Genomic DNA, 121,896 nt, shown 5'->3' with positions numbered 1-121,896 from the left:
TTAAAAGGGTGGCCTTCACTGCATCTTGTAGCGAATCCCATAGTTTTAACTATGTGCTGTGTAGAAACATCCTTCCTATTATCTGTCCTGAATCTCCCACCCATCAGCTATAGTTGAAGAATCCTGGATTGGGGCGGTGGGGGGGGGGGGCACAGAGATCATAGAATCATAGAATAGCAGAGTTGGAAGGGGCCTACAAGGCCATCGAGTCCAACCCCCTGCTCAGTGCAGGAATCCACCCTAAAGCATCCCTAACAGATGGTTGTCCAGCTGCCTCTTGAAGGCCTCTAGTGTGGGAGAGCCCACCACCTCCCTAGGTCACTGGTTCCATTCCAATGCATTCTACATAGGGGCACCTTTGTGCCTAGTCCGGAAACTTCAGATGCTGACTCAACATTTGCTGCTCAGACGGGACCTGCCTCTGTAAGCTAAATTTCATCCGGCTGTGATAGATTGGGTCATGCAATCGAACGCACGATGCGGATCATATAGCAAGCAGTTGAGGCTGGCTGGCTTCTCCATTTCCCGATGGAAATCATTCCTGCAACTGGGTGGCAGCATTCGCAGGCCTGTTTCTCCGGATCCAGAAACGCTAGCTCAATAACACAGTGAAACAGCTCATGGGTGCCCTCTGACCCTGTTTTCTGGCTGGTTTCCACCCGTGCTACAGGTTTTAATTAACATTGCAAAACGGGGGATGATTGCATTATTACCAGCAACTGCTGATGTTTACAGGTTAATTTGATTATCTTAAGCCTTGATGCAGGCGGTACTTAGAGCATTGCATAGCTCTGGGTCCAGGATCTGCCTTCCACAGGAGAAAGGGACCTATGAGAAGAAGTGATCATCAATCAGAAGGCCCCTCCACACAATTTTGGGGGATCCCCCTCACAGCACAATGCAGCTCACCCCTTTCAACAAGGTATCCTGTCTCTGCATGTAGCATTTTCAAGGATGGTGGTGGGACAGAGAGGGGCAGAGAAGTCCACTCATGTCAGTGCGGTTGATCCAGCATGAAATTGGATCAAAACCATTATCATTTTGTCTCAATTCATCACCTGCCAGCTAAGGATCACACTGCTATCGTCTGATGAAATGTACTGATCTCCCAGAAGTTAAACATTAGCCTCCAACCGAAGGTGGAGCTACCTTAAAAACAAAAGATTTAATATGGTGTAAGTTCTTATGGACCAGAGGTCCACTTTAGGCTTGGCTATTATTATATTATATTATTATATTTATTTGTATCCTGCCTTTTGCCCAATACTGGGCCTCAAGGTGGTATTACAAAGTTAAAAACATACATTTTAAAACATAGGAAAAGAAATGTTAAAAAAAAGTTAAAATACACAACAAAATTATAAGTCATTAACATAGATAGAGGACCAAATTACTCTCCAAAGGCCTGCTGGAACAAACAAGTTTTCGCCTGCTTCCGAAAGCCCATCAAGGAGGGAGCCAGCCTAGCTTCCCCAGGAAGAGAGTTCCAGAGCACTGGAGCAGCCACCGAGAAGGCCCTCTCCCATGTTCCCACCAGGCACACCTGTGATGATGGTGGGACTGAAAGAAGGGCTTCTCCAGAAGATCTCAAAGCATGGGCAGGCTCATAAGGGAGAATACGGTCTTTCAAATAACCTGGACCCGAGCCATATAGGGCTGTACACTGTATATACTCCAGTTAAGAACTTAACGTAAAAATAGCCCTGATGCTGGATCAGACCAAGGGTCCATCTAGTCCAGCACTCTGTTCGCACTGGTCAACCAGCTGTCGACCAGCTGGACAAGAGTGCAACGGCATCCTATCACCCATGTTCCCCAGCAACTTGTATACCTGATCATACTGCCTCTGCAGGTGGCATGTAGCTATCAGGACTAGTAGCTATGGATAGCGTCCTCCTCCAGGAATGTATCCAACCTCCTTTTAAAGCCATCCAAATTGTCAGCCATCACCACATCTTGTGGTAGTAAATTTCATAGTTTAACTACATGCTGTTTGAAGAAGGACTTAGAATCATAGACTAGCACAGTTGGAAAGGGCCTACAAGGCCATCCAGTCCAACCCCCTGCTCAATGCAGGAATCCACCCTAAAGCATCCCTGACAGATGGTTGTCCAGCTGCCCTGTATCTCCCACCAGTGAGCTTCATGGGATGACCCCAGGTTCTACTATTATAAGAGAGGAAGAAAAATGGCTCCTTATCCATTCTCCACACCATGCATGATTTTGTACACCTCTATCATGTCTCCCCTTCAACCTCCTTTTTTCCAAGCTAAACAGTCCCAGCTGTTGTAACCTTCCTTCATAGGGGAGATGCTCTGGCCCTTTGATCATTTTAGTTGCCCTTTTCTGCACTTTTTCCAACTCTACAACATGCTCTTCCAGGTGCGATGACCAGAACTGTACACACTATTCTACGTGTGGTCGCAAATAGTCTTGTATAAGGGCAGTATGATATTGGCAGTTTTAGTCTCAATTCCTTTCCTAATTATACCCAACGTGGATTTTTCACAGCTGCCACATACTGGGTAGACATTTCCATCGTGCTGTCCACCACAACCCCAAGATCTCTTTCTTGTTCGGTCACCGCCAGCTCAGATCCCATCAGGTTATACTTGAAGTTGGGGTTGTTGTTGTTGTTGCCCCAACGTGCCTCACTTTACACTTGCTTACATTGACCCACATTTTCCATTTGGATGCCCACTCTCCCAGTTTGGCGTAAGCCTTTCGGAGCTCTTCGCAATCCTGATTTGTTTCAACCACCCTAAACAATTTGGTGTTGTCAGGAAACAGGGACACTTCACTGCTAACTCCAGATCATTTATGAACAAGCCCTGGTCCCAATACCGATCCCTGCGGGACCCCACTATTTACTTCCTTCCATCGGGAGAATTGACCATTTATTCCTACTCTCTGCTTTCTATTCTTTAACTAGTTAATGACCCATAAGAGGACCTCTCCTCTTAAGCCATGACTGCTAAGTTTGCTCAGCAGTCTTCGGAGAGGGACTTTATCCAAAGCCTTTTGGAAGTCCTGATGGCTATGTGCTACAGGGCAGGAGCGTGCTGTTGTACTCAGGTCCTGCTTGTGGGCAGCTGGTTGGCCTCTGTGTGAACAGAGTGCTGGGCTAGATGGACCCTTGGTCTGATCCAGCAGAGTTCTTAGGTTCTTTAAAGGTGCTCAGCCAAGTGTGCAGACTCTGTGCCCCAGGCCACAGGATGATCAGCTATGGGGCTGCCCCATGGAACCATTTCTAGGACCCAACAGTTTGGGTTTTTCCTCCCTCTCCGGGCACGTGGCAGCCTGGGGGGGTAAACCGCTCACCTCTTCCATGTGTGGCAACATCTGTCTTGCTTGTCTTGTTTGGCAACTTTTTCATCCCTCTCTCTCTTTTCCCAGGCCGATCCCTCCCTGCGGCTTCTACGCCCACCTTGCCCAACTGGGTTAAAAGGCACACCATGTGTCACCCTCCCCATGACACGTTCCCTTCCTGCTGTTGCAAGATTGACAAAACCACAAAAGAGGAGGAGGAGACAGGACTGAAGGCTTACAGTGGCCTCTGTGAAAAGAAAAGAAAAGAACAACCATCTGTTTTTCTTTTTTAGAGATGTGCAGGTTGAGCAAAAATGACAGGAGGCAGAAGCAAGCGCACAGGTCAGCAGTCCTACTTCTGAAATAGCATTGGTCCTGTTTCCACCAATTGCTGTTCCCAAATAAAATCCTTTTCCAGCTGTTCTCCCAACCAGATTCCTTCAAACCCTGTGTCAAAAACACTAGATGGTGGAGGCTGGTAGCTCCGATGTCACTAGGGCAATGAATCCACTCCGGGTTTCATCCAGAACTCTAAAAGAGCTCTCCGGAAACTTCAACTAGTTCAAAATATGGCAGCCAGGCTGGTCACTGGTACACCTAGGGGTGACCACATTACACCAGTTTTAAAATCTCTTCACTGGCTGACGATTAGTTTCCGGGCGAAGTATAAAGTCTTAGTTATCAACTTTAAAGCCCTACATGTTTTTGGGTACAGGCTACCTGCGGGATCGCCTTCTCCCGTACAATCTGCCCCGCACATCAGGAAGACCAAGAATTTACTTCCCAGAGTAAATTCTTCCTCTGGGAAGAATTTACTCTAGCCAACAAAAAGAAGGCTGACAACTATTACCCAGAGGACCTTTTCTTCTGCCGCTCCCAGATTATGGAATGACCTGCCGGGAGAGATTAGTCAATTTAATAGTCTTCCAGAATTTAAGGAAGCCATAAAGACTGATCTTTTCCGACAGGCCTAGCCAGTTGAATTTTAAGATGCCTTTTTAATAATGTGCTGCTTTTAATAATGTATTAGTTTTAAATGTTTTAATTAGTTATATGTATTTTATGGTGTTTGTATTTGTGTTGTGCCTCACCTCGAGCCAGAGGGAGAGGCTGGTAACATATCATCATCATCATCATCATCATCATCATCATCATCATCCAAGGTGCGATTTCTGTGGGGTAGTAGATCTGCTCCGGGTTTCAGCTGAAACCTGGAGCAGATCTATCATCCCACTGACATCGGAGCCACCAGCCTCCACTGCTTTATGAGCTATTTACGCGCTGTCTAGGCGTTCATGGTCCTAAATAAGGTCAGACCATTGACACAGCCAGCTATATTGTTGTTCGCTCCCGACTTCATCCTTTTCATAGAAATGCCGGACTGAACACTTGAATGGCGGAAAACATTTATTGGGACATTTCCTCACTCCTTCCATGCAAATCAAGGAATCATAGAATCATAGAATAGCAGAGTTGGAAGGGGCCTACAAGGCCATCGAGTCCAACCCCCAGCTCAATGCAGGAATCCACCCTAAAGCATACCTGACAGACAGCTGTCCCGCTGCCTCTTGAATGCCTCTAGTGTGGGAGAGCCCACAACCTCCCTAGATAACGGATTCCATTGTCGTACTGCTCTAACAATCAGGAAGTTTTTCCTGATGTCCAGCTGGAATCTGGCTTCCTGTAACTTGAGCCCGTTATTCCGTGTCCTGCACTCTGGGATGATCGAGAAGAGATCTTGGCCCTACTCTGTGTGACAACCTTTTAAGTATTTGAAGAGTGCTCTCATGTCTCCCCTCCATCTTCTCTTCTCCAGGCTAAACATGCCCAGTTCTTTCAGTCTCTCCTCATAGGGCTTTGTTTCCAGACCCCTGATCGTCCTGGTTGCCCTCCTCTGAACACGCTCCAGCTTGTCTGCATCCTTCTTGAAATGTGGTGCCCAGAACTGGACGCAATACTCTAGATGAGGCCTAACCAGGGCTGAATAGAGAGGAACCAGTACCTCACGCGATTAATTTCAACATGCAATTATGCAAGTAGGGAAAAGGGAACGAAGAAAAGGATGAATCCACTCTCTGCAATGGATCACCTCCCTGTCGCCCAGAAATAATAGAACTGGAACAAAATAATGCAAACCATTCCAGGCCCTTTATTTTTAAGAGTCAACAGCTTAATTCAAATGGTTGTACAGTCGAACGCGTGGAAGAAAACTATCTCACACAAACGGAAGCTCAATGTATTAAAACGAAGACCAATCACATGGATGGCAAAAGACCTAAGTATTAACTTATTTGGAGAACTATAGGATTAAACTGACGCGCTATGGCTTATTCTGTGAAGCTAGACATCCCGTGGACATAATTCATATCTTTGGCTCCAAACTTTGCACGAATATTGTTTTTCTCTTTGCCTTTATAAGTGGAGAGAATGGCTGTCATATTTAATTCTTCTTTTCTTTAGTTCTATTTTCTGCTATAATGATGTATTTTGGTGAATATATACTTATGATTTAAGAATAAGAAATAATAATAATAATAATAATAAAATCAAAACACCTAAATCCAAGTTGGTGGATACACCCAAGATTGAACAGAAGGTTCTTCGAGGTGTCCTGATTAGAAAAGCTCTTACCAGCCTGAACAACTCTACACTTTCTCTCCTGTGTGGATTCTTTGATGCAAATTAAGCGGATGATACTGACTGACTCTCTTTCCTCCCTCCATGCATTTACATGGTTTCTCCCTGTCTGAATTCTTTGATGTCTAGTGAGGTTTGCACTCCTAATAAAGCTCTTTCCACACCCCGTGCATTTGTATGGTTTCTCTCCTGAAGCTAATTACTAAATCACGCAGGTGCTTTCGCGCATGACGTCACTGTCGAAGCAAACACAGCTCGGGAGACGGCGTATTTTCTTTTATTAAAATGCAGACTTTGCAGAGCTAATAGGTGAATGGTGCCATGGAGCCCCTGGGTGGGACCACCAGTTGGGAACCACTGCTCTATAAAGTTAAATGAAACACCACCATCTAACGAAACAGCCCACAATATCCCGTGATAATTTTAAATATTACATTATCTCTGATCTTTTTAAAGCAAGATTACCAGGGGAAGACACGGGAGACATCATGGAGGTTGACGGCATCATGTAAAAGACCTGCAGGTTTCTGTGTGTGGCCAATCATAGAATCATAGAATAGCAGAGTTGGAAGGGGCCTACAAGGCCACCTTAAAGCATCCCTGACAGATGGTTGTCCAGCTGCCTCTAGTGTGGGAGAGCCCACAACCTCCCTAGGTAACTGATTCCATTGTTGTACTGCTCTAACAGTCAGAAAGTTTTTCCTGATGTCCAGCTGGAATCTGGCTTCCTTTAACTTGAGCCCGTTATTCCGTGTCCTGCACTCTGGGAGGATCGAGAAGAGATCCTGGCCCTCTGTGTGAAAACCTTTGAAGTATTTGAAGAGTGCTATCATGTCTCCCCTCAATCTTCTCTTCTCCAGGCTAAACATGCCCAGTTCCTTCAGTCTCTCTTCATAGGGCTTGGTTTCCAGACCCCTGACCATCCTGGTTGCCCTCCTCTGAACACGCTCCAGCTTGTCTGCGTCCTTCTTGAATTGTGGAGCCCAGAACTGGACGCAGTACTCTAGATGAGGCCTAACCAGGGCCGAATAGAGAGGAACCAGGACCTCACGTGATTTGGAAGCTATACTTCTATTAATGCAGCCCAAAATAGCATTGGCCTTTCTTGCAGCCATATCGCACTGTTGGCTCATATTCAGCTTGCAATCTACAACAATTCCAAGATTCTTCTCGTTTGTAGTATTGCTGAGCCAAGTATCCCCCATCTTGTAACTGTGCCTTTGGTTTCTATTTCCTAAATGTAGTTCTTGGCATTTATCCCTATTAAATTTCATCCTGTTGTTTTCAGCCCAGCACTCCAGCCTATCAAGATCACTTTGAAGTTTGTTTCTGTCTTCCAGGGTATTAGCTATCCAACCCAATTTTGTGTCATCTGCAAATTTGATCAGCGTTCCCTGCACCTCCTCGTCCAAATCATTAATAAAAATGTTGAAGACCACTGGGCCCAGGACTGAGCCCTGCGGTACCCCACTCGTTGCCTCTCCCCAATTTGAGAAGGTTCCATTGATAAGTACTCATTGAGTCTGATTCTGTAGCCAACTGTGAATCCACCTAATAGTTGTTCCATCTAGCCCACTTTTAGCTAGTTTGTTAATCAGAATGTCATGTGGTACTTTGTCAAAAGCTTTGCTGAAGTCAAGATATATGACGACCACAGCGTTCCCACAGTCCACAAGGGAGGTTACCTTATCAAAAAATGAGATCAAATTAGTCTGACAGGACTTGTTCTTGACAAATCCATGTTGGCTTCTAGTGATCACCGCATCGATTTCAAGGTGTTTACAGATTGACTTCTTTATAATCTGCTCCAGAATTTTCCCAGGGATGGATGTCAGACTGACTGGTCTGTAGTTCCCAGGTTCCTCCTTTTTGCCCTTTTTGAAGATAGGGACAACGTTAGCCCTCCTCCAGTCGTCCGGCACCTCACCCGTCTTCCATGATTTTGCAAAGATAATAGACAAAAGTTCTGAGAGTTCTTCCGCTAGCTCCTTCATTACTCTAGGATGCAGTTCATCGGGCCCTGGAGATTTGAACTCATTCAAGGAAATTAGGTGTTCTTTGACCATTTGTTTATCAATCTCAAACTCTAATCCTGCACCCTCAACTTCTGCTTCACTTTTTCCAGGGGGGTCATAGACCCGTTTTTGGGAGAAGACTGAGGCAAAGTAGGAATTGAGCACTTCAGCCTTTTCTTTGTCATCTGTTATCAATTTGCCATCCTCATTAAGCAGTTGAACCACCATTTCTTTCCTCTGTCTTTTACTACTCACGTATCTGAAGAAAGCCTTTTTATTGCTTTTAGCATCCCTTGCTAATCTCAGCTCATTCTGAGCTTTAGCCTTCCTGACACCATTTCGGCACTTCTGCGCCACCTGTCTGTACTCTTCTTTTGTAGCCTGGCCTTCCTTCCACTTCCTATATGTATCCCTTTTTGTTTTCAGGTCATCTCTAAGCTTTTTGTGGAGCCACATTGGTTTCCTCTGTTGTCTTCTATCTTTTCTCCTTGTTGGAATTGTTAGTAAGTGTGCCTTTAAAATTTCCTTTTTTAAATACTCCCACCCATCCTGCACTCCTTTTCTCATTAGGCTCATTTGCCATGGGACCTTACTTACCATAGTTCTGAGTTTATTAAAATCAGCTTTCCTAAAATCCAGAGTACGTGTATGGCTATGCTCAACTTTTGTCTCCTTCATAATCAAGAATTCAAGTATGACGTGGTCACTTTCCCCCAGAGTTCCCGTAACTGCCACTTTATCCACTAAGTCATCCCTATTGGTCAATAGCAAGTCAAGGATTGCTGATCTTCAAGTTCCTTCCTCCACTTTCTGTAGGAGAAAGTTATCACCCACACATGTCAGGAATTTCTTGGAAGGGCCGCTTTTGGCAGTATTGGTCTCCCAACAGATATCAGGGTAATTGAAGTCCCCCATCATTACTACATCACACTTCCTTGAAACAATGGCAATTCTCAAAAGTTTCATCCTCGTCATCTCCTTGATTAGGTGGTCGGTAGTAGACTCCGATTATCATGTTCTTTTTATTCCTTGCCCCATTTATTTTAATCCAGATGCTCTCGATGGGGCTCCCAGTCTGATCCGCCTATATTTCTGTGCAGGGATAGGTATTTTTTAACATATAGTGCAACTCCATCTCCCTTTCTATTTCTTCTGTTCTTTTTGATCAAGTTATATCCTTCAATTGCTATATTCCAGTCATGGGAGATGCAATGGATCATGAGCATGCAATGGATCACTCATGTAGAGAAACTCTAAGTGCATTGTGCATGGCAAAAGATTCCTGCGTAAATTGAACTTTGTTGTGCTTCAAAGGATTTTTTGACGCCTGAGGCCTAACCAGGGCCGAATAGAGAGGAACCAGTACCTCACGTGATTTGGAAGCTATACTTCTATTAATGCAGCCCTGAAAACTCATGGATAAGGAATCCTTTTGAATGTGGTGATGTACAACTAACAACTCTATCTGCGGAAGAGCAAGATGCACTTGTTGACGTGACTTGTGATGGTTCATTGAAATAATTTTTCAAAGAATATAGACTGGACCAATTCTGGGTGAAGGTTTTTCCTGATTATAAGTTAGGTGAAAAAGCTTTGAAACATCTAGTTCCCTTTTGTTCCACATATCTTTGTGAACAAACATTTTCGACATTTTGTTATATGAAGAACAAGCATAGATGTTGATCCAGATCTGAGATTCAAAGTAGGAAATACTGAACCAGATGTGGAAGGGATTGTTCGGGACAAAAAGAGGCATGCTTTCTCCCATCACATTTAGGTTTAGTAACTGCTGGACATGTCATAATTTGTTCAATTGTAAATTAGATGTTAGTAAAATTAAATTCGTCTTTATATTCCTAACTAAACCATTGTCATTTTTGCGTGGTAATATCACAAATATCACAAGTTTTATGGCCAGTTTTTTAGTATTACCTAAAATCCTTAGCTTATTAGGGGCTACCCCTTATTTTCTCCAAGAAAATTGCTTTGCACAGGTAACTACCATAGAGATAATGAAATTTTCAAAAGTAGGGGGTCCATGGCTTGGCATTTGAAAAACACGAGGCCCGCAGTACTTAGCTAATTGGGAACCACTGTTATAGAGCATGTGAAGAGCGACGTTTTCAATTACAAATCATGTTGTCGCCATCTAAAGGAGCCATAGTCAATGCGGGTTTTTTCCTTAACGTAGAGACGCTCTTACTCCTTTTCTTTCCTCTGTGCATTTTTGGTCAGTTTGGTTTTTCATAGCAGTGATGCCCTTGGTTGGAGGATGGCCTTCTTCTTCTGTCTCTCTGCTCAGCTTCCCCCTCAGCTTGTGCATTCAACTTGATTCTTAGACTTACCTTTTGCCTCTTGATGCTTGGTTCTTCCATATGATACACTAGGATTCTCCCTCTCCTTGTGCCTGCTGGGATAAAAAAAAAAGTTGTGCTTAAGTTGACATGTTGCTCTTCTGGGATCCCCTTTTTAAAAATATTTATTTATTTATTTTTATTTATTACATTTATATACCGCCCCACAGCCGAAGCTCTCTGGGCGGTTCACAAAAGTTAAAACAGTAAACAATTAAAAGTACACAAAATTTAAAAACCATCAGAAACATAAAAACAACAGTATAAAAACAAGAATATCCATTTAAAAAACAACAGTTCTGGGGTCCGTTAAAAAACAAACTTAGTGTTGTTAAATGCTGTTAAATGACTGGGAGAAGAGAAAAGTCTTGACCTGACGCCTGAAAGATAACAGTGTTGGCACCAGGTGAGCCTCATCAGGAAGATCATTTCACAGTTGGGGGGCCACCACCGAAAAGGCCCTTTCCCTTGTTGCCATCCTCCGAGCTTCCCTCGGAGTGGGCACTCAGAGGAGGACCTTAGATGTTGAGCACAGTGTACTGGTAGGTTCATGTCGGGAGAGGCGTCCTGTTAGGTATTGCAGTCCCAAGTCATGTAGGGCTTTATAGGTTAAAACCAGCACCTTGAACTGGGCTCGGAAACGTACAGGCAGCCAATGCAAGCAGGCCAGAATCGGTGTTATATGTTCAAACCTCCCTGTTCCAGCTATCAATCTGGCCGCCACATTCTGCACAAGCTGCAGCTTCCAAACTGTCTTCAAAGGCTGCCCCATGTAGAGGGCCTTGCATTAATCTAATTTGGAGGTTACCAGAGTATGGACAACTGAAGCTAGGTTATCCCTGTCCAGATAGGGGCATAGCTGGGCCACCAACTGGAGTTGGTAAAAAGCACTCTGTGCCACCGAGGCCACCTGAGCCTCAAGTGACAAACCATTTTTTAATTGTAAATTTCAGCGAAACAAAACCACACACACCCTGCAAGTGTAACTACATAATTTAAAGGCCTCAGTTTCAAACGCTACAACATTTAAAAGGAAAGAAAAGGGAGTAAATTACACATAAACATCATTAGGAAGGAAAGGAACCTCTCGTGCAAGCACTGAGTCATTACTGACTCTTGGAGGGACGCCAGCTTTCGCTGATGTTTTCTTGGCAGGCCTTATAGCAGGGTGGTTTGCCGCTGCCTTCCCCAGCTGTGATTCCCTTTCCCCCAGCTAACTGGGTACTCATTTTACCGACCTCGGGAGGATGGAAGGCTGAGTCGACCCGAGCCGGCTGCCTGAAACCAGCTTCCGCTGGGATCGAACTCAGGCCATGGGGAGAGTTTCGGCTGCAGGAACTGTTGCTTTACCGCTCTGCACCACAGAAGGCTCACAAACATCATTAAGGCAGACCAAATATCAAAATTTGTCCATTCGTGAATGGCGCCTCTATACCACTTTTTCAAAAGTTGCTAGTATTATTTGGTCTTCAATCCATTGCATTATAGGGGGTGAGCTTTTACCTTTCCGGTGTTGTAGTATTAGTCTTTTAGCAGTCAAGAGGGCACAAAACATCCATTTATGCTGGCTGTAACCCTGTTCGGACAACACACTAAACCACAGTGGTTAAGCACTTTGAGCTAAATATTATGGCTTAACGTGTCATGTGAACCATTCCTAACCATGGTGGCTACCTAACCACAGTTTAAACATGCTCAGTAACCGTTTACTGCAAAAGGTTTAGCAGCCTAACTATGGCTTATTGTGTTGTCTGAACAGCCCCCATGTGTTACATTTCAAGAAGCAGGCACATAATTTATTTTTATTTATTTCCAGCCTTTTTTCCTCCAAGGAGGCGTACATAATCCTCCTCCTCTTCATTTTATCCTCACAACAACCACCCTGTGAGAGTCTATGACTGGCCCAAAGTCACCCAGTGGGTTTCCATGGCTGTGGGGACTAGAACCCGGATCTCCCGGCTCCTTAGCCACTACACCACACTGGCTCAGACACCACACTGGCTCATGTACATCAGAAAACATTAACGAGCTTTCCAATACAAAGTTTATCCATCTAATGGCTTCCTCCCAAAAGGAGGCATCTATTGGGCATTTCCAGAACATATGAACAAAACAAGCATTAGCAGTATGACACCTCCAACAAATAGCCAACTTAGACTTTGTTTTTGCTGAGAGCTCGATCACACCTGTGTATTATCGCACGGTCGTCCTGCCTTGTTTATCATTTTTGCCCGCAACACTCATACGTCGGTGTCCCTGTCCTGCAGTTGTCTCGTCTCTTCCCCTCCCTTTTCCGTCTTTTTCTAGAGCGGGGAAAGTCTGGTTTATTTCCTCCACGTGAAATAAAAGCACCCTTCCGTCCCCATATATCGCCATCCTCACACTATATTGCTTTTGTTGGGTTTTTTCCCCCCTGCAGACGAAAGAGGAGGGTCGGGCGGTTCTCCTCCAGCTTGCTGAGTCTGTCGGTCGAATGAATGGACTTGTGCTGAGCTGGTTGAACGGACTAGTGCTGCTCCAACCCCTCCCTTATTGCCCCCAGAAACAGCGCTGATTAAATGCTGAATTGGTAAAACTCTAGACAACAAATCCAGAGCGGGGGTGGGGGGGAGGAAGGCAACCATGTCCATCACCCGACAAGAACCAATGAACTGGAGGGGGGAAAGAGAAGGGGCGGGCGCAATAGAAGGAGAGAAAACAACAGTGGCAATTGTGAAAGGGACCAGCGCTTACTGGCACTATTGAAATGGAGGTCAACATTGCAGGTGCATACCAGGGGGAAAAAAGTAGGTGTGATGGAACTCTGAACATGATGTAACCAGAGATCTATCAGATACTGGCGCCAAAACTGCAACCCAGTGATCAGATAAAACAGGACATTCCAATCTCCCTGTTCCATTCCCGCTGAAAATTCCGTCTTATTACTTATTCACTGTTAATAAGTATTTGTAGACGTGAATCGTGGGTTGTAATACGTGGTGAGCTTCAATAAGCGTTTCCAACTGCAAAGGAGGCACCGAGGCAGTAAAAGCTGCAGGGCCGAATCTAGATTCTAACAAATGTTGCAATTGCAGGTACTATCATGCAACTGCAGCAGGCAATACAAATTTATTTCACAAAGCTGAAAATAGCAAAGACACACCATCAACACTCAATAATTGACCCAGGGTAAAAATCATTCTGTCTGTCCAGGTCCGCCACAAAAACATTTCCTTTCCAATTTTTCAATCCGGATTTCCCCATAAAGTCGATTTAGCACCGGAAAATGGGTCAAACTGTAATTGGCGTGACATTAGATGCCACACATCTCTGACCGCCGAGATTGCGGTATCCTTTGGGTGTATTGGACTACCTTCCTCAGTAAACATTCCTAATCCCAGCTGTGTAACCGAGGAAAGCGAAATATCTAACTCAAGGGCCTCGAACCTTATCTCCATTTGGGGGATTATTTATAAGGATAGAGTTATAGATACGAGTGACCCCTGTGACAAAATGTTGCAGTGCAAAGCACTTTTGTTCAAGGTTCCATCCATTGCAATGCTTTTGGGCTTTCCCTCCTCTAGGGATCCCCCAAAAAAACTTTTTAAAAACTTTTATTATTTTTTTAGTAGGTTTCTCCAAGCTTACTGTTACTGCCACCAACACCCCTGCCTGCAGCTTGTGCATGGCGATAATTTTTGATAAAAATTAAAGCCCAAAGGCAATGGTTTAGAAAGAATCCCTGACCTTTGACGAAATGCATACATGATCAGAACGGATTTTGTTTTATTTTGGGCGCCAAATCGAAATGTTTCTTTTGTGAGGGCTTGCGCCCTGGAAGGGGGCCTAAAAATATTTTAAATAAATCAATAGTTTTGTTTTTTTGCCTAGGCACTTTAACATTTTACAGTTTAAAATTCAAGATACTTTTACACTGAAATTAATTGTTGTGTGTTTATTTGACTTGATGGTCGAAGAACTGCTGTTTTAATTGTTGATCTTTTAATGTGTAATTGCATGGGTTTTATATTCAATTTATTTGTTTGTATACATTTTAGAAAGGACACCAGCGCCACAAAGCAACAGCATAGCCGGCTTGGAAACGCTGGGAGCTGTAGGCCCCTTTTTCTGACTAAACATTCAATAGGAATGTTTCAATAGGATTGCGCCTAAGAAAAGTAATTAATGGATTGAGACAAACTGACACCCTCGTTTAGCCTCCAGTTACAAAAGGTCAGGCTTCTGCAAGGGCTAGGAGATAAAATAAAACGAAGGGGAGAAAAACGAAAGGGGGAGGGGAAAGTTAAAGTAATTAATTGCAAAAACTTTTCTCGCACTCTGCACTGTTCGTAGGAACTAATTTTATTTATTTATTAAATTCAGATCAGCTGGGGTTGCCAGGATCCAAAATGCGACTCTGGTGGGACTCGAACCCACAACCTTTGAATGACTCCACCCGTCATTGATCTAGAAGTCCAATGCGCTATCCATTGCGCCACAGAGCCTGCCGGGTACTGAGGGCTGATCCTTCCCGTCCTCTCCTTTGACCTCCACCAGTTGCAACTGAGCTGAGCTCTCTTAGCTGTTGATCAGATTAAAAATGAGTTTTTAATCTGCCGCTAGTGGCTGTTACAAACAGCTCCGCCGAATCACCTACAAACAGCTCAACGCCAAAGAAATCCACGCCACCGACTTTGCAAACAAAGAACAAATACCCCTCTTTCTTATATCTTTTGCAACTTTTCTTTGCACAAAAAAACTCGGGCTGCTTTTGGTGCGCGCGCGCGCGCGCGTGTGTGCTTGCTGAATGCAACCCCTTGGAGCAGCCAGGAGTGGGCGATCTGCCCGGATCTGGGCCCTTTCCAAGGGGATCGGGTGGGCCAGGGGCGCGGGGGACCCAAACTGAGAAGAAGGAACGGCAAGGAGGGGAAGAAACGCAGCACCCCGGTCCTCCGTGGAGGCTGGTGACTCCGTTACCGGTGGGGCTATGAACGCACTCCGGGTTCCAGCCAGAGCCAGTCCTTACTCTAAAGGAGCGAGCCAAGGGGCTGAAGCCACGGGAGGGATCGGGTCCAGCCTTTTGGCTAGCGCCATTGGAGCGCTGGCTGCAACCCCGAGCGGATTCACCGCCCCGCCGGCATCGGAGCCACCAGCCGCCACTGCCTCCCCTTTCCTCGGCCCACGTGGAGGGCTGGCCGAGCGCAAAGGAAAGACTACGTGCCCCGGCATGCACCGCGCCGGCGCCCCCTGGAGGGTCCTTAGGGTTGTTGCAGGGCTGCTGCAGCATCAATTCAGAGGCTTTTGCCGCTGCGGCGGCTGCTTGGGCTTTTGTGCCTGGGTTTCCCCCATCCTCCTGCTCTTGCCATTCTCATGCAGAAGGGAGGGCAGTGCAGGTGGAAGCAGGAGGAGGCGGCGGCAGAGCGAGCCAGGAGGAGCTATAGCTGATCAGGAGATCTGAGCCCTTTGCAGCAGCAGCAGCAGCAGCAGCAGCAGGAGGCGGCGGCCGAAGCAGCAGCCCCGATCCTGCCCATTTTGACAGCTGCTGGGCCGGTTGCTGCTGCTGCTGCCGGATCGGTCTCCTTGCGCGCAGGGATGCGGCGTTGTGGCCATCTGTGAGCCGGAGGGAAGAAAGGAGGTGGGTTTGCTCGCGAGAAGGAGGAGGAGGAAGGGGGGATGTGGTGCAGAGCCGGGCCAGCTCGTGGGTGGGTCGCGGGTGGGGGGCGATCCTGCCGGGGTGGGGTGGGGGATAGATGGATGGATGGATGCAGAGAGGGCTTTTGTCATAGGGGGACGTGGGGGAAGCTTGGCCAGCCCCCCTCCCTCCCTCCACCCCACCCCCCGGGAAATGCTGTGGGCTCTTCCAAGCTGGGTGGGTCGTTCGGATGCAGGGATGCTCCGTCCGCACGCAACACCCACCCAACCCCGACTCGTGTATCTGGGCAAGGCTGGTTTGGGGGGATAACAACCCCAAAGGCAAAGAAACTCTGCCTCTGCTAAGGGATGCCATAGGGAGGCTTGGAGATGGATCCGTGACCTTCTTTTCTCCTTTGTGTGTATGCGTGTAACACAGGCACAGAGACACAAACACACCGGGTGGTATGTAGTGTTAACCCTCTGTAGAGTAGACCCATTGAAATGAATGGGGCATCAGTGAGTCATGGCTAACTAAAGCCCCATTCATTTCAGTGGGTCTCCTCTACATAGGACTAACATGGGATACTACCCTGCGTGTGTGTGTGTGTGCATGGTAGATCCTATGTAGAGTAGACCCACTGAAATGAATGGGGCATCACCGAGTCATGGCTAGCTAAAGTCCCGTTCATTTCAATGGGGATAATGTAGGACTAAGGTTGGATGCTATCCACAGTCGCCTTCCTTTTCTCAACTCTCCGCATGCTTACTCAGGAGTAAGACTCATTTAGTTCAATGGGACATGCTCTTACATAAGGGTTTTGCTGTATTTCCCCCGCCAGGACCACCACTTTTTAGAAGCATCCCTTGATGCTGATTTCGGCTTGCAGGGGAAGGATCTCAATCCCGCTCAATCATTCTGTTGCAAAAGATGGAAGCAGATCTAGGGTTCCCTTCAGTTGCGTGGGACTACAATTCCCATCTGGAGAGAACTGAGTTGGGAAAGGCTGGGGTCTAGAAAAGCGGAGTGGAAGGGGGAGCAGGGAGGGGGAAAGAGAGAGAAAAGGGAAATGAGAATTTGGGGTGTTTAGGCTGCAATCCTATGCATTTTTAGACAGAAAAAACCCTCTCAGCCATGCTGGGAAATGCTGAGGCTTGTAGGACTTCCCCCCCCCCCCCCCCCCCCGTCTCAGCATGCCTAGGATTGCAGCCTAAACACCCCAAATTCTCATAGAAATGTTGGCTGAAGAATGCTGGGGCTTGTAGGAGTCCCCCCCCCCCATCTAAACATGCATAGGATTCCCCCCACCCCAATGATTTATGCCATTAACAAAAAGACAGCACAAGAATTAAGGTTCATTCTGAGGAAGGGATGTTTTATTTTGAAGGCCTGGGAGATTGCTTTCGGATGCAAAAAAATACCATGATGGCAGGGAGGCATCCTACAAATATAAAATGAACCCCCTGTTTTTAAACCCTTTCTCGGTAATTGGCGATGATGGCTTTCCCCCCTCAGCAACCTGCAAAACCCCTTTAGGATAGTATAGGATTCCCCCCTTCCGCAATGGGGTTGGTGCCAGAAAACCAACCGAAATAAGAGTGCCCAGCGAGGTTGCTTTTCTTGTGGCATCAGGGTCACGTCCCATCTGGAGTTTCTAGGAAAGAGCAGGCCGCTGACCCGGTTAGATTTGGGGCTGCGGGTTCAAGGGTGTGTTGGGGTGAGGACTGAACCAGAGCCCCGCAACGTTTCTTGGTTTGAGCGTTGCAGGTGGCACCTTTCACCCACCTTGGCACCCCTGGCTGTCCTGGGGGAGAGAGGGTAGCGAAATGGCTTGACTTGGTTGCCATTTAAACATGATCACAAGTTGTGGCAGTGTAAGGCTTATAAGGGTGGTTGCCAGCGTCTCGGTGGCGTGAAAGCGATGATAAAAGAATTCATAACATTGACTGGGGGAGTTGGAAAGGGAAAGATAAATGAATCTGTGTTGTGGTTGATTTTAAAGCCGTGTATTTAGAAACAGGAAATACCACTAAGGCCATAATCCTATGCATGTTTAGACAGAAAAGAAGTCCTACAACTCGCAGCATTCCCCAGCTAGGCATAAATTAATTAATTTGTTTTTTTTATTTATTACATTTCTATACCGCCCAATAGCCTGAGCTCTCTGGGCGGTTCACAAAAATTAAAACCATTCAAAGTATAAAACAACAGTATAAAACCACAATATAAAATACAATATAAAAGCTCAACCAGATCAACACAGCAGCAATGCAAAATTACAAATTTAAAACACCAAAGTTAAAATTGAATTTATAGACTCTTAAAATGCTGGGAGAATAAAAAAGGTCTTCACCTGGGGTCTACAGGCATATAATGTAGGTGCAAGGTGAACTTCCTTAGGCAGCTCATTCCACAGCCGGGGTGCCACAGCGGAGAAGGCCCTCCTCCTGATAGCCACCTGCCTCACTTCCTTTGGCAGGGGCTCGCGGAGAAGGACCCCTGAGGATGACCTGGGATACCTCAAAGGCATCTGCAGTGGGTCATAGTGACTTATTGCTTTTATGGCAGACACCTTGATAATTATTAAAACATGCCTTCTACTTTCTCAGTTCAATACTTTTTCCCTACCTTCATTGTTATTAAAGGTACAATGGTATACTATAGGGAGGAGAGAAAAGTCGGGGGGGGGGGGGAATAGGCTGAAGTCAGGTCTATGCAACACCTTTACTTTCACTTTATAAAATCAACCAAGTCATCTCAGTTGTGCTGTAGGGTTTCACCCTTCACTTCTTTCTTTAATGGAGGAAAGAGCCGTGCAGGCAGAAGGTTCTAGGTTAAATTCCTATAATCTCAAATTGTGTTTTTTTTAAATGCATATGCAGATTTTACACAGATTTATGCCTTAAGGACTTGGGACCTGAATCTTTTAAATGCCTAGTAATGCTCTTGGGGGGGAAACACTGCTAAGGGTGCAAATCATAGTTAGACAGAAAAAGGTCCTGCAACTCCCAGCATTTTTCCTTGCTGGCTGGAAGATGTTGTGAGTTACAGGAGATTTTTTTTCCGCCTTGCTGGCTAGGGAATGCTGGGAGTTATAGGACTTTTTTTTTTTTGGCTTGCTAGCTGAAGAATGCTGGAAGGTGTGGGACATAGGATTGTGTCCCAAAAGGCTGAAGGGGTGTGTGTGTCATGTATATTAGTGACTGAAACACAAAAGTATTCTTAGATGCTGGCCCATTTCTGCAAACAAAGTGATACTTATGGGGTTTTACTTCCTTTGAATGAGAGGCAGTAACAGTGGAGGTGTTGTGTAATAATTCTTTCTGTTTACAAAAATTCAAGCAGAGTATAGTGGAAGCAAATGCGTCCTTACAGTAGCAACGCCACTGATCCTGCGTTAAGCCCTTGCAGTCTCTACCCTTGTCCAGCTTGTCTCATGTCAGGGCCGGCCCAAGACATTTTGCTGGCTGAGGTGAAGGGCCAGATGCCCTGCCATTATTATTATTATTATCATCATCATCATCATCATCATCATTATATTTATTTGTATCCTGCCTTTTGCCCCATACTGGGCCTCAATTCCATGCGCTGAAGTCACTCAGACTGGTACTTGAATCGTACTTTAACACTGGTGGCAGGACAGCATTCCCCATCACATGTGAGTGCAGCAAATTAGCTTAGGGGGTGCCGGGAACCTCCAATATTTTGCTACCATTCTGTGCCCCCCCCCCCATGGCATCTGCCGTCTAAAGTGGCTGCCTTGCTCTGCCTAACAGCAGGGCCGGCCCCTATTCTTGTGCTCAAGAACTCTGAACTGAAACTAGCTACACACTGTCTCACTGCCCCATCTATTAGACAGTATCACCTTTTAACAGCTGGAGGGAAATCCCAGGGACTTTGGGAAAAGATCCCCCAGCCATTTTGGAACTAGAACATTCCTTTCGTCAAAGCCCTGTCTGTCACTTGCTCGGTGACAGCTCTATTCACAGGAATAAAGGCTGCCAAATTCATAACGGCATGAAGAAACCGCATCACACCAGGGGCGGATCTACACGATTGCTTTAAAGCACTTTATAACAGTTTTATAGTGCTTTAAAGCAGTTAAAGTGCTTTATAACTGTTATAAAGCGCTTTAAAGCAATAGTGTAGATCCGGCCCAGGATAATAAACTGATAGACTTACTCATGGGGAACTCAGGCCTCTGGGTGTGCAATCTCTACTCCCCTGTTCCTGGAGTCCCACATTGGCTCATTTATTAATCCAGTGGCTCAAAGCAGCTTGTAAATTAAAAACCAAAAAGAGCAATAAATATTCAGGCACATTATAGTGGAAGCAAATATGTCCCTGCAAACGGCAGCAAGACATATTTGTGCATCGCATGCACAAAGGAGCCCTTGCAGACCCCATCCCAGGCTTCTTCTAGTCCAGTTTGAAACAGAATAATTAAACTCATCTGTATCTTAAATATAAAACTCAAAGTCGGGAGTTAGTTGCTCTTCCCTTTTTCACCGCCTTCCCATTGATCGATTCTCATGAAACACACTTTATTGGAAAAGCTCTTGACACACAGATTCTGCAAATAACTTTTTTTCACTATAATTCAAAGTCAGGAGTTTATTTATGTCCATAAAGCTTAAAAAAGAATTAAGCTATCTTCGATAACAATGTACTATAAAGTTTTAATTTTAATATATAAAAAAATCAAGTATAATTAAACAAACGTAATTCATTGCAAATTGGGGCAAAATGAAATAGAAACTGAAAAAGTACACCTTTATAAACACAGGTGCAGGCCAAAGTGCAATGCTATGCCAGGAACATACAGCCTTAAACAAATCATGAAAGGATTAAGAGACACCTACAGTTAAAAGTAACCCAGTCCAAGCTTTATTATACCTTTTGCTAGATTTTATTTTTCTCCATGAATTGTGGTCATGAGTAACCAACTGGTATATATGAAAGAAAGATCTGAGTCCCAGGTTTCATTCACCATGGGGATGTCACACACCGCAACTGTAATATACGGAATGTTTTACTACTACACAGGTCAGAGAATGGCCATATCTGCATGGCAGCAAATATCAGGAACATTCAGTAGGCATGTGCTCCATATCTATAGGAAACTGCCTTATACTGAGTCAGGCAATTGGTACATCGAGCCCAGTGCTGTTAACACTGATCGGCAGCAGCGGCCTCCATGTTTCAGGCAAGATCCAGCTCTACCTGGAGATTCTGGGAATTAAGCCTGGGACCTTCTGTGCGCTTCCACTGTGCTACGACCTCATCCTCATGATAGGTGGTGATCTGCTCAGTAAGGTTTCCTGTGTATTTATTAATTCATTATTAAATTTACATTTCCATCTAAAGGATTATGATGGGAAACAGCCAGGGAGAGGCCATTTCTGGCAGCATCCCTTAGGGCAGGCATGGCGGGGCCACTTTCTATAAAACGAAGAGCCTTGCAGCACATTAAAGACGAACCAACGTATTCTGGCATAAGCTTTCGCAGACTATCGCCCACTTCATCCGATGAATGAATGAATGCATGAAGGCGTCCGCGAAAGCTCAGGCCAGAATAAATTTGTCAGTCTTTAGCGAGCCACACAAGTCTCTCTGCCGTTTTTGCTGTGATAGATGAACGCAGCGAGTGCTCTGGAATTTTCAGTAGTGCAAGTCCTCGTCCTGGCCCATTTATTATTATTATTATTATTATTATTATTATTATTATTAATCTTGACTTTTTCCCAATACTGGGCCTCAAGGCAGCTTTACGGTTGTGTCTGCCTTTTCTCGTTGTTACTTTTGGACGTTTTATGGCGTGTTTGGGATTGTAATTGTTTTGCATGCAGTGGTTTGGCATGCATTGTTTGGCATGCAATAGTAGCCTAGAGTACTAATCTACACACAGCCATATTTGTGGACTAGGGCAGGTTTCCCTCAACCTGCCCAGGATAGTGGGAACTGTAGTCCAACACCAGGTTGGGGAGGCCGGAACTAAGGGCATGTTCCAATCCAACTGATTTTAGCATGATGTGTCATGAGCCAAGATGTTCTGCCCTGGGGATGACATTTCACTTTGTCACAATGTCCGCACTCACATTTTACTACCTTGGAAGCGTTCACTTCCCTGTTCCAAAGGGACATGCCATTACATGCCACAGATGGATGGTTGGGCGTATGGGATGCCAGCTAGCTTTAGGATGGCTACAGCCGGTCCCGTTTGCACAAGCAGCGTCCCATGTTTAGTGTCACGGTGGCCCACTGGATATGTGGCAAGTTGTTCCTGGCTAAGCGACCTGTTCTGGATGATGTGGCACTCCCTCTGAAGGAGCAGGTGCATAGCTTGGGAGTACTCCTAGATCCATCATTGTCTCTGGAGGACCAGGTGGACTCTATGTCACAGAGTACTTGGGGTCAGCTTCAGCTATGGCCTTTCCTGGACAGGGACAACCTAGCCACAGTAGTGCATGCACTGGTAACTTCCCGATTAGACTACTGCAATGCACTCTACGTGGGGCTGCCCTTGAAGACGACTCAGAAGTTGCAGCTAGTGCAAAATGCAGCAGCTAGACTGCTGGCGGGTACATCTTACAGAGACCACATAACACTGGTCTTAAAGGAATTGCACTGGCTACCTATACGCTTCCAGTCGGAATTCAAGGCGTTGTTAATGACGTTTAAAGCCCTAGACGGCTTGGGACCTCTATACTTGAGGGAGCACCTCTCCTTATATATGCCTGCCCGAGACCTTAGATCTGTTGGAGGAGCTCTTCTCCGCATCCCACCAATGCAACATATATGTTATGATGGGACAAGGGAGAGGGCCTTCTCTGTGGTGGCACCCCGACTGTGGAATGCCCTCCCCTTGGAGGCCCCATTGGCGCCAACATTGATTGCATTTCGACGCCAAGTAAAAACATGGCTTCTTAACAAAGCCTTTAACGGTTAAATCCACTAAGAAGGCACATTGTTTTAACCATTTTAATAGTTTTTACTGCTTTTAAATTATATATTGTTTTAACTTGGTTCATGGTTTAATTTGGTTTTAGCTGTGTATAATTATTGTTTTATGCCGTACGCTTTTATCTGTACGCCACCCTGAGATCCTAATGATATAGGGCGGGATAGAAATGTTTTAAATAATAATAAATAAATAAATCAGGTCTCGCTCCCGCCTCCCTCCAGAGATTCCTGTGTTGAAAACAGCAGGGTCATTCAGGTGGATTGAGGCCGCCTCGCCTTTGCCACTGAGTTGAGGGGCGAAGGAGCAGGCGCGGTGACAGCAGCAGCGCCTCTGGAACGCCCTGTGCGCGGCGCACTGTTGAGATGCCGGTTCAGCCTCTTTGGAGCCAAATGCAAAGCTGCGTTCCCAAAGTGCTGATCGAGTAGTTGCAGCAGTGCCGTTAACGTGGGAAGCTGCCCTGCCTGTTTTGGGAGCGTCGATTGCAGCTACGATAGCTGGATCTGGGCGGAGGAGGCCTTGCCCTCCGGGAAAGAGTCAAGATAATGGGGACAGGGCGGCATCTTGGAGAAACAGAAGGAGGAAGAAAACAAGACCGGAGAAGCAACCATTGGAAGGCAGAAGGAAGCTTGCATCTCACTTGTTTTTATCTGGGGATGAAAATTATCGTTATTGTTGCATGACGGCATCGGAGTTGGGGTGATACTTCGCCTCTCCCATGGATTTATCTGATGCTCAGGGCCAACCCAAATCAGTTTATTGTCTGAAGCGAAGGGCGCGATCAACATGCAAGAAGCAGGCGGGTTTGCAGTCCCTTAATCCTTTAATTCGCTCCTTAGTTTTCGATACCATCCAATAGCCAACGCTCCTTGGGCGGCTGATAAAAATCCAAACCCTAAAATTACATGATCAAATGCAATATAAAGCCATCTTCAGACAGAAATAGAAAGCTGTTTTGCACAAGCGATGATGAAAAAATGTATCCAGGACAAACATCTTATCATGTGCTTTCAAATGTCTGGTGCCGGAAGGATGACAATATTGGTCCCAGTTGGACCCCCCTGGGAAGCGTATTCCAGGATTGGGGGGGGGGGCACCACTGAGAAGGCCCTCTTGATTATGCAGTGCTCTCCTAGAGAGGTTCATTGAATCTTACTTCATCCCTCACAATGGGATCCACACCTGAGGCAGCAGGCTAGTTTAGAGGCTGTACTAAGGTGGTGTGGGATACTTAGCTCTGATCTCCAACTGAAAGGAACAGCAGGAAAGTTCATGGCAAACAGGCACAAGGCTACCACCGTTGCCCTCCCCAGCTTCTACTGCCTGAGGCTGTTGCCTCAATCTGCCTTTTGGTAGGGCCGGCCCTTCTGATACCTAAAGACCAGGAGGTTCTCAGACGGTGGGGTTCATCTCTCTGGATGGGTAGGAGAAAACCAGGATAGCAGTGCCTGGGAATTCCTTCCTGCTCCTGGCCTTGTTTCCCAGGGAGTAATCTCTAGCGGACGCTTCCTATACTGGAATCATCTGAAATTTGTGCTGCTGACACTTCCTGTTGTTGTTTTTAAAATCTTTAATATGACTTTATCTGAGCACAACAGCAGGTTGTGAACAAGTAATTCTGTGTGTCCATCTGTCAGATAGATGTGGTTTTTTAAAAAAATCATTACATTTATATCCCACCCTTTTCCCCTCCAAGGAACACAAGGCAGCTTACATGATCCTCCTCCTCTTCATTTTATCTTAAAAATAACCCTGCGATGTAGGTTAGTCTGAGAGTTAGTGACTGTCCCAACATCATGTAGTGAGCTTCCTGGCCAATAATGTTCACAGTAGGGAGAATGTGGATAAGGAAACATTTTTTCTCCCTCTCTCATAATACTAGAATCCAGTGGGGTCATCCCATGAAGCTGATGGGTGGGAGATTCAGGACAGATGAACGAATTTCCTTCTTCACACAGCGCATAGTTAAACTTTGGAACTCACTTCCACAAGATGTGGTGATGGCCACCAATTTGAATGTCTTGAATGTCTTAAATGCCTGGAGGAGAAGGCTATCAATGGCTGCTAGCCCTGATTGCTAAGTGCTACCTCCAATATCCGAGTCTCCCACCCATCAGCTTCATGGGATCACCCCACTGGATTCTAGTATTATGAGAGAGGGAGAAAAAATGTCTCTCTATCCACATTCTCCCCACTGTGTACGTTATTTGGTCCAGAGGCTGGGGAACATGGGTGGGAGGGTGCTGTTACACCTGTGTCTTGCTTGTAAATTTCCCATAGGCAGCTGTTTGGCCACATGTTGGACTAGATAGAACGCGGGTTTGATCCAGCAGAACTCTTCTTACGTTCTTAATGTGGTCTTGGAATTGACCCATCACCGTGAGCATGGAATGCATTTGCGTGACAGCCGCCAGACTCCACCTGGGGGCAGGTGCATGGAAAAGAGCGACTCTGGAGGCTGTTCATTTTCTAGCTTTCCCCATGCTTAAGGCCCAAATCCTTAAAAAGCAAAAACATCAAATATTGAGAAGGAAACAAAACGTTGGCTTCGTAACAGCTCCGTTGTGCTGCCGTTACGTTGGAAGGAGAGCGCGTAATGAAGACACCCGCAGAGGCCTCCCTGCAGCCCGGTGGGGTGGGGGGGGTGTCTTCTCTCTGCCAACTCGTTGATGCAACCTGGCTCTCGGCGGCTGGATTGAGCCAAGCACTCGGCGTCGTAGATAAGCCTTTGGCCAAATAACCTTGGCTTGAAGCAACCCTGGGAACTGCAGCGTCATGCGAGGATTTTGCAAGTGCTGTCAGCAAAGTGCTTGTGCTTCTTCCAGGGCTTCCTGTCTGCTCACCGGCTTCCTGTTTCTCCCGGTGACATCAAAGGGGAGAAGGATGTCCGTGTTGGTGGTCATGCAGGGGTCCTTGGAACTCAGGGCCGGCGTTGGTGCCCCGGGAACAAAATCCAGCCCTTCGGAACTTTTCGTGTTTTGGGAACGTTGGTGCGCCCTGTCAACTTCCTCCAACTTTCCAAACAGGGACGCTCTTGTACACAGGCGAAGTGGCAAATTTGGGAGTTCAGCTGCCTGACAGTTTCTGTAGTCCGGCTTTTTTGCCCCTCAGTCCCCTCACCACAGAGGGGGTCAGAAACAGCGCAAATGTACCTCGTGCATAATGATTCCCCCCTCTGAAAAACGCACGTGGCCTGGCTCCAGCCCCCCTCTCATGCGCTCCGATTGGCTGCCTCAGTCCCCTCCCCACTGCGTAACCACGTAGCTGCGTCTGGAACCCACCTTCAGGTCACGCTGATTGGCCAAGCAGGGCTGTCCGTCCTCCTGCTGGCAGAGGGGCCGCCTCGCCCTTTTTGGTGTGGAGGAAATTAATTGCTATTAAAGCTCGAGATTTAAACTTTTTTCAAACTTTCAGAATTTTCTGCAGGTTTACACTGCTCGAGCTTTGGTTTAAAACAAAAATGAGCAAAAACGGCCAGGTAGATCTTGGGTAATAAGCCTTACACTACTGCATTCTTATATAGATCATGGCTTGTTAAGGTATCAGTCTTCGTGAACAACTCAGAACTTTGGCTATTGAACTAGAACTAGAATGAATGAATGAATGAAAAATTATTGTGCTTGACCACTGTGTGAATGGAATAACAAACTAGAGAGGACTTTGGTCTGCAAATAGCCGCCCCCAATAGGGCTCCCTCCATACATGTTGGGCTGAAACTCCACTGGCCGTGTTGGCTTGAAATGATGACAGTTTCAGTTTGACACGACCCATTGAGGAAGGCTAGCAATGCAAGAAGGGAAGTTTCATTCCAACATCTCTGTCTTCAGCTCAAATGTTGCCTAACTTCAAGGCTCGACTTCTGCAATGCGCTCTACATAGGGCTACCTTTGTGCCTAGTCCAGAAACTTCAACTAGTTCAAAATATGGCAGCCAGGCTGGTCACCGGTACACCTGGGGGTGACCACATTACACCAGTCTTAAAATCTCTTCACTGGCTGCCGATTAGTTTCTGGTCAAAGTATAAAGTGTTGGTTATCACCTTTAAAGCCCTACATGGTTTGGGTCCAGGGTACCTGTGGGATCGCCTTCTCCTGTACAATCCACCCCGCACACTCAGGTCCTCTGAGAAGAATCTACGTCAGTCAGCAAAGACTAGGCTGACAACCATTACCCAGAGGACCTTCTCTTCTGCTGCTCCCAGACTGTGGAATGGCCTGCCGGAGGAGACACGTCAGCTTGACAGTCTTTCAGCATTCAAGAAAGCTATCAAGACTGATCTCTTCCGGCAGGCCTATCCAGTAGAATTTTAGGATTCTTTTAGTATGCTTTTAGGATGTTTTTAACAGTGTGTGCCATGTTTTCAATCAGTATTTTATGTATTTTATTATCGCTGGTGTTCTCCGCCTCGATCCAATTGGAGAGGCGGGTAAGAATTATTATTATTATTATTATTATTATTATTATTATTATTATTATTGCCAATTTTGCATTTTCCTCTCTCACCCCCCCCCCGCCCCACCACTTGAGAAGAAAAAAGTTTCAATGGTTGAGATGGGGGTCAATCCTGAAAAGCAGAACTGTTGAGCGTGCATAACCCATGTCATTCCTGCGTCGGTATGCGCAAGAGAGGTACCACATTATAAGCAACAAAGCAGAGCATGCCAACCAGGCGAGAGTTAATTGGAAGGCCTCATTTCTGCTTGGCTAATGAATAATCCATGCTAGGCAGGTTGCATGGATATGTTTAATAATGCCAGTGTCGCACCCAAGCTAGGATGGGAGCCAGTGCTGATGTTGTCATGCTCTTGCAGTGGGGGGCGGGAGAAGGGGATTATTCCGCAAACTTTTGCGGGGAGACACCAGCAAAGGTTCGAGGGAGATCTAGCTTACACAACTCCCCTTGGACATGCGGGCATTGACAAGCTGTCAAGACGCTATTGGCTGAGATAACAATCAATAATCCAGGATTGCCCTTGGACCGTCTCACTCTCTGAGCATGTTTTATCTCATTGCTCTTCAGGTTATGGTTCAAACCGGGTTATTTCTGTTTGGAGAAAGCGAAGCGAAGCGGTGGAGGGACACTGAGAAAGCCAAAGACTGCCTTGTGTGAGAGAGTAATTGGCTGGAATTGGAACCCTGCAATTTCCGTGGTAAGTTGGGCATCTCTAATATTATTATTATTATTATTATTATTATTATTATTATTATTATTATTATCATCATTATTATTATTATTTCTATACTGCCCCATAGCCAAAGCTCTCTGGGCAGTTTACAAAAGATTAAAACATTAAACATTTAAAAAACGATACACAAAATTTTAAAAACATAAAAACAGGCAATAGGCAAAGATAATATCCATTTAAAAACAACTTCAAGCTCTCAGCCAAAGATTTATTTATTTATTTATTTATTTTATTACACTTATATACCGCTCCCATAGCCAGGGTTCTCTGGGCGGTTTACAGGGGTCAATTAAAACTCAACTTATGAGGCCTTCAAGAGGCAGCTGGACAACCATCTGTCAAGTATGCTTTAGGGTGGATTCCTGCACTGAGCAGGGGGTTGGACTCAATGGCCTTGTAGGCCCCTTCCAACTCTGCTATTCTATGATTCTATGATTATGCTGTGAAACGCCTGGGAGAAGAGAAAAGTCTTGACCTGACGCCAAAAAGATAACAGTGTTGGTGCCAGGCAGGCCTCATAGGAGAGATCGTTCCAGAATTGGGGGGCCACCACTGAGAAGGAACCCTCCTTTGTATTTGTATTTTTTGAAACCTTTATTTACAGTTCCAGCAAAGATGGTCCGATGCGCCCATCCCAAATGGTCAGTCCAGGTTGGTACCTCCGAGAAGGCATTTTGCTAGAGATAACTTGACCGCCTTTTCTCTCAGGCCAGGATGTTCCGTTTGGTGGCTCTCCTGCTGCTCTTCGTGGTCTTCCGGTTATTCTTGGACCTGCCCTGGATCCAGGTGGTTCCAGCCCTCCTGATATTCTATTTGGGCTCCGGCGGGTGGAAGTTCCTTCGGATCTTTGTCAAGACGATCAAACGGGACGTCACGTGAGTCGTGCATGCTGGGAAACGCCTGCCTTTCCTTGCCTCTTTGGCCTGGCTTCCCTAAAGAACTTGGATTACGGTGACGGTTGCCCTCATGCCTTTTACGAGAAACTTATTTAGTTTATTATTTTATTTATTTATTTATTTATTACATTTATATACCGCCCCATAGCCAAAGCTCTGTGGCTAAAACAGTGAACATTTAAAAGTATACAAAATTTAAAACCATCAAAAGCATAAAAACAACAGTATCCATTTTTTTTTAAAAAAAAAAAACAGTTCTGGGGTCCGTTAAAAACAAACTCAGCATGTGCTGTTAAATGCTGTTAAATGCCTTGGAGAAGAGAAAAGTCTTGACCTGGCACCGAAAAGATAACAATGTTGGCGCCAGGCGAGCCTCGTCAGGGAGATCATTCCATGATTGAGGGGCCACCACTGAAAAGGCCCTCTCCCTTGTTGCCATCCTCCGAGCTTCCCTTGGAGTAGGCACTCGGAGGAGGACCTTAGATGTTGAGCGCAGTGTACGGGTAGGTTGACGTCGGGAGAGGCGTTCCATCAGGTATTGTGGTCCCAAGCCATGTAAGGCATTATAGGTTAAGACCAGCACCTTGAATTGGGCTCGGAAACGTATAGGCAGCCAATGCAAGCGGGCCAGAATCGGTGTTATATGTTCAACCCTTCTGGTTCCAGTGATCAATCTGGCTGCTGCATTTTGCACAAGCTGCACCTTCTGAACTGTCTTCAAAGGCTGCCCCACAAAGAGGGCATTGCAGTAATCTAATCTAATCTAATCTAATGCTTTAACGTGTCCATGCTTGGGCGGACTCTACACAAGGGCAAGGCAAAGGACAGCTGCCAGCCGTGGCTGCAGTATTCGGGATCCTGTGGCTAAAATGAAAGGCCGTGGCTGCGATTGGGCCCTATCGAAGCTGGTGGCTCTGATTTCGGTGGGGCGGTGAATCCATTCTTGGTTGTAGCCAGAACTCTAAAAGACCTATCCAAAGTGCTGAACCCCATTCCCCAAATCGTTCCAGAACCTTGGATAGCTCCTTTAGAATTCTGACTGGTTCTGGTCGAGACCCAGAATGGATTCACAACCCCAGTGAAGTTGGAGACACCTTCCTCCCCTGGATGGAGCATAGCTCAGTGGTAGACCACACGACACTTTGTATGGAGAAGATCCCATCTTCAATTCTGGGCATCTCCAGTAAGAAGGCGCCATAGGGAAGTGATGTAAAAGACCTCTTCCTGCCTGAGAAACTACAGAGCCACTACCTAATTAGTATAAACAATACGGGGCTGGCTGGACGAACAGCCTCACCCTATAAGGCAATTTCCTATTTTTAAACATGGGGTTGCAGTCCATTTAATTCCCCCCACCGCTTCTCTAGGAATCAATGGCAGCCATTTTTAAAATTCCTACCAGATAGAGGCAGGGACCCTCTTCCATATTACGTCCATACTGCACATCGCACAGCAACAAACATCAAACTTACCTGTGTCCCAGTACTGCCGCGTTGTGCTTTCTCCTGGCCCCTGCCACCAGACGCTGATGACGTAGGGCAGCCTTCCACAACCTGGCACTCTCCGAGGTTTTGGACTTCAACTCCCATCATTCCCCGACGGCCATGTTGGCTGGGAACAATGGGAGTTGTAATCCAAGCCATCTGGAGCACACACAGCACTGCAACCTCTGGACGCTGGAAGGACAGGCAGGCATTCCAGGCGTAGAGACATATTATATTGAAGGTGTCGTTTCAGCCTGCGAATCAAAGCTTTCTGATTTTTAATGGAGGTTTCTAATCCTTATGAGAAATGGTTTTGCATAGCAGAGCCATGCTAAGCAGGCCTACTCAGAAATAACTCACATGTTTATTTATCCCAAATAAGTGGAAAGAGGACGGCAGCCTAAAACGTCCTTTCTATGAACACCCACACTAGGAGACAAACACAAACGATGCACGTGTTCAATCTCTCTTAAGTTCTCAGTACCCTGGTATATGTTCCGGATTTTAGTTTCCCAGAGTTCCTTCTACTTCGGTGGAGAAGTACCTGTGGCGTTCCAGATGTTGCTGGACTCCAATTCCCATCACCCCAGACCATTTGCCATGCTGGCTGGGGCTGATGGATGTTGGAGTTCATCAGCATCTGGAAGGCTGCAGTTTCTCCCATCCCTGTCAAACGCAGCATTCCTTCACACATTAAGTGTACACCTAAAAACGTGAAAGGGTGAATGTGGCAACTCGTGTGTGAAAAGTTACGTGCCATAATACAGGGATATTTATAAGTCGAGATGCCTGAACAAACAATGTTTGAGTTCACCAAGATTCTCCGAACGTCAGCTTGATGATCGTCTGTCTTCGATTTGCGCTTTACCTTCACGCTCGCTGGTCGTTTTGCGCAAATTGGAAAACCACGCAGAACAAGTGTGACCGTACAGCGAAACTGCACACACAAAAAGCCAACACTGTGCTGATTTCCCACCATAGCTTAAAGCGTGAAATTGTGCTTTTTTAAAAAACAACAACAACAACACACAGGCCATTTTAAACTTTGGGGCGGGGAGCGGGTGGACAAAATGTACGTGTTTTTTAAACATGTTTGAGAATTTGCGAACCTTTTCAGAGAAAAGGTTCTTCTCCTTTTTGCGCTCGTGAACACGGCCTGTTGTCATGTTCTGTGAGCGGAATTGAACTTCTCGCCTGGGCCTACCCGAAAGAGCGCCGAGATTGAACGTGGCTCACCTGTGTGTTTTGTTGCTACATTATGTGTGGAACGAAACTCATACGGGGAAGCAGAGTTCTTCTCCCTCTGCTAGGAGTAAAATTTAAGAATGTAAGAAGAGCCCTGATGCTGGATCGGTTCTGATCCATCTGGTCCGTCACTCTGTTCACACAGCGACCAACCAGCCGTCGACCAGGAACCCCCTATCTCCAGTATTCGAGGCAGTAAGCCTGTGTGCACCAGTTACTGGGGAACATGGGTGGGAAGGTGCTGTTGCACCATGTCCTGCTGTGTGGGTCCCTGTTCGAACAGAGTGCTAGACTAGATGGACCCTTGGTCTGATCCATCAGGGCTCTTCTTATGTTCTTAACCCACAAGCAGGACACGGGTGCAACAGCACCCTCTCTCCCATGTTCCCCAGCAACTGGTGTACACAGGCTTACTGCCTCGGATACTGGAGGTAACACATGGCCATCAGGACTAATAGCCGTTGATAGCCTTCTCCTGCGGGAGAAGGCAGCAGGACGCTGTGAACTACCATGAAAAGAACATACGAAAAGCCCTGGTGGGTCAGGCCAAGGGTGAATCTAGTTCAGCGGTCACCCAGCTGTTGGCCAAGGACCAACAAACAGGATACCCTCCCATCCATGTTCCCCAGCAACTGATCTACATAGGCTTACTGCTTCTGATACTGGAGGTAGCACATTTTCCTGGCCTTGATCCCAGAGCAAATGACAGGATCTCCCATGAGGCTATGCTCCGTGTGCCAAACTGTACTTTGGACTTTGGATGTGCTTTCCCAGAGCACAATCAGATTTCAACTAACCTCATCTGATGCCAAACTGCCTCTATTCAGGCAGAACTGGTTCTTGATGAGGAACACACACACACACACACACACGTAGGGGAGAATAACCCATTGCATCTTTCAGGGTGTGTCCAACGGGGAGGTGATGTCTCTGCCAGTCACCCCTGGAGATATCAGCACTGTGTCGCAACCACGTTTGCCAACCACTGGGTCGTGAAAGGACAGGCAAAAACCAGCCTTTCCCAACTGGGCGCCCTCCTGACGTGTTGGATTACAAGTCTCACAATCCTCAGCTGGCATGGCCAAGGCTGGCCGGGGAATGCAGGAATTACATTATGCCTTGCATTTACGAGTCCAAAGCACGCAGCCAAAAGAGAGGACTTAGCATAATAAAATCACAGTTCCTCGATCTGTGCTTTTTTACGTTGTGGTTTAGCTTCGGAATACAACTCCCATCAGCCCTAGACAGCAGGGCTGATGAGGCTAGGGAAGGCTGCCATCAAAGAAGGGGAAAGCTCTTTGAAATGACGCAAACAGCGTAATAGGAGCTATCGTTGTTTTTGTTCGATGGAAGGAAAGAAGCGATAATGGACAGACATTGGCGTGGGCAGCAGGATTGGCAGCAGAACGCAGTGGGCCCTTAATATATTTCTGCTGACGGGCGCCTGCCACCTCCTCCCCCACCGCTGCAGCCCCCTGCTTTCCACCCTGCACTGCGCCCACCAAAGAATCCCCTGGCCCACCTGCCCGCCACTGCCACCGCTGCTGAAGAACCCTTCGCACACCCATCTACTGCCAAATTCCCATCTCCCGCCCGCCTTTGCCACATCAGGAGAATGGCCAGCAAGTTTCTCTGGAGTCCCCATCCTATTTATTTATTTAAGACCTTTCCTGGACGCTTTTCAGAGCTGGAGACCTCACAACAATGAGGAGACCTCACAACACCCTTACGACAATAAAATATATTTAAATAATAGTTAAAATATTAAGAGCAATAAAACATAAACATCACAAAATAGCAATTCAACACAATAAAAGCCAGCCATAAAAGCAGCAAAACCAAGAGCAGCGATAACGATACTCATATCATGAGAAGGCCACGGTAACATATAATGTTTTCAAGGCCTTCTCCAAAGCCTGCAAGGGTGGTGCATGGCGGGCCTCTGATGGGAGTTCCAAAAGTGTGGGGCCACTGCAGAGAAGGCCCTCTCACAGGCAGGCCAATGAGAAGGGTGCATAGTCCACACAGCGCCTAGTTAAACTGTGGAATTCACCACCACAAGATGTAGTGATGGCTTGAAAAGAGGGTTGGATAAATTCCTGGAGGAGGAGAAGGCTATCAAAGCCTGGTCACCGGTACACCTAGGGTTGACCACATTACACCAGTTTTAAAATCTCTTCACTGGCTGCCAATTAGTTTGAGGGCAAAGTATAAAGTGTTGGTTATCACCTTGAAAGCCCTACATGGTTTGGGTCCAGGCTACGTGCGGGATCGCCTTCTGCCATACAATCCGCCCCGCACACTCAGGTCCTCTGGAAAGAATTTACTCCAGTCAACAACTATTACCCAGAGGACCATTTCCTCTGCTTCTCCCAGATTATGGAACAGCCTGCCGGGAGAGATTCGTCAATTTAACAGTCTTCCAGATTTTAAGAAAGCTATAAAGATGGATCTCTTCTGGCAGGCCTACCCAGTGGAATTTTAAGATGCCTTTTAATAATGTATTAGTTTTAAATGTTTTAATTATATGTATTTTATAGTGTTTGTATTTGTGTTGTACCCCGCCTCGATCCAGAGGGAGAGGCAGGTAACATCATATTATTATTATTATTATTATTATTATTATTATTATTATTATTATTATTATTATTCCTCCTCCTCCTCCTCCTAATGGATATGTGCTACCTTCACTGTCCGAGGCAATAAGCCTGTGTGCACCAGTTGCTGGGGAACATGGGTGGGAGGGTGCTGTTGCACCAAGTCCTGCCTTGTTGGTCCCTGGCCGATGGCTGGTTGGCCACCGTGTGAACAGAATGCTGGGCTAGATTGACCCTTGGTCTGATCTAGCAGGACTCTTCTTATGTTCTCAGGGTCTCTCATTATGATCTTAAAGTGCAAGCAGGCTCATACGGGTGAAGGCAGACCTTCATGTAACTTGGTCCCAAACCGTTTAGGTCTCTGAAGGTTAAAACTAGCACTTACAACGCTCAGTTTGATAGGCATAAGGTGGTGGTAGCATTGGGGGATCCACCTGTAGGATCCACCACCCTTCCCAGTTCACTGCCAGAGGACGGGGATTTGAGGCAGATGGCTACCAGGAGGAGGGCCTTCTCTGCTGTGGCACCCCGGCTGTGGAATGAGCTCCCTAAGGAGGTTCGCTTGGCACCTACATTATATGCTCTTAGACGCCAGGTGAAGACCTTTTTATTCTCCCAGCATTTTAACAGTCTATAAATAAATTTTAACTTGGTGTTTTAAATTTGTAATTTTGCATTGCTGCTGTTTTTATCTGGTTGAGCTATTATTGTATTTTATATTATGGTTTTATACTGTTGTTTTATACTTTGAATGTTTTTAATTTTTGTGAACCGCCCAGAGAGCCCCGGCTATTGGGCGGTATAGAAATGTAATAAATAAATAGCCCTGATGCCCGTTCTCTTCAACTTTTCCCATGCCTCTCACTATCTCTGTTGCCCTCCTCTGGACCCAACTGGTCTTTATCAGAGGATGAAATTCATTGTGTCCCTTGTGAAGGTGAACAGACCTACCTGCCTGAAACATAAAGGATCAGGTGTTAGATTGCGATGACTCTGAGCATGCTTGCAAATGAAGGCAGCCTCTGTCCTTGGTTGTTTATCCCCTTATTTTATTTATAATATTTATATACCGTTCCCCATCCAAAAGATTTCGGAGCGATGAACAACAGATAGGATAAAAGAATTAAAACACCGTATTAAAAACGACTATTTTTAAAAGAAACAGTTCTGATGAAACCCCAGTTCTGGTTAAATCACAGCCAGTCCCTCAAGGAAAGCTTCCTGGAACAACGAGCCTGTTCAGACAACACGCTAAGCCATGGTTGGTCCGCTGACGCTTTTGCAGCAAATGGTTAGTGAGCTTGTTTTAACCGTAGTTATGCAGCCACCATGGTTAGGAATGGTTCCCAGGACACGCTAAGTCCAGATCTACACCTTGTGTCAAATCCTTATTTTATTTATTTATTACATTTTTATACCGCCCAATAGCTGAAGCTCTCCGGGCGGTTCACAAAAATTAAAACCACGAAGAGCATAAAAAACAACCAACAATTTAAAAACACAAATACAAAATACAATATAAAAAGCACAGCAAGGATAAAAACCACCCAGTAAAAATTGATATAGGTTGAAATATGGAATTAAAATATGGAATGGGGAATAAAAAGCAGGTAATAACACTATGAAAGTGGTATATAGAATGTGTCCTGTGCCCCAACAGTTATCAGTGCACTTCAATACCACTATAAAGCAGTAGTGTAGATCTAGTGTAAGTCACGGTTCACATGACACACTAAGCCATAATGTTTAGCTTAAAACACTTAACCATCGTGGCTTAGGGTTAGGGTCGTCTGAACAGGGTCAACAACGTTTTCAGGAGGTGTCAGAAGCAACACAATGTTTCTGCCTGCCTGACCTCCAAAGGAAGGGAATTCCATAGGAAGGGGGCCACCACACTGAAGGCTCTTCTCCTGTTGGATTCCAGTCCACGTGGAACCACCCTTGGGTTGAGACAGCCGCCTGTAATCGCTGCATCTCCTCACCTGTGCCTTGTCCCGCTTGCTAGGACTGGGAGTATGGTTGGCTTGACCCGACTGAAGATTTGGTGGTACGTGAGGCACAAGTACACCATCCCTCAACTCTTCCAGCAAACGGTGCGCAAATATCCGGAGAAGGCTGCCCTCATTTTCCAGGGGACGGGCGAGACCTGGACCTTCCGAGACTTGGACAACTACTCCAACCAGGTGGCCAACTTCCTGTACGGGAAGGGCTTCCGCTCCGGGGACGTGGTGGCCTTGTTTATGGAATCCCGCAACCAATATGTCGGCCTCTGGCTGGGCATGGCCAAGATCGGGGTGGAGGCGGCGCTCTTGAACTCCCACGTGCGGCAGGAGTCCTTGCTCCACTGCATCAACGTCTCCCAGGCGAAGGTGGTGGTGTTTGGCAGCGAGTTGGCCGAAGGTGAGAGAGAGGAGGAGGAGGCGGCGGGAAAGAATTTGGGGATTGGGGGAGGAGAGGATCGAAGGGAACAGAGGGAGCGCAGTGTTTGCCTGTGTAAAACAGGGCTGCAACATCTACGGGCTGAGTCCAATTCCGGAGATGCTCTCGAGAAGTCACATCCCGGTGGTGGGCGTGGCTGAAGCCAAATGGGTTGGAACAGTGGTGAAAGGGGTGGAGCCAAAATCACCCCAAACACCAGCTCAAATCTTGATAAAATAGTTAAGAGCAGAGACACCACGCTGTCAACAAAGGTCCGCATAGTTAAAGCAATGGTATTCCCCGTAGTAACCTATGGCTGCGAGAGCTGGACCATAAGGAAAGCTGAGCGAAGGAAGATAGATGCTTTTGAACTGTGGTGTTGGAGGGAAATTCTGAGAGTGCCTTGGACTGCAAGAAGATCAAACCAGTCCATACTCCAGGAAATAAAGCCAGACTGCTCACTTGAGGGAATGGCATTAAAGGCAAAACGGAAGTACTGTATTTTCTGGAGTATAAGACTACTTTTTAACACAGGAAAATCTTCTCAAAAGTTGGAGGTCGTCTTATACACCCAGTATAAGATGACTTTTTAACCCAGGAAGATCTTCTCAAAAGTTGGGGGTCGTCTTATACGCCCAGTCGTCTTATACGCCGGAAAATACGGTACTTTGGCCACAGAATGAGAAGAGAGGACACCCTGGAGAAGAGGCTGATGCTAGGGAAAGTGGAAGGCAAAAGGAAGAGGGGCCGAGGAAGGGCAAGATGGATGGATGATATTCTGGAGGTGACAGACTTGACCTTGGGGGAGCTGGGGGTGGCAACGGCCGACAGAAAACTCTGGCGTGGGCTGGTCCATGAAGTCACGAAGAGTCAGAAGCGACTGAACGAATAAACAACAAAAGGATGGGGGGAGCCTCAGACAATTGGAGAACCTCAGACAATTGGAGGAAAGGGGTGGGAAATGGGAAGGGGCATGATCTTTTGAAAACCCTGGGAGGTGGATTTGGCTCCCCCCCCCCCCGGCCGAAGCCCAGAGGTTTTTGCACCCCCTGGATGAAAAGATCTTTAGGCTGCTCTTTGATAAAACTATCTGGGCAATGTGCTAGAAAAGAAGCCAAGGCATCTTGTAAAAATCACAGTTCAAATGTGTTCAAATCACAGTTTTCAAGTGTCTGTTTGAGAAAGTTCTTGAATCCCTTTCAAGCAACTGCTCCCTTCCTCTTACCTCATGAGTGCTCCCGGGGCCATATATGGGGCTCAGAGACATTCTTAGGAAGCGAGTAAGGTGGGTGGCTGTAGGGCGATGCTTTCCTCTGCTGGGTGCCCATTTTGTGGTGGTGTCTAGGACAGCTTCTCAAATTGCGAAATGGGCCTACATGCCCCCCAAATGTGACCTTCTCCTGTTGTAGACGATGAGCTGCTCTAAACAAGCAGTTTAGTGCATGCTCGTGAGTGGCCACCCACAGAAATTTCTGGATAAGGTACAGACTTTGTCAACGTCCAGGACGTCTTCAGCACTATTTCTTAAAAACACACACACACAAAAACCTTAAATAATGAGGTATTATCTGGAGCATCACACTATAATTCTGCCACTAGATGGCTCTGTCCCATTAAACACATAGAGCTATTCCAAGAAGGGAAGGTCTGAATTCGAAATCACATCGTTGTGTTTCAAGGGGTGTTTCATAAAGGTGGGAAGCCTGAAGAGAACGGAAGCCTCTAAGGCTGTGTGATTGTATTCTATTTGTAGAGAAGCTCAATGCTGAGTTCACAGAGGCGCTTCTCTCCTCTCTGTTATAATGCGGGCCTCTAATACTTCAGAGACCATATTAGTCAGGTATGCTAACAGATCTGGGGAACCTTGGGATATCTTTCTCGACCACGGCAGCTTCTCCACCTGCCTTTATCTGGCATCTGTTCTTTTTCTGCTAAAGCTTTTTCAGTGATCTCTAATGCATTTGAACAGGGCTGTTCATCTAAGAAGGACTCCCAGAATGGCATACAGAGATTAAGCATGAGATTGTCCTGGTATTCAAGTTTACAATCCAAAAGACATGGCACAAAAGGGAAAGCGACAGGGAGGGAGGAGGGACAAAAGCAGAATTCAGGCTCTTCATTTCAAATAGGGACGAAAAAACCGGTGAGGTTCATTTTTGTTGAGGTTCTCTGATGTTTATCTCATGCCCATTGCCGAATCATGAGTGCTCCCACCCCGACCAATTCATACAAGACAAATGTGCATTTTGGTGCCCATTTCTTAAAGTGCACTCTGATAATGCAGTTTCCCCAATAAATTTAAAATGTGAAAATGATTTTGAGCCGGGGTGGGGGGAGCAGAGTGCACGTTTCAAAGACCACATTAATCCTTGCTAAGATAATTTTCAGTTGAGAGTTTTGCGAGCTTTTCCTGATGATTGCAATCCCATTGACATTCGAGGTTGCAAACAGGGCCCAGTGTCCCAGTGAACAAAGAATCAAAACAGAATTCTCACACCTCCCGAGATTCGTCTCCTAGGCGTCCCTTCTGGCAGGGGAGGGCGGAAGAAGCTCCCTGCAGCTGGTCCTTCTCTGGCCAGTGGATGGGGCCAGGTTGGTCTCCCCCTCCTAGGATGCTCTTTCTAGGAGGAAGGGACATGCAGCCTCCCAATGGCTCTTCGTTTCCTGGCCAATGGACAGCCAGAGTCATCTGGGTGACGAAGCAGGGTGGATGGTGGCTGGCTGGCTAGTGGCACAAGCTTTGGGACACGTGGGGCAGGACGCAACTAAGAGCAGCTAATCCTGCCTGCCGAGTGGCCTTGACAGCAGTGAAGGAGTGCTGCTTCTCCTCCATCATGGTGCTCCCAAGCGGGCAGATGGGACTTGAGCAATCAGGTTCTGCCCTTGAGCCTCGGTGAAGCCGAGCGTCTGAATCCATGACGGCGTCGATCCAGTCTAGACCGATGGTGTGGCAAAAGGAAAAGGAGTTTGGGATGGGAGTGACATTCTTGGTCATGAAAGCGAGGCCAGTCTGTGTAGGCTGCGGACATCATCATCATCATCATCATCATCATCATTATTATTATTATTATTATTTTATCTAGCACCATCAATGTAAATGGTGCTGTACATACTAAAAGAATAAAACAGCAACACCATTTATTTATTTATTACATTTATATACCGCCCCATAGCCGAAGCTCTCTGGGCGGTTTACAAAAGTTAAAAACAGTAAACATTAAAGAATATACAAAATTTAAAACCATCAAAAACAACAGTATCCATTTAAACAACAGTTCTGGGGTCCGTTAAAAAACAAACTCAGCGTTGTTCAATGGTGTTAAATGCCTGGGAGAAGAGGAAAGCCTTGACCTGGCGCCTGAAAGATAACAGTGTTGGCGCCAGGGGAGATCATTCCACAGTCGGGGGGCCACCACCGAAAAGGCCCACCTTGCCACATAGGCTTACATTCTAAGTCAGGACGTACTCTGTGGTGGCACTGCAGATGTGGGATGCCTTTAACAGAGAGGCTCCCGTTGCCTGAAAGCAGCTAGTGAAATGTCAGAGTAGCCAAATGATCAACCCCTTAAACATGGATTAAACATATGCATTCTAAATAGGGCTGTGCACGGACCCCCCCGCTCCGCCCCGCCCCGCCTTGATCCGCCTAGGGTCTGCTCCGCTCTGCTGTGGAGCTCTGGCACTGAATCGGAGCTCCGCAGCGGCGGGAGGCGGTGCCAGGTAAGGCCCCCCTCCCTCCAACTCCTTACCTGCTTTCGTCCCGGCCCGCCGCCAGCTTCACTAGAGCCCGCGGCTCAACCCAGAACTGTAGGCCCCACTTGTGGGTTGAGCCGCGGACAGATGCAGGTAAGAGCCCCCTCCCCCTTGCCCCCTTACCTGGCTCTGCCACTGTCGCTGCACAGGTGGCGGCGGCAGGGCCAGGTAACCACCCCCTCCTTCCTCCCCCTTACCTGCATCCATCTACGGCCCCGTGGCTGCTTCAACTGAGTCCTCAGGCTCAGTTGAAGCAGCTGCAGGGCCACGGATGCATGCAGGTAAGACCCCCCCTCCCCTTTACCTGGCTCTGCCGCTGTCGCCGCATGGGCGGCGGTTGCAGCAGCAGGGCCAAGTAACCCCCCCTTACCTTTTTTTCAGAGCTCCGGATCGAGCCAAAGGATCCACCTTCGCATCGATCCGCTCCGCGTCGCTCTGCTGCTCCCCTGATCCTCTTCGCCTCCGACTTAAGGGGAGGCGAAGCACCCCAATCCGCTTCTGCTTCTCCGGTCCGAGGAGAAGCGGAGCACAGCCCTAATTCTAAAGCATTTTTTAAAATGCCCATTATAATTCATGGCCAAGTTCTGACCAGAGCTTGGCATGTTCTGAGAGGTCCGTTTGGGCTAAAATCCTCTTCAGATAATCTTGGGAGCCAATGGCAGCCGGACATTTTCACCAGTACGTGAAGTACTTTGGCTGTGCCGCCCCAGGCTAAATCGGTCACCTGAAAACCAGCTCTAGATGCTGAACGCCTCATAAATTGTACAAACCTGGAGATTTGAGTCAAATTTAATTTTGAAAATTATTCATATTTAAAGGAGTGGCCTCCGAGTCACGCCCCCAAATTACTTTAGATTTCCAGTTCTGAGGGATGTGGGGAAACTCTTGCTAGTGAAATATCACTGAAGCAGAGATGAAACATACACATCTGAAAGTGAACCTCCAATACAAGCCACTTATGTCTATGATATTAACAAACAACCTTAAAGCATAATATTGCTGTTACAAGCAGGTGAGCTCTAGGAAGACGTCCAATATGAATTGGGGAAGGGGTGGATTCGGCATGGAGCAAAAACATGGCGTTTCCTTGTGCTGCTGCGGATCTGGGCCCAGGCCTGCTTAAAGGGCAATGACAAGGGAACTTGACAAGTTTCTTTCCCCGTTGGGCTGAGGAGGAGGCAGCCTGGACGTGGGTCCTCACCGGACTCTGCTTTGTCATCCCTCCCTTGCTGAAGGCCTTGGTGCCCGGACCTCCAGGGGCACTGGTGTCACTTGCCCCGCTGCATGGCTCTGGGGAAGGGACCCTTATTTCACCCAGCTTCACCCTCTCCAGCAGCCTCCATTTCTGGCCGAGGGTCTTCTGAAGCTGTGCAGGCCTCTCTCTCACAATGACTTCAGGGTATAAGTGATGGGGTGGGTCTTCCTGGGCACAGGCAGAGCGGGTGGCATCTGGCACTTCTCCAGCCGGCCTGTTTTCCACTCCTCTGTCCTCTGCTGGGATTGGGACGTCACACTGCTCCTGAGATGTCTCTGGATGATTGTGGTGTGGGTGAGCTCTCCCATCCCTATTTTAGATGCTGGTTCCTGGGAGGGGGGCTCCATTTGCTCCGGAATCCCGCCTCCATTCCCAGGAGGCAGGAGGTCTTCTCCAGGGGAGGGCTCATATGCCCCCTCCTGGAAAGACAGTTGGCATCCCTGTGGCAGAGGCAAGGCGGAGGGCACCTACTCAGCAGGTCCTGGTTTCTCCCAGTTCCCTGTCTCCTCATTTCCATGACAGACTCCTGTGCCTGTTGGTGTGGCTGGCGAGATGGGGGGAGCAGAGAGATCCTGGGGCTCTGGAGGGCTGCAGGAAGAACCTGTGAAGAGACAGAAGGACACAGAGATGGTCTGACATGTTCCCTGGCAAGACACCTCCCAACTGATCCTGGCCCCATCTCAGAAATTCAGCTCCAAGCCTCAGAAATCCAAGCCACAGACCAGGAGACCCCAAGACTTAGTGAGGCCGCCTGGCTGCTTCACTGGGGGTTTCCCCAAAAGCTCAGGCAAGAAAGGCTGTAGTGGGATGTGGGCATTTGGGCAGGGGCCCACGGTAAGAGAGCGTCCAAGAGTGCCAGGCATTGGTGAACAGCCTCTCATAGGAAACCGCGCATTTAAGATAGGAGGCACTCAGAAAGGCAAACAGAAGAGACGCCCACCTCCGAGAGAGCCCAGCTGAGACCAATGTCCCTGGGTGCTGGTGCTTCCACCAGGGTGGTGGGCTTCTGCCTCTGGGAGGGAGATGCTGGAGGAGACAGAGGGCTGCTCCTTCCTAGCAAGAGGCTCTTTCGTAGCAAGGGCCCGGCTGGCCCTCCAGGCCAACATCTTTGACTCCGTAGCCATCGGTTCTGTGGGAAGGGAAAAAGAAAGGAAGCGTTGGGAAGGTGGAAGTATGGGATGCTCTCCCCAGAGAGGCTCGCCTTGGGGGTCACTTTATTCTCTTTTCGGCGCCGGGTGAAGACCTTCTGATTGTCCCAGGTTTTTTACGCTTCTGGGTTTAAATATTTGAGCATTTGGTGCAGGGGATCAACTACACCACTTCTGATGATGCTCAGGCATGTGGTAGGCAGCCCCTTGGGTCCTCTTTCATAACCACCGGTGGTTACGAATGAGCACATTTGGCACGGAAGTTTCTTGCAAGGTCCGGTGCCTTGCTGTGAGCCCAACGATGAGGCTTTGCCCTGGTCAAAAATGGTTTCAGGTGAGGTGGCTGCCTATGAGCTAGCCTAGGGGTGCCCCCTACTAAGTCTCTAAGAATGGGTTCCCCTCCCAGGATGTATCCGGATCAGGGCCATGAAGAGGGGTTAACAACCCCTGTCCCAGGTAATCTCTGTATCTTACCAGAAGGGTCCAGAAGAAACCATCGACACAGGAAACGGCAAATAGTACTGGCAGCTCTAAGGGCATTTCACCCAATATCAGGTCCATGTCCACGTCCATGATATCTGCCAACTGTTCTGGGCCCAAGCCGGACTCTCTTCCTGATGTCACTCCCGCATCACAAAGGCCTTTTGCGAGCTGAGGGAAGCTGGCTTGACCTCACAATGGGGCAGGAACGCCTAGGCAACCAACTAGCCCTTCCTCACTACTCAGAGTAGGGGGGATGGACGTGAGACCTACACCCTACACTCAAAGGTGCACCCTTTCCTCCAGCTGGAGCTCAGACTGTTCAATCCCAGCTGGGCTTGTGCCTAGAAAACATCACGCAGATTAAGCTATTTCACTAGAACCCTTTTTCTCATTTCCGCCCTTTGAGCCAAGAAGGCTGCAGAAAGTGCCTCTCGCAATCCACGTCTGCTTGGCCGGAGGAGCGTGTGTTCCTTTGAGTCCAGGCAAGGGCTCTCAGGGTACGCCGAAAAGGAGGCCCCTCTACAGAATAGGCCCTGCCTTGTGCTTCCACAAATGAAGGCCTTTATTGCGCTGTGCAGGAGGAAAACAGGCAACGATCAAGCAGGACTCCCTGTCTTTTATTGGCACCTAACGGGCCTTGAATAAAATCCCACTGACCCACCAGTGCAGCAAAATGATTGTGGAGCTGCAGAACTCTCCCCCAGTTTACATTTACTGTGGGTTTGCCATGGAGGGCTTCTTAAAGGCCGAGGGAGGCTGCTTGGCCTGGGCCCAAGGGAAGGAGATTATTGCGGTTTTCATGTCCTTAGCTACACTTATGGAAAGGTGGGATCTTAATATGTGAAATCAAGAAGCTTTTTAGATGGTATTGTTTTAGTTCTTGTGGATTTTTCCGGGGCTGAATGATGTATGATGGTTTGGGATTTTTACTGGGATTGAAGCTTGTGGGTTTTGTAATGTTTAGGTTGTCTTATGTTTTAATTGTAATATTCTATTGGCATTTGTAATATACTGTACGAGGTTTGTAAGCTGTTTTAAGCCAACCCCAATTTTTATTAAATTAAAGCTTCTGTGGGGATGGTGGGGGTGGTTAAGGGTTCCAACGGGAAACCAGCAGGAAGCAATGAGGGCATTGGGAAGGGCCGTGTGCTGTGCCTGAGAATAGTTGTTTTTAAATGGATATTGTTGTTTTTATACTTTTGGTGGTTTTACATTTAGTATATCTGTTTTTAATGTTCTTTGTTTTTAACTTTTGTAAACCACCCAGAGAGCTTCGGCTATGGGGCGGTATAAAAATGCAATAAATAAACAAATAAAGACAGAGGGAAGGTTTGTGGGTGATCAAGAGAGGAGGAGTTTAGATGGATCCTGAAACAGAGTGAGGGTGGCTTTACACATTCTTGTATTGAGAAGGGAGGGGTGTGTGTGTGTGGACATATAATGGGTACACGGGATGTTTTCTTGTGTGTGGATGGATCTGGGGTGTGTGTGTGTTCCATTGATATTTTATGAATTTAAAATATTAATTTTAATATTTTTAAAATTAAAAATATTTTAATTTTTGTGAACCGCCCAGAGAGCTTCGGCTATTGGGCGGTATAAAAATGTAATAAATAAATAAATAAATAAATTATGAGGATATTGTATAACTTCAGATACGGGTTCTTTATTTCAGTGATTTTAACATCAACATATTATGTAGAACAAGTTTGGCTTAATTGTGAACTGTAGAATCAGACATGTGACCAAGGCCACGCCCCCTTGGGGGCGGTTATGTCAGGATGGCCACGCCTTCTCAAGGGCTGGGCATGTTGGGGTGGACACGCCTCCTTGAGGGCGGCCAGGTTGTCCTCCTTTTGGTTTCCCAAATATGGTCCCAAAAATTACTGCATGTAAACTGTTAATGGGATTTTCCAGTTCCTGGCCAGTTTGACTCTGGTGAGTTGAAAAATGAGGGCATCTTATTAATTTCTTTAAAATACTTATTTATCACCCGTGTTGTAGTTCCTTTTGTGTGTGTGTGTGTGTGTGTGTGTGTGATATTGGTAGTGTCTCTTTCACTTTACAAACAGTAAGGGTGTTTCCCTATTATATAATATAATATTAATTATATTTTTCTCCTGCCTTTTTTCCTCTTGCAAGGAATCCAAGGCAGCTTACGTGGTCCCAATGCTCCCCATTTTATCCTCACAACACCCCTGTGAGGTAGGTTAGGTCTGAGAGTCAGGGACTGGCCCAAAGTCAACTGGTTGGCTTCACAGCTGAGCGGGGACTTGAACTCAGATCTCCCGAGTCCCGAACCAACACCCTAACCACTACACAGATTCCTGTGTATGTATAATGTTTGTAAAGGCAGCAAGTATTACAAAGTTGGATACGTAGCCATGATGGCTGCATATTTCCTTCAGGGTCAGAAGAATTTTCTCTCTGAATACAAGTTACGGGGAACAAGAATGATCTCTGCTTGTGAGCTTCCATTGGGGCATCCATTTGGCCAGTGTGAACGGGATTGTGGTCTAGATGGACTGTTGGTCCAATCCAGCACGGAGGGTACAAGGTGCTGGTATAGAATATAACCGTAATGGTAAATGCTCAGGCCGCCGTGGCGAAGAAAGCGGTTTCAGAGCGTCTTTTCCCTCTTAACATCTGTCCTCCTTTCCTAGCCATGCAGGAAGTCCAACCTTCCCTTGCGAAATCTGTCCATCTCTTCTGTTCTGGAGACTGGGTCACGGAAAGAGGCCTGCCTGGCGTAGAACACCTGGATCCGTTGATTGAAAAAGCATCTCGCCAACCGCCGAATCCACCAGACAAGGGATTCTTAGGTATGCACTGGCAATGGAGAGCTCCTTTAGAGTTCTGACTGGTTCTGAACTCTGAATTCTGGAGTGGATTCACCGCCCCACTGACACCGGAGCCACCAGCCCCCCCCCCCCGCCCCCCGGGCAAATGGGGCATTTTTCTCGTGATTTGCGAATTGAAACAAAATTCTCATTGTATCCCTAGTTTGTGATCCCTAAACCCTTCTGCCCATCATAGATCCCATGGACCGGTCTCGTTTGTGCCCAGACCCCAAAACCATGAACTCCTCACTGCAGCCACTAACACAGACTGGGAATTCAAAGGTTTTTCTTGCCTCCTGAAGGAATCTCCCCACTCCATCACATGGGAAGGTCTACACTAGTGGTGGGCAAACAGATATTGTTGGACTACAACTCCCAGCATCCTTGAGCAGTGGTCCTATGGGCTGGGGCTGATGCGTGTAGGATTCCAAAAACATGTGGGTTCCAGGTTACCCATGACTGTTCTAGACCCTCTTTATTTATTCATTAAATTTATATACCGCCCCATAGCCGAAGCTCTCTGGGCGGTTTACAAAAGTTAAAACAGTGAACATTGAAAAGTATACAAATTTAAAACCATCAAAAGTATAAAAACTACAGTGTAAAACAGTATCCATTTTAAACAACGAAAGTTCTGGGGTCCATTAAAAACAAACAAACTTCGCATATGTTGTTAAATGCTGTTAAATGCCTGGGTGAAAAGAAAGGTCTTGACCGGGGGCTGAAAAGATAACAATGTCGGCGCCAGGTGAGTCTCATCGGGGAGATCATTCCATAATTGGGGGGCCACCAGGATCCCTTGACAACCAGGATCCCCGTTGTCTATCCTTCATTGCCTCCTCAGGCACATGGTGGCAGAAATGAAGTACCTGGGAGCTTTCTACACGGCTTATTTGCCCTGCGGTGGCTGCGTGGTGTTGCTGCATTGGTTATACAATGCAGCCACCAACTCTCAGCCATTGCAAGGCATTTCCCCAAAGCTGGGCATTTTAAAAGTCAGTGACTTACCCCAACTTTTCCCCTTGAAGCGAGGTCAACACAGTCCTTCTACCGCGTGACCTCACTCCAGCGTCGAGCTGGGGGTGTTATGGGGTGGATGGCGACCGCTGATGGCGACTCGCAGGGGGCAGGCCCGGTGAGCCAAATGGTCACCGGAAAGCCCATTCTCCCTTCTGCCATGGGGATTTCCCGCCCCCACCCCACAGCAGCGAAACCGCAGGGTTTTCGACAAAGCACGCCATGAAGGCAACCTCCAGGTTCTGTATTCGAGTTTAATTCGCAAAGCAACTTGGCTTGATTGGTATAATGCTGGGCAACTAGATTTTGGTGTTGCAGAATGCAAGCCCCCACCCCACCCCCGGATGTTGTTAAGGTAGCAACAAAAGTGACCCTGAAATCTCTCCCCATCCTTTCGCCTTCCAGATAAACTGTTTTACATCTACACGTCAGGCACAACGGGCTTGCCCAAGGCTGCGATCATCGTGCATTGCAGGTCGGTAAAACGACAGAGGGGTGCGCGTGCGTGTGGGCATGGTGACGAAAGGCAATCCGAAAGCTTTAGTTAGTGCCCGCAATGGCACTTTCATCCTACAAAAATGCTTTCTTGGACCATTAGGGGTGTTTTCGCTGTACACTCTGTTTTGTTTATCGTGTGCAATGGGTCAGTGGAAATATTTCGAAGAGAATCATAGAATCATAGAATTATAGAATGTGATTCTATGGAAGGGGCCTACAAGGCCATTGAGTCCAACCCCCTGCTCAATGCAGGAATCCACCCGAAAGCATCCCTGACAGATGGTTGTCCAGCTGCCTCTTGAAGGCCTCTAGTGTGGGAGAGCCCACCACCTCCCTAGGTAACTGGTTCCATTGTCGTCCTGCTCTAACAGTCAGGAAGTTTTTCCTGATGTCCAGCTGGAATCTGGCTTCCTTTAACTTGAGCCCGTTATTCCGTGTCCTGCACTCTGGGAGGATCGAGAAGAGATCCTTGCCGTCCTCTGTGTGACAACCTTTTAAGTATTTGAAGAGTGCTATCATGTCTCCCCTCAATCTTCTCTTCTCCAGGCTAAACAGGCCCAGTTCTTTCAGTCTCTCTTCATGGGCTTTGTTTCTAGACCCCTGATCATCCTGGTTGCCCTCCTCTGAACACGCTCCAGCTTGTCTGCATCCTTCTTGAATTGTGGAGCCCAGAACTGGACGCAATACTCTAGATGAGGCCTAACCAGGGCCGAATAGAGAGGAACCAGTACCTCACGTGATTTGGAAGCTACACTTCTATTAATGCAGCCCAAAATAGCATTTGCCTTTCTTGCAGCCATATCACACTGTTGGCTCATAATCAGGCCTGTCTGTCTGTCTGTCTCCTGCTGGGCTGCATCAGGCCTTGATCATTACGAGGTCCTTGTTTCTTCTCCAGGTATTTCCGCATGGCGACCCTGGTGTTTAACGGCTTCCGCATGACTCCCGACGATGTGGTCTACGACTGCCTCCCCTTGTACCACTCGGCAGGTAACGCGAGCGCACCGTGCATTATTTCTTTAGCTTTTCCCTTCCAAAAACCTCTTTGCAGACCTTACTGCATTGACTGAACGAAGTGGTCTAAGACCCGGCAATGGGACCCCCAGCAGAATGGCCGGAGAGATAAAACAGGAACCATTTGGGGATATTTATTTATTTAAAATATTTATATCCCGCCCTATATCACTAAGATCTCAGGGCGGCGTACAGATAAAAACGTACAGTATAAAACAATAAATATACACAGTTAAATATACACACTGTTAAATATACACACAGTTAAATATACACAATAAATATACACACTGGGATATGCTACCCCAGCCTTCACCAGCCTGGTGTCCTCCAGGTATTTTGTACCTTGACTCCCTTTAGCCCCAGCCAGCGTGGCCAATGGTCAGGAATGCTGGGAGTTGTAGTCCAAAACTTCTGGAGGCAACTAGGTTAGGGAAAGCTGCCCTGCACCATAAACGCAGGTATCTGGAGTCCCAAAAGGGGAATGCCTTCGACGTTCCTCCCGATTGCTTTTGGATAAGCTTTGCTTAAGCTTGAGGCTTCCACGTTTTTTCAAGGAGGTGCTGCTTTGGGTCCAGGCTCTGCCACTGAGGCCACTTGGGTTTTTTCTCGGGCCGTAGGACCCCCTCTCCTCTTTCCCCATTGGTCAAAGGGCGACACCGGACCTGGCTGATCCTCCCCTCACCACTTCCATCCACGTCATCCAAGCAAGGCCTCTTCAATCAGGCAGCAGGCAGGGAAATTTCTCCAGGTCCGCTTTGTCCTTGGACGGCGATGGCTCTCGATCTGACCGCTGAGAGAGTGCTTGGCGCTCGTCTCCCTGCTGCAAAACCTCCCGGCACAGGTCCGCATTACTCACATCCAGTTTCCCCTCCACCTCCTGTGCCCCAGGGCCTCTAGCCCACCACATTGCTCTGTCACAGAATCATAGAATTGCAGAGTTGGAAGGGTCCTACAAGGCCATCGAGTCCAACCCCCTGCTCAATGCAGGAATCCACCCTAAAGCATCCCTAACAGAGGGTTGTCCAGCTGCCTCTTGAAGGCCTCTAGTGTGGGAGAGCCCACAACCTCCCTAGATAACTGATTCCATTGTCGTACTGCTCTAACAGTCAGGAAGTTTTTCCTGATGTCCAGCTGGAATCTGGCTTCCTTTAACTTGAGCCCGTTATTCCGTGTCCTGCACTCTGAGAGGATCAAGAAGGGATCCTGGCCCTCCTCTGTTTTGTATTTGATAGCTCTGTTAGAATCATAGAATCTATGAATCATCGAATCTATTCTATGAATCATAGAATAGTAGAGTTGGAAGGGGCCTATTGAGTCCAACCCCCTGCTCAGTGCAGGAATCTACCCTAAATCATCCCTGACAGATAGTTGTCCAGCTGCCTCTTGAAGGCCTCTAGTGTGGGAGAGCCCACCACCTCCCCAGGTAACTGATTCCATTGTCGTACTGCTCTAACAGTCAGGACGTTTTTCCTGATGTCCAGCCGGAATCTGGCTTCCTGTAACTGGAGCCCATTATTCCGTGTCCTCTTGGGTTCCTCCCTTGCCATAGCTAATTGGCGAGCTGCTCCTGCATCCTCTTCTCCTGCGCCCTCTCTTCCCCGCCCTCTGCAGCCGCCTTAGAACTGACGACCAACAGGTCGCCTGACTCCTCACCCCTGGTGTCCTCTGTCCAAAGAATCCCACCTGCGGAGTCCGCAACGGACTGGCCCCACTCGCCTCTAAGTCTGTAGGTGTTCCCGCTGGGCGGCTCTCTGGCTTTCGAAAAGAAGCGATAAGCAATGGCAGGTGCCTATCTCTCCTTTTCGAAAGCTAGAGAGCCGCCCAGCGAAATCCAGCGACCTCCCCAGGGTTTCAGGGAAATTCATGGGACCCCAAGCTACACCAGTTTTCTCACCAGCCCAACCAGATGTCGGGATTCGCCCATCTCTAGGCTAAACAGGCAAGCACACACACACACACACACCTGGTCACAATCATCCGCAGTTTGGAGAGATGTACTGTATTTCTGTTAAAATTCTAATAAATATTTCTAAGTTGGTCTCCATACTGATAAATTAGCCCATGCAAATGTGATGCAATGTACTCTGCTGTGGCGATTCAAATGGGCCTTTGTGTAGTTTGGGCCGGAGCCAAAACAAGAAGTCCTAGAATTATCGAATAGTAGAGCTGGAAGGGGCCTATAAGGCCATCGAGTCCAACATTTGGTCCAACATAACCTTGCTGGACTTCACCGTGTTAGTCCTAGACAGGGCCAGCCCTGCCATAAGGCAGAAGGAGGTTATTGCATCAGGCAGCAGATGCTGGGAGGTGGCCACAAGGGTTTGGAGGAGAGAACTGGGGGCTACATAACCTGTCCCGTACCTGCCCCATACCTGTCCTGTACCTGTCCCCCGTACCTGTCCCGTACCTGAAGCCTGGGGCCTTCAAGTATGGTGGAGGATGCTGCCCCATCACCAGTATTGAGGAAAGATTCACCTGCTAGTCCAGTTGGCTTTTGAACATGGAAGGGAGGGGGTGTCACCTTGTCTTTGGCCTCAGGCGGCAAAGTGTTTTGGGACTGCTGTGGTCCTGAATCACGTTTTTTCTTCAATGATCCCGTTCAGACAACATGCTAAACCATGCTGCTTAACCACAAAATGGTTAACGGAACGTTTAACCATGGTGAACGGTGTCGTCTGACACACATTTTCCCTAACCACATTGGCCCCATTCAGACGACACGCTAAACCATGCTGCTGCACAGAGCGGTAAAGCAGCAGTTTCTGCAGCCGAAACTCTCCCCACGGCCTGAGTTCGATCCCAGCGGAAGCTGGTTTCAGGCAGCCGGCTCAGGTCAACTCAGCCTTCCATCCTCCCGAGGTCGGTAAAATGAGTACCCAGTTAGCTGGGGGGAAAGGGAATAACGGCCGGGGAAGGCAACGGCAAACCACCCCGCTATAAGGCCTGCCAAGAAAACGTCAGCGAAAGCTGGCGTCCCTCCAAGAGTCAGTAATGACTCAGTGCTTGCACGAGAGGTTCCTTTCCTTTCCTTCAGCATGGTTTAGCATGTTGTCTGAACGGGGCCTATGGCTCCGTTAGGCTCACTAAGGAAAACTTAACCACAAAAAGGTTAAAAGTGTTGTCTACAAGCGTTCCGCATGTGGTTAGCATTAACCTCAGCTGAGCGTGGTTAGGCTAACCACAAAGCCCAGAGTGTCGTCTGAACCAGGCCTTTGTCTTCCTTCCTAGGTAACATAGTTGGGATAGGACAATGCATCTTGCATGGAATGACCGTAGTTATCCGGAAGAAGTTCTCAGCTTCTCAGTTCTGGGAAGACTGTGTGAAGTACAACTGTACGGTGAGGCTGGGGTGAGACCCAATGTGAGTGGAGGGGTGGGCTGGGAAATTGATGTCAGTGTTTATTTGGGTCAAGGGTGGACAAGACCTCAGGCTTGTGGGATCTGCATTGGGGTTTTTCCCTCACTAGTGGCTGAGGGCGGTGCAAAATGGTGGATCAGGGGGCGGAGTCAATCACCCACTGCACTCCCATGAGCCGTACACTGGGATGACTTGCATATCACTCCCGCTAATGGTGAACTTGGGTGGTGAGTGCCGACAGCTATGTAGCAAAACCGGGGCCACTGAGAAATAAGTTACCAGGATGCTGGAGGGAATCCCAAGAATTGCAGAAGTACACAAAGGTTTTAAACAAACAAAAGCTGGACAGTCTGGTGTGACTTAACAGCGGAGTTGCCTTAGATAGAGAAAGCGTGGCAACACAGCATTCAGTAATGGAGACAATAAACACAGGCTCGAGCCAGTTTAGAACAAGTTCAAATCAACACTTATTCACATTGTCAGAGAAGGCTATCTAACAATGTTTTTACTGCATGTACCCCCTAAAGCTGGGTGCGTGAATGTAAGTAAGCGAAGGCATGGGATACGGTTCCTTGGCGAGACCACATGGTGCTTGTTTGCAGAGGTAGGAGGAAGAAGGAGGAAGAAGGAAGGGAGGGAGCAGGAAAAAGGAACTGATCAAGTTACAGCACAACAAGGGGAATGAACAAGACAAGAGTCTGTTGATGCAAGAAATTTTCTATCGCCCCCTAATGCCTTTATTTATTTATTTATTTATTTATATAGCACCATCAATGTACATGGTGCTGTACAGAGTAAAACAGTAAATAGCAAGACCCTACCGCATAGGCTTAAATTCTAATAAAATCATAGTAAAGCAATAAGGAGGGGAAGAGAATGCAAACAGGCACTGGGTAGGGTAAACAGGCACAGGGTAGGGTAAACTAACAGTATAGAGTCCAAACAACATCAGGTATTAAAAGCTTTAGGAAAAAGAAAAGAAATTCAAAGGCAACCCCAAAACAATGAAAAACAGAGCAGCCGACGTTAGGTCAGTGTCAAGCGAGATTAAAGTATGATGTAAAACAAGGGTCAGGCTAATTTTAAAAACAAGCGATCAGTTCCGACCTCGGCAAGAGCGACTTGTCTCTTCTCCAGCAGTCTGCTAGGCAGGGAGGAAGAGGAATTTGAAGAGCTAGAGCAGCCTTCCTCAACCTGGGGCGCTCCAGATGTGTTGGACTACAACTCCCAGAATGCCCCAGCCTGGCTGGGGCATTCTGGGAGATGCAGTCCAACACATCTGGAGCGCCCCAGGTTGAGGAAGGCTGAGCTAGAGGGTGGCGGAAAGAGAGAGGGTGTTTCCAGACAAGGTTTTCACCCTGCAATTGCCCTGCATCAAGCACAGAATTTTTCAGGGAGTGGCCCAGATATCGTCTTCTTCCATTCGTGACCCTCCTGTGTTATTCTGTCCGTTCTCCGAGATTATGGGTTAAGTGTGGGTTGGTGTTGAATCACGGGTTGTCGTTGAATTGCGGCTTGTTGTTGAAACGTAGGTTGTCACGATGTGCACACCCTGCACTATGGTTTAACTCTAGGTTGTTAGCCACAAACAACGCAGGAATAGAAGACCCATGGTTTGTTGTTGGGTTATGAACTCTGGATTGTTCATGGTTAACAAACCAGAGTTAAACCAGAGTACAGGGTTCATACCTAATGACAACCCATGATTCTACAACAGCCCACGATTCAGCAACTACTCAACCTGTACTCTGGGTTGTCGTTACGTGCAAACCAGCTCAATGACTTGTGATTGGTAGCCCTCAGAACCCTTTGTCCAGAAGTACCCAATGAGAAAAGGCGGTGGCCTGCACACTTTTGGCTTTGCCCCTCCCCCACTCACTGACGTGTCGCTCAACTTTAGTAAGCAGTCTTTGATAGATTTCCCACTATATAGAACAAAGTTTCCCTGCTCTGATTTAAAACCTTCCATAAGCCTTGAACTCAGCTTTCATATTCACCTGCTCAGATCTTCAGCTCAGCTTCAGAGGGGTTGGCCCACCTTTAAAACTAATAAGGTTAGCGGAGCATGAAAAGGTCCTTTTTGCTGGTGGCCCCATATTTATGAAACTCTCCCAAGGGATAAACGTTTGGCTCCATCGATGCAGGCTTTTAATCAGGCCTTAAAAAAACCTGTCCGAGTTGCTTTTAGCGGGGACACTGAGCTGAATGTTTAACTATTTTATGATCCATGTTGCTGCTGGCTTGTGATGGTTCCAATCACTTTTATATGAACATGTTGTCGGCTTCTTTTCAACCGCTGTTTTAAACTATCGTATTTTATTAGAATATGATCTTGGTAGTTTTCTAATTCCAGAACCAGGGAGCCAAAACTGAAGGCCCTGATCTGGGTCATCTCTAATGTAGGGTGACCATATGAAAAGGAGGACAGGGCTCCTGTATCTTTAACAGTTGTATTGAAAGGGGAATTTCAGCAGGTGTCATTTGTATATATGGGGAACCTGGTGAAATTCCCTCTTCATCACAACAGTTAAAGCTGCAGGAGCTATACTAGAGTGACCAGATTTAAAAGAGGGCAGGGCACCTGCAGCTTTAACTGTTGTGATGAAGAGGAAATTTCACTAGGTTCCCCATATATACAAATAACACCTGCTGAAATTCCTTTTTCAATACAACTGTTAAAGATCCAGGAGCCCTGTCCTCCTTTTCATATGGTCACCCTACTCTAATGGTAGGGCCTCTGAGGGTGCCTAATATCTGGGGAGGTTATTGTCCTGACAATAAAGTGATCAGCTCCTGCTGCGTTCTTTTCATGGGCTTCACCCTACCTCAGCTTCAGGGCCACTCATGTTTGGTGGGTCTGAAAAGGTTGGCATTGAAAAGAGCTTTCCAGTCTTTTATTCTTATCCAAGGAAGAAAGCAAGTATCATTACCCCCTGATGGACAGATGTCGGGGAGCCTTCCAAGGCAAGTGCCCCGGTGACTGGCTAAGGGGCTGTATAAACTATAACCCAGCATATGTACTTTGGTGTAATGCATTCTCTAGTGTGGGTAGACTTTCATCTTGTAGGAATGACTTTGTTTTTATTAGAACCCCAAGATCTGCCTGGTGCAAAAGACAGGAAAAAAAGAATGCCGGGGGTCATACAACTCCATGTAATGATTTGCTTATCAAGAATATAAGAAAACTGTGAGATCACCTGATGGATTGCTTCCTTGCTGTCTGCTGAATCTTTAGCTGGGGTCAAGAAAGAATTGCCCTCGGAGGGCCTAGACCGACAATTAGCGATAACTCTTAGAATAATAATTATTAATAATAATATATTTATTTCTTACCCGCCTCTCCCTTTGGATCGAGGCGGGGAACAACATTAGAACAGGAATCAATACATTTATTTATTTATTTATTACATTTTTATACTGCCCAATAGCTGGAGCTCTCTGGGCAGTTCACAAAAATTATAAACATTCAAAGTATAAAACAACAGTATAAAACCATAATATAAAATACAATATAAAAGCTCAACCAGATAAAAACAGCAGCAAATGCAAAATTACAATTTTAAAACACCAAGTAAAAATCTTTAAAATCTTTAAAATTCTTGATTTTACATTGATCTGGGTAGGCCTGCCGGAAAAGGCTAGTCTTTAAAGCTGCCTTAAAATCACACAGAGAGTTAATTTTACGAATCTCCTCCGGCAGGCCTTTCCACAATCGGGGCGACAGAAGAAAAGGTCCTCTGGGAAACTGATGTCAGCCTAGTTTTAGCTGACTGAAGTAAGTTCACCCCAGAGGACCTGAGTGTGCGGGGTGGACTGTATGGGAGAAGGCGATCCCGCAGGTAACCTAGACCCAAACCATTTAGGGCTTTAAAGGTAATGACCAACACTTTGTACTTTGCCTGGAAACTAATTGGCAGCCAGTGGAGTGATTTTAATGTTGGGGTAATATGCTCACCCCTAGATGTACCGGTGACCAACTTGGCTGCCATATTTTGAACTAGTTGAAGTTTCCGAACTAGGTACAATGGTAGCCCTATGTAGAGCACATTTGTCCGACTCTAGGAAGGGGTGCAGCTGGCGTATCAGCCGAAGCTGATATTAGGCATGTCTTTCCATCGCATCTATCTGGGCTGTCATTTGGAGCGACTGTGAACACAGTCTTTCAGGGGGACTGTAGCCCCATCCAGAAATTGGTTGACACACCTCCAAACCTAGGTCAGAGCCCTTGACAGCCAGCACCTCTGTTTTGGCTGGATTCAGCTTCAGTTTGTTTTTCCTCATCCAGCCCATTACTGCCTCCAAGCATTCATTCAGAGGAGACCCACTATCCCTAGCTGATGCTGTTATTGAAGGCTTAGATATACATATAATTAATGTATATCTACACCCCCACGGCTATCACTCACATACAGCGACATTAGAGACTGTACATCTGGTGAAGTTTATAACTAGGACGAAACGGGTCATATACTGGATTCCTGTAAACAAAACAATGCAGTCTGTTGTAATTTAATATAACAACGCAGTTTGTTGTAACAACTTTGTCTGGCAAACGTCCACATTAAACTGTATTTATTTATTTATTTATTTATTTATTTATTTATTACATTTCTATACCACCCAATAGCCGGAGCTCTCTGGGCGGTTCACAAAAATTAAAACCATTCAAAGTATAAAACAACAGTATAAAACCATAATGTAAAAGCTCAACCAGATAAAAACAGCAGCAATGCAAAGTTACAAATTTAAAACACCAAGTTAAAACGTAGCTCGTTACAATAATATATTCTGTTGGACACAACGTTGCTTGTGGAAATAATTTTGTCTGTTAGACACAATACCCTGATTGTAACTGTTTATGAAGGACAACGATATTGCTTTGACCAGATTTGGAGCTTTAGACTTGTTTAAAATTTAAAACTGTTGCTAAACTATATTCAGTTATCTTACATTCTTGATAAGCAAATCATTACACACAGTTGTATGCAGCCTGGTATTCTTTTTTTTCCCTGTTACTATCAACTGCAGTCTCTTGTTTGTCAGTACAAAACGCATCCACTAAGAATGAAAGAGTTTTGAGCCCTGGAATTTGAAAGGAGTGCAGAGTACAAATGCATTACGGACAGGGAACTTCCAACCTGCAACCCTTGGAGAAGGAGAGCGGTTCTGTTGTTTCAAAAGACAGAAGAGTCTACAGGTCCAAACGTAGATGCCAACAGCTGTGTCCTCCCGTCCTTTCCCTGACTCATCCTCTCCCTCCCTTTTCCACCTCCTTCAGGTTGTGCAGTACATCGGGGAGATTTGCCGGTATCTCTTGAACCAGCCATTACGGGAGGTGGAACGGAAGCACCGGGTACGGATGGCCTTGGGCAATGGCCTGCGAGCCTCCATTTGGAAGGAGTTCATGGAACGCTTTGGCATCCCCCAGATTGCCGAATTTTACGGCGCCACGGAATGCAACTGCAGCGTGGGCAACTTTGACAACAAGGTAGGAGCTGGCTTGTGGTCAGTGTCGAAGTCGACAGTCAGTCAAGGTATCACCACCACTAGGTCCTGTCTTATGGTCCCTTGGGGCTCACAGAGGAAGCTGGTAGCATCTGATAGAAGTTCAAACAAGGCAAGAAGCATATAGGGCCTTGGATAGCTCTAAGTAGGTACTGCTGGCAAGAACTCTCTCCCATTTCAATAGGAGGATGTTGTCGCAGCAGGGAACTAAAGCCAACTCAACTTTTATGGAGGTTGACTAGACCTAATTGGACATTTTAAGAGCCCTTGCCCGATTTTGAGATTTCTGCAAGGCTGGGCAGATGGAATTTCTGCTGGGGATTCATTCTCTGAGCTGGAGGATGATGGGAGAGCCGTGTCCTCTGATTGGGAAGGCCCTGAGTAAAGCACTGATGGTCCTGCCCCCAAGGAAGCATCCTGTGCCTCATCCTCATCAGAATCCTCTGCTGCACAAGGGAAGCTCCAAGGGCTGGAGGGATCATGATATCCTACAGCTCTTTCCCATATCCTTTGTTCATTCATGAAGGCTTTCCCTCTCTTTAAAGGTCTCCTTCTGATGGGGATGGTCACCACTCAACCGACCCATTTGTGATTCAGAGCGTTGCACTATTTGCAGCGAAAGCTAATAGATGTAGAGCAGAAGTTTTTGGATATTATTGGTGTGAGGTGTTATAAAGATTCAGAGATATAAATGAATTGCGATTGAGAAGTAATTAAAGGTTTCTGTATGTCTGCTGTTCACCCATTTTACCATCAATTCAGTAATGGATGTTTTGTATTTGATAACTCTGTTAGAATCATAGAATCTATGAATCATAGAATAGTAGAGTTGGAAGGGGCCTCTAAGGCCATTGAGTCCAACCCCCTGCTCAATGCAGGAATCCACTTTACAGCATCCCTGACTGATGGCTGTCCAGCTGCCTCTTGAAGGCCTCTAGTGTGGGGGAGCCCACAACCTCCCTAGGTCACTGGTTCCATTGTCGTACTGCTCTAACAGTCAGGAAGTTTTTCCTGATGTCCAGCCGGAACCTGGCTTCCTGTCACTTCAGCCTGTTATTCCGTGTCCTGCACTCTGGGATGATCAAGAAGAGATCCTGGCCCTCCTCTGTGTGACAAACTTTTAAGTATTTGAAGAGTGATATGTCTCACCTCAATCTCCACTTCTCCAGGCTAAACATGCCCAGTTGTTTCAGTCTCTCCTCATAGGGCTTTGTTTCCAGACCCCTGATCATCCTGTTGTTTTAACCGTATGTAGTTTTGTATAATAGTATAGTAAAAATTAAAGTTTGTATGTGTTGCAGTGATCTGTGGATTGTGCAATAAATGTTTTGTACAGGTATGTGTGTGTGTGGGGGAAGAGAGTAGATGGAATAGCTCACCCTTGATGGTCGGCGTCTCTCCCCTTGAAGCAGGGCCTCCCAAACGGCAGCTCCAGCCTTCATTACCTACTGTATTTTTTGTATTGTAAATTGCTGACCTCTCCTCCACAGTTCGGATCTTGTGGCTTCAACAGCAGACTTTTCCCCAACATTTACCCCATCAACCTAGTCCGAGTGAACGAGGACACGATGGAGCTCGTCCGGGGACCAGATGGACTCTGCATTCGCAGCAAAGCAGGTGAGTCAACACAGAGAGCGGTTGGGCGATCCTAGAACAAGAGTGTGACAAACGGGAGGCTGCACCGGTAGCCCTGCGAGGTAGGACAGGCAGCCTCTGTCTCTATTGCTCTCCTTGCACATTGGTTTATTATTTCTTGAATAGATTTGTGTACCGCCTGGCATGTTTAAAAATATCTCTAACTCTGATCTCTGGTTTGTTGTCCTTATACCGGCAAAAGGAGGATCCTTTCTGCAAAAGCAGCAAATAAATGGAACTGATTTTGCATACGCTAGCAGGTGAATTATTATTTGATGCCTCTGCAGCCGTTCCCCTCATCTCAGTTCAATGCTTTAGTGCACAGTGAGGGAATACCTTGGAGCAGCCTTCTCCAACAGAAGGCGCTGGCTGGGGCGGATGGGAGATGTAGTCTGACAGCATCTGAAGGACATCAAGTTGGGGAAAGCTGTCTAGGAGAAAAGTAAAGTTGGCTAATTATTTATTTTATTTTATTTATTACATTTCTATACCGCCCAATAGCCAGAGCTCTCTGGGCGGTTCATTCTGGACTAAGAATGATCTATGATATTGCAAACCTATCCAGCTGTTGCTTACCTGTTTGCCCAGGTGGAGAGTCAGTCCATGATAGCATTAATGTGCCACTTAGGCCACAGCTAGACCTAAGGTTTTTCCTGGGATCATCCAGGGTTCGCCCCTGCCTGAGCACTGGATCCCCTGTGTGTCACCTAGATGAACAGGTTTGACCCCTGGACGATCCAGGGATAAACCTTAGGTCTAGCTATGGCCTTAGTTACCTGCCCCTTCCTGTGTTTCTGATACAAGCCCCACCTGTTCGGTAAGAACGTAAGGAGAGCCATACAGGGTCCGATCACGGGTCCATCTAGTCCAGCATTCTGTTCACATACTGGCCCACCAGCTGCTCACAAGCAGGACCTGAGTGTATCAACACCCTCCCGCCCATGTTCCCCAGCCTCTGGAGCACATAGACATACTGCTTCTGATACTGGAGGTAGCACATAGCTGTCAGGACTAGTAGCCATTGATAGCCTCCTCCTCCATGAATTTGCCCAATCCCCCTTTAAAGCCGTCCAAATTGGTGGTCATCACTAAGTCCTGTGGTGGCGAATTCCGTAGCTGAACTCTGCACTGTGTGAAGAAGTCCTGAATCTCCCACCAGTCAGCTTCATGGGATGACCGTGGGTATTATGAGAGATAGAGGAAATGTCTCCCTATCCACTTTCTCCACATCAGACATAATTTTGTACCCCTCTATCATGTCTAACATTACTCAAACAAAATGGAGAGGCGAGTAAGATGATATTATTATTATTATTATTATTATTATTATTATTATTATTACCCTTTCTCTAAGCTAGACACTCCCAGCTGTTGTAAACTTCCCTCATAGGGGAGTTGCTCCAGTCCACTGATCATTTTAGTTGCCTTTTTCTGCCTTTTTTTGAACTCTTAGAATCATAGAGTAGTAGAGTTGGAAGGGGCCTATAAGGCCATCGAGTCCAACCCCCTGCTCAATGCAGGAATCCACCCTAAAGCATCCCTGACAGATGCTTGTCCAGCTGCCTCTTGAAGGCCTCTAGTGTGGGAGAGCCCACCACCTCCCTAGGTAACTGGTTCCATTGTCGTACTGCTCTAACAGTCAGGAAGTTTTTCCTGATGTCCAGCCGGAATCTGGCTTCCTGTAACTTGAGCCCATTATTCCGTGTCCTGCACTCTGGGAGGATTGAGAAGAGATCCTGGCCCTCCTCTGTGTGATAATCTTCCAAGTATTTGAAGAGTGCTTAAAAGGATATTTTACGATATCCTTTTTTTAGGTGTGGTGAAGAGGACTGTGCTCACACCGTAGATACCTATAGAAGTGTACAAGGGCAGTATGATATTGGGAGTTTGATTTTTTATTCCTTTCCTAATTATGCCTAACATAATTAGTGCCATGCTGTCACGTGATCCAATTTTCTTCCCTCTCTGCCCCCAGGGGAGCCAGGTCAGCTGGTCGGACGCATCATCCAAAGCGACCCTTTGCAGCGCTTTGATGGCTACTTGAACAATGAGGCCAACACTAAGAAGATAGCGCAGAATGTCTTCAGCAAAGGCGACTCAGCCTATCTCACAGGTGAGCCTTTTTTTTACATACCATGATTCTTAGTTGTGGAGAATCCATAGCACGAAAGTTGTTAGAAGAGGGAAGAAAGTAGATCTCTGGGTGAGTTGCTGTAGATTAGCAAGGATTTTGAGTCCCCGTAGTTGATAAAAATGGCAACAGCAGAAAAATTCCCCTTCCCATTCCAAAATTATGATGCTGAAATAAAGAAAGGGGTATGTGTGGTGTGTATGAGAGAGAGAGAGAGGGGCAGATATTTATTTATTTATTTATTTATTTATTTATTACATTTCTATACTGCCCAATAGCCGGAGCTCTCTGGGCGGTTCACAGAAATAGATAAAAATAGATAAAAAGATAGAGAAATTTTTAATGAAATGTTCATGAAATGAGCTGTGGTGCTATTCAAGACAAATTCTTGGGCTCGGAATTCTTAAATGCTATTTATTATTTACCGTATTTCTTCAATTCTAAGACGCCATCGATGGTAAGACGCACACTAATTTCAGTACCACCAACAGGAAAAAAAAAGCTTTGATTCTAAGAAATAATAAACGCAGCCGCGCTTCTAAGACGCACCCTGTTTTTAGAGATGTTTGTAAGGGGGGAAAAGTGTGTCTTAGAATCGAAGAAATATGGTATTTATTACATGTTTATACTGCCCAATAGCTGAAGCTCTCTGGGCAGTTCACAAAAATTAAAACCATGAAGGGCATAGTAAAACCACCAACAGTGTAAAAACACAAATACAAAATACAGAATTCTAAGTGAATATCACGCCAGTCCTTTTCCAGCTTCATTGGCTGCCAGTCCAGGTCCGGGCCTGATTCAAAGTGCTGATATTAACATTTAAAGCCCTAAACGGCTTGGGGCCAGGCTATCTGAAGGAACGCCTCCTCCTGTACGTACCTGCCCGGACCCTAAGGTCATCCTCAGGGGTCCTTCTCCGCGAGCCCCTGCCAAAGGAAGTGAGGCAGGTGGCTATCAGGAGGAGGGCCTTCTCTGCTGTGGCACCCCGGCTGTGGAACGAGCTCCCTAAGGAGGTTCGCTTGGCACCTACATTATATGCTTTTAGACGTCAAGTGAAGACCTTTTTATTCTCCCAGCATTTTAACAGTCTATAAATAAATTTTAACTTGGTGTTTTAAATTTGTAATTTTGCATTGCTGCTGTTTTTATCTGGTTGAGCTTTTATATTGTATTTTATAGTATGGTTTTATACTGTTGTTTTATACTTTGAATGTTTTTAATTTTTGTGAACCGCCCAGAGAGCTCCAGCTATTGGGCGGTATAGAAATGTAATAAATAAATAAATAAATAAATAAATATCTTTTGCAGTCAGCAGATCTTGGGGTTCTAATAAAAAACACAGCCATTCCTACAAGATGAAAGTGCCCCACATAAGAGAATTCATTAAACTGTTTTAGATATGCTGGGTTTATGCATTGGTTTATACAGCCCCTTAGCCAGTTACTGGGGCACCTGCCTTGGAAGGCCCACTCACCTCTGTTCATCAAGGGGTAATGATGTTTCTTTCCTTCCTTGGATATTTATTTATTTATTTAAATTATTTATATCCCGCCCTATATCACTAAGATCTCAGGGCGGCGTACAGATAAAAACATACAGTATAAAACAATAAATATACACAGTTAAAAACAAATTAAACCAAAATCCAAGTTAAAACAATATATAATTTAAAAGCAATAGATGCAGTTAAAACAGTTAAAACAATGTGCCAGTGAGTTTAACCATCAAAGGCTTTGTTAAAAAGCCATATTTTCACTTGGCGTCGAAACGCAATCAATGTTGGTGCCAATCGGGCCTCCAAGGGGAGGGCGTTCCACAGTCGGGGTGCCACCACAGAGAAGGCCCCCTCCCTTGTCCCATCATAACGTATATGTTGCATTGGTGGGATGCGGAGAAGGGCTCCTCCAACAGATCTAAGGTCTCGGTCAGGCATATATAAGGAGAGGCGCTCTCTCAAGTATCGGAGTCCCAAGCCGTTTAGGGCTTTAAACGTCATTACCAGCACCTTGAATTCCGATGGGAAGTGTATAGGCAGCCAGTGCAGTTCCTTTAAAATCGGTGTTATGTGGGCTCTGTAAGATGTACCTGCCAGCAGTCTAGCTGCTGCATTTTGCACTAGCTGCAATTTCCACGTAGTCTTCAAGGGCAGCCCCACGTAGAGTGCATTGCAGAAGTCTAATCAGGAAGTTACCAGTGCATGCACCACTGTGGCTAGGTTGTCCCTGTCCAGGAAAGGCCGTAGCTGGCGGATCAGCCGAAGCTGACCCCTGGAAAGCAATGTTTAATTTTAGTTTTGAAGGCACCTTAAAATCACTGCCTGCTGGGTATAGTTCAAAACTAGGTAATGAAGGACTTGGTTGCCAAGAATTGAAACCTCACATCCTCCGGGGATCATTCTCCTTCGCTCCCTTCAGGTGATGTGCTAATCATGGATGAGTTGGGTTACATGTACTTCCGGGACCGCACCGGAGACACTTTCCGCTGGAAGGGTGAGAACGTCTCCACAACGGAAGTGGAGGGGACGCTCAGTCGCATCTTAAACATGACCGACGTTGTGGTCTACGGGGTCGAGGTGCCAGGTAATTGGCAACAAACGTTATTTTATTTATCACATTTATATCCTGCCTTTTTTTCCTCCAAGGGACCCAAGGCGGCATACATAATCTTCCTCCTCTCCATTTTATTCTCACAACAACAACCCTGTGAGGTGTGTTGAGCTGAGAGTCTGTGACTGAAGTCACCCAGTGGGTTTTCATGGCTGAGGGGGGACTAGAACCCGGATCTCATGACTCCCAGTCCAACACTTTAGCCACTACACCACACTGGCTACAACCAACTTCCCTTTCCTATCTCTTGCCCCTCTTTTCTTCAGGATTAAATGAAGAAGTACGGGTAGATCCCTGGATGATTGGTCTGTAGATCACATAAAGTTTCTGACTCCCAATTGTCCGATAATAGCAACAACAAAACTCCCCACTAGATTGAGGCTGCCAGAATCATCAGCCAGTGTGGTGTAGTGGCTAAGGTGTTGGACTGGGAGTTGGGAGATCCGGGTTCTAGTCCCCATTCGGCCATGGAAACTCATTGTGTGAATTTGGGGCAGTGATACTCCCAGACCAGCCTAACTCACAGGGTTGTTGTGGGGATCAAATGGAGAAGAGGAGGTTTATGTACGTCGCCTTGGGTTCCTTGAGGAGGAAACAAGGTGGGAAATAAATGTAACAAATCAATAAAAAATCAAAGGTAGATTTGTATATACTAGTGAATGGACCTGCTTTGTACTGGGGTGAAATTGCCTTTAGGTTGATGCAGAGAAGCCTTCAAACAAGGCTGTCAGAGTTGAGAGCATTGGGCTCGCCCTGCCTGAGTGGCACCCCGAGGGACGATCCCTGCCATGGTCCACCCCCGAAGTCTCCCTGAGGGATGGGTCTGTCCCCTCCATCCCCCTTAGCTAGAGCTGACCCACAGCAGTGCAGAGAGGGCAGGCCTCTAACTCTGCCTACTAATTTTCCCTGGCTTCAAACAATGCTTGTTCTTTTTTTTATATACTACAACTTGTTGGTTTGGTTTTTTCCCCCGCCTTCAATATTTGGGGCTGTGAATCCGTTCTAGCTTTCAGTCAGAACCAGTTAGAACCCTATCCAAGGTGCTGAACCAATTTTGAGGATCGGGTTCAGCACCTGAGACAAGCTCCTTTAGGGGTGGGTGAGCCCCAAATACCAACATATTTTAGCTTACAGCTCTTAGTGCCAGAAACGAAACTTTAGGAGAGGAATTTCAAGCTTTTTCAATGGGGGTGGGGGGAACTGCACAAAAGCCTGTTGTTTGGTGGTCAGGGGAAAGGAATTGGGGCCATTTTGGGAAACCGAGAGAACTGGATTTGGCCTCCAGATTTCCCAGAGGTCGTGTGGTTCTTCATCCCTCTGATAAATAAATAACTCCGGCCTCCGGGGTGTTCTGTTGACACGCCTTATCTAGGCCAAAGAAGAAGAAGAAGAAGAAAATAAAAGCCACAAGTGATTTTTTAATATATATTTCAGGCACTGAAGGGAAGGCCGGAATGGCTGCCATAGTTGACCCTGACCACTCCTGCAACTTGGAGATATTCGCCGATGAAATGAAGAAGGCCCTGCCTGCGTATGCACGGCCGATTTTCCTGAGGCTGCTCTCAAAAGTGCACAAGACAAGTGAGTCCCTTTGAAAAGCTATTTTTTAGCTGGGTTTGGGTTTGGAGGCGTGTCATCCAGTTCTGGATGGGGTTACACTCCCTCTGAAAGACTGCATTCGCAGCTTGGGGGTGCTTCTGGATCCGTCACTCCAAATGACAGCCCAGATAGATGCGACGGCCAGGAATGGCTACTATCAGCTTCGCCTGATACGCCAGCTGTGCCCCTTCCTAGAGTCGGAAGACCTAAAGACGGTCGTGCACGTGCTGGTAACTTCGAGGCTTGACTTCTGCAAAGCGCTCTACATAGGGCTACCTTTGGGCCTAGTCTGGAAACTTCAACTAGTTCAAAATATGGCAGCCAGGCTGGGCACCGGTACACCTGAGGGTGACCACATTACACCAGTTTTAAAATCTCTTCACTGGCTGCCATTTAGTTTCCGGGCAAAGTATAAAGTGTTGGTTATCACCTTTAAAGCCCTATCTTGGCTCTCCGCTCTGACCATGTTACTCCACTTCTGAAATCTCTTCATTGGCTTCCAATTCACTTCAGAATCCAATATAAACTTCTCCTGTTGACCTACAAAGCTTTTCACGGTCTAGCTCCTTCCTATCTCTCCTCTCTCATCTCACACTATTGCCCCGCTCGTGCTCTTCGCTCCCCTGATGCCATGTTTCTCGCCTGCCCAAGGGCCTCTACTTCCCTTGCTCAGCTTCGTCCATTGTCTTCGGCTGCCCCTTACGCCTGGAACGCTCTTCCAGAACATTTGCGAACTACAAGTTCAACCGCAGCTTTTAAAGCTCAGCTAAAAACTTTTCTTTTTCCTAAAGCTTTTAAAACTTGATTTTGTTCTGACTTTTATACTGCCTGTTTGGTGCATTCTCTTCCCCTCCTTATTGCTTTATTATGATTTTATTAGAATGTAAAGCCTATGCAGCAGGGTCTTGTAATTTATTGTTTTACTCTATACAGCACCATGTACATTAATAGTGCTATATAAATAAATAATAATAATAATAATAATAATAATAATAATAATAATACCTGCGGGAACACCTTCTCCCATACAATCCGCCACACACACTCAGGTCCTCTGGGAAGAATTTACTCCAGCCAACAAAAATAAGGCTGACAACTATTACTCAGAGGACCTTTTCCTCTGCCACTCCCAGATTATGGAATGACCTGCTGGGAGAGATTCATCAATTTAACAGTCTTCCGGATTTTAAGAAAGCTGTAAAGACTGATCTCTTCCGGCAGACCTACCCAGTGGAATTTTAAGATGCCTTTAAATAATGTGCTACTTTTAATGATGTGTTGAATGTTTTGATTATATGTATTTTTCAGCTTTTGCATTTGTGTTGTACCCTGCCTCAATCCGGAGGAAGAGGCGGGTAACAAATAAATATGTTTGAGGGCTTTTAATGGATTGAGGATGAGGGTTTTTAATGGAATTGTCTTAATGTGGGTTGAGGGTTTTTAATGGAATTGTTTTATATGTGATTGTAAAGCACCCCGATACCAGAAATGGTGAGGTGGCGCTATAAAAATGCTTTAAATAAATTATTATTATTATTATTATTATTATTATTATTATTATTATTATTATTATAATAAGTAAGTTAGCTTTGGGTTTCCTTTTACAAGGCAGAGCAGAGAAGGAAATGGAAGAAGAGAATTCCTCACTGTTTCTTGTTCTTTCTTGCCTCCTCATCCCTCTTCACGACCCAGGTACCTTCAAGTTCCAGAAAATGGACCTGCGGAAGGAGGGATATGACCCCAATGTGGTGAAGGACAGGCTTTATATCTTGGAGTCAAGACAATGCCGGTACTCTCCGTTGACCGAGGAGGTCTTCAAGAGGATCCAGTCAGGACAGGCGAAGCTCTAAGAGAGAATCCAAGTTTTTGGGTGGCTGCAAGGCCTCTGTCTAGGGTGCGGACCAGGGTTACGAGGGAAGGGGAGAGCCAGAAACGGTTAGATATTTAACAAAAGGCACAGCAAATTTGGGCGTTGTTTGGTCGGTTAGTTTTCGTTTCTATCAGGTTTTACAGAGGATGGTGGCATGAAAGGTGAGGGAGACGGTTGTGCATACCAAAGCATAGAAACATTATGGCTTTATTTTTTACTTCATGGAAACGGTGAAACCACCCTAGCAGGGGAAACAAGAGTGAGCATGCTACATCACTTTGCCAAAATCCGAAATCTCGTCCCCTGGGTTTCCTCAGCACCCTTTTTCCTCTTTTCGTTTTGTTCCGCCAAGCCGTCTTCAAGACCAACAAGGGCTGCGCTGCTTCGTAGCGCCTCTAAGAGGCGCTGTGGTGCTTTCATTCCCTGCCCACCAGGCCCGCGATGATGGCTGAAGGCGATACCTTGTGTTAAATTTCGCCAACCCTTTTTTCCAGGGTCCGTCCTGGAAAACAAAACAGAAACAAAAAAAGGTTGCAAGTTCTTCTTTCTTTTTTACATTGGGAGGCACGGTCTCTTTCCTTCTAGCTGCTAAAATGCTATCACTACTTCTCAGAATGGGCAGAGGGCGGTGTTGGGAATGCATTTCTTTCATGACTTCAACTTTTATTTTTTCCAGGGAAATTCTTCGTTTCTACTTTTATAACTGGACATTTATTTGTGCACATGTGTGTGTGTGTGTGTTGTAATTTATTGCAGGTTTTTTTTTTAAAAAAAAGAAAAGAATTTATTGCAGGCTTGCAATTCTGTCTATGGTTGCAAGCAGGGCCGGATTTCGCCATTCCGTAGAGTTGTCCTCCTGATAACGCCACGTTTCGTTTCTCCTATGTAAACACGGCTGCCTTCGTGCCACTTCTTCTCCTGGGGATGGGGCGGGGAGGCTTCATAAAGCTCAGAGGCAAAACGCGCTGATGGTCAATTCTTCGATTTCTGCGCCCGGTAGTTGCGTCCCCCTAGGAAACCTCCCTGCCCTTGTAAATGTTCCTAGCTGCTGCTTATGCCTCCTGAGTTTTCAGAAAGATGAACATCTGTGCATGACTTTTGCTTTCGTTTCTTTAAATTTTACTCTGAAGTGATTTGTAGGAGCAGAGGCTGTGTAAACCAGGAAACCGCTATTTGGCTGTGTAAACCAGTGGTCCAACTAGAGTTTGCAGGGAGTGCTGCAATGTATTGTTCACCATATACCCATGTGACTACTCTTGGCTGAATGTACACAGTGCACATGTGATCCCATTAAAGTATCCCCTCCCAGAGGAGCGGTTTGATGCAGGGCACATGTGGGCTGGGAGCCTTAGATGCATGTAGGATGGTGTTGGGGCATGGTGGCCACCGGACACTGCCTCAGGTGTGCAGAAGGCTACGCCCGGCCATGCGCTGTGCTTAATTTCTTATGCTGAGGGGACATTGAAAGCAGCACCTGCTTGGGTGTGAGCTAGCTGCCAGATTACCCCATTTTGGGAAGGAGGGGAGCACCAGATGCGCCATTCATGCAACGATTCTGCGTCATTATTTAGACACGGAAATGAATTGCAGGAACCATCCCGTGACTGTGGAAAACTGGGCAGCTAGTTCACAACTCCCGGAAGTGTCACTCTGAACAGGAATGGGTCGGCTTTACGTCCAGATGACAAGCATTTAATTCTTCTGCTCCGTGAAGCATGTTACCCGCATGCACCAATTGAGTTTTTGCACACCTGTCTGAAAGAGGTCAGAGTCCAGGGGTGTGGTGGAGCACATGGTTGAGTGCAGCTTCAGTCTTTACAGACAGTGCAATGTGCTGACAACGTACGGCAACTATTTATATCTTAACAGTAGCTTTGTGTGGGAGCGAATCCTGGCATGAGAATTTGTAGGGACGCAACGGTTATGGAATCTAGGGCTTGTGCCGTAATGCCTTAAGGCAGGTGCCTGACCTACTTCCTTTTGATAACCTTGAAGGAAAGCTGTTGCTACACTGCACCTTGGCAAATGTTTGACTAAAGTTCTCTGGCAACATTATTTTTTTTTAATGTTGCTTTGCGAGTGGGACAAGCAGGTTTCAGAGTTCAACAGGAGGCCGTTAAGGCTCAAAATGGACCGTTTTTTTCTCGAAACGCATGGCCTTTCTGACTCCCCGCTACCACCACCACAAGGGCAGAAACAGGTCGTTTCTTTCGAGGTCAGGTTCTCCTAGCGGGCAACATCTTGACCAGCGGATCCCACAGAATGGGACCAGTAGAACAAACAGAGTGATGCTTGCATGACTGGACCAAACTGCACACTGAATGCCAGAAGAAGAATTCTGTGTGATTCGAAAGCTTGCTTCCAGCGATTTAAAACACTGGCAGGTTCTGATCAAGCTGTCACTTCCTTTGCTTTGTGACTCTGTGGGGCAGGTTGTGTTGTAGTTGCTTGGACAACTCTTCCTCGCCTCTGGATTCCATTTTGTTTGTGTCTATGTGTGTCTGCCTGTTTTGAGTTGCATCTGGAAGATCACAAACCTCCCTTCCGGGTTTCCCCAGCTGGACTTTCTGTCAGGTATCAGGGCACGGCTTGCAGTTTTGAAGTTTTCACCTCTTTTGCAAGGTCCCCATTCCGAGGAAGAAGTAAAACCAAACGAAGGGGCAGAATCAAGGGCTGTTTTCTGTGTGGTGGGTTCTGCCAGGCTCCATCTCTTCTGTCTCCTTGCCTGGTCCCATGCCTGGGACAGTGCTCTTCCAACTAGAGATCACCATTTTGTTGTTCGGATTGCCATTCCCCTCAGAAATGTTTCGGGTAAACTTCATAAGAACATCAGAAGTGCCCGGATGCTGGATCAGACCAAGGGTCCATCTAGTACCGCAACCTGTTCACACAGTGGCCAACCAGCCACCAGCCAGGGATGAACAAGCAGGACATGGTGCAACAGCACACACACCCCATCCATGCTCCCCAGCAACTAGTGCACACAGGCTTATTGCCTCAAATACTGGAGGTAGCACACAACCATCAGGGCTAGTAGCCTTTGATAGCCTTTGCCTCCAGGAATTTATCCAACCCCCTTTGGAAGCCATCCAGATTGGTGGCCATCACTACATCTTGCGGTAGTGAATTCCATAATTTAGCCATGCCTGTGTGAAGAAGCCCTTCCTTTTATTTGTCCTGCATCTCCCACCCATCAGCTTCATGGGATGACCCCACTGGGTTCTAGTATTTTGAGAGAGGGAGAAAAATGTCTCCCTGTCCACATTCTCCACACCAGGCATAATTTTGTACACCTCTATCCGGTCTCCACTCAGCCTTCTTTTTTCCAAGCTAAACAATCCCAGTTGATGTAACCTTCCCTCCTAGGGGAGATGCTCCAGCCCCTTCATCATTTTAGCTGCCCTTTTCTGCCCTTTTTCCAGCTCTATAATATCCTTTTTTAGGTGTGGTGACCAGAACTGTACACAAATAAGGTCTTCCCAACCAAACTCAAGTTGTGCCTCTCCTGTAGGCCAAATGCCAGTGGATGCAGCGTGAGGGGTGTATATATGTGCGTGTGAGGGAGTTTTTTCTTTCTCTAGCTCAAATGATACTGGCGTTGGATGGTAGATGGTGAAACCCAGGCTTTGTCCACAAGGGCAGTGTTAGTTCTGGGGATGCATTGCTTATATGAACAGTTCACACAAGAATAGGACTATATTAAGATTTTCTCCTTCCTAGACACCCCCCTGAGCATGACTTAATTGCAGCCACCTTGGCATTGTGTGATGCACCCACATGCTCCATAGTCATCGAAGCACCCAAAGAAGAAGGACTGCAAACCTTACTCTTGTCTTGATGGATGGATGGATGTGTACTGGCCCAAGACACTTTGATGGCTGGAGTAGGAAATTTAAATGGTACCCCCCCCAAAAAAAATCCTTTCCTAGTAATTGTCCTGAACGAACAGAAGAGGCCAAAACTGAATGAACAGAAGACTCTGCAATGCCCTTGCCCTCTGAAGCTGTTTTATTGTGTGGTTTGCTGTAGTAAGGATTGCCAGATCCAGTACGGCTCAGGGACTTGGTAGTACCCGCTCTGCCAAGCCATGGTTAAGGAAGATTAACGATGGGTTGGTGTGATGTCTGAATCGAGAACCCATGGTTTACATTCTGAACTGGCTTCTGGACCCATGGTTTGGTTGGCAAACTGGAATGAGAAACCCTGATTCATAGAATTGTGGAGTTGGAAGGGACCACAAAGACCATCTAGTCCAACCCTCTGCAATGTGCAGGAAAACCAATGAAACCATCTATGAGAGGTGGCTGTCCAGCCTCTTCTGAAAAACCTCCAGAGATGGAGAACCCACAACTTCCGTAGGTAGACTGTTCCACTCTTGCATAGATCTTACTGCCAGGAAGTTTTCCCTTATATTTTATCGAAATCTAGAGAGCTGTAACTTACACCCGTTATTTCGGGTCCTAATTTCTGTGGCCATGGAAAATAGTTCTTGACCATCCTCCCTGTGGCATCCTTTTATGTACCTGAACACTGCTTACATGTCTCCCCTCAGTATTCTTTTCTCCAGACTGAACATCTCAAATTCCTTCAGTCTGTCCTCATAGGACAGATGATGTTGAAGCGTCAGTGTCATCATTTGGTGTGGGCCCTCTCTTTTTTTATTCCTCTGAGCAGTGCCCATTTTCGTTTCCCACAATGCCCCCAGCTAACGTCGCTCTGCGGCATTGTGGGAAATTTAAAGGAGGGGGGGGTAGATCCAGCTGCCTTGTGCTGCTCAGCGCAGTGTCCCACAGCCGAGTAAGCCCACCAGGGCTCGCTGACAGAGGAGGTATCCCTGCCAGAGGACATTTTGCCCAGGCCCTTACTCATACCTGAAACCAGCCTTGGGTGCCTCATTTGTGATTCTAATGCGCTTTTCTATCTTTCCAAACAAATCCATTGGTGTGTGTTTTTAATGTGTGCATTGGGGTATGGAGGAAGACGGTCTCTTTTTTTTTTTTATGTTGATGCTTTTTCAACATCTACTCAGGGAACATGGTGCTGTCGGTGGTATCTATGTGTCTGTATAGGGAGGGAGAAGAGGGGCATTTTAACACTAATCCATGAATGGAGAAACCTGACTCGTCTTTTGCCTCTGATGCTTTGTCATTATCAGCACACGACATTTTCTGTTATGCCAAGACATCGTGGCTTGTAATTCCTGCGATGGAACTAGGGAAGAAAATGGAATCTTCGCATCTAATAAAAGAGGATTTCAATTTTGCATGCCGTTGCGATTTTATGTTTTAAGGGGGTGGGGAGGGAGTCCCAATTCTGCCATTTGCTCCTTGTGGCAAAAGGAGTCCTGACGGATCCTTTGTGAAATGGAAGAAGGGCAGGCAACACTCCTTATTTTATTTTATTACTATACCGCCCAATATCTGAAGCCCTCTGGGTGGTTCAACACATTTGCATACCTTCACAGAAGGAAATAGCGACACTTGTGAATTTGTTAACACCCTGACTTTCACACTCGGGATCACGGCTCGGATTCCACAGCCGGACATATCATGCCCTCTATTTCTAATTTTCAGGTGTGAGTGCCGTTTTGTGTGTGTGGCCAAAATGACACCACCCAGGCAAAAAAGGGTAGTACAAAAATTCTTTTGGGAAAAGAAACACCAAAGGGAGGAACCCACAAAAACAGCCCAATATGGACTGAAAAGGAGGTGGGAGGTGGAATGGAATAAATCCACACTGCAACATTTTGTTGCATCTCCCATTTGTATTGCTGAAAGCTCTTCTTTGATGATCATTTATTCCGCAGTAGTTTGTCCTGAACTGCTTCTGAAATATCCAAATCTATCTGGATAGACAGTTATGGCATGGATGAAAGAGCACAGCAGTACACCATCATTCTACGTCGTTGCATGCTAATTTGCACGCATGTGCACCAGAGCCAAGATGCAACTTCTAAAGAATTAGGGAGTTGGTTCAAAAAGATGGAAGAACTCTTATTCACTTGTGTGTCCAACATCTGCCGAAAGGCAAATGCAGAGGTGGGGGCAGGACACGAAACAGGTAAGCTGTCTTACCAGAAAATAGCAATCGTCCCTAGCGAAAAAAATTATCTCCCCCCCCCCCCAATTTTCAATTTCTGAAAACATCATATGCTCTCCATCTGTGTACTTGTCTCCTCTCCACAAGGCTAGCCTTGCTGGCTGATTTTCCCTTTTTCTGGAAAGCTATAGGTGGTGGAAGATGTTCAAAATCCTGCCAGGTTTTGCACTGTCTAGCGGACTTCATTTCATTTAAAATTAGCGTTGGACAAATCTGTGCATTTTAATTTCTCTGTTTCTCATTATGAATTTTCCAGTCTTAAGTTCAGTTTGTCCCAAACTTTGAGAATTGTTTTCTAACAATTTTCTAACAAACACACATTTTTGTAAATGCATGCATTTACGTATGCGATTTTGTTGAATCTACACTTTTTTTACCAGCAATTTTTCCTATTGTAAGCATTTGGGACGGTTATTTTCACAAACATACCCGTTCTTGTGCGTGCTTTCCCCGACACACACATTTTTTGTGCAAATTTTTGGACTGGAGAACTCTGCTGCGAAATTTGGAAAAATCCGAACCTTGAAGAGTAACCGACTTTCAATTTGCGTCTTGATTCGGAAGTGCAGAATGAGGAACATTCGCATTTAAACATGAACCGGGCGAATGCCCCCTCCCCATGCCTAGTTAAAACCACCGAATCCTGTTTCCTCCTCTTTTGCAAAGAGTTCCTGTCCGTTTGCATGGGCCCGCTTTTTGAGCCGGAATGTCCCCGCACACCCCAGCCCTGACCAAGAAACCATTTATTAGCGGTATCACCAGAAGGGATGCAGGCCAAGGCGAGGGCAACGCAGGAACCATCCAAGTGGCCTCTGGCTCAGCGATAATAAAGGCCCAAGCTGCTTTTGAGTATCACTTTCAGCTATTCTGAAGGTTAAATGCCTGTTTAGAGCCCCCTATTGAAAGCCGAGACGGGGGTCTGCCTTTGTTTAAACGCCCTCCGCTTTGTTTGGCTGCTTTCAAGGAGCCTGTGAATTTAAAAAGCGCAGCGCCCACTCCCCACACCCAGCCCACTCGGCCGCCCACCCCCCTTTACACCCCAGTTCGAATAGAAGAGGGCTCCGTAGCGCAGGCCGGCCGTTTTACTGTGAGCCGTAATGACATACAGGCCTCTGTCAGTTGGGCTCCCGCTTTCTTTTAGCGGCAGTTTAACCCAAGCTCAGAGGCCGGCCTCCACCTTACTGATCTCTGCTTGACACCCCATTACCACATGAATGGGATAGAAAAGGCTTTAACTCCCTCTGACCTCGCTTTCCCTTCCCCCCCACACACCATCTCCCCCTTCTCCCGCCATACTCCAGACCCCCTTTTTTCTCCTATGCAGAAGAAGGGAGTTCAAAACGGAGACTGGAAAAACCAAACAAAGCCCCAGAGCCAGGAATCCCCATTGTCATGGCTGCCGCGGTGGCTCCAACGTTCCCGTCCATTATTCAGCTCCTGAAGTTTGACTTGCCACGGCGAGGCGGGCAAACAGCTGTTTGCGGATGCCTCTGAATGCGTTATTGAAAAATAATTGGATCCTTTTTTCGGGGGGGTCGGGCGCCCGGACAAAATGGGGTCCTTCTCGGTGGGGCCTATAGTCTTGTGCGTGAAACGACACCGTCCCCAATTGGAAACGCAACGCACGCCACAATTTGTTCGATGTGGGTACTCTGCAGTCAAGAATGGGGCCGAAGTAACAGTTAGCCTGAGTATGTTATAATGCAAGATACTGGCCAAGCTCAGCTGTGAACTGTGACTGTACAAGGAAAAGAAAATCATACCAGGGCATGAAAGCTCAGCCTCCAACATTTCACAAGTCAAACCTGACATTCATTTCTGAACGCACATTCATTCTTATCCTAAATAAGGTTGTTGCTATTATTATTATTATTATTATTATTATTATTATTATTATTATTATTATTATTATTAAATAAGAGCTGGTCCCTCCATGTTAGACAGTGCTGAGGGGTCCTCATTCCATGGGATTTGCAATGGCCTCTCTCCGGCACTAGCTTCTAACGCGAGGAGTGCTAGGTAAACTGACCGTAACCGTTGGCTTTATTTAAACATCAGAATGTTTTAGAACATTTACATCCAGGGAAGCACGGTGTCATGTCTAACCCTACTGCCCCTGTTTTGGGAGAAGATGTTTCAGGTAATCAATCAGAATCAGATTCAGAACTAAAAGACACAGCGCCAGACACACCAGCTAGCCTGGACCAGTGCGGGAGGAAGCTCTCATGGGCGATTCCCCAGCTGGGAGTCAGCCCTCTCCAGAGCTTATCTCCTCAAGGCCAAATTCTCCACACTCAGTGGGAAGTGAACCTTCTTCCGGAGGAGACTGCCCCGACAAACTAGCTGATGCTAAGGTCCGCCGGAAGCTCAAATGTACGGGGTGGAAGGAAGGTGTGAGAAAGTCGGTTCGATTACACCAGAACCTGCCTCCGCACCAGGCTCTCTGAAGTTACAGGTGTTTGGCAAGTGGCTTCCTATTCTTTTTGAGTGGACAATTGTCTTGCTTAGTTTGCATAGTTTTGCCTAGGGGGACATTTCCTAGAGGTTAGGCTCTCTTCAGGTAGAAGAGACGTTTGTTGCTTAATAAAAGCTTTGTGGATTACTTAGTAAGCCTCATCATTTGCCTCCCATTGAAAGCAGGAGTTTTCTGAGATACACGACACACAAAATAAAATGTAAAAAACGGGTTGGCCCTGGACCTGTTGCAGGCCGTGGGAAAAATGCATATGTTACATGCATGCCCTATAATCTTGTAGCAAAAATTTTCATGGACTAGAACCATCTGTGTCAGATGCATAGATATTATTGTCAGTTAGTATGCCACGGGGGGAGCAAATCCACAAACACCGCCCCCCACAAACAAAACAAAATAGAGGAAAAAGAGCCAAGAAAGCTCATTTTCAGGCCCCAGTTTGTGAAATTACTACGCAAAGCTTAAATATATACAAGAAAAGCACAGGGTCCATTTACAACAGTAGTCCTTGGTGATTTATTTATTTATTACATTTCTGTATCGCCCAAGAGCTGAAGCTCTCTGGGCAGTTCACCACAATGAAAACCATAAAACACAAGGTGACAAAATGCAATATAAAAGTTTAAAACTACAAATAAAAATCGTAACTAAACAGGAGCTGGCAGCAGGGCAAAGATTTAAAATACTGTGCCAGATTTAAAATAGAAACGGAAAAACAAAGATCTATGATATGGTGACCATATGAAAAGGAGGACATGTCTCCTGTATCTTTAACAGTTGCATAGAAAAAGGAATTTCAGCAGGTGTCATTTGTATGCATGTCGCACCTGGTGAAATTTCCTCTTCATCACAACAGTTAAAGCTGCAGGCGCTATACTGTAGCTATACTGTGATCAGATTTAAAAGAGGGCAGGGCACCTGCAGCTTTAACTGTTGTGATGAATTAAAGATACAGGAGCCCTGTCCTTTTCATATGGTCACCCTAATCTATGATAACATTGCTAATTTATATGCTCATTTAACACCTGCAGCTGGTGGGGGCAGAAATCTCTGGTCTGTATTAAGTCCTAAATGGACAGATTCAAATTTGCTCATTGATTCAGCAATGAAAAAAACAGGAAACTAAGGCTGCAAACACAAGAATTGTCCCTTTCCAACTTTCCACTCACCCCACCCTTTGGTATGTTTTTCCTAACCTGGAAACCCTCCCCACCCCTATATGTGTTGGAGATACAATCCCCATCATCCCCAGCCAGCTGGCAGAAGCATTCTGGAAGTTGTAGGACTTTTTTGCTGTTTAAACACATGTGTAGGATTCAGCCCTTAAAACTCTATGGTAAGTTCAGGCCTCTTCCAAGACATCGTTCCCCCGTTGCTAGGCAACAGCGCCTGAACCGGTAACGAAAGCGGAGGTGCTTCCGGTGTGGGCAGTGCTGTTCCCTTACGCAAGATGGCGGCGCCCTTGTCTGTGCAATTGGAGTTTGGGTAAGGGAGGCGAGGGAGAATGGAAATGGGGTCTTGTGGGGAAGAAGAGGAGGAGGGAAGAAAAATGGGCGAGGAGAGCGCTCTGGAGCGGCGGAGGGTTTCTTTGCTGGGCCCCTGTGTTGGGGGCTGAGTCCAGCAAGGGGGTGTCTTGAAGTGGGAGGGGAGGAGGCTCCGTCCTCGGCTGAGGAGGCTCAGAAATGTGGGGGTCCCGCACTTTTAGAGAAGCTGGGACGTGAGTGGAGCCTTTTATTTCTATTAGATTTTGAAGCTTTCCCACTTTACCCCCAACCCGTATTGTCACAGGCTGCCCCAAGAGTCCTCCTAAAACAAAATATTCTGATTTTTATTATTATTATGATGCCCTTTTGGAAAGGACTTTCCTTCCTCAGGGGCTGGTTATCCGTCTCTAAACATGTTGCAAAGAATCTTTCTGATGTTTCTTGTTTTAAAATGATCTCCGGGGTGGGGGTGGGGGATCCTTTCTGAAACGTATTGGGCATTATAATAAAAGCTTTTTCAGACACCTGACAATATTTTCTGGTTTGGGACACATAAGTGCATTCTCCTCTTGCTGTTCCCAGCCTTTTAAGACAGCCTTCCCCAACGTGGTACCCTCCAGATTGGTTGGGGGGGGGATTGGTGGAATTGTAGTTTAACATGTCTGGAGAGTGCTGGAATGGAGAAAAGCTGATCTAAGGCAGTTTAAGGATTTTGGGAAAGTATTGAAGGTCCGTTGCTTGGTAGGACTCTCAGGAGAAGGCTTGCAAGTAGGACAAACCCACATATTATTCTCCCTCCCCTTGCATGCTTCTGTTATCTCTCTTGTGTCTTATTTCTAGATTATAAACCCCTTGAGATAGGGCATGTCTTCTCAGATTCCCTGTAGCTCCATGTGTAATGATGATATAGAAAAAAGGCATACAATTGGTAGCATGACATCTAATGGTTCAAGAGACTAGGAGCTGAGATGTTTCCCCTGTCCCATTTCCTAAATCAGCCTTCTTCAACCTGGCATCATTGTGATGTGTTGGATTACAACTCCCATCTTTCCCCTCAACTAGCATGACTGAGCAAAGGAAGATAGATGCTTTTGAACTGTGGTGTTGGAGGAAAATTCTGAGAGTGCCTTGGACTGCAAGAAGATCAAACCAGTCCATACTCCAGGAAATAAAGCCAGACTGCTCACTTGAGGGAATGGTATTAAAGGCAAAACTGAAGTACTTTGGCCACATAATGAGAAGACAGGACACCCTGGAGAAGAGGCTGATGCTAGGGAAAGTGGAAGGCAAAAGGAAGAGGGGCCGACCAAGGGCAAGATGGATGAATGATATTCTGGAAGTGACAGACTTGACCTTGGGGGAGCTGGGGGTGGTGATGGCCGACAGAAAGCTCTGGTGTGGGCTGGTCCATGAAGTCACGAAGAGTCGGAAGCGACTGAACGAATAAACAACAACAAAAGCATGACCAATGATTGTGCTAGCTGGTGGAATGATGGGAGTTTTTGTCTGACCCATCTAGATGGTGCCGAGTTGGAAAAGTCTGCCTCCAGTGCCAGTAGCTTCCTGACCACCTGAGGTTTTAAATGTAGTGGAAGAAAACTACCCTGTCTGTGCTGCTTCCTTTTCCTAGGCTATTTCCTTCCCTCTCTAAAGTCCTCCAAAACAGCTGCCCTTTACCCATTCCTTGAGTCCCAGTAGACTTTTGGAAGAACCCTTGTAGGGAATAACCTCTGATTTGGAGCGGGGTAGAGAGGTTGGTAGGTAATCTAGATTTCCTTCAGTTCATGTAAAGATGCTCAAGGTCCTTAAAAGAAGGCTGGGAGATAGGAAATGGAAATGAGACTGTCATTGGTGTTTCTGGGCATGACAAGGTTTACAAGTCAGATTACAAATCAAGAGCAAAAGTGGAGGAAAGGTTATGTGAAGATGGCCCAATCCTGCTGAGAGCCCACTGAAGACTGTTTTCCTATTCTTGAATGTGACTAGGAGGAAAGGGGGTGAAACCTGGCAATACTGAAGCAAAGACTATTTTGGAACATGCCTGTGACTGTACTGGAGCCTGGCAAACAGGCGTTGAATATAATTCCTCAAAAAGTTAATCCTGTCCCCCACAATCTTTTCTTTTACAAGTCAATGCTGGGATGTTCGAAGTAATGATAATGAATGACTTTGAGCATGCACTTAATGGCCTTTACTTGGTACATGTTAACTGAAACCTGTTCCTGTATACCTGACTTTAGCAATTCACAGGTTTTAGAGTGGTGTGTGTGTTTCAATGTGTTTTGTTTTTAAAATGTCATCCCAGAGATATAGCCCTAAAAGGAGTTGTATATGTGTGTGTGGATGTGAACAGTTCTGTGTATAAGAGAGAAAAGAGGGACTGCCCTGTAGACTTTTTTTGATGTGCTCTGCCTGCTTCTTGCTTTGGACATGCTCCACACTGGTGTATGGGCCCTGGAAAGTTGGTCCAGAGAAAATGCAGCTTTTGGACTGAAAACGGTTCCCCATGAAGAACTCGACATTTAAAGCAAAGGAAAGGAACCTCTCATGCAAACACTGAGTCATTACTGACTCTTGGAGGGACGCCAGCTTTCCCGGACATTTTCTTAGCAGGCCTTATAGCGGGGTGGTTTGCTGTTGCCTTCCCCGGCCGTTATTCCCTTTCCCCCAGCTAACTGGGTACTCATTTTATCGACCTCGGGAGGATGGAATGCTGAGTCGACCTGAGCTGGCTGCCTGAAACCAGCTTCCTCTGGGATCAAACTCAGGCCGTGGGGAGAGTTTCAGCTGCAGAAACTGTTGCTTTACCGCTCTGCACCACATGAAAAAAGAGCCTTAGAGGGTAGAAAATGTGAACAAGTCAACAGTGCCATGTAGCTGGCTCACTCTTGAGCATGTTTTGTTTCTCAGAGTAGTTGAAAGAGAAATAAACATACAAGAAAGGCTGCTTTTTCCATCAAATAGCCAGAATTTATCCTTCCGTTAAAGGTTTGTTATGAGGACAGTGAAAAAATGCCTCAAAGGGAGATGAATGAATCCGTAAACAGAGTGAGGCACTTTGTTAATGAGGGGAATAGTTTTGACCATCCATCTGCAAGTTATACACATAGATTAGGTGCACTTTAACTTATGATCACGTGTAATCAAGAATGCAAGAGAATCCAGCACACATAATTGGTATCAGGAATCAATACAATTATGAAAGGGAGAAAATGGAGGCATTTCATGAAGTAGGCTTCCTTAGTTCATAAAAAGCGTTTGCCACAGGAAGGCTGTTGGTCCTTGAGGTATGGAAAATACATTATCCCTTTTATTAAAATAAATAAATGCAATAACCCACCAGGTATCAGTACTAGAGATTTACTGTCTCTGCCACAGGTGCCCTCTTTGGCTTTTGATAATCCTCTTAATTGGCTGTTATTTAATCTGTGGTGGTGTGTGACTTAGAATGTTGGGCGTAGATCGAGGGAAATCTGAGAAAACTGCTCCCTCAGTGATACGTGGTTTGAACGCACACTTGTCGGAAGCAAGCTTGCTGTGATAATATATGCAAAGTGTTTTATGTATTATTTAGTTATTTTAAAACATATCTAAACCGCTTCCCATTTTTAAAATCCCAAAGTGGTTCACAACATTACCATAACGCTGTATCTTCAAAACACAACAGCACTTAGATAAGTGAATGGTTGGGAAAAGTCAAGGTAAACAAGTAAGTTTTTAATAATCATTGAAAGCACATGAGGGAGGTCATTCCTGATGGTGCCACCAGAGAGGGTGTGTTGCTGTCAGAAGGGAGTCTGCAGGGTATGATACAATAGCAAAGCCTTCCCTGAAGATCATAATGGTCTAAACGAGTCTATATAGGAGGAGACAGTCTTTCAGGTATAGAATCATAGAATAGTAGAGTTGGAAGGGGCCTATAAGGCCATCAAGTCCAACCCCCTGCTCAATGCAGGAATCTACCTTAAAGCATCTCTGACAAATGTCTGTCCAGCTACCTCTTGAATGCCTCTAGTGTGGCAGAGCCCACCACCTCCCTAGGTCATTAGTACCATTGTCGTACTGCTCTAACAACCAGGAAGTTTTTCCTGATGTCCAGCTGGAATCTGGCTTCCTTTAACTTGAGCCCATTATTTCGTGTCCTACACTCTGGGTAACCTGATCCTAAGTTGTTTACTGCTTTATACGTCAGTAATAATACTTGGCCTGGTATTAAACTGGCAGTTAGTGTAACTCTCAGCACAGGTGTTATATGGGCATTTTTGAATCATAGAATAGCAGAGTTGGAAGGAGCCTACAAGGCCATCGAGTCCAACCCCCTGTTCAATGCAGGAATCCACCCTAAAGCATCCCTGACAGATGGTTGTCCAGCTGCCTCTTGAAGGCCTCTAGTGGGGGAGAGCCCACAACCTCCCTAGGTAACTGGTTTCATTGTCGTACTGCTCTAACAGTCATGAAGTTTTTCCTGATGTCCAGCTGGAATCTGGCTTCCTTTAACTTGAGCCCATTATTTCGTGTCCTGCACTCTGGGAGCATCGAGAAGAGATCCTGGCCCTCCTCTGTGTGACAACCTTTTAAGTATTTGAAGAGTGCTATCATGTCTCCCCTCCATTTTCTCTTCTCCAGGCTAAACATGCCCAGTTCTTTCAGTCTCTCTTCATAGGGCTTTGTTTCCAGACCCCTGATCCTTAACACCCTAGAGTACCCTTCCCCAACCTAGTGCTCTCCAGATGTTTTGCTCCCATCATCCCCACCTTGCAGGGCCTGAATGGGACTTTGGCTATTCCTGCTATACCTTTCAGTTATTATTTTAACTCTACTTCAAATCATAACATAGGGTCAAAGTGAGCATCTTTAGAGGACGAAATGAAGCCTTTCATTACAGATCTTTCAATGTTAATCGTCATTATCTTTTCCCATTAGCAGTCCTCAGACTATAATCTGGACTATTTTTTATTTAGGGTGCAATGCTACGCATGTTTTTTTTCTGGCTAGCTGGGGCAGGCTGAGAGTTAAAGCCCCTTTTTTCTTTCTAAACATGCATAAGATTGTGCCTTTAATTTATTTTAATTAATTAATTAATAATAATAATAATTTATTTCTTACCCGCCACTCCACTTCGATCGAGGCGGGGAACAACAATGAATACAAAACACATTAAAAACTGATTAAAAACGTAACATACATGATTAAAACATCCTAAAAACATCCTAAAATTTCACTGGATAGGCCTTTTATTCCTTTTCTTAACACTTTTCAAGATCAGAGTCTTCCTAAGGCACAGTATATAATAAAATCAATACACAAACATAAACAAATCATAGTTAATCTAAACAATTTTAAATAAAACCACTACCAATAAAATACAAAACACATAACAATGCAAAAACATAACAAAATCATAACTAATATAAACAATTTTAAATACAACCAGTTCCATTAAAACACAATGCTAAAATACGTGTCAGCAGCAAATACCACTGAATTTTTCAATTAAATGCCAGGGAAAACAAGTGAGTTCTCAAAAACCCCTTAAAAGCAGCCATATGTTGGGAGGGAATTCCATAGTGTAGGGGCCACCACTGAAAAGTACAAGCAGAAGAGGAGGCAATTCCTAGAGGGGCAGCCCACACAGCAAGAATGAATTCACGGCACCTGGAAACCTGGAAGATGCTGAGGGCTGCATGAAATGAGGCCGTGGGCGATGTGTTTCCCATCGCAGATTTGCAACTTGTGTTTTCGAATGTTTTTAACCGCTGCCCACTTTTTACTATGTAAAGCTTTGAGAGAGCACTTTGAGTTAAGAGGCAGCATATAAATACAGCAAATAATTTTCCAATCTGTCCTAGAATTCTAGAATAGTAGAGTTGGAAGGGGCCTCTAAGGCCATCGAATCCAACCCCCTGCTCAATGCAGGAATCCACCCTAAAGCATCCCTGACAGATGGTTGTCCAGCTGCCTCTTGAAGGCCTCTAGTGTGGGAGAGCCCACAACCTCCCTAGGTAGCTGGTTCCATTGTCGTACTGCTCTAACAGTCAGGAAGTTTTTCCTGATGTCCAGCCGGAATCTGGCTTCCTGTAACTGGAGCCCATTATTCCGTGTCCTGCACTCTGGGTGATTGAGAAGAGATCCTGGCCCTCCTCTGTGTGGGAACCTTTCAAGTCCTTGAAGAGCGCTCTCATGTCTCCCCTCAATCTTCTTTTCCCCAGGCTAAACACGCCCAGTTGTTTCAGTCTCTCCTGGTAGAAATCTTTCTCGAAAACCCTTTGGGGTTTCTTCTACTTCCTCCCTATGGTGTCCATGCTATCTTCCCCGACCTGCTGCCCTTCCAGATGTGTGTTGGACTGGAAGCATTGGCTGTGGATGATGGGAATTGTAGTCCAACACATCTGGAACGCAACCTTTTTGAGATGACTGCCCCGCCCATGGTAGCCACTGATACTCAGAAAAGCAGTGTATGCATCTTTGGCCCTTCTCTCTTCTCCACCCGCCCCCCGCCTTTCTTTTCTTGGAAATGCCTAAATGAGGGCTCTATGTCTTAGCATCGCAGCTGAGTTCCCCCCCCAGCTCGCATGTTACAGAAAGGACCTTATCTCCCATCCCAGGATCTATGGGAGCACAAAGTGGGTGCTTGTTTTTACAGTAAGCAGAAAGAAACCTCTTTCCTATCACTGCCGGGTCTTGTTCTGCTGCATGAATCTCCAGATTTGTCTGACATTAATAACTGCTACTTCAGTTTTCAGATAACTGGTGTGTGTGTGTGTGTGTATGTGTGTGAGGGAGAGTAAGTTGGACAACACCAACAGAGCCATCTTTGGGGAGACAGGCCAGGGATAAGGAGCAGCATTGCTGTAAGCCGAACAAAGGCGCCGTTGTGTCCTTTCAAAAGTACAGCCAAGAATCTTTCCTCACGTAACCAGATCATTTTTTTTTAAGGGATTAGTGTCTCGCGGTCATATTTCTCCGTTCATATTTTGATCTTCCTTTTCCGTTTTGATGGGGCAATGACCGAGCAAACGGTGATGCAGAAAGGCTGGGCACCAGTAAGCTCATGGTGGAAACCTACATGAGGGATCATGGCTTTGTGGCTCTCGCCAGCGCGCTGTGGATCCCAGCTGGGTGACTGAAACTGGTGGTTCTAGGTTGTCTTGTAACGGAGTCCTTCTTTGGAACTTTCTCTGGGTTTTCCCTCCCCGCTGCTCAAAAGTGCTAACATGGCCGTCTGCAACCTGCCCTCCAGAAGTATTGGACTACAATGTCCAGCATTGTGATACAACCATCCCGATGGCCTCGGTGCAGGCGTACAGAGGCCTGCTGTGCGGGGGGATTTCAGGCAAGAACGTGAAATGGCAGTTGGCATGTTCAGAGTTGCTATGCTGATCCAGCAGCGGAGATCCCTCTGGCCGGACACAGTGGCCTGGCCAATTTCGGCTGATCTTGCCATAGAGCTCTACGGTAGCATGGGGGCCTTACAGACGACACGCTCACTTTGTTGCAGCATGTGGTTAGTGAAGGTAGTTAATCTGTGGTTATGTAGCAGCCATGGTTAGGGAAAATGCCCTACACAAGACACGCTTAATTCAAAAGGCTTAACCAAAAAGGTTTAGCATGTCCCCTGAACAGGGTCACAGAGTTTACATCTCGCCCTTCATCAGAAAGAGCCCAGGTTTTTTGTGTTGTGAACCTCCCAGAGAGCTTCGGTTATTGGGCGGTATAAAATTGCAATAAATAAATTAATAAACCTTCATAAACAACAGCAACACGCACAATCTATTAAAAACCGTAAGTCAAAAATCAGAAATATATAATAAAATGCAATAGAAGCATGTACAGAACAACTTCCCCACCCAAACACACTTGCCTGTCCTCAGAGCACTCGCAAATAATTGCATTTTCAACTTGCGCCCAAACGACAACAGCATTGGGGAACCCCTGAATCGCCACTGGGAGGGAAGTCTGTAGCTGAGACTCCACCACTGAAAAAGCTCTAACATATGAGATCATGATGATGGTGATAAGCTGAAGGGGAAAATAATGCTTTCGCTGGTTTTTAGATTACGCCTGCACGTATTGCAGAAGTCCTAACTTTCAGAGAGGCTTTCTCTCTGCCCTTGTGCACGCGAGGTGGTGGAATGCCTCTTTTAAGGTGGCGCTAGTGATGGAGTCCCCACCGCCTCATAGGATTAGTTTAGGGACAGGTCCTTTGCTCTGGTGCTCAAGTCAGCGGCTTAGGTGAGGCAAAGTAAAATGTGGATATACTCTGAATAGAGGATGGGACGAAAAAGGCCACACTTCTTTTTTGGGTTTCGATTTAAAACAGCTTCTGCCTTTTCAGTCTATGAGGGCACCGGAGGAGGCTGGGAATAGAAAGCAAACCGTTTAAAATGGGGTCAGGAAGGTAAAATCAAATAATTGTCTGAGGCACTGGTGAATCCTTAGTTACCCTGCATCATAGCAGCGTTTTCCTATATTGCCAGAAGCACCAATATTGAGAACCTGCCCTTTCGTACTCTGCAAAGCACTGTGCATATTATCATCTTACATAAGAATATTTATTTTATTTATTTATTACATTTTTATACCGCCCAATATCCGAAGCTCTCTGGGCGGTTCACAATGTGAATATGGTGGTGTAAGGCTTATTACTCGAGATCTACCGCACCGATTTTGCTCATTTTTGTTTTATACTGAAGCTTGAGCTTTGCAGATGTGTAGAAAATTTTGAAGGTTGGGGAAAAGCTTAAAGCTCGAGCTTTCATAGCCATTTCCCCCCTCCGCGCCAAACAGGCAGGGCAGCCCTTCCGCCAACAGGATGATGCACATCGCTGTTGGGCCAACCAGTGTGGCGTGAAGGCGGGCCCCTGGTGCAGCCAGCCACACACTGAGGCTGTTGGTGCCATTTGCGAAGGGACGGAGGTGGCCAGAGTGCAGGAGGGGCGTAGCCGTATTCCATGCAAATTTTGAGTAGTGGTGGTTTCACTTTGCGTGAGCTAAGTTTGCATTACTCATGAGCCCCTCTGTCGGGAAGGGACCAGGGTGGGGGTGGGGAAATGTGGGAAAAGAGCAGGACTGGGCTTTACAGTGGTAAATTAATATAATGTAAGCCAGGAAATCAGAAGACGTTGACTTCTTGGGAGGAGAGCAATGACAAATCTTGATAAAATAGTTCAGAGCAGAGACACCACACTGACAACAAAGGTCCGCATAGTTAAAGCAATGGTATTCCCCGTAGTAACCTATGGCTGCGAGAGCTGGACCATAAGGAAGGCTGAGCGAAGGAAGATAGATGCTTTTGAACTGGGGTGTTGGAGGAAAATTCTGAGAGTGCCGTGGACCGCAAGAAGATCAAACCAGTCCATACTCCAGGAAATAAAGCCAGGCTGCTCACTTGAGGGAATGGTATTAAAGGCAAAACGGAAGTACTTTGGCCACATCATGAGAAGACAGGATACCCTGGAGAAGAGGCTGATGCTAGGGAAAGTGGAAGGCAAAAGGAAGAGGGGCCGACCAAGGGCAAGATGGATGGATGATATTCTGGAGGTGACAGACTTGACCTTGGGGGAGCTGGGGGTGGCGACGGCCGACAGAAAGCTCTGGCGTGGGCTGGTCCATGAAGCCACGAAGAGTTGGAAACAACTGAACAAATAAACAACAACAACAAGGGATTGAGCCCAGCTAGGCTTTTCCTGTTTTGTTTTCACTTTAAAACGTTCACACTCTTGTGCTCTGTTTTGCAGAATATAAATCCTGTGTATTTTTGCCTTGCATTTCAGAGGGGGAGCAGAACTCTTGTTTGACGGCAAAAGGAAACATCAGGTGACTTTGCCAAGCCAGCATGAACCTTGTGAGTATTTTCCATGGGGGGTGGGGGGAATAAATCCCAACTTCAAGCTAAACTTAAGGGATCTGAGCTAGCGGTGACTGACCAAGAAAGAGATCTTGGGGTTGTGGTGTGAACCCAGTGTACTGCAGCTGTGAAAAAGACAAGCTCCATGTTTGGCCTAATTAGGAAGGGAGTTGAGAATACAACTCCCTTAGCCTGGAGAAGAGAAGATGGATGGGAGACATGAGAGCACTCTTCAAATACTTAAAAGGTTGTCACACAGAGGAGGGCCAGGATCTCTTCTTAATCATCCCAGAGTGCAGGACACGGAATAACGGGCTCAAGTTAAAGGAAGCCAGATTCCAGCTGGACATCAGGAAAAACTTCCTGACTGTTAGAGCAGCACAAAGTGCAGAAAAGGGCAACTAAAATGATTAAGGGGCTGGAGCATCAACTGGGATTGTTTAGCTTGGGTTAAAGTGGAGACTAAGGGGAGACCTGATAGAGGTGTACAAAATGATGCCTGGTGTGGAGGATGTGGACAGGGAGACATTTTTCTCCCTCTCTCAAAATACTAGAACCCAAAGGGGTCATCCCATGAAACCGATGGGTGGCAGATCCAGGACAAGTAAAAGGAAGGACTTCTTCACACAGTTAAATTATGGAACTCACTACCACAAGTGAAGATCTTATTGATCCTCCCAGAGTGCAGGACACGGAATAATGGGCTCAAGTTAAAGAAAGCCAGATTCCGGCTGGACATCAGGAAAAACTTCCTGACTGTTAGAGCAGTACGACAATGGAACCAGTGACCTAGGGAGGTTGTGGGCTCCCCCACACTAGAGGCCTTCAAGAGGCAGCTGGACAGCCATCGGTCAGGGATGCTTTAGGGTGGATTCCTGCATTGAGCAGGGGGTTGGACTTGATGGCTTTATAGGCCCCTTCCAACTCTACTATTCTATGATTCTGTGATTCTAACTGCCAAGATCACACTGTCCTACAAATCTGTGGTGCGACCACACTCCGAATACTGTGCACAGTTCTGGTCACGGCACTTGGAAAGAGGTCGTAGAGTTGAAAAAAGTGAAGAGAAGCACAAGTAAGATGATCAGTGAGCTGGAGCATTCCCCATATCAGGAGAGGTTACTGGGATTGTTTAGCTTAGAGCAGCCTTCCTCAACCTGGGGCGCTCCGGATGTGTTGGACTACAACTCCCAGAATGCCCCAGCCAGCTCTGCTGGCTGGGGCATTCTGGGAGATGCAGTCCAACACATCCGGAGCGCCCCAGGTTGAGGAAGGCTGGCTTAGAGAAAAGGCAAACAAGGGGAGACTTGATAGAGGTGTAACTCTGCGCTGTGTGAAGACATCCTACCTTTGATCTGTCCTGAATCTCCAACCCATCAGCTTCAGGGGATATGACCCCTTTGGGTTCTAGTATTATGGGAGTGGGAGAAAAATGTCTCCTTCTCTACACCATCCATCATTTTGTGCGCCTCTATCCCGTCTCCCCTTATTTGCCTTTTCTCCAAGCTAAACTCCTCATGGGAGAGATGCTCCTGCCCTTTGATCATTTTAGTTGTCCTTTTCTGCACATTTTTCCAGCTCTACAATACCATTTTTTGAGATGGGGTGACCAGAACTGCACACAGCACACCAAGGCTGTTTTGTATAGTGGCAGTCTGATCTCGGCAGTTTTAGTCTCGAGTCCTTTCCCAATTACGCTTAACATGGCATTTGCTTTTATCCACAACTGGTCCAACGTTTTCATTGAGCTCTATATCACCCATCCATCCAAGGCTGTAGCTTAGTGGTCGAACTCCTGCTTGGCATGCAGAAGGCCCCACGTTCTTTCTCCGGCCTCTCCAGAAAGGGTAGGAAAGAAACCTGCCGGAAACCCGGAGATTCATTGCTGCCCACCTGTGTTGACAATACTGGCCTAGATGGACCAAGGGTCTGACTCAGTAGATGGCAGTGTCCTGGGCCCCTGTGACCTTCCCAGGCTGAGCAAAGCATTTCTGTCATCAGTTATGACCAAATGGACTCTCTGTCTTCACCTTCTCCTGCAGGCCTCTTTTGGAGGGTGGTAGTTGAATTGTGACTCAGGGGCCACCTGAGCTGGGCAGACTGTTAGAGCAGTACGACAATGGAACGTGTTACCTAGGGAGGTTGTGGGCTCTCCCACACTAGAGGCCTTCAAGAGGCAGCTGGACAACCCTCTGTCAGGGATGCTTTAGGGTGGATTCCTGCATTGAGCAGGGGGTTGGACTCGATGGCCTTGTAGGCCCCTTTCAACTCTGCTATCCTATGATTCTGTGACTATTCAAATCTGGCTTCTCCGCGACGCAAGGATAAGGTGGCCTGGGACAGGTTGCCCTGGCTGCTCCCTCCCAGCCACGTGCAGGAGGGGCGGGCCACAGAGCTGCTGGAGCAGTCTGGGGGTTGTCGGGTGAGCGGAAGAGAAGACGGGTGGTGGTGGTGGACTTGTGTGTGTAAGCTGGCAATGTGGACAAGTGGGGCGACACTCAAGGAAGAGGGGGCCGGCGAAGCAACCCTTTCGGTTCTCAAACGTAGCCGTTCTGTCTACCCGTGCGTTCAGATAACCTTCCCATGTCCAGCCTGCCTTGTGGCTGTGACATCAGCAGAGTGTATTGGGGGGGGGCACGGGGAATGGGATAGAAGGAGGAGGGGGCGCGCAGGAGGTCCGCAGCCCTTTAAACTGTTCAGCATTCGGTTCACACGGTTCGCGGTGCCAGCTGTTCCTTTCTCCTCTCCCGCCCTCCCCTCCCCTCCCTCACAGGGACTGTTTGCTGAGCGCCCCCCACCCCGGCTCCTGTGCAAAATTGCTTTTCAAAAGAGCCACTTTCTGCTTAATTAAACAATGAGTCGCCTCCCCGCATCCCCTCTACACATCTGTAAAGCCCCTTCTGCGGACTCTTTATCCCACAAACTGCTCCATTCTTAATTCCTTTCACTTGTAAATCTCCCCAGCCTCTCCCCCCCCTTCCCCAATCCTCTCACTGGCTTTTCTCCCCCCCCACTCCCGTTCCCCTTTCAAGTGAAGCTGAGGCTGTTTGGTAACACTGTGGTGAGGGTCTTTTCCAGGGTTGGGCAGAGCAGTGGGGAGAAGAGGGGGAAGAGGACATTCAGAGATGGCAGCAACTTTGAGGCAGGGGGTTGCAGATGTGCAGGCCCGAACCAGCCTGCTGCCCTGAAGCATCCTAAAATAGTACTGGAACCGTTTTACCCACCACCACCAGCCTTTTGGGATGATAACATAATGCTTAAAATTAGTGCTAAAATATTTTGTTTTTTTAGATTAATCAACTAAAATGTTAGGTTAATCAACTAAATAGTGTGTGTTTTTCCCCTCAAAGGTGTCCCCAGTTGGGTAGTAGATTTTTAAATTATTGCTTTTTGTTATATACATACAAATACTTAAAAGGTGGTCACACAGAGGAGGGCCAGGATCTCTTCTCGATCCTCCCAGAGTGCAGGACACGGAATAACGGGCTCAAGTTAAAGGAAGCCAGATTCCAACTGGACATCAGGAAAAACTTCTTGACTGTTAGAGCAGTATGACAATGGAACCAGTTACCTAGGGAGGTTGTGGGCTCTCCCACACTAGAGGCCTTCAAGAGGCAGCTGGACAACCCTCTGTCAGGGATGCTTTAGGGCGGATTCCTGCATTGAGCAGGGGGTTGGACTCGATGGCCTTGTAGGCCCCTTCCAACTCTACTATTCTATGATTCTATGAAATCTATGGGCAGCAGGGCCCACCCGAGAAGAGGCATTCCGCCATGGACCTCTCTCTCTCTCATCCTCTCTTACAGCAGAGAATGCTTCTTCTGAAGCGTTGCCTGCTGTGACATAGAAGCGCACCATCTAAAAGCAAAAAGAGAATTGTTTTTCTTTCTGTGAAGCCTGTGCTTTATTCATATATGCAAATTAAATGAATTGGTTGAAAAACAAACAAATTGCTATGATGAATCAATTAAGATTTATTTAATCTGCATAAACACCTTGCACCAGAAACAGTGGGATGTAGAAGCTAGAAAACAGATGTCTTGGAGTACATCTCCCATCACCCCCAGCTTCATTGACCAATGGTTAGGGTTGATGGAGCTTGTAGTCCAGCAACAACTGGGGACCCATGTTTGGGAAAGGCTGAGCTACAGAATCGGGCCAGGACTGGGGTTCAAAAACTCCACTGAATTGCACTGGAAGGATGTTTTCACCTAACCTACCTCACAGGGTTGTTGTGAGGATAAAATGGGGCGGGTGTGTGCTGTGTATGCTACCTTGAGTTCCTTGGAGGAAACTTGAGATTATTATTATTATTATTATTTATTTATTTATATAGCACCCTCAATGTACATGGTGCTGTACAGAGTAAAACAGTAAATAGCAAGACTCTGCTGCATAGGTAGAGATATAAATGTAACTCATAAATGGGACTTTCACAGTGCAGTCCTGTACATGTTTACTCGGAACTAAGACCCATTGAGTTTAATGGGGCTTACTCTCAGGTAAGTGGGTATAGAACTGCAGCCTTGGGCTCAGTCGTTCCCACCTCCTTTCTGCTAAAATGCTTAAGTAACGCTAAGCATGTCTACTCTGAAGTAAGTTCCATTGAGCTGAGTGGGCCTCCGTCCCTCATAGGTGTGCCGACCATTTTAAGGCTGTAGCCTTCTCTTGCCACTATCTTCCTAGCTGAACAATTCTTGTTTTTTCCCGGCTTGTGGAGCCATCTGTTTTTTCTCTGCTATGCTGAGGTTGGAAAACTCTTTCCGGTCCCTTTCAGTGTCTGCGCCGCATTTCTGGGAGGACCCAAATAGCCCACTGTGACATCCTCAGCTCTTTCACTAGGCCTGTCGCATAAACCTTTCTCAAGCCAAGCGCCACCCCTTGAACACCTGAGGAAGGGTTCAATAAAACCTTTCCCCCTAGCTATGAGGGAAACCGGTTATATATAGGATCTCTCAAAATATACTGTGGGAATACTCTGGTGTGGGTGTTTAATAACTGTAAGGCAGGTAAATGCCCAGCCGACACGTCGTATTTGGTAGATAACAGAATAAAAATTAATTTATTGTTGTTTAAAAGCTTGAAATCAAAATATAATGCTTTCAGTCCTGCCTGATCTAAACTCTCCACACACCAACCACCTCACTCTCTTCACACCAGTCCTAAGTCCCTAGACTCCAAAGTCGTCTTAACTCTAAAACTAAACAATTCTCCTGAAATGCACTCAAACTCACACCCCTCACAAACTCACAACACTCTCCTTATATATTCCTTTCCCCATCACCACCTATTATTTTGTGAACCGCCCAGAGAGCTCCCGCTATTGGGCAGTATAGAAATATAATAAATAAATAAATAAATAAATAAATAAATAAATAAATAAATATAACATCATAAACCACATCCACTCAGTTCTAACATTCCACACTCACTGGACGCAGACAAGCTGGAGCGTGTTCAGAGGAGGGCAACCGGGATGATCAGGGGTCTGGAAACAAAGCCCTATGAAGAGAGACTGAAAGAACTGGGCATGTTTAGCCTGGAGAAGAGAAGATGGATGGGAGACATGAGAGCACTCTTCAAAGACTTGAAAGGTCGTCACACAGAGGAGGGCCAGGATCTCTTCTCGATCCTCCCAGAGTGCAGGACACGGAATAATGGGCTCAAGATAAAGGAAGCCAGATTCCAGCTGGACATCAGGAAAAACTTCCTGACTGTTAGAGCAGTACGACAATGGAATCAGTTACCTAGGGAGGTTGTGGGCTCTCCCACACTAGAGGCATTGAAGAGGCAGCTGGACAACCATCCGTCAGGGATGCTTTAGGGTGGATTCCTGCATTGAGCAGGAGGTTGGACTCGATGGCCTTGTGGGCCCCTTCCAACTCTGATATTTTATGATTCTATGACATACTAACCTAGACATATACAAAAAGTGCAGAAAAGGGCAACTAAAATGATTAAGGGGCTGGAGCATCAACTGGGATTGTTTAGCTTGGGAAAAAGTGGAGACTAAGGGGAGACCTGATAGAGGTGTACAAAATTATGCCTGGTGTGGAGAATGTGGACAGGGAGACATTTTTCTCCCTCTCTCAAAATACTAGAACCCAAAGGGGTCATCCCATGAAACCGATGGGTGGGAGATCCAGGACAAATAAAAGGAAGAACTTCTTCACACAGCGCAGAGTTAAATTATGGAACTCACTACCACAAGATGTAGTGATGGCCACTAATCTTGGATGGCTTCAAAAGGGGGTTGGATAAATTCCTGGAGGCGAAGGCTATAAAGCGATACTAGCCCTGATGGTTGTGTGCTCCCTCCAGTATCCGAGGCAGTAAGCCTGTATGCACCAGTTGCTGGGGAACATGGGTGGGAGGGTGCTGTTACACCATGTCCTGCTTGTTCATCCCTGGCCGATGGCTGGTCGGCCACTGGGTGAACAGAGTGCTGGACTAGATGGACCCTTGGTCTGATCCAGCTTCAGGGCTCTTCTCATGTTCTTATGATACTCAATTGTGAAATAATGCCACCCCCACCCCCTGGGGGCGTCCTAGAACCCTGATTCATCTTCAAACCTCTCTCCACCTGCAGCTTTCCAGACTGGGCCTGTTCTGCCAGACAAGGTTTTTTTTTGGTGCAGAGCAGCTGCTTTGAGCAGGGAGGGGTGTTCCCAGTTTTTGGCACAGAGATCTATTTGGGTGTGTGGTGGAAAGGATGCCCCAATGAGTCTTCTCCTAATCTTGTGGAAGGAATAATGTGCGCCTCATTCATATCCCGAAATGCTCTCCCCTTTCCCAACTCCGGAGTCCTTCAATTCTTATGCCCTATGTATTATTATTATATTATTATTATTATATTTATTTGTATCCCGCCTTTTGCCCAATGCTGGCATTTCCTACACAACAAGAGCCTTTTTAGATCATATCCAGGGTAGGGTGACCTTATGAAAAGGTGGACAGGGCTCCTGTATCTTTAACAGTTGCATAGAAAAGGGAATTTCAGCAGGTGTCATTTGTATATATGGAGAACCTGGTGAAATCCCCTCTTCATCACAACAGTGAAAGCTGCAGGAGCTATACTAGAGTGACCAGATTTAAAAGAGGGCAGGGCACCTGCAGCTTTAACTGTTGTGATGAAGAGGTAATTGCACCAGGTTCTCCATATATACAAATGACACCTGCTGGAATTTCCCTTTCCATACAACTGTTAAAGATACAGGAGCCCTGTCCTCCTTTTCATAGGGTCACCCTAATCTAGGGTCCATCTAGTCCAGCACTCTGTTCACACAGTGGCCGACCAGGTGTTGATCAGGGACCCACAAGCAGGACACGGGTGCAACAGCACCCTCCCTCCCATGTTCCCCAGCAGCTGGTGTGTATATATAGGCATACTGCCTCAGGTATTGGAGGTAGCCCATATTCTCAAACTAAACCTTTGCAGCCTTATTATGAGAAATGTGGGAACAGAATTGCAAAAGGAACGCTGAGATTCTCAGAATGTTAAAATCTCCACCTGTTATCAGTCTTTTAGAAACCTACGCGCTTGTTAGTGCCTCGTGGTGCTATAGAAATAATGAATCTCCATGTCTTTATTGAAATTGCTTAAACTCTAAAATATAATGTTTTTCTTGTGTTTGGGTTTCCTGTTTTATTCTTTTGACCTCTGTGTGCTACGTTTGGATGAGCTACCAGCCTTCCTCAACCTGGGGCGCTCCAGATGTGTTGGACTACAACTCCCAGAATGCCCCAGCCAGCTGGCTGGGGCATTCTGGGAGATGCAGTCCAACACATCTGGAGCGCCCCAGGTTGAGGAAGGCTGAGCTAGACTATGTGTTGCCCTCTTCCTCCGTACGTTTTTACAGAATGGGAAACGGCGGCTTTGAGACAGCAGCTGGACCGTGGCAAGTTCAGGATCCGAGTTCAAATCCCACACCTGAATCAAACAGGATTCTCCGCCGAACGCTGCACTTAGGGCGCGGTCCTATGCGTGGTTTAGACGGAGAAAAGTCCTATCGCTCCCAGCATAAAGCTGGGAATTGTAGGACTTTTTTTTTTCTGCCTAAGCACACTTAGGACTGCACCGTTAATTTGTGCAGCCGGTGATATTGGTAGAGGCAGCAGGAGCAGCTTGGCCGAATCCTGCAAAAAGGTTGTTACCGCAGCTTTCTCCTGTTTGCCTTTGCGCCTGCACTTTTGGAGAAGTGGGGAGAAAGGGAGGCAGATATGTCTCAAAGGACTGCATCTAATTACCATAATTTGCATCTCTCGTTTCCAGAAATGTAACAGATGTCAAACTACGGTTGGCGGGGGGGTGGGATGGGGGGTGCGGGTCGGAAGGAAGGAAGGGACGTCTTCCACGTTATTCCCCAGGGGTCAATCAAGTGTGCCGTGCTGCAGTTCAGAGCGTCGCTCCACCGTGTCTGCGCTTGGCACCCCATTCATTTGGGGGAGTCTTCGACGGAACATTTTTCTGGGGTTTTCCTCGGCCTCTTCCTTTCGGGTTTATTTTTAGCCGGTAGGTCTCCGGACGAATCCCCGGCTAAAAGGATCGGGAAAATCCCTTTTCACGGGAAAGGTACCGGGCGGATGGAGAAGTCGTATGACCTTGTATAAGGTGCTTTTCTAGGTTTTTCCCACCCGTCCCAGTTCCGTTTCATGTGCTTATGCAAGCCCACCCATCTGGTTTGGGGAGATCCGAAAGTGCTGAAGAATTGGGTTGCCCCGCGAGTATCCTTTTCAGTGGCGACCCTTCTGTGCGGCTCGAGTCTCTGGCTATTCAGCCCGGCTTCCAGGGCGGTGGGGTTGGGGGTTAGACCTCTTCTGTCGCCCCCCCCCCTCCTGTCCCTGCTATTTGAAGAATAAGTCATCTCTCAGTCAAAGGAGGTTACAAACGCTCTTCCCGTCTGTACAACGGGGAATAAAGGACGAGGCTTGACGAGAACAGGTTCAGCGGTGGGGGTGGCGGCTGGGACCTTTGTCATGACTACGGGCTGGTGGCTGGGAATGTGTGTGGGGGGGTGACGGTTGGCCAGAGTTAGTGACCTCAGCAAATTGGAGCTTGGCCGTGGTCAGTATGATAAACGATCTCATTCTCTCGGGGGGGGGGGCAGTGGGTTTGGAGGGAGAAGGGAGGGCACGGTCAAAGGGAAAGTGCCCCACAGGGGAGGTGTGGGAGTGGCGGTTCAAGAGCCAGCCGAGACCGGCTTGGCGTGCGTCTTCATTACGCTGCCGTTCCGTTTTGAGTTGCCTGGCGGATTCTGTCTTTATGAATGGCTTCACCTTTCTCTCTTTCTGCTCACATCCTCCACTGCCACGTTTACGTTGGAGCCATAATGGCTGCCTCCAGTTGGGATTTCACGTGCCCCTTAAATTTGCTTGTAGTTTGGACGTGGCCCAGTGGGGAGCCGAACGCTAAGCCTGTGTATCAGGTTGACGCCCGTGCCACCAGGAATGGTTAATTTGAACAAAGTCTGCTTGCCCTGCAACACACCAGACGCAACAGCAGGAGGGCCTTGCTGGGCACCCTTCGTCGACAACTGATGGTGGCTGGTTGGCAGTGTTTATTTATGGGATCCTGGGAGTCCAACACAACTAGAGGTCACCTGGTTGGGGAAGGGTGCTTTAGACACAGCAACAGATTCAGCAACCAGCCCAGTAAGCCACGGCTCAGGGCCTCATATTATGAGGGCCCTCTAAATATGTTGGAGATAACCAAGATGCGTTCAAATGGAAACAGCTTTGGCTTAACTATGTTGGAAAGTCTGGGGTGACTTACAGCAGAGTTGCCTTATAGAGAGGAAGCGTGGCAACGCAGCATTTAGTATTGGAGGCCATAAGCGCAGTCTAGAGCCAGTTGAAAAGAAGTTCAAATTGACTTACTTTATTAGTGCTTTTATACCCATCTTCAGAGAAGGCTAGCTAGCACTGTTGAACTACAAGCGCCCCCTAATGCTGGGTGGCACCCTTTCATCATTATGGTATTTCATCAATAAATGAATGGTGTATTTCATCAATACACCTTTCCCCCTCTTTAGTCTTCGGGTACGGGGGCCTCTGAATCTTGACTTGGGTTAGGGTCTCAGCATATCTTAATCTGCCCCTGTTTAGACAACTCCTCTCCCATAAGCTCATAGGTTCCTGTCAGGCAATTTTGATTTTGTTTTTTAAATGTTTTCCTTTAATTGACAAATATATCTACTTCTGCTTATCTAAGGTGTGTGGGGCGATAAATCCGCTCCTGCTTTCAGTCAGAACTGGTCAAAACTCAGGAGGAGCTATTCAAGGTGCACCTTGGCGAGCTCCGTCAGAGTTCTGACTGGTTCTGACTGAAACCTGGGGCGGAATCACCGCTCCGCTGACGTTGGAGCCACCAGCCTCCACTGCTATGACCTTATTTTGGGATGTCCCCATTTCACCTCCAGACTGATGAGCATGGGAACATCAGAGTCTGCCTTATACAGGGTCAGTCCCTTGGTCTATCTAGCCCAGTATTGTCAACTGACTGGCAGCTGCAGCTCTCCAGACTTCGAACCTGGGGCCTTCTGCATGCAAAACAGGGTCTCTCCTACTGTGCCATGGCCCCTCATAGAATCATGGAATAGCAGAGTTGGAAGGGGCCTACAAGGCCATCGAGTCCAACCCCTTGCTCATGACTCAACCTCCCATGACTCAACCCCCTCAGTTTGCTATTGGAAGGGATAGTCCTATATAATTGAATGAATTGTTTATTACGGTCAATTCAGAATTCTGTACAATGAAAGATTCAGATAGGAGTCTATGGAATAATTATGAGCTGCTTCTTGGACTGTGGCCCCTGATCTGGCCAATATGTGTTCACTGAGTGCCCACAATCAGCCTCGGCGTCCCCCTTGCCCCGCCCCTGAATTTCCAATACAGAGATAATATTACTGACCTACCTTACAGGGTGGATGTAAGGATTGCAAGAGAATTCGTGCGCAATGCTTTGAGGAGTCCGAAAGCGCCGTATAACCGCTAAGTACTTTGGTACAGCGACTGCTAATTGTTAGTATTATAAAAAGAACATTGAATGACCGAGACCCAGCCTAAAAAACTCCACGTTGGTAACTTGTCGCCTTCTTAAAACCCTTTAACAAATTTATTTTTCTCTCTCCCGCTGTGTCTCACCTCTCCAGCAGGAAATGAACTGATGGTATCGCCATCTGAAGAAATTGTTTTCGGTGCTCTCAGTCAAATTGATACTTTAAAAAGCCAAGCAACCTGCTGTTCCCTCTCCCCGCACCCCAATGATTCTCTCGACACACACAATGCGCGTCCTCCTCGTCAATCTCCTAAAAAAAAGATAAAGTATGGGTTTTAATGAGGGTTAGGGGAAAAGGGAAAGGCGATTGCAGCTGTCCAGAAAATGAGCGACAAAGAAGTCTGTTTAACTGGACCAACCTGAAGAAGGAATAGCAGGTTTGCACACTCTAGATTTGCACAATGAGCAGAACGGAAGATAGACCGACGTTGCGGTTCAAAGCGATAGGGCCAGAAGGTTGCGTTTTGCTATCGTCTTGGTTTTTGAAAATCCAACTCTTGCATCTCCACCACGAAGCGGCTTGGTGGTGTGGTGTGCAGGGAAGAAGGGGTGGATGTGTGCTTCGCCCTTTCCCCAACTGCCGCTTTCCCCACTGCCCTTCCTCCCGTCTCCCAGGCTGGGGATCTGGATACGCGTTGGGCAGGGGAAGCATGTGCCCAGAACCCCAGGTGGGGCAGACGGAACACCTGGGCGGGTTGCAAAGGCGAACTGTCAGCTGGAAAGAGATGCTTGACCCTTCTCCACCCACTGTTTCTCCCCTCCTAATGCCACTTAGCAACGGAAACAGTATGCTAGGAGGGTCCAAGTGCAAAGTGGAGCCTGCCCATCTTCATCCCAGACCCTCCTCCGAGTGTCTCCTCCAAGGCAGGTTCGAAGTTTGACAACAAGGGAAAGTAGCCGTCCAACTAGGGAAAGACCCTTCTCTGTTATGACGCCCCATTTGTAGAAACTCTCCCTGTGGACTCGAGAGCGGCGTCAATCAGAATCCAATATAAGCTTCTCCTGTTGACTTTCAATGCTTGTCACAGTCTATCCCAGTGGTTCCCAAACTTTTTCAGGTAACCACCCCCTTGGTTCCACAAACTCATGCCCAGTGCCCCCTACCCTACACTATAAAAATCATTATTCAGAATAGCAGTTTTCAATGACCCACTAAGGAAGACAATAACAATAAAATTCAAAACAGTAACAATTAATTGAATATTTATTCTAAATCCGAAGCACCCGCCACAGGCTTGCCGAGGGAGGGAGGGAAAAGAGAGCGAACGCCTCTGTTTTGCAGCCGGCGTGGCAGGGCACACCAAGCAGGGTCTGTCTCTTCATTAGCGTTTTGGTGCTTTTGAAACATTTCAATTCACCGTTAAAAGGACTCTTCTTAAATGGTACTAATCCATGTGTGGATTCTTCCCCTAGATGGCTTGGGACCAAACTACCTTCTCCCATAAAAATGTCCCTGGGTTTTAAGACCTTCTGGAGAGGCGCTTCTCGGAAAAGACCACCTTGAGCGCCCCCTTGCCTCTTAACGCCCCCCCCATGCAATCCCACCGCCCCCAAGGGGGCGGTACCACTCACTTTGGGAACCACTGGTCTAGCCCCTTCCAATCTTTCTTCTCTCATCTCACACTATTGCCTTGCTCGTGTGCTTCGCTCCTCGAATGCCCCGTTTCTGACCCGCCCAAGGGTCTCCACTTCCCTCGCTCGGCTTTGTCCATTTTCTCTCGCTGCCCCTTAGGCCTGGAACTCTCTTCCAGAACATTTGCGAACCACGAGTTCAATCACAGTTTTTAAAGCTCAGCTCAAAACTTTTCTTTTTTCTAAAGCTTTTAGAACTTGGTTTTGACCTTACTTTTATACTGTTAGTTTTATTGTCCCCTGTGCCTGTTTGGGTGCCTTTTCTTCCCTTTCTTACTGTTTTATGATGATTTATTAGAATGTAAGCCTATGTGGCAGGGTGTTGCAGTTTTATTCTTTTATGATGTACAGCACCAAATACATTGATGATGCTATATATAATCATCATCAACTTGCAATCATTTTGGCGCTTGCCCAAACCGTTTCGGTTTGTCCAGGCGTTTTAAGCCAGTCGGTCTGTTTTATGCTCATTTCCTGCTGCCTCGCATTGTTTTATCATTGTATTTGTATTGTTTTTATTACATATGGATCGTTCGGTGGCCCTGCTTTCGTTTGATGAAGGGGCTGCTTATAGATACCCAAATAAACAATAAATAAATGCGCTTCCGCTCCCGGCAACATTACGGCGGTACTCGCCCTCGTTTGCTCATCCGCTGGAGCCTTCACCAGGGAGAGCTATGTTCTTGCTTCAAACGAGCAAAAGACGTATTAGGGCTCTGCCGGTTGAAATGACAACCCATTTGAAGTTTCTCCTTTCCTTTCCCGCCGCCTTCTGTTTTTCAGGGGACGTTCGCAGCTTGCTGGTGTGGATTAAAGAGAACCTGTTGAAAGAGAGGCCGGAATTGTTTGTGCAAGGAGACTCTGTGTGAGTAAAGCAATCGTCCCGCTATGGCGGTGTCTGGGATCCTTCTGGGAGGGCCGCAGCCAGTAGCCTTCTCCCATCGCTCCTTCACCCCACCACAGCCAGCCCTAGGATAAACAGCACCCTGAGCGAATGCCATCGGCTTTGCAGATCCACCCAGAGGGTTTATGGGGCCTATTGCAGGTGTGATGTTGAGGGCCTTGTTGCTACTCCCAAAACTGGGGTCTGATGGGTTACACCTTCGATGATCGTAAGCCCCCAAACTCAGAGGCTTATGACCATCTCTTCTCCATCCTCCCAGAGTGCAGGACACGGAATAACGGGCTCAAGTGACAGGAAGCCAGATTCCGGCTGGACATCAGGAAAAACTTCCTGACTGTTAGAGCAGTACGACAATGGAACCAGTGACCTAGGGAGGTTGTGGGCTCTCCCACACTAGAGGCCTTCAAGAGGCAGCTGGACAGCCATCGGTCAGGGATGCTCTAGGTTGGATTCCTGCATTGAGCAGGGGGTTGGACTCGATGTGTGGGAGGAGCACAGAGGCGATCGGCCTGCATTTTCGCTGGATGGGCGATTTTGCCTGTCTAGCTGGAGCTCTGTGGAGTGGGAGGGAAAAAAACTGGGGTGGCTGGAGGATTCTTCATATGCCGGCTGCCCCGGTCTCCTCCCCTCACTGCCCACAGAACTGCCGCCTTTTCCCTCCTGTCCGAATTTGTGTTTGCAAGCTCATAGAGTCAGCCAGGTTCTCTCCATGCCAGCCTGGGATCCAGGGATCTGAAAAATCTTACGTCTCCCCCCCCCCCCCTGCTTCAGACACTGTGTAAGGGCCATAAGATTGCTCCCTAAATTTCCTTAGACAACCCCCCAAAAAAACTTCTAGTATGGTGAGAGAGGGAGAAAAGCCTCCCTTCCCTCTCACCACTACACACACACACACACACACACACACCATGCATAATTTGATAAACTTCCATCTCTCTCTCTCTCTCTCTCTCTCTCTCTCTCTCTCTCTCTCTCTCTCTCACACACACACACACACACACACACACACCCCATGCATAATTTGATAAACTTCCATCTCTCTCTCTCTCTCTCTCTCTCTCTCTCTCTCACACACACACACACACACACACACACACACACACACCATGCATAATTTGATAAACTTCCATCTATCTCTCTCTCTCTCTCTCTCTCTCTCACACACACACACACACACACACACACACACACACACACACACAGAGTCAGTGATTCTTTTGTCTCCGCCTCCCGCCTCGCTGTGTTGATGCAGACCCAGCTGGCCTGCTTGATTTTGCTCTGAATCATCTTCTCCAAGAACCGGTGACTTGCAGAGCCTTCTTGTAAATGTTCCCCTTTTTCTTTCTTTTTCTAAGCGAAACCTTTCATCGTTCAGAAGCCCGGAGCCCTCCTCTGCAGCGGGGGCGGCGTTTTTAACATTCGTCACTGTTCCGCATGAGCCGGAGCGTGCGCCGAGTCCCCCGGCCGTGGGAGAGGCGCTGGCGGGACTTCGCCAGCGTTCAAAGCCGGGGGAATCCCTCTGCCTCTGATCCAAGGCTTGGAGGTGACCGCAGGGGCTTGCTTTAGCCGCGTTGGCTTGCCAGCACTCAGTTTGTGGGGCTCAGCTTTCATTTACAGGACTGGGCTGTCTTAGGAACATGATCTGCCGTGTGAGTCAGCCGATGGGTCTATCTAAGCCAGTATTGTCATCACTGACTGGCAGCAACGGCTCTCCAGGGTTTCATGTAGGGTTTTTTCCAGCTAAATATAAAATAGGATTCCAGTCCACATGGTTCTAAATAGCTGGATTAACTAGGAACATAGGCAGCTGCCTTAAACTGAGCCAGCCCATGGGTCTATCTGTCTGCCAGTATTGTCATCACTGACTGGCAGCAACAGCTCTCCAAGGTCTCAGGTAGGGTTTTTTCCAGCTAAATATAAAATAGGATTCCAGTCCACATGGTTCTAAATTGCTGGATTAACTAGGAACATAGGCAGCTGCCTTAAACTGAGTCAGCCCATGGGTCTATCTGTCTGCCAGTATTGTCATCACTGACTGGCAGCAACGGCTCTCCAGGGTTTCAGGCGGGATTCTTTCCTTGCCCTTCCTGGAGAAGCTGGGGATCAAACCTGGGGCCTTCTGTATGCAAAGCAGGGGCTCTACCGCTGTGCCACAGTTCACCCATAAATCAAGCCCTGGCTGGCTATCTTAACAAATCTGCTTTTAACATTTTGATCCTGCCTTTTTGCCAAGGAGTACAGGATCATTTAGCTGGTTCTCTCTCCTCCCTCCCTTGTCGTCACAGAAACCCTGTGAGGTAGTCTGGGCAGAGCAAGGAAGTGTGTGTGTGTGTGTGTGTGTGTGTGTGTGTGTGTGTACACCCATATATTTATGGGTGTGAGTGAGAACTGACTGGTGCAAGGTTGACCTAATGAGGGTCTCTTTTCTGAGTCAGGACTCAAATTCAGGATCTTCCTGGTTTTAATGCGTTTTGGCAGAAGACCAACAGCATTCAATCAATGGGTGTTCCCTTCTTTCCCACCCAAATTGGCCCATGTTAATTGCAATTTGGATTTCTTTTATCCCTGGAGAGACGAAGACTCTGTGAAGCAGAAGTCTGGAACTCCTCTCTAGGGAGGAAACATAATCCTGCGATGAGAACCAATGGATCTCCTTCAATGATTGAATATGTGGGGGATCCCTAGCTTGGCACTAGATCACAAGCTGAATATGAGCCAGCACTGTGATGCAGCTGCAAAAAAGGCTAAGGCGATCTTAGGTTGCATTAAATAGAACTGTTGCAAGAAGTAATCGTTCAACTTTGTTTTGTGCTAGTCAGACCATATCTGCATTCAGTTCTGCCTGTTGCACTTTAAGTAGGATGTGGGAAACTTGGAATGGGTTTAAAGGAGGAGGATGAAGATGGCTGCGGGTATGGAAAACCAGGCCTATGAGCGAGGGTTGAAGGGACTGGTATAGTCAACTTAGAGGAGAGAAGGCTGAAGGCCTCTTCCAATCCCTGAAGGGCAGAATGAGATCTAATGGGCTTGTTACAGGAGGTTAAATTTTGGTCAGACGTTAGGAGAAAAGTCTTTGGCGGTTGGACTTGGTTCACCCAACACGCTAACCCATCCAGTGTGGGTTGTTGTTGAACCGTGGGTTATCACGTTGTCTGAACGCAGCGCTTTTTCCATGGTGTTGCTCGTTCACTGTGCAAAGTGGGTTGTTAACCACCCTGACCAACCCAACCACAAGCCACGGGATCTCAAAGCGGCTCGTTCGAGAAAAATAATCCACACTGCAAAGTTAACAAGCCACCCTGTGGAAAATGTGTTGCATTTAGGCAACATGTTAACCCACCTTGTGGACAATGTGCTGTGTTCAGACAACATGATAACCCAGGGTGGGTTAGTGTGTTGTGTGATCCCAGCCTTGGAGTAGTTTGACAGTGGAACCAATGGCCCAGAGCAGGTGTGGGCAGGAACTACATCTCCAGATGTTTTGGACTTCAACTCCCAGCATTCCTGGTCATTGGCCATGCTGGCAGTGTCTTCTGGGAGTTGAAGTCCAAAGCATCTGGAGATCTACCTTCTGCCCACACCTTCTGACCTAGAGACGTGGGTAGGCTCTCCCTTGCAGGAGGAGATGAGTTAGTCCTGGATTTCCCGCACAGAACAGGGGGTGCGGTGACTAGATGGCCTCTAACCAACTCTACCCACAGCCTTCTAATCAGCTCTGTTAACAACTTCTCCGTATTCTTTCAGGCGGCCGGGAATCCTGGTGCTCATCAATGACACCGACTGGGAGTTAATGGTTTGTACGGCTCCTGCCATTTTGTGTTTGCCCAGTTTTGCGGGTCGTTCTTAGCAACCGTGTTGTGAATTCCCTCGCCCGACATTGCTTGAGAACATGGTTCACCCCTGAGCTTCGTGGAGCAGGGAAATGGTGCAAAACCGACTGGGGGTTAGGAGCTGGGAAATGGTATTTGCTAGGGACGGGAGACTTCTGGCCCTTTTCCAGCATCCTCCATTACGTCCTTCCTACTTTTCCGTTTGGTTCCCCAAAAATCAGCCAGGGTTCCCTCAACATTTTTGTACTTCTCGCCCCGCAAACCTACAGATACTTCCCTCGGTTGTGTGGACGGCGTCCTTTTGTCTACTTGGAGAACTGAGTTCCCTACACATATATAGGACGAAAGAGAAATGATCCCTTTTTTATTATTATTATTATTTTGCTTTTTCTTCCTTCAGGGGGAGCTGCATTATCAACTCCAAGACCAGGATAATGTGGTTTTCATCTCTACCTTACACGGAGGTTAGGCTGCTGGAAAAAACCACAAAACACAAAGATGAATAATACCGGGCCCAGATGTCACCTTCCTTCCTCGCTCTCTTCGCCGTCATCCAAGATGCTTCAAACCGGATCGGGTTTCTCATGAGTAGATCCCTTCTTAATAAATCCTGCCCTTTTGACGCTCGGCTCCTCCCACCCTCTGGTTTGATTCTCGACTCTTTTGTCCGGGACGGGGGTCAGAAGGATTCCTACATTTGGTCACTCTCTTCCCCGCTCCGGGAGACGCATAGCATGGAACAAATGACTGAAACTGAGCTGCTTTGAGCGTCGTATCGGCTGCGGCTGAGCAGGGCCCGGGCTTGTTTCTTGTCATGCACCTGATTAAGTCTCTCTTTGCTCTCCGGCAGCAGCCGCAGGAGTGCGTTCAAAGCAGGGGATATCCCTTCCCCTCGGATCTGATCGCGGCCGGTTTCGCAGTCATTAACGGAAGGACTGCAATTGTCTCCTTTGCCGCTTCAACCCATCCGCGCTTGATTTGCCGGGCATGGATTTCCAATTATGTGGCTGAGCTGAACTCTCTTGAAAAGAAGCCGGTCTGGGGCCCACTCACAAACGAGGACTTTGAATTTGTGGCCACGAAGGACTCTTTCACCTGCCTTTCTGAGAAAAAATGGTTCTACGTCTTTTAGTTTCATAAGGCGCTGCCCGGCCCTTTTCTCTTACTGGCGTGTGGATGTGTGTGTGTGGATGTGTGTGTGTTTAATTTTACTTTTGAAATCCTCTGCTCTGCACAAAGGCATGCTCTGTTGAAAATCGTTTTGCAGAACCAGTAGGTGTGGATGGGAAGAATTGGGTCTATTAGAGGGAAATACACACTCTCTCATGGGACAGTAAAGCCAGGCTTTTGACGAAACCAGCTCTTGCTAGCGTGGGGGGTGCACTCACTCCTGCGTGGCTCTTTTCACTTAATGCAAGCAGCTAAATAACCCATCTGGCCTGTGAATAGATTTTGGAACTGGGAGGCCTGGATTCAGTGGAGGCTGGTGGCTCTGATGTCAGTGGGGCGGTGAATCCACTCTGGGTTTCCATCAGAAGCAGTCAGAACTCTAAAGGAGCTCTGACTCCTTTAGAATTCTGACTGGTTCTGTTGGAAACCCGGAGCGGATTCACCACCCCACTGACTCCGGAGCCCTTTGGAGAGCTGCTTTAGAGTTCTGACTGGTTCTGTTGGAAACCCGCAGTGGATTCACCGCCCCACTGACTCCGGAGCCCTTTGGAGAGCTGCTTTAGAGTTCTGACTGGTTCTGTTGGAAACCTGCAGTGGATTCACCACCCCACTGACTCCGGAGCCCTTTGGAGAGCTGCTTTAGAGTTCTGACTGGTTCCGACAGAAACCCGGAGTGGATTCACCGCCCCACTGACTCCGGAGCCCTTTGGAGAGCTGCTTTAGAGTTCTGACTGGTTCCGACAGAAACCCAGAGTGGATTCACCGCCCCACTGACTCCGGAGCCCTTTGGAGAGCTGCTTTAGAGTTCTGACTGGTTCCGTCAGAAAGCCGGAGCGGATTCACCGCCCCGCTGACATTGGAGCCACCGGCCTCCACTGCCTGGGTTCCAGTTCTGTCTCAGTCATGCACTTAACTGGGTGGCCTTGAGCATCTTGCTCCCTATGTCAGTCTCAATTCAGCATATGTGAAATGGGATTTGTAATGGCCTCACTTCCCCCTTCCCTTGGCCCCTCCTCCTTCCCTTGGCCCCTCCCCTTTCGCTGCCCACCAATTGGTGCTCTCCCAGCATTTGTGCGGTTCCTCCCACCCCATTCTAAAAGATTGAAATGCCTCTCTGAAAGTGTCCTTATTGGCGCAAAGAGCTTGAAGCTACAATATGTTGGTGTGTTAGCCCCACCCCCTTGCCTTTGGCTCCGCCCATCATGTGACCACTGAGAACTTCTCTGAAAGTGAATTCAGCCCTGGGGCTGATACTGTTTCCCAATCCTTGTCATAATGTGTAGTGATCTGGCTTGGAAGGGTTACTGGGTTCTCTGTAGGCCCTGCGTGATTTGCAGTGTACTTCCAGGTGGTCCATGAGACCGTGCTGGAAATGCTCAAGAGCCAGAGATTTCTTTCACAATCGTAAGAGCAGCCTTCTTGGATCAGACCCAAGGCCTCTCTAACCCAGCAGACTGTTCCCGCAGTGGCCAAACTGATGCCCAGATGGGAAGCCCACAAGCCCAACGGGAGCGCAACAGCACCCGCCTTTTTGAAGTTTCTCCTGCTGCTGAAGAGGCAAGCCACTTTTCCGTTGAAAGTTCAGACAGAAAAGTGGCTTGCTTCTTCCGCAATTCAAGCGATGGCAATGGAACTTCGGAGAAGACCCGCACTGTGGCATGCCACAATGTAAGAAAATGTAGCCCCCGACGAACTTTGTAAGCCAGATTTTTTAGTCCCAAATAAAACAAAATTACCGACTTGTGTGGATGGTTCATTTGAAAAGGCCGTAGCGCGTAGCCCGTTGGTTTTCTTCTCTGCCTTCTCTAACATGAATTTAGCTGTTTGGGCAGGCATAGCACTTTTATAGAATCACAGAATCGTAGAGTTGGAAGGGGCCTATAAGGCCATCGAGTCCAACCCCCTGCTCAATGCAGGAATCCACCTTAAAGCATCCTTGACCCATGGCTGTCCAGCTGCATCTTGAAGGCCTCTAGGGTGGGAGAGCCCACCACCTCCTGAGGTCATTAGTTCCATTGTTGTACTGCTCTAACAGGAAGTTTTTCCTGATGTCCAGCCGGAATCTGGCTTCCTGTCACTTGAGCCCATTAGTCCGTACAGTCAGAATGAATGGGAAGTAGCATCAAGCAGAAAGACATGGGAAGCCAATTCACGCCTAGTTTATGAACTTCTCCAGGGCATTTGGCTGACTCTTGTTGGACAAAATGTTGACCATGTGGTCTTGTCTGACCAGTTGCCCAGCCAGGCAATTACTTACAGACCCTGCAGTCTTTAAGTAGGGACATGATACAGTTACAGGAAATTCACAAGCAAGACCAGCCTACTAGTGGGAAGAGGAGGTAGATATAATTCTTTTAACTTCAACTGGGACATTTGTTTAAATGGGGGGGGGGCACAGGAGTGTTTGTAAATTTTAAAAGGATGATGCATCCCTTTCCCCCCTTTTAGCAATTCCAGTTATCTGTTTTCTCTGTGCCATCGTGGTTCACTTTCAGCTTTAAACCAATTCCATTTTTGTGGGGAAGGTGGGGGCTTCTGAGTACCTGAAATCGCTTTGATGGTTTCAGACAGAAGTGGAGTCTTGGAACTGAGGGGTCCCTGCGTGCCCTTCCGTTTTTGCCATTTTGCCCATTATCTCGGGAGGGTTCTCCAACCTCAGTGCCCTCCAGCCGTTCTGGACTACAATTCCCATCACTCTTGACCACGGGCCACGTTGGCTGGGAGGATGGTCCTATTCATCTGGTTGGGTGAGGCTGTAGTAGGTTGATGGAGAAAGTGTATCCCTTCCAAAGAAAACTGCTACTGGAGTTCAGGGAAGTGATTTTGATGCCTGGGCTTAGCGCTAGACCCATGTGCAGAGTGCTTTTCGCTTTCCCCCAAGTAATCGTAACCAGTTTATAGATCTGGAGCTAGGGGTATGAGCTTCTAGGCTAGATGATGTGGTTTTGGCTGTGCCCCTTGCGCCTGGAACTGCTTCCCTGCTTTCTGACGCTCCGTCAAACACCTTTTTTTGGCAAGACCTCCGAGTCCACATCTCTTACTGAAGCCAAACCAAGTATTCGGGAGCTGAACTGGGCGCAGATTTCCCACCTGTTCCCTCCAGCTCCCTCGCCGGTGTCGAATTTTGGATTGTAACCTCCTTGGGGCAGGGAACTCTCCACTTCTACTTTGTAAACAAAGCATCGTGCGCACTGCTGTGACGATGTAAATAAATAGCTTCAATAAAAGGTAAGCCCTGACCTCTCCAATTAGTTACCTAAAGACTTCAGCCCCTAGTTATATACACACAGCAACAGTGGAAAAGTCAACGGAACAAATTCACAATGATTAGAATTAGCATTTTTTTAAATACCCATTTCCGAGTTTTATTATGTTTTTATAAGGCACTATATACATTCAGTAAAGAAAAAAACAAACAAAACCCAACCATTATGTTGCCAATAAGGGGAAAAAACCGTTCAGTGACCTAGGATTTGTAGCTTGAAGCAACCAAAGCAAATTTGCAAGGAGCCCGGCTCTTGTCTTATGCTGTGGATTGCACATTTTAAATTGGTAGAGCAGAACCGCAAGACGATCTAGCTTGTAGTCTCTTCATACATTTTTTTAATTGAACCATTTTTCAATTGTTGCTTTGCAAAGGAAGGATGTGATTCTGGATTGTTTCTAACCAGCTCAAATTACGGGGTGGGCGGGGTACGGCATTGCTTCCAGTAGATAAAGGGTCTGGAGAAGATTGTGCTGTGTACAGTTTAATCTCACTGTGTTTTGCCTTGAGCACTAAATTTCTAAAAAGAAAACAGTACTGGGGTTTAAGCCTGCCTAAAAAATGTACCTTTGTGGGTTTGTACCCTCTCATCCAAGCTGTGACCTGAACAGGGCCCATTCTCCATGTGGCTTACAAAAAGCAAGCATAAAAACAATTTAAATACAAGGTAAAACCATAAAGCAACGGAAAATATGACGACAAAACCAGGTTCACAACACCCCAAAACTAAATATGCCTTCTTTCTCGTCTGCTGCTGCCTTTGATAGGGTGCTGTCAAAAATATATCTTAAATTCTGAAAGGGAAAAGTGGTTTCGTGGTTAGCGTCTGAAGCCAGGAGTGGAGATAGCCAGGTTCAAATTCAGCGTTATTTAATTAAATTGTTTCTGCTTTTAATATGTACGTGACCCCATAGGCGGCCTTTATGGGGGAAATCCCTCTCAAGGCGGCTTCCGATAACCAATGAAAATATAAAGCATTCCAAAACAGAAGTAATAAAAAGAACCAGCAGATTAAAGCTAAAATCGCCACCCTAATACAGATATTACAATCCAATAGCAATTGCAGCTAAAAATCCATTCATCAGCCCGGTAAAACCAAAGTAGAAGAGTAAGTAGCTTATTACGGTCACAAGACCAACAAAGTAAGATAGCATTGTGAATACAGTGATATAAAAGCAATAATAGTTTATAAAAAAATAAAATTGAATAAGTAGGAGAAGGCCATTGAAACGAACATGTGTTTTAAGGCTCACTAAAGGCCTGCATTGACAAGGCATGTGATGCACGTCAGACATAGGATCACTGCAAAAAAAGCCTTTCCTTTGACACCGCCAACTTTACTGTTCAAGTGCAGGAAGACTGATACAGGTTATTTTAGTGTTATAATGAGCTGTGTTTATATGTGGAAAGGTTGGATAAAAATATTTTAAATGAAGTCCCTAGTAAGCCATGATGCAATAACGTTGGGCCAAGCGCAGTATCTCTGAGCCTAAACTACCTCGTAAGGTTGTTGTGTAGAAACAGGAGTTGAATGCCCAGAACGTCTTGGAAGAAAGGTGTGTTGTGGCGGCAGGTTGGGGGAAGGAAATATAATAAATAAAATAACCGGGCAAAGGAAGTTAAAATTGTGGTGTTCTAGATTAATATGTTCGAGAAGTCATGCCTCACAATTTCTACTTGAACTGTTCACAGTAGAATTTCAGGCCCTTCCTTTAAAGCAGCCTTCCTCAACCTGGGGCGCTCCAGATGTGTTGGACTGCATCTCCCAGAATGCCCCAGCCAGAGCATTCAGCCATGGAAACCCATTGGGTGACTTTGGGCCAGTCGCAGACTCTCAGCCCAGCCTACTTCACAGGGTTGTTGTGAGGCTAAAGTGGGGAGGAGGAGGATTATGTATGCTGCTTTGGGTTCCTTGGAGGAAAAAAGGTGGGATATAAATAAATAATAAATAGAATTTCTGGGATGCTTTGGACACAATCAGCAAGTTAGTGGAGCTGTTAGAAAAATATTCCAATTCCAAAGAAAAAGGACAAGACTTTAATCTTGCTGTTTGTGAGCATCTTGACAAACTGTTTCCCCCTAAGGTAATTTCCTGCAAGCAACTTCTGCCCTAGAGAGTGGTTTCTCTTGACTGCCTTGCTTTTCAAACTGATTTTTAGCGAGGACTGTACCACCTTGATTATTATACAAAAACAAGGCTGCGAAATGAACAAGTGGAAGATTTAAAGCAGATTTTTCCCATGCCCCAGAGGTGGGCAGCTTCTAGCCTTCTAAATGTTGTGACCTACAGCTCCCATCAGCCTAACTTAGCATAGCCAATGGTGAGGGATTATGGGAGATGTAGTCTGAAACATCTGGAGGGCCTGACATTACGCCCATTCCCCCGGAACCCATCAAAATAGTGCTATACAACTCCTTGCTCCTGGACTCTTTGGCTGGGTAAAATTTTAAGAGCGCAATCTTATGCATGTTTCGACAGGAAAAAAAGTCCTACAATTCCCAGCATTCGCTGGGAATTGTAGGACTTTTACCCCCTGTCGAAACATGCATAGGATTGCGCTCTCAAATAGAGAAGAATGCGTCTACCAGTAATTTATTAAAATGTTCATCATTGCAATCACTGACACAGAATGTAACTAGAACAAAAGCGATAAGATTGTGGCGAAAGAGCCTTCTAATAATTATATCTCTATTGCTACAGGCTTTGTTTTCAGTGAGATAAATAGGCAGATACGCACTGGCAAACCTGCTGCTTAAGGGATTTTGTGGCTATCTTCACTACAGTTCAATATTCGTGCTGGGGGAAAGTGGCAGCGTGGCCCGTGGCCAGGAAATTATTCGTTGTCCCTGCGGAATGGCCCTGCACTGCCTCAAAACTATCTTCCCTTTTATTCCATAAACAAACAAAGCAAACAAGAGTTACAAATTAATATAACGCTTTTCAGAAAACGGTTCTTTAACAACATTTTCACTAACAGCAACTTGGGCCTTAGCTAGACCTAAGGTTTATCCCGGGGTCGTCTCTGCCTGCTCCTGGGATATCCTGTGTGTCATTTACATGAACAGGGATGACCCCGGGACGATCCCGGGATAAACCTTATGTCTAGCTAAGGCCAAAGTTGCCTATTTTAAGCTATATTCTATTGAAAATACTAATTTTAAAAGAAACACCGCCAGGAAAAGTAAAATTAAAACACAAATTGGGTGATCCTTGTATTCAGAACACGGGGAAAAATACGTTGGGTTTTTGGGAGCAAGGCCTTTTTATATAATAAGTGGGCTCCAATTTATTACAGAATTGTCCTTTACTGTCTCACCTTACCCCCGCTCTTATATGATATGTTATTCAGCCATAACTAAATAAATGAGGGTATAAATCTATGCATGTTTAGACAGAAAAAAAGTTTTACAACTGTGGCTGCTTAAGCAATGCTGGGAGTTGTAGGACTTTTTAATGTCTAATCATGCCTAGAATTGCACTGTAAATAAATAAATAGCCAGCCACTTGGCATACCAGTGCAATTAATTCTACTTTGCTGCACAAATTCCCCCCATTTCTCCCAGAAATGCAATGCTTAAATTGGAGAGTGTATCACTTGCGAACGTTACAGAGGCTTGTGATAATGCGCTGTACGCCCCCCAGCATGGGGAACAAAAGGTAAAATGCAAAGATAAACTTTTTGTGTGTCAGCTGAGCAAAGAATTTGATTATTAGATCACAACTTGCTGGTTGGGGGCAATGTCCCAGTAATCACAAATACTCTAGAAAAAGCATCGCAGATGTCATATCTGTGTCAAATATTCCTTAGTATTCCTCAAAATTGTTCGAAGACATGCCAAGGCAATGCTTCCATCCATCCCCAAGGCCACAGGAAGTTCAATGTGAACAACAGGAAGTGACGTCGTTCACGACCACCGCCCATGTTGCCTGATAGTTTGGGGCAGGCAGGGCAGGGCTACTGCTGTGGTTCCATACAGTGAGATATCAAATCAGTAGAAGTGTGTGTGACGTTGGACTAAATTGTTGGAACGTGCAGGGCTTTTTAATTACACAGCTCTCCTTAACAGCTAGGGGGGGCGGGGAGAAACAGTTGTTTCTCTAATTCCCAGTAACATTGCATGATGCTAATATTTTAGCTGCAGTAACCCTAATCACAAACATAAGGTGCAATCCTATGCATGTTTAGATAGAAAAAAGGCCTACAACCCCCAGCATGCCCTACGGCTGGCTAGGGCATGCTGGGAATTTATAAGCTGTTTTTCTGTTTCAAACATGCATAGGATTGCACTATATCAGCTCTGAAATTGACCATATATTAATCTACTCTGAAATTGATCAAAAGCATGTAAGGGCCCAAGAAGTGAAGACTCTTAACTTTTATTCTGGTATCCTGGAACAGTGTTTTAAGCCTTTAACCCAAGTAGGTACACTTTGCCCAAGGATACCCTCTTAGTTTTCCAGCCCAGCAGGAATTTGAACCTGGCTTTCTCCTTTCCCAATCAAAGTCCACAGCACTGGTGATTTTAATTTCCCATTGTTTAACTAAACATTAAACTCCAGATCAAAATTAGTTATCAAGTAGGGCAGCAGGTAAATCTGTATCTACTGGGTGATTTGTAGTAGATCAGCGAGAATTTCTGGCTTGCAACAGTTTAACAGAAGCAAATGAAATGGAAAGTTATCTTTAAAATCTGCTCTGGCTGGCCTTGTGTCAATCGCTTATTTCTCAGCCTCTGTCTTCCTCACCTGTAAAATGGGAATATTGATTGTTTGCCATTGGCCAGGCCTTTGTGGAATTCTTCTGGCTGCGTTGAGAGTTCTGTGTTAGAACCCTAACCCCAATGCAGATTTTTTATTTATGCATACATCATACAGCCGATGGGGTGCAGAAGGTAATTGACTCCGTCCATCCCCTCACCTTTTTGCACCAGACTCTGATGTGGGGTTCTAGTAAGTATCAAAGTCAATCCCAGAAGCCTGTGGTTTACCCACTGGCGGGGGAATACTGGGAGTTGTGGACTTTTTTCCTGCCTAAACATGCATAGGACTGCACCCTTAATCAATGAAATGGATGCAAGCCAAACCTCTGGAATATGGACTTCTTGACGCAGTAGCTACTTTGCAGCGTAGGTCCCCCCTCCCTCTGGAAGGTCTCTCCCCCCCCCCCCCCCCGCATCCCAACCCAATCCAGTTTTAATGCTTGGATAGTTTGCCATGCAACAGAAGAATGACTCTTGCTATCCTTCAGCAGTAGGAACCCTAAGGTGGTTGAAACTGACAATGCTAAGTTGAAATAAATCTCACCATCCCTTTCGCTATACTGATGAGTCTTGAACTTGTTTAATGTCTTTTTAAAAACACACACACACACCAATGATTAATACATAACTAGGATGACCCTATGAAAAGGACGACAGGGCTCCTGTATCTTTAACAGTTGCATTGAAAAGGGAATTTCAGCAAGTGTCCTTTATATGCCTGCAGCTCCTGGTGAAATTCCCTCTTCATCACAACAGTGAAAGCTGGTCACACTAGTATAGCTCCTGCAGCTTTCACTGTTGTGATGAAGAGGGAATTTCACCAGGTTCTCCATATATACAAATGACACCTGCTGAAATTCCCTTTTCTGTGCAACTGTTAAAGATACGGGAGCCCTGTCTTCCTTTTCATAGGGTCACCCTAACATAACCAAACAGTCATCAATCCAATGGAATCTAATGAAATATTAAGTTTAGAGCAATGTTGAGCTTCTTATTAGCTCTGCTGTTCCAAAAAGTTTGTAAAAAGGTATCTGATTGGATTTAATGCAACTTCTTCTGGTCACAGTCTTTCTCTATTCTATATGGCTGTAGAATTTCCAAAATATTTTTTTAAAAAAAACATTTTCCTGCTTGAACCTTGTTACCCAAATTACCAGTATTTAGTGATAGTCAATTTTGCTATGACTATTAAATTCATACTAATTTGATTTCTCTCTCTTTCTCTGTGTGACTGCAACCTAAAGTAGTAACTTTGAATAATAGTAAGAGGTGTGTAAGTATGAGTACAAGATGTGGCATAATCTGTAACAAATTGTGGCTTCTTATGATTCCTCTTGGTTACACAACCATAGAGAAATAGCTAAGCACGTGCTTTGTAGAGCAATTTCAGCCTGAGAGGGAATCACTCTAGAGTCACACGGAAAAGATGGGTCTCTTCTACACGTATCCCTAAATTTCAGTGGGGTGATGACGGTCAAGATCTCTCCTCCATTTGACACCTGTTCTACGCTTGTAGAAAGTGGAGACAGTAGAAAGGCAGAGGGAATTGTCTGTTTTGAGTGCTCCCTGACATAAATTGACATACGAAACAAATCTCCCCACAAGTAGAAAACTAGCACCGCAGGGAGCAGGATGGACTTTTCAAGCCATCTAAACATATGCGGCCATCCCCACATCCGGTGTCAAGGCGTTCCATTAACTACGCATTCTAAATAGGATTAAATACTTTGGGTTGTATCCAGATTTAGGCAGCTGGGCTGGTGGGGAAAGGTAGTCCCTCCAGAACCCGGAAAATGTGATGCAGAGGGTTGGGAGACCCTGCTGAATGGGATAAGCTCTGGTTTGGGGTTGGAGGAGGATCCCCAAAATGCAGCCAGAGTCACCTTTGGTGAGTGGAAGGCAGATCCTGGATCCAGCCCCCAGATGTGTGAACGACAACACCCTGCTCCTTTCCAGATATGTGAACGACAACACCCTGCTCCTTTCCAGATGTGTGAATGACAACACCCTGCTCCTTTCCAGATGTGTGAACGACAACACCCTGCTCCTTTCCAGATGTGTGAACGACAGCACCCTGCTCCTTTCCAGATGTGTGAACGACAGCACCCTGCTCCTTTCCAGATGTGTGAACGACAACAACCTGCCCCCTTTCCAGATGTGTGAACGGCAACGCCCTGCTCCTTTCCAGATGTGTGAACGGCAACACCCTGCTCCTTTCCAGATCTGTGAACGACAACGCCCTGCTCCTTTCCAGATGTGTGAACGACAACACCCTTCTCCTTTCCAGATATGTGAACGACAACACACAACATCCATTCAAACACATCTCTGCTATCGACTGGGTCTGTACACTTTGTCATTTGCAGCCTGGGTCAATTTTTGTGCCCGAATCGTAGGAACTGAATTCTTTAGAGCCCCCTCGCAGCTATGGGGAGCACAACAAGGATCTTTTGAACAACCCCCCCCCCCCGAGCACTTGGCCTAGGAGGGCGCACGCACACCATGGCTGTAACTACAGGATGCATGTGGTACATTTGCGAGGGAAGCATTTAATATTCCGTGGGTGGATAGGTGGAGATACAACGGCCAGAGCTGAGTGAGAAAGAGCTGGCCAAGATTCTCAGATAATTACAATTATGCCCAGGATTGGCCCTTCCTTCGTGCCTCAGTCTTCCCTGCGTCAGAATAAAACTTTGGTTGAGGGATTCAAATACCAACTTCACCACCACCACAATCTTACTCATGAAGGCTGATCCAGTGAAAGAGAGGGCAGCGGTTGTCATCCTTTTAAACTATTGTATAAAAATGGGAATTTAGGTGGGTGCAGCTTGGAGTACTGCACAGGAAGGAGAAGCTGCATTGTGCTAGAATTCCCTCTTCTATCCCACATTGAAGGATATATGAGAGAGCGCCTTCTCCCTGCCCGGCCACTGAGGTCATCAGAGGGTAGCTCCACATGGACCTAAGGCTGGATTGGAGTCCACCTGGAGTAGAGTCTTCAATGTGGTGGCCCCCTTTCTGTGGAACTCCCTGCCTCTTGAGGTCAGGCAGGAGCCAACCTTATGTTGTTTTCGGTGCTTGCTGAAGGCACCTTCCTTGATTGACTAGCCATGGGTTTTATTTGCATTCTGTTTTTAATACCTTTTAATCTGTTGTTTTATTCGTTACATGTTTTAATTAATACGGTGTCTTATTTATTTTATTCTTGATTGAACCCCACTATGGAATCTGTTTAGATGGGGAGTAGAATATAAAAGTTAGAAATAAATGAATGAAATAAAGGAGCAGATGTAGCCCAAATCTATTTCAACACAATCTGACCACTTTAAGGGTGCAATCCTGTACATGTTTAGATAGAAAAAAGTCCTACACCTCCCAGCATGGCTGGCTGGGGCATGCGGGGAGTCATGGGACTTTTTTCTGTCTAAACATGTACAGGACTGTGCATTAAAGTTTATTAAATTCTTTCCTCCTCCTGTGCCACCATTGCTGGATCCTGTGCCACCATTGCTGGGGGGTATGGAGAGAGGGTGATGGATCAACTATTCTAAAGGGTCATTCAGAGTTGGGATATGAAGTCCTTCTCTGTACTCCATAAGAACATCAGAAGTGCCCTGATGCTGGATCAGACCAAGGGTCCATCTAGTCCAGCACTCTGTTCACACAGTGGCCGATCAGCCATCGGCCAGGGATGAAGAAGCAGGACATGGGGCAACAGCACCCTCCCACCCATGTTCCCCAGCAACTGGTGCACACAGGCTTATTGCCACGAATACTGGAGATAGCACACAACCATCAGGGCTAGTAGCCATGGATAGCCTTCTCCTCCAGGAATTTATCCAAACCCCTTTTGAAGCCATCCAGATTGATGGCCATCACCACATCCTGTGGCAGGGAGTTCCATAATTTAACTATGCACTGTGTGAAGAAGTCCTTCCTTTTATTTGTCCTGGATCTCTCACCAATTGGTTTCATGGGATGACCCCGGGTTCTAGTATTTTGAGAGAGGGATAAAAATGTCTCCCTATCCACATTCTCCTCACCAGGCATCTTTTTGTACACCTCTATCATGTCTCCCCTTAGCCTCCTTTTTCCTTGGGATTATAGAAGGTTGCAAGACATCTTTTGAAAGAAGTGACAGCCAGGGTGCATTATATTGCAGGTTGACTACTCTATGTGCTGTATGGGGCTGGGAATACTTGTTTTGGGGGGTGAGGATCAAGGATTATGGGGGCATTGGGGGTTTTCAGAAAGGGCATAATTCCTTCCCCTCCAGGCTGGACTGTAGGCAGTGGTGGGCAGAACTAACACTCATTACACCTTTAAAGCCCTCTCTTTTGATTGTGATATTTTAATCAAGCATTTTGTATTGATATTATTATTGTCGTTAGCATGAGTGGCTCTAAACTGTTGGTATGGATGGTGTGTGTGTGTGTGTGTGTGTGTGTGTCTGAGAGAGAGAGAGAGAGAGAGAGATGATTAAAAACCCAAAGAATTTAAAACTATCAATGCTATAAAGAGCCCTGAGATGTAAGCACTGAAGGGGGTATTATTTGGGTTGGGGGAATAGGCTGGCTAGGGTTTATGAAGAGGACACTTTTCTGCAACCCTCCAAGGGAGAATAGACTTTGCCTTCCCCAACCTGGTGTCCTCCAGATGTGCTCTACTACAACTGGTGGCAGGTGTAGTTCAGCACATCTGGACCTTTAAGCTGCAATCCTACAGCGACTTACCTGGGAGTAAGTCCCACTGAACTCTGAGTCAACAGGTATAGGATTTCGCTACCAGAGGTCATGTGTTGGCGTGGGGCTTCCTTCCGGGTTGGTCTATTTCATGGGCTTCACCGATGAAAGCTTGAAATTAGCATTCTGTAAAACAGCTACATGGAACCGCCATTGGGTGAACTAGAACAATGCTCTCGTTTTAAGAAATCTGACATTTTCTTCGGCTTTTTCCAATTTCCATCCCCACCCCAACCCTGCTTTGCACAAATTCATGGCCACATCTGGACAAGGTTTATTTGGCCTAGTCTCTCTCTCTTGCCTTACCCCCCCCCCCGATATTTTGGATTAGGAAATTAGCTTCCCCCCCCCATGTCTGACTGCGATAATCCTGCCCCAACGCTGCTGTCACTAAGGTGGGTGTGTTGTTGAGGAGACATACAAAAGGCTGCCTTTTTTTAAAAAAAACACACAACCCAAAACATCTATGCAATTGAGATAATAAACAATTCAGGGAGAGAAACATTGTGATCAGACAGAAATGGAGGAGAAAGATGCGATCTGGTTAAAATGGGGGTGGGGGCAGGAGGCAGGGGTGCCCTTCCTCGTTCTTCCTCAACAGCGGAGGTTTTTCCGGCATCCAAAGCCTGGAGCCTTTAAAGCCACGTGGGGACACCTCTGGGCTGTGCCAGCAGCAAACTCCTGCTCTCTCCTTCTTCGCTCATCACTAACATTACATCTTTGGGAAGAAGATGAACATGAAAGTCAGTGGCTCGGTGTCCCCAGAGACCACCTACCTCACCCTACCTGAAACCACATCAGCACCTCTACCCTAGAGCCAAGGCATGTTTCTCAAAGGCCTTGTGCCTTCCTCTGCTCCTTTCCTCTTTCGTGATGGCAGAAGGAGACCCCAAACTGATGGGATCCAGAATATCTATCTACCTATCTGTTCCACTTTCCTGCAACAAACCTCTACCCAGGAAGGAATTAAAAGATTGGGAGGAAAGATTTGGGGACATGGGGGAAGGAAGAGATTTTTTTTTGTCTCCCTCCAGCAGCAATCCTTACCTGGGAGTAAGCCCCATTGAACTAAATGGGCTTTGCTTCGGAGTAGATGCATGTAAGATTGCAATGTTACTCTTCAAATGCCATAATCGTTGGATTCATATTAATATATCCGTTGTTTGTGTGTTATAAGCAGCTCAGTCTCCATCCATTGCCAAGCAAACAGTCAGCACCTTTCCCTACTCCAATTTGCATGATTTTACACACGCTTAATCCGGGAGTTATTCCAAATGGTCCAAGGAGGGAAATTTCAACATACATGCTCTGTCTCCTTCCAGCATGTTCTTGCAAAGCGTTTCCCATTTGAATCTTTGGCCTATTTTTTTCTTCCTTTTTTATTTTTTATTTTTTAAAGAAAGGATTCCCTGTTTAATTTAATACCACTGCCTTTGGTGTTTGTTTGCTTTAAGCCACTTTCAAAAACCATCTAAAGCTTATTTCCTTTAAAAGAGGGGGGGGGGAAACAAGATATAAATGGAAAACTGGTCTAAATTCTTTATCAAGCTATTCAGGTTCAGAATTGGAGGGTTAAATAATCGGATGAGAATTAAACTGACATAGAAATGCATCAACTATCTGTATGGTGAATTTCATATATAGCGTGTGTGTGTGATTCATAATTATATATCTGATGCGTTTCGGTATGTACAATACTTTTTATTCCACACAGCAAGATCTCTTGATAACCATCAGATATTTTAACCACTGAAACCCCAGGCTTTTTGAGGGTCGATTAAAATGAAATAAAAGAACTCGCACCTCTAAATGAAGAAAGATGGGGTTAAAATGAAAAATGAAAAGAGCATTGATTACCTTGTTGTGGGAGATCCGAAGTCCTGTGAATTCAGACCTTTTGCCTTAAATCGGTCTCTTAAAAGGCCTAAGAATGACGGAGTTGAACACTCGGCTACAGATGTCCAGACACAATTCTTGGTTTGTATGTTTCCTGGACAAGAATTGCGTTTGGACAATCAGGAGCAAAGATTCACTTTGTAGCCTCTTTCCATGGTTTTGTGTTGGCACCTCTTGTAAGGGGGATAATAATAATAATAATAATAATAATAATAATAATAATAATGATAATAATAATGATAATAATAATGATAATAATAATGATGATAATAATAATAATAATAATAATAATAATAATAATAATAATAATAATAATATAGATTGCTTCCCAGAAAACACAGCATTGCACATTCAGGCCGAGTTTTGCTCTGTCATTTTCTCTCTCCCATTCCCCCCCCTACATTTACCATGTCTTTAACCAAAAAAGAAAAAAAGAAACATAAAATTCATTTCCAAAACAGCAGGTCATTTTTCAGAGGGGAAGAAGCAGACAAACTCAAATTGCTGAAGGCTGATGAATCTCCATCCCTTCTAAACCTAGGCTGCAATAGACCAGAGCTGTGAAACTGACCAGGTTGGTGGGGTTTTTTTTTTTTAAAAAAAAAAGAATTCCCCCAATTTCAACATCAAATAAAACAGAGAGGATTTTGCGCGCGGAGAGGGACACACCGAACACCAGGAAGGTTTTGGAGAGATGGTTTTGTATCCCTTTGCGGCTTGGGGGTGCTAACCCAAGGGGGTGTGAGGACTTCATCACGTTTTGCCCTGAGGTTCGCGGGGGTGGATTTCGTTTGCAAGAAATCTCAGCAAGTCTGCCTTTGATGGCACCTCCGAACCAGTCGCCCCAAGCTCATGTGCTCGGAGAATCCTCCTGTGCATTATTTTCCCCCCATCACTTATCCACAAAAATTCAAAAGCTCTGATTTAAAAACCAAAACCTTTATTATTGTTATTTTAAAGAACAAAACAAAATATCCTAAACACATGGTCGTAGTTCTGCATTTTGAACTGCTTCCCTAAATGGCAAATACACATTTTTAAGGAATATTCTATCACTCTCAGTCTTTTCTCCACAAAGTTAAAAAAAGATTTCTCCTGTTTTACTAGAGAAGAGAATTTTCAGGCTGGAATTTCCTTCTCCCTTCAGAACCAAACAACACACACACACAAAAACTTTTCTACCCAAGCGAATCCTTCCTTTCCTGTTTCTTTTCACGATTTGTTTGGATCTAGAAGATATTTCCAAACGAGCAAAAATATTGTTGGAATTGCCAACGTCAAAGGATCCCTGACATCTCTGCCCCAATTT

General features: G+C 46.5%; 2 protein-coding genes and 1 non-coding gene across 3 annotated transcripts; 2 read left to right on the top strand and 1 right to left on the bottom strand.

Moving 5' to 3' along the window:
- Nucleotides 1-14,706: 14,706 nt before the first annotated feature.
- TRNAR-UCU (transfer RNA arginine (anticodon UCU)) lies at nucleotides 14,707-14,799 on the bottom strand. Its single transcript has 2 exons — nucleotides 14,763-14,799; nucleotides 14,707-14,742 (listed from the first exon to the last, which is right to left on the bottom strand). It is a non-coding gene; the product is annotated as a tRNA-Arg (tRNA).
- Nucleotides 14,800-15,732: 933 nt separating this feature from the next.
- Nucleotides 15,733-72,691, top strand: SLC27A4 (solute carrier family 27 member 4). Its single transcript, XM_063144465.1, has 14 exons — nucleotides 15,733-15,929; nucleotides 27,908-28,037; nucleotides 28,782-28,948; nucleotides 36,301-36,695; nucleotides 46,016-46,174; nucleotides 47,615-47,684; nucleotides 48,606-48,697; nucleotides 51,953-52,062; nucleotides 57,361-57,570; nucleotides 59,078-59,204; nucleotides 61,198-61,335; nucleotides 63,768-63,932; nucleotides 65,394-65,540; nucleotides 67,251-72,691. The coding sequence occupies exons 3-14, from the start codon at nucleotides 28,788-28,790 to the stop codon at nucleotides 67,406-67,408; spliced, it is 1,932 nt and encodes a 643-aa protein (XP_063000535.1). The 5' UTR covers nucleotides 15,733-15,929; nucleotides 27,908-28,037; nucleotides 28,782-28,787; the 3' UTR covers nucleotides 67,409-72,691.
- Nucleotides 72,692-77,417: 4,726 nt separating this feature from the next.
- Nucleotides 77,418-107,648, top strand: URM1 (ubiquitin related modifier 1). Its single transcript, XM_063144758.1, has 5 exons — nucleotides 77,418-77,485; nucleotides 87,258-87,328; nucleotides 100,803-100,884; nucleotides 104,668-104,716; nucleotides 105,154-107,648. The coding sequence occupies exons 1-5, from the start codon at nucleotides 77,451-77,453 to the stop codon at nucleotides 105,220-105,222; spliced, it is 306 nt and encodes a 101-aa protein (XP_063000828.1). The 5' UTR covers nucleotides 77,418-77,450; the 3' UTR covers nucleotides 105,223-107,648.
- Nucleotides 107,649-121,896: the final 14,248 nt, after the last annotated feature.

The sequence above is a fragment of the Elgaria multicarinata genome, chromosome 19 (genome assembly GCF_023053635.1).
Source record: "Elgaria multicarinata webbii isolate HBS135686 ecotype San Diego chromosome 19, rElgMul1.1.pri, whole genome shotgun sequence".
NCBI lineage: Eukaryota > Metazoa > Chordata > Lepidosauria > Squamata > Anguidae > Elgaria > Elgaria multicarinata.
The sequence above is the reverse complement of the archived record's forward strand: the minus strand, read 5'-3'. Positions and strand labels throughout refer to the sequence as shown.

Coding starts and splice junctions, on each gene's coding strand:
- SLC27A4 (XM_063144465.1), top strand. CDS start 28,788: ATGTTCCGTTTGGTGGCTCTCCTGCTGCTCTTCGTGGTCTTCCGGTTA. Junction 36,696..46,015: donor TGGCAGCGAGTTGGCCGAAG/GTGAGAGAGAGG, acceptor CTCCTTTCCTAG/CCATGCAGGAAGTCCAACCT. Junction 52,063..57,360: donor GTGTGAAGTACAACTGTACG/GTGAGGCTGGGG, acceptor CACCTCCTTCAG/GTTGTGCAGTACATCGGGGA.
- URM1 (XM_063144758.1), top strand. CDS start 77,451: ATGGCGGCGCCCTTGTCTGTGCAATTGGAGTTTGG. Junction 100,885..104,667: donor TTTGTGCAAGGAGACTCTGT/GTGAGTAAAGCA, acceptor GTATTCTTTCAG/GCGGCCGGGAATCCTGGTGC. Junction 104,717..105,153: donor ACACCGACTGGGAGTTAATG/GTTTGTACGGCT, acceptor TTCTTCCTTCAG/GGGGAGCTGCATTATCAACT.